Source organism: Podarcis filfolensis (assembly GCF_964270895.1).
Source record: "Podarcis filfolensis genome assembly, chromosome: 3".
Classification (NCBI taxonomy): Eukaryota; Metazoa; Chordata; class Lepidosauria; order Squamata; family Lacertidae; genus Podarcis; species Podarcis filfolensis.
Genome location: NC_139606.1, coordinates 80,786,975 through 80,915,555, shown reverse-complemented (window position 1 = coordinate 80,915,555; position 128,581 = coordinate 80,786,975). Strand labels below are relative to the sequence as shown.

Genomic DNA, 128,581 nt, shown 5'->3' with positions numbered 1-128,581 from the left:
GAGGCTCCAGTATTTTTGCTCTTCGTGCTGAATAGATCTCCCCTTGCCTCTGTTATCTGAACTGCTATTCCGGCTTCAAAACATAACTCAGATTACTCATTAAATTAACCATTGTGCAACAATGGGAAAGACTGTGGGGGGCGGTCTTTTTTGTGTTTGTTTTGCTCTGGTATTTTATAGCGACAATCTAACGCCTCTCACTAGACACAGAATTTTAACCATTCCAAAAACTCCAGGGCGTGGCTTGAGGACACGTGATACAGCAGCCTTGCTGAAGCTAAGCAGGCCTGGATCCAGAAGAGGCTCAGAGTGGAGCCACTTCCTGGCAGGTGGCTTGCTGTTGTTTACTGGCAGGGGGAGAAGAGGGCAGCAGCGAGGTTGGCATGATACAAATGCATTGACGAAGCCTATCTGGATCAGACCAATCTAGTCCCTCACCCTGTCTTCACAGTGGCTAACCAGGTGCCCATGGGAAGCTCACAAACAGAATCTGAGCAATGCAATTGCCAGCAGCTGGTATTCAAAGGCATCCTGCCTCTACAGTGGAGGCAGACACCACCATTGTGATTCGCACAATGGGCTAAACTCCCTGTTGCCTTGCTGCTCTTGTTCCCTTCGCTCCCAGTAAGCAGCAGCCAGGAAGCTAACATATCAGCTCCGCCCTGCAAGGGGAGCAACTTTTGCCTGGATCTGATCAGGGACCACATATACCTCCTTATGTTCTTTGAGAGAGAGAAAAGGGATGTGATATAAAAATAAAGATGCAGATGCAGATGTTACTATATAGGCATGGATGGATGCATGATGCTGTATGTGGGAGAATACCTTGTAAACAATTTTGACTTAAACAGCTACATAACATTTAAATTTCAGTGGGTATGAATTTTCCACACAGCATCAATTTGCTTTACCTTGGCCTCTGACACTTGAGACGTGTGTGTTTTAGAACCCACCCTATTCTTACGATTGCAATTTGTTTTAACTGTTTCCAACACTGAATTTTAACTTACTTTGTCCCAGGACCTGCAGGTGATAATACTAATACTGCCACTGCAAGCTAAAGAATATGATTCATTAATGTGAACCCTCCAACACTATGGATTTTGCTAGACGTAACCCTTCTGCTGGAATAAACACTGCCAGAGAAGATCATGCATTTTCATTAAATAATGAACTTATCTCATTGTCAGGTGATATTGATGGCAGGTAGGTGGATGAGAAGCCCAGGTATTTGGATGGTTCCACCATAGGCCTCACAATTGCCACCACAGACATTGATCCATACATTTCTGTAGATCTCACTAATGTGAACACTTTCACGATCCCCATCTTGTGTGCTATGACCCTTCCCTTTACTAAGGAATTGTTAGGTCAGGATGAAAAAAACATACACCAAATTATTAGGAAACATTAGCAAGCACGATATTCCACTCCTGCTGGCTGCTACCTTTGGACCTTTTCTTCAGAATCCATCTGGATATTTTATTATTTTTAACTGGTATTCCTCGGTGACCCTCAAGCTTCCATGCTTCCATGCACATTGTGAAAAATGTGCTTCATCCTTGCTGCTGTCTCATAACTTGGATGAAAATCTGCCATTTGACATAAATCTCTCAGTGAAATGCAAGCAGTCCCTGTGGACAGATAACCTTTGCTTTTATTTGCATCTGCCTAGTTTGACTTATGACAGAATTATGCCCCCAAAATAACATTTTAATAAGTGTTTACATGCTACCACTCCCCAAAGACTAAGCTGATAAAATTCTTCCTCAGAACTAATTATGCTTCAAGACAAGGTTACCCTCTGTGGATTTTGCACAGAAAGCTTTGCTGCAGAAGTGGACTTTCCTACAAAGGAAGGGCTCCTCCATGTGGATAACATGGCAGGTTTGCATAGGTGAAAAGGAACGTAGGCCAGGCTCCATTTGTGGCCTTGAATCCTATAATGTGCTGGTGACATTGAAAACATAAAAGTATTGGGATGTCCTAGGGAGAAACCACATTTTGTTCCCTTATATCTTATGGGGCACTTGTACACCATCCCTTTCTTGTGTGTGTGTTTTTCCTGTTCAGCTTCCTTTTCTTTTCTTCTAAAGATCAGAAAATCCTGCTCTGTTTTCGCTCAATGCACAATGTCTCCCAGGTGTAGATGTTTTATTGCACTGCTGTACTGGCTTATTTGATTATTCTAGTTGTTTTCTAGATTGTGCTGCAGCTACTTCCTTCTGTATGGCCTGTTTCACCTTTCTAGAAATCAACTCTGTCACTTTAACTCTTCCCTTTCCAAATATCATTGCCTTTTTCTTTCCCCCTTCTTTTCTGTCCCCACTTTCTAAATTGCAACCAGAGGCTATCGTCATTGGGAGTGCTCAGGGCTTCTTCTTTTTTTCAGGGGGAATGTGCCAGAACTCAATTTCAGCACCTCTCAGGTGGGTTCTGGAACTTCTCAGGTGGGTGCCATTGCTATTGTAAGAGAAAGAGGGGGGCATTCATAGTGAGTTCTGGCAACTCTTTTTCTAGATAAATAGCACTGGGAGTGCTACTGGTGTTGGAGGATACTTAACCCTTTCCCACACCCAATGGTCCCAATGAGAATTGCCTCCCTCCACTCTTTGGAGCTTATTTGGCTACATAGTGTTAGAGGCTTGAAAGCAGCAGCAGTGATTGCATGCTGCTAAATCAGTGCTTGGCGTGCTCTGGTCCATGGGGTCACGAAGAGTCGGACACGACTAAACGACTAAAGAACAACAAATCAGTGCTACTCATAGTGGTGGTCCACAGAGAAGTGCTCGTTTGAGAGTCATCAGCTGCCAGCCTACAGCAACACCACCACAGCCCAGGTTGGGTGGGATGTTTCAGGGACCAAATATGGTACCAGTTCCTGGCACATTGGGCAGGGCCAAGATAATCTGAGAAACACTGTGCTAAACTGTCCATGTCTGGAAGCACCTATAGGCTCAAATCAAGCATTATATTGTGCTTTGCTAAGCTCTGCTCATTTTTTTCATCTCAAAAGTTGTTGCTGGGAAAGATATGGGGAATCTCTGGGGCCCAAATCTTCTCCGCTTCCCCATCCCACCACAAGTGAAACAGCAGTGGCGGGGGTGGGGAGAGTTCAGCTGGAAAAGTAGCCAGTGAGCTCTATTCAACATGTTTCCCACTACATGGCAACTGTAAATGTCATCACACATTGGGGAGTGGGTGTCCACAAAAGGAAGTATATGGCGAGGAATCAACATGTCATCCAACTTCCCCAGGAACCACTCTTTCCACCTTGCCCCAGTTTTGCACCTTTTCCTGTGCGCATTGGGACTGTGCTGCCCTGCCGCTCTTTCCCACCATAACAGAATCTCTACATTAAGATTCTGGACTCGATCTTGGAAAAACACAGGGCGATGTCGCCTCGACATCCCCAGTCCAGCCCCATTAAATGACAGTAAACAAACCATGGTGATTGCACAATAAACGCCTCATCTAGAAACAGCCGCTTTCCAAAGAGACTTCCCTCACTCCAAATCCAAAAGGCACAGAAAACCTAATTTGTTATTTGAGCCACAACTTTGGCTTGCAGTTATTTCTTATCCCATGTGGGAGACAAATCGGGAAACAAAAGCAGGCTGAAGAATGCTTTTGTGACTTAGCACTGGGAGTACAGAATGTGACTTACCACTGGGGGTACAGAAAACTGAGTAGGAGATGGAATGGAATGGAGTATCCTGGAGAGGGTATGGAAATAGAATTCTCCACAGAGCGATCTTTTGTTTCTCAGCCTATTTGTTCGTCCCATTGTCAGAATTGGGTTTTGTGTGTGGGTCCCCTATACTTCACCTGTACTGATCCTACTCCCTCTTGGGGCTCATAGGCAGCCCAGCAGAACAGACTGCAGTGTGTGTTTGGTTCTGATGTGTATGCAGTGCCTACAACAAATTCTTCTGTCTCCAAATGTGCCCACAGGCCCAGAGAAGGCTGGCGATCCCTGCACTGTGATCACCTCAAAGGTGAGGAGCATTTACCACCCCAGAATTGGTTGGTCCAGGTCAGTGAGTTGCAAAAATGTATACTGCCATCCAAATGCAGTGATTAATGTCAGGAGATGCTCTGAGACTCCCTTCAAATGCACTCTCTTTTCCCCCTTCTTTTTTTGCCTGTGCTTTAAAACACTTCAGAATGACTAGCAGGGGCTTTCTACTTGGTTACCTTTATATCTGCGCTGCTCTACCTCAGGTAGAAAGCAAACCATACTGTGGTACCATGGGGACAAACTGATTTATTATGGTATGAGCTCTCATAGAAACAATCCACTTTATCAGATGCATGACAGCTCACTTTGTTATGCAGCCGGCGACTTGGGATGTTGCCTACAAAGGCTTGTACTGCAATAAACCGCTTAGTCTCTAAGGCGCCACAACGTGCCGTGTCGTTTTCACTGCCACAAACACCAGCTTATCCAGACAATATGCTCCTGGCATAACAAATGCACTACTCAGGGGTTGTGAGGCCAGGATCCAGACGCGGTTCCTCAAGGGGAGGGCATCTGTGGTCACATGATATCATGCTCTGTCCCCCCCCCCCAGCACCCAAACACTCAAAAGGCAATGCGTTGCTACTGACAAAATGCCATTTTGCTCCCCAACTAGCTTATCAGTCCTGCTAGTGATTGTACTGTGCAACACAACTCCCTTTCCCCCACACTCATACCACCACACACAACAAGGCTATTTTTGTGAACCTTTGTCCTCCTTTAAGACTCTAGAAGCTGAGGGCCAAACCAGGCAGGGCATCATTTACATAATTGTCCCCGGCCTGGAAGTTTTCATTCCCAAAATTAATTGCAGGGAGCCGAGAGCTGAGCTCGACAGGAAAGCATAGCATAAGGCAGGGAGCTTCAACCCTTCAGTGATCCCATTCAGAACTGGACCTTCCCCTCTTCTTGGTTCTTATAATGTGGGGAATTACAAATACAAGCAAAGGGTGAGGGGTCTGATTCCAATCAGGCCCAAGGTGGGGTCTCTCAGCTGAAGCAAAAGCAAAGGGTCTCCTCCTTCTTTTCACGGGCTATTTTTATTTTAAAATATCTTACATGCCAGGGCTAAAAGAAGTTGGGACTAACATAACATCTAACCCAGCCCTGTGATTCCTGTGTTTTACCACTCAGTCAAGGGAGCTCTCGGCAAGTTTACCAAAACAAGCAAAGAAAATCTAACCAATGGGATGATGGGATGTCCTGCCACTTTATGAACCAGGGTCATGTCCACACTACACTTATAGAGTACATGGCTTTGCCCAAAGGATCCTGGGAGTTGTAGTTTACCACCTTACAAAGCTATGATTCCCAATAGCCTTAACAAACCACAATTCCCAGGATTCTTTTGGAAAAACCATGTGTCTTAACTATATGATGTGGATGTGGCCCAGAGTTGTTTTTCTCCCTATGTTAAAAAAAACCTTTGAAAGAATGTGCATTCACTCCTTCCACTGCTGAAATCTCCCACTTAAAAAGTGTGTGTGCATCCACTTCTCTTACATGCGCACTCACGTGTGCATACACAAACGCACACACCATTTGTTATGGATAATATTGCAAAATTGTTTTTACTTCCAGACTTATCCTTTATTCCACAAAGGACAAAATGCAACTTGGACATACTCTGACTGTTTTCATATTTGTGGGACCTTTGATCTTCTCTTGTGCTATTTATGCTAAAGTCTTGTCATACAGCTTATGTAGAAGACAAAGCAGAGAGAGATGTGCAGTGCAAATGATTCTTCAGGCCAACTCTAGTCTACCAGTCCCATTGTGACTTGACTGAATCAAGAGCTGCCTTAAGCCTCATGTGGGAAAACACCCTTTGACATCATCTCAATAATGCTTAACACAGCCACCCGCCTGGAATTTTAATGAAGCAGAAACAATTTATGACGTCATTCCAGAAATAGGTATATTACTGAGATCAGCCTGAGACACAATGGTGCCCGAGGGGAAAAATCTAAATGTCAACTGTTGTATTCTCAGTTATAAATTGTTATTAACTAGCTTACAATCTGATGCCCAAATTATGCTGCTTGAGCCAGCTCAATTTGCCTCATAGTAGGGATAACTCTGTGCATTATTTCTTCTAAAAAAAGAATTAGCATATTCCTAATCCAGAAATAACATACATCTCCAGCCAAATGGAGTCCAGTAAATTGGGAGTAAAAAGGTTATGGAACATTGCCATCTAATGGAGATCTGAACTTATTACATGTTAAAATACCACCTCCATCCAACGCAACTCAAACCGTTTGCAGTTTAGTCCCCAGATTGCTGTCTGGCTTTCTCCTTAACACTAGTGTTTGCAAAGAAGTTGTTGTCTGTTGTTTTATCAAGTGCTTTTGGTTGTTTTCAATATTGTTTTCTGTGGCTGGGTTGGGCTGAGCTAAATTCTTATACAAGTAAGACCTCCAACAAAATGTTGCAATGCGGAATGTTGTTGAGAATCCCAGGCACTCCATTGCATTCCCCTGCCCCTAGTTTCTGTCTGCACACCATGTGAGTCAGCATTCCATAATCGCAGAGCATGTTCAGCCCTCATTAGGGTGGGTTTCTTTAGGAGGGAAGTCCCCCTTTTTGTTTGTTTTTTCCCTAATAATTTTTGCGCTTTTGCAAACCTTGAGCCTGCAGATAACTCCCCTTTGTAAATTGGCACTCTTTGGGGGTACATAAGCAATGGGGTACTCAAGCAATGGCCAGAACACTGGAAATAGTGAAAAGTGTTTTAATTTATGTTTTTGCTATGTGGGCTTTAGAATTCCCCCCCAAAAAAGCAGTGGCCCATCCTCTCAGTGTTCATACAACCACTTAATATTCCAGTTAAAAATAAGTAACAACCATGCTGAAAACTTGCCAGAGATAGGTTTCCTCTTTTGAACAGAAAGAGAAAGAAACTGAGCTCGATTTCTGCCTTGCATCAGACATGACTGCTTCCAGTCTGGTGTTTCAGCAGCCCACTCTTAAATATCTATCGTTTTGTGGAAAGGACAAGATCTTGATGTGGGAGAACGATGAGCAGCCAAATGGCATGGAAGTGCTGGGAAAAGCATATCTGTGGAGCATCTCCTTGCTTCAGAGTAGAAATGCTGCTTTGTGTAACATCTTGCCTAATGAAGAGCCCTAGAGAACTCAAAAGCTGGCCACAAGTTTGTGACATTTTGGTTGTCTTGAATAAAATCAGTGCTGTTTTTCTAGAAAAAGACATGCTGGAACTCACCACGAACACCTCCCTTGTTCTCTTAGAATGGCAATGGTGCCCACCTGAGAGGTGCCGGAACTAAGTTCCAGTTCTGGCTAAAAAAAAGCCTTGAATAAAAGTATTGTCCAACTGTGGATTTTGACATATTTAACCTCTTGCAAAATAACCTGTACTTCTTATAGAAAGATACCTCACAGTGTCCAACATTAGTTGTGCTCTCTCTAGTGATAGATCACAAAACAAACAAATACTAAGCAAAAGGAGCAAATCTGGCCCAAATAGTAGACACTCCCTATTGGCTGGCTACCAAAAATGTGCTATGAGATGTAGCCTTCAAGGAAACAGCTCTGAGCACATGCCAAACAGATTACCAGATTACTAACTGGTCTACCATTACAACAGCCCTACTAATATTATATGCTACAGCTGGATTGACATCATGACAAGAAGATGAGAAGGTGAACCTGCATAACTAGGGCTAGAGAGTCTGCTTATCACATTTTGTTTTTCTGCCTGGACACAGTTGAGAGGGATTTTCTGGCCATAGCATTTCTTTTGGATAGAGATTGCCTGAGTGGTGCAGGAGACACCCTTAAATAAAGGACAGGAAAGAGTATGGGCTTTAAGATTTGGGGAGGTTCTGCTTCAAAAATTGCTTGACATTTCACTTTGTCTACTGAGTCACTGCCCTACCGAGTGGACTAGCCTCCATTGAATATTTTGGTCCTTATTTTCTACTTGACCATTGACCTGAAATACATGAGGATAATTTGAGAAGAAAAATTAGATGTGGAGGAAAAGAAGACTATGACTGAAGAAAGAAAAAAAGAAAGGACAAAATTGCCAAAGGGAGGAAAAATAGGGGTCTGCATTTGTGCCCAGCTCCAGACCTGCCTGCTGATTTCAGCATTTGGTGGGCGGAGTGTGTGTGTGTGTGTGTGTGTGTGTGTGTGTGTGTTTTGGAAGACACTTTAGCTAAGAGTCCTTGCCAAATCCAATCCAAATAATCAGGCTTTCCCAACAGCACTCCGATGAATCAAATGTCTTTAAAATATTTACAATGAAACAGCATGAAGGAGGAACAGAAGGCTAGGAGGGGAAATTGCACAAGGAGAATCAGATAGAAACGAACCTCTTTCTTTGTGGAATGAGGCTGAGTAATTGCCAACTGACAGTCTATGTCCTCGTAGGCTTTTTCCTACGACTTAATTATACCTGCAGTGTAAAAGCAGGAGTAGCAGGCATGTTGATATTTTTCACTGTGCTACCTATGGAATGATTAGCCATTGTGGGCAGCATGAGTTGCCCTCCCAGGTGGTAAGTGGAATCTTTTCAAGACACTGCTGATCAAAAAAGCAGGTAGGCTGTCATTTTTCCCCCCTGCACTTGGATTTCAAAAATTGTTTTCATCCTGCAAATAATTTACGCTGTACTCCTATATCATGGAACCACCAAAATCAAGGGTGAGGAAACTGAGAGTCCCCATTCATCATGGGGCTGTAACTCTTCTCAAACCCAGCCAGCATAGCCAATGGTCAGGAAGGATTGCAGCACCTGTTTGAGTGAGCAAGTGCCAGGTGGAGTTGGGAGGGGCAGCAGTAGCAAGCCGCCGGAGAATAGAGTTTTATTTTTTTATTTTTTTACTTAACATATTTTTATCCCGCCTTTCTCCCAAGTTCTGATTTAAGACATCAATTATCAAATGCCAAATAATAAAAACAACTAGCTGAAAACAATAATTGAAATACAATGCAGCATATTTAAAACCAGCAATTAAAATATAATTTCCCCTGACGGCAGAAGCCTGTTCCAGAAGCCTGTTTGAACCGGAAGGTCTTAGCCTGCCAATGGAAACATAACAAAGTGGGAGCCAATCGAGCTCTCTTGGGAAGAAATTCCACAGTGTTTGCACTGACTTTGTCTTTCCTACACTGAAAATGCTACCTCAGGTGTCCACATTTCACTGGATACCAAGATTAAACACCCATCTTCCCTTCTGTTCTGAATAGGAGATGTGCAAAGGGCTGCCCTTTGTGAGAGAGCATGATGGTGCCTGATATAGGTGCCTGCCCACAACTTTTAGTGGTTCTCTCTCTCTTTCTGCTCCTTTCGATGTGGCAGCCATTTTGTGTTATGCTGCACAGACCATTTTAACGCTTTTGTGTTATGTCACACACCCCATGGCAGCCATTTTGTGACTGGTGCCCACAACACTTGCCCACATTCCCCCAAAAGCTTGCTGACCCCTGCCCTAAGCTAGCCTGCTCTCTCAGGAGGACAATGTGTGCCCCATCACCAGTGCTGACAAAGTATTCAACTGCTATTTGTGATTGTATACAAAGAAAGGAGCAGGGGCTCCATCTTCTCCTTTGCCTGGGGCAGGAAAATATTTTGGTGCTAGCCCTGTATTGGCATGTTCGCACACCTTAAAAAGTTGGAACGTTACAGAGCTAGTGAGTGGTTTTCCACAGAGTTCTGCTGAAATGCTGTTGCTTCAGCTGTCCAATGTCTGCACTGTCCTTTTCGCTCAGTGTTTCCCAGGCTTTACTCTCCCTATGGATATAACAGGATCTAATTTAAATCTGCGTATCGCAGAAATTAAACCTCTAATTAGACCAGGCGTGCCTCTGATTGCTTGAGCAGAAAAGCCAGATAATTCACAATTTTTGGAATTAAAAGAAAATTAATGAGTAGCAGACATGGTAAATAAGTACAAAGCAGCATGAGGAAGATTAAAAATGCTCTGGAGTGTCTGACGGCAAATGGGTAAATGCCTACTGTGTTAACAATATCATCTCTCCATTAAAGGCTAGAACCCAAATAATTGCATGCAAAGAAAAGATACTGAACAACTTCACAAAGGTTTGGTTCAAGCTATGACCCAGCAGGCCCCCATAATCATATTAATAAGACTTCTACAGCATGAGGAAACAGGTAACAGGCTAGAAATAGCTGTGACTCACCTTGTCAAGTTATATAAACTTCCTGAAGTCTTTATAAGGAGCATAAACAATGCCTTCAGAGCACCATATGGCATGCCATACCCTCGGCTGTTTACTGGGGTAAATCACTCTTCCTAGTTTTACTTGGAGGAGATGCCTTGTTAAATTTTTGTTACTGTGAATTGTTAGATTTACTGTTCTTCAGGGGTTTAGGAATTTGTTTTCTCACCCAGCTCTATGCAAGTTAAGTCTCTGAGCTGGGATGTGCAGGATGAGAGAAAGTGTGACTCTAACTCACATAAATGCCAATGTATAGATGTGAACATGATGATGCTGCTGATGGATGGCGCTGTGGTCTAAACCATGGAATCTCTTGGGCTTGCTGATCGGAAGGTCGACGGTTCGAATCCCCCGATGGGGTGAGCTCCCATTGCTCTGTCCTAGTTCCTGCCAACCTAGCAGTTCGAAAGCACACCAGTGCTAGGAGATAAATGGGTACCGCTGCAGCGGTAAGGTAAACGGCGTTTCCGTGCGCTCTGGTTTCCAACATTGTATCCCGTTGTGCCAGAAGCGGTTTAGTTATGCTGGCCACATGACCTGGAAAGCTGTCTGTGGACAAACACCAGCTGCCTCAGCCCATAGTTGCCTTTGACTAGACTTAACCATCCAGGGTTCTTTACCTTTTTTACCTTTTATTGAACTCAGGCCCATCCAATGAAGCTGAATGTTGGGAGAGGACAGGTGAAAGTAAGCACTTCTTCACACAGCTAAACTAGTCCAACTGGGTGATTCCATCCCACAAATTGTAGTGAAGGCCACCAACATGGATGACTTTTAAAAGAACTAGACAAATTTATGGAGGGCAAGGCTGTTAATGGCTACTAACCACGACGGCTATGTTCTAGGAATCACAAGCCAGGAGAGTGATCTTGTGCTCAGCTCCTGCTTTTGGGATTTCCACAGGCATCTGGTCGGCCACTGTGAGAACAAAATGCTGGGCTTGGTATGCCTTTGGTCTGAACCATTTCTAGTCATGATGGGAATGCAGGCAGGCTTCCTCTATAGGTCTTATAGGCCTCATACTGGAAGAGATACAAGGTTTATCCATACTCATCTTTTGCCCCTTTCTTTCCAGGCACAGGTCCACACTTAAAATTTCAATGTCTCTGTGTGTGTTTCTTTCTTTCCCCCCTGAGCTTTCACCACAAAAACCCACTCTTTAGTGCTCAATCGGCGCAAACATCAATTTGGGATTTTGTCAGATTGCCATTTAGTCCAGTTGAGCTTTAAAGAGTGGGATTTTGTGGGCAACACTCTACAGTAAAAAATGGGGGTGCTTAGACCTGGAGCTTTAAAGTATGGACCGTGTCTGGAAAGAACAGAGGAAAGGTCAGTATGTATAAGCCCACAATTAGATATGCAGGAGTCTCGGTCAAACAGAGCTTCGGATTTAAACATGTGAACCTTAGTAACAACAATACAGCACTTTTCCTAAGAGCTCAAATTTCTCCAGTGGTTCCTTTCCATTTGTAGAAGGCCTTTTGATCCAGTGAAGGCTTCTGCTAATAGAAGGGGAAGATTCCCTGCAGGTTTCTGTGCTACTCAAAAATCTGCACTAGGGGTTTAGACCATCTTCCAGAACAGGGTGGAAGGTACACAAGTGGGCCGCAAGGGTGGAGAGGGGAACTGGGAGGAAAATCAACCCGGTTTCATTATTTGGGGGTCTCCACTAGATTCAAGACTCTTCTACAAATGGACAGAATCCCATTAGTGAAAGGGCACCACGCGATGAAACCCATACAGGTGAGCTCTGTCATCCCATGGTTTATTTTTTATGTATTTCATAAAAATTATATAATGCTTGATTGTAGGAAAAAACCTCAAAGCAATTTACAGAAAAGATAAAATTCTAACACTATCACTAGCTTGGTTCTCTGCACTACTCAACCAAGGATCCCGATAAGAGGTTCAGATGTGTGGTTGAATGTGTGGTGAGATGATAGCTTGCATTGGCTCTCAATCCCTACCACAGCCCTGTAAAAATAAAATATTTGTGCACCCTTTTACTGATAGGGAGCAAGGCTGAGGCTAAGTAAGGGACAATAGCTTGCTTAAAGCTGCCAATGAAATGCATGGCTGATCTGTGGTTTAAGCCAGAGATTTATTCCAGTCCAGCCTGCAGAGAGTCACTTTGCATAAGAGGGGCAGTGTGATTCACCAAAATGTTAAAAAATAACTCTGGGGAAAGTACAGCAGAAATATGCAGCTTTCAAAATAAGTGAGAGGCAGAGAGAGTTGTTTCTTGGAATGCATGTCCATTCTTGCTGCTTGTATTGGCTGCTTCTTAATATGCAGGTAGTGAATGACAATCATTTGAAATGTCAGGTTTTTCTTTCTCCCCCTTGCTATGTCACATTGGTTCCAGTGGTGTTTGTTTGTTTGTTTGTTTGTTTGTTTGTTTGTTTGTTTGTTTGTTGTTTGTATAAGACAGAAGTAGATTGGGAAGGGCAAATTTAAAGCCATTCTCAGGTTGGTAGAGAAGCTCTGTAATCGGTAAGACAATTCAGTGTGATGTGAAGCAAAAGGGCAATGAGGACATAAAGAAAGATACCTAAATTGAAATTTTCCTGTTGATCACCCAGAAATGTCTTGACTCATGGAGCAGGAGGCACTCTCTGTGACTCAGAGAATGTCACTCAAGAACACACCAAAAATATATTAGTATGAAATATACAATTAATTCACACAAACACAATGTATTGTTCTGGAAGGAGAAACCTGAGTCAAGCTTACAGCAGCTTGTGAGATATTTGACATAGCATTAACCCCACAGAGCAAGAGGCATAATGAACTAAGGTAATATTTTACACAGAGTTAGGACCTGGCTAGACCAGTGGACTAGCATGCGTAAAGTTAGGTTGGAGGGCATGGGGAAAGTGGTAGCCAAAATAACAGGGTGTTCCAGTGGGAGCTGGAGCCTGAAAGATAGTAGGTACTAGGCTGTGCTATGTCTGCCGAGGAAGAATGTCCATTTGCAGGTGTAGTTTGAATTCCAACCACATATGCAGGCAGACACTGCAGGTCTCACTGATAGCACCAATCAGCTGATTCATGCAGCCCTGATGAAAAACTGGTTAGGGCAGCCAATCCAAGTAGGACTTGCTGTCAGTGAGCCCTACTTGCAAAGAAGCAACTAGGAGCTCACTTTAAGCACCCAAATGTGCCTTTGTAGCAACATTCTGTGACACACCTGATGCACCTGTTCACCTTGACTTTTGACCTCTGAGATGCATATTTTAAGGACCCACCTTATTTTTTTGTCATTTTAACTTGCTTTTAATAATGTGTTCTAATTGCTGTAGTATAGGTCTTCTAAGAGCTTTAACCGTATAGAGCAAATGTGGCCCTATTTATTTATTTATTTATTTTTACATTTATATACCACCTCTATCTTCCAAGGATCTTGTCAGAGACCAGGCTGAGGAGTACTGCTCTGATGAGGAATGGTGGGAGCCTCCCCCTCCCCCGGCTCCTGATCTCCTGAAGCTGCCCAGGAGCAGTGGAGCAGTATAGATTCGGAACAGTGGCTTGCAGAGAGGCATTGTTCTGAAGACAAAAGTTGAGAAGAACTGGGCGGTGAACAGCAAGGTGAAGAAGAACTGGAAGGGAGAGAGCTAACAGACTCTCTCTCACTGGAAAGTGTCCAGCCTGTCAGTCCAAGGTCACGTAGAGCAGATAAGGTGGCTACACAAAAAGCACGGTGGTTGCGAGATCAGGCAGAAGTGACCAAGGGGGAAGTGGGCGGAAACCTTAATTGGTAGCACCTTCATTCCGAGAATGGATGCTTTGTTCTTTTGATTATTAAAAACTCTTTAAATGGTAAGAGACTCTTTTCGCTTTGTCCTGCTTATCTACTGCCAAAGTGGGGGAGGAAGCCGAGTCCCCGAAGCCTGACAAATTTCTGTAGAAATGACAACTAGTAAGCATCCTTTCTGCAAGTCATCAAAACCACAGATTTTCAACTTTATTTTGTTATGCCAACCCTGCCTAAGCATGTCCAGAAGGTGCCTTGAAAATGCATCCATATGTCTTCACCATCTGTACATAGAGCCAAGGTTTTTATCAGACTGAGAAAGCAGTTCTGTAGGCGACAGAATTTGATAGGTCAAGAGAAGAAGTGAAGATGAAGTCTGCCAGTCTGATCAGTTATGGGTGAAGCCAAAGACTCTGGAGCTTACTGAATCCAGGTTACCAGCCAGAAGAGGATTTTATGGTAAAATATCAGTAAAATATTGGCTAGTTGGCAACTCTGAATTGATCAGTGCAGGCATAGGTCAATGGGGATTTACAGATCCATTTCGAATTGCAAACTACACTTTGAATATTTCAGTTCTCAACCACAGTGAAACGTTCCACGTTCAAAAGCACAACACTTTTCATGAAGTAGTTCCTGGTGCGTAAAAAGAATGGTGTATCTGCATGGATGTGCCAACACTGACATTACTTAATATTTGCCAACCCCCATTGCCTAAAAATTACCAGTTGCAGTGCTTAACAGTAATTATGTTCATCGCTTGGAAAATGGCCCCCATAAGTTAAACATTCTCTCTAAGCGCTTTGATGACGAGCTCAAATATTGGGTACCTGCTGTAACGTGCCTCCACTTCTTAAGTGTACTTATTCCCTCCCCTTCCCAAATGCAGATCCTGAGACTATTAGCAGCCATAAATAATTGCAAAGTAATTTAATTTTAGTGCTCCAAAATAGACTGCCACAGCTATGCTACAATAAAGGTAGAATTGAATAAAGGTGGGATTGAAATCATAGAGTTATTTGCATCATAAATTCATTGCAAGGTGCTGGTGTTCTCGCCAAAGCACCATCATTAAAGGGAACACAATGGCAGATAATTGCCCCAGTCGTATAATAGGTACAACTGTATTTCAAGGCCCCCCTTCATTATATATCCATTTGGCTTCTGTTCTAATTGCCAAGCTGCCCTCGGAATTTATTTGATGTCATCTGCACCTTGTACTTTAATGTTCCTGCTATTGTAATCTAACATTAATTATATTTCCCATTAAAATATTGGAAAATGCTGCCATTTGAACCGTGTACATTTTGTAAATGAGAAAATGGATCTCAGCCACTCTGCCTGCTTTGATTCCATTTCACTTTATTAGCAGCCTGCATCATAATTCTCCTCGACTCTGAGCTCATGGAGGTAGCCATCTTTCTTAGAGGGAGGATTTACTGTGAGTCCCCCTTCTTCAGAAACAACATCCCATTTGTCTACAGCCAAATATATTGTTTATCTATTTCCCTGCTCCTTTGTTGTCATCGTAAAGATTAAATCTAAAATTCAAGCTTAAACAGAAATCCGTTGGCTGACATTGGACACAACCTGCAAGGAATTTATCTCTGCAGTGTTTTTAAACTTCCCAAACTTTCTTCCCATGGGTAAAGAATTTATTCTGCAATGTCAGCTTTTAATGGGACTTTGAAGGCTTTTGCTGCAATCCCAACCCCAGTGACCCCAGTGACCTGTGAGTATGCCCCACTGAACTGAACAAGACTTACCTCTGGATAGGATTGAGCAGTAAATGTCTAATCCATAGCGATATGAGCACTACATTGTTGCACGACAAATGGTGTGAGATTCCAGGTGTTATAGGAATGCTAAGGTCATATTGTAGCACCCTGCTTGTGGTTAACGCTTAGCTGGAATGAAATATTCAACACAGCAATAGAGAAATTAAAATAATAATTTATTTGTCAGACAAATAAATGAGAGACACAGTGGTATATGGTTACCAAAGCTCTGCCCCCTCCAGCCCTGATGGCCAGCACTTATATTTCCTCAGCCCAGCCCCCTTGCTCCTCCTTTGGCTGCCTCTGTCCAATCAGCCTGGTTGAAATTCCTATTGGCTGTTTGCTAGAACCAATCATAAAAGATACCCCCATTTCCTATTACCTTTTATGGGAGACAAAGAGCTATATTTCCTTCTATCCATAAATGGCAGACAAGTAGCCATATATCTTACATTTGCCTCGACAAGGCACCTTAATTACCAGATCACCTTTTGCCCCTGTTGCCCCTGCATTCCAAAACAAATAGCTAAAACAAATGGCTCATGGTATTAAATTCTATCTAAACAGAGATCTTGGGTTCACATTCTCACACACCATCAATGAAATAAGAATCTAACATAAGAATCTAACATATCTTACTTTCTAAATCCTTTGCATAATTACATTAAGCCAACAAATCTCATACATTACATAGATAGCTTTTTAGAAGAAAAGGCCTTTGCAAAGTAAAAAAGGAACTCAGTAAAAAACAGCTTCAAAAGAAGCCTCTTCAGTTTACACCCCCCTTTCCCAACCAGCTGCTTTTCCCATTAGCTCTTCCCAAAATTTATTGCCCTTTAACTCTCTCAGTATACCTTATACCTTAGGAAAATATGGCTAGAGTCTGATGGGAGGCACATGGTATTATTTTCTGCTAAACAATAAATCTTACTATTTACCAACTCTTGATTAGTGTTTTTGCAGCTTGATTGTATTCTGTAATATGTAGGGTCAGTGTAACATTTGCTCCCAGCCTGTAATTCCCTTTTACAACTTTGAGAAACTTGTCTCCTGCTACTGCTATAAATCAGGGGGGGCCTTGTTCAGGAGAGCAGGAAGATAAACAACTGCCAGAGTACTTAGCCAGCTGGTTTCTGCCTGGCATGAAACATACAAACATTTGCAAATATATCTTTAAGCTCATTTTAAAATACAGGCCTTGATCAGATGCCTATATATATATATATATACATATATATATATATATATATATATATATTGACTCTCCCAAATTGATCTCAAATATTTCTCTGCAAGGAGGAAGGAAATGGGAAAAGCTTTCCAATTGTCTTTGGACTGTAGGGGCTTACACCTCCCTGTAAATACAGTCTGGCAGATATCGGTTAAGCTGAGCATGCTATCAATATGCATAAGAGATTCAGGAACTAAGTATTTACCATCTCAAAGGAAAGGCCAGGCTACCCAGAAAAGGCAATCAGATAAGGCATTACAGTGGTACCTCAGGTTAAGAACGTTCTGGAGGCATTACAGTGGTACCTCGGGTTAATTCGTTCTGGAGGTCCATTCTTAACCTGAAACTGTTCTTAACCTGAGGTACTACTTTTCTAATGGGGCCTCCCGCTGCCGCTGTGCCGCCACCGCATGATTTCTGTTCTCATCCTGAAGCAAAGTTCTTAACCCGAGGTACTATTTCTGGGTTAGCAGAGTCTGTAACCTGAAGCATCTGTAACCTGAAGCGTCTGTAACCCGAGGTACCACTGTATCAGGTATCCTGGCAGACAGGAGAGAAGCAACAGACTCAAATTTCTGCTGGGGACCACCTCTTTCTGTGATGTATGTTTAATGTTTTGGGGGTGGTCTTGAGCTACAGGGTAGACAATTTCAAAAGTCTATATAAGAGCTTGCACACCAATGTTCTGGGTTCCTCTCCTCCCTCCCTGCGTGGGGTGAGTGGGGGACCCTGTTGCTGTTAGGATATTTCCGTTCCACCTTAAAAGGGAGCAGGATGTTTGTGTCACAGCCTGCGTATTTCCTGTTCACAGGATGTTTATGTTTTCTGTTGCTTTCGTTTCTCTCTTGGTGTCGAAGACACTGAAGCAGGCAGTCATGTTTTTTTGTTCTGATCAATGCTGAATAAAACTTGTAAAATAATGCTCTCCTGAGTGCGACTTTTGCTGTGCAATATCTGCTGACAGAGTGTGCATGAGCCCAGGAATGTGGGAAGCTATTTTCTGGAGCTCGTGTCGCTAATTGCTGAAACTGCGTATCTACGGGAGATCGGTGGACATCCGGAGTCGACGTGGAGGCAGTGATGGCCTTTGTCTCCCTGGCAGTATCCCAACAGTTGCAACAGTCTAATAAAGATCATGCTTACTAGCTGCTTTGCTTCTCAATATTCTCTGGTTGGCCCCTGTTATTTTCTCCTAGAGCCAGTGTGGTGTAGTGGTTAAGAGCCATAGTCTCGTAATCTGGTGAACCAGGTTCGCGTTTCCGCTCCTCCACATGCAGCTGCTGGATGACCTTAGGCTAGTCACACTTCTCTGAAGTCTCTCAGCCCCACTCGCCTCACAGAATGTTTGTTGTGGGGGAGGAAGGGAAAAGGAGATTGTTAGCCGCTTTGAGACTCCTTCGGGTAGTGGGATATCAAATCCAAACTCTTCTTCTTCTTCTTCTTCTACCGATAGAGAACCTACATAAGGACTCTAAATGGGCTCTTGGATACCCCATAAGGGGAAAAGGAGCAGTTTTTTCTTATAACACATGGATTCCTGGCACTTAGCCAGGGTTGTGTTTTTCTTTGGGAAGATCGAGGTACAACAGAGGCTAGTGTATTTAAGAAATATGGTGTATTGACACATATTTCCACCTGGAAGTCTGCAGTGGAAGGGGCACAGTAGGAATGAGCAAAAGGCAGATTAGGATCTACTGTTCAATCTCCATGTGACTTGCAGTAATCAGGAAAATCAGGAAGTGTTTATAACTTCAGTCTGTTCAACCATAGCAACAGTAATGTCCTGGCTAGTGGCATAAAGGAAGCTTGGTTGGGGAGAGAAGCCAGGAGTGGATTTTCCTAGGTTTAGCATGATGCTCAGAGTTACCCATTTTTTTTTTTATTTTTTTTTCAGGCATATGCTGGCCCACTGAGCCACTGTGCAAGATCCAGTTGGTGGATCTTGGGGATCTAGTAAGAAAAAGACCAAAGTGGATTCCACAAGCCAGAAGACTGCTCACTGTTGCCTTAATAGGTGTGATCGTATTAGAGATTTCAGCCTTGGCACAGATTGAAAAAGAATGGGGAAATTCCTTTGGATCTCTATAGAGTGCTTTTGCAACATGCCAGCAAATGAATGTAACACAGCAGTGACAAACAAGAGTTTATTAATGAAGTTCATAGTCGAAGGAAATAAATGTCAACAGGAGGGGGAGGGGGAAGAATCATCTTGATGTAATGAGTAAATTTCAAATTATTTCATCAGTGTTGGAATAATTTCGACATCTGCTTCTGCTAATGTGCTCTGTCTGGAAGCCTAATGCAACATGCTGCTTTGCTATGAAAAGGGGCTTAAAGCCATTATAAAGATCACTTCCTTAAAGATTTTAATGGAGTTCAATGATCCTTTTGTTATGGGGTTTGTTATGTGAATCCAGATTGACTTATCAAAAATATAATTTCCCCAAATTAGAAAACATAAAACTGAGGGCCATATCCAACCCTGCAGCTCTGCTGACACAAGGGACTTCTGTGAGTGCAGTGCAACTTCTTCCTCTCCTGTTCCCTCCAGTTCCCCTCACACCCTCAAAATCAGTTGGGGAATCCCCCAGAGTGGATTTTGGGGTGCATGGAGGGAGGAAAGTCCCATTGTGCCAGCAGAACCCCACTGACACAGCACTGGAGACAATCTAGTCTTCAACGGCCTTCTCATCCTTAAAATTGGTTTGGAGCAGGGCCTCAGCCATCTGGAATTCTGTTCAAGTTATTACATCGCAGAGAAACATGGCATGAAGCTTTTTCCATCACTACATCTACACACTGGGAAAAGCTTCACTTGCTGAATTTCTCTCAGCTGTTGAAGTCACAGGAGTCCGCTACCTTGCCACAAACAACTCAGAAAGCCTAAATAAGAGGAACAGGAAACATATGCGTGCCTGATCCCAAACAGCACTGCTCAGCACCTACTATTCAAACTATGAAGAGTGCAAAGTCCCACTTTCTTTAGAGGCTACAGCAATGTGTTTCACCATATCATTGTGATGCCCCAAGGTGTAAAGGGAGGGATATTATTATTATTATTATTATTATTATTATTATTATTATTATTAGCCTTGTGTAGGATTTCCCACAGCCAACTTAGTGTCCCAGCAGTCTGTTTGAAGCAGGGATGAAGAAGTTGGAGCCATCCAGATGTAGCTGGACTCCATCAGCCCCAACCAGCATGAACATGGCCAAGGATGATGGGAACTGTAGTTTAACACCATCTGGAGTTCCTCATGCCTGCTTTAAGAGGTCTGGGGAACAGTAAAAGATCCAGATGCAGTACCGATTGCCCCACGCCTCCATAGTTCCATCTGTCCATTGTTCACCTCTGCCTTCAGCTACAAATGCAGGTGGGTAAAGAAACCTGCGCAGCAATGGCACTAGACACACAATCACTGCATCTTTTGCTGCTCCTTCAGAGCTTTGAAAGAGACTGACAAGTTCCCCAGGTTGGCACCTGGCAATCGCATGTCCGTGTCACCTTCCCCTACTTCTTAGAAACATAAAAGTAGCAGCTTGCCAATACGGTTTGGGAGAAATAGGTTGCCCTGTGTTCTATTAAGCAGCATGAAAAGATCCAGCTTAATGAAAATGTATCTTAGAAGTTCGACACTAGAGTGTGACAGTATCTAAAATTTGCCTCAAAGTATTGTGTGCTCTGCTTGTAGCTTTTCTTGAATATATGATAGCAAACAAAACTGTCATGAGAACGAAGCACTTCATAAGAAGCTCTTTTCAGGTTTTGCAGTACACATCGTACTTCAGCTTTGCTCCCAGCTTGGTTCCTTCTAAACACTCCTTGAATTTAGCATCCACTTTCTGGCTCTGAGCTTCATCAAAAGTGTTCTTCCAGTCACCAACCACACCTGGAATGAAAGGAAAATGGAGGGAGGGAAAGAGACACTTAACAGACATCATATAAACATTGCTAGACAGAAATATGAAGAGCATCCAGTAAAACTCTAGGTTTTGTTATTGTAACCGGAAACAAAATGGTTCAGTTTTTCCTCAGGTTGGCCAGTAGGAAGGCCTCTGAATACAGCCACAAAAGCTATGGCCCTCCTGTGTCAAATCTGTCAGTCTTCTCTGCAGTGCTTCTTGTTCTGTAAGACCATCACATTCATTTATTGAATCTCTTTTTAGATGCATGTAGCTTCCTATATACTAATACAGTGGGGAAGGGCCCTAGCTCAGTGGTAGATGACATGGTGTCCCTTTTGGGAGGCAGAGTGGTGTATAAAAACAACAGAAATCATTTTCCATGTAGGAAGTCTCAGGTTCAGTCTCTGGTATCTCCAGGAAAGGCCCCCGGTCTTGACCTCAGGAAAGCCTCTGCCAATCAGTAATGACTAGAGACAGCCAACATGGCGTTCTCCCAGTGCTGTTGGACTACAACTTCTGTCATCACCAATTACTGGCTATGGTTGATGGATGCTGCAATCCTATGTGCACTTATTTGAGGGTAGGCTCCATTGAAATACTCATTGTTCTGAGTATAGATTAGGGATGGCTAAAGGAATGCCCTCCTAATACTGTTCGACTACAACTCCCATCAGCCCAAGCTGGCTTGGTCAGTGATCAAGAAATGCTATATACTGTGGCTCAAAACACCTAGAGAGCACAGCATTGGCTTTCCCCAGATATATATCCATAGGACTGCATGGTTAATCAATTAAAACATGGAATACACTATGACTACTCATAAGTGACTGCTCTAAAGCAAGCTATAGCAAAAATAGAAGTTTATCACCAACCTTTCCGGAAGATCAGTGGGCCAACCGCTCCATGTGTCTCCTGTGATTTGTCCCTCACTGCTTGGAACGCAGTCCTGTTTGCAATAGCCTGAATTTGCTCCGCAGTAGCAGTAAAGCCAAAGAATTCAGCTATTTGCTTCACTCCAGCAACCAGGTCCTGAAAGCAATATAGTGAGAAGGTCAATACTGAAAGTTCTTTCTCCTATGGTATGCTACACCAGAACAATATGGGATTCAGAATACATTGCCAGTATTCAAGCACAGTTATGGTTGCTTTGGGCTAATCTTAGTGATGCCACCAAACAGAAAGGTCCACACTAGCCATATAATCTTGCTGCAGGTAGATGAAAACTACAGGAGGCAAATGGGTACTGGATGTTCAGCTCTCTCCCTATGGCAAGCATCCAGAGTATGAGACTACCTTACAGCAATCAGTGTTCTTGCCACGAATATAAATGCTGGAGAACAAACCCTTAATGAAATGGATGTCACAACTGAGGCACATCCAAAAGGAAGTACGTCAACCCCCTATAACAGAGTTTGCTCTTCCTGCTTTCTTTGGAAAGCCATACTTTCCATTAGTATGGTTAGACATACTCATCTCTCAGCTTGGTAAACAGGTTTTGGCTGCTACTGTATTGCCAGCGATTCCTTGACTATTCAAATGAGTTACAGAAACAAGCCAGGAATTCCACTGTTGATGACATTAAGGGCCAGCATTGGCAGCATTGGCTCATGTTCTTCTTCAGATGCCAAATCAAGGATGGAAGCAAGGATCACTGTCCTCTAGCTCCAAGTGCCTATAGGTTATGGGCATGGGGTGGGGTTATTCACTGGGACACTCTGCTCCTCAGATAAACAGAGACTCTCTGTCCTTTGTTATCACTTCAAATATTCCAGAAAAAGTTTAGGCGCTGAAACATGGATGAGCCCGCCCTCAAACTATGATCCTGATCCAGTTATATCTTGCAAAACCTATGCAAGTTGGGATAACGTCTTATTTTTAAACTACCCTTGCTGGTAGTTATGAATATGCTCACCTCTTTTAAATGCTCATATGTTAGAACCAGAACATTTTCATCATCTATATGTTTGTTCCACACGACTGCATGGTCAAAATAGCTTCCCCAGGCAACTGCAGGTCAGACCAAGACAACTCATCAGAACTATTTTATTACTAGTAGAAACTGTTAAAACTTTAACAGTAGGCTATTTTTAAAACATTGCATAGGGTTCACACAATATCTCTTTATACCCACAGGGATAACATACAATCACAAGGAAAGAGAGATTTATTCTTAAGAATGATCAACAAACGTCTTTCAAATTTTGTCTCTGATAATATGGGGCCAGCTATTGGGGGGAAAACATTCATGCACACCCTCAGTTGGGCTTCGGCTATATATAGACAACAGGATGTTGAAGGTGACATGAATGACTGTGATGCAAACACTCATCCAATATTCATGTACAGCAAATAGTTTTTTATGGTTTTATACTCCTGTTTGATTGGGAGTGACACTGAGACAAAAGAAATGTGAGTGTACACCAAGGACAATAATGCCTCTATCATTATTCCACCTCTCTCAACAACTATCATCAGTTTTCAGCCCATGTTCACCAGTCAAGGCACACAGATGCTTCCCCCTCCAGATTGTATCTCCATTGCTAAAAAGCCATTCAAACTGCAAACCACAATTATTGTGGGCAAAACCCAAGTCTTCCCCTGCTAACACTACTATCACCAAACTTGGTAGAGCTTGAATATAGTTCACATGTTTTCACAAGAGGTTTAATTTCCCAAATCCATTCAAAAGTATTAATAGAGTACCTTGCCCATTCATAAAAAGTGAAAAAAATTCCTCCCAGGAGTTATAACTGGGAATGCTTGGAGCATTGTTGTGAAAATGGAAAAATGATGCAGCAGTATCTTTAGGATTTCGAAATAGCAGCAGTACCTGAGGTGAGAAAACAGGACATAAATTTTAACTCCTCATGCCATTAACAAAAACAATGCCACTTTGGGCTACCTAAACTACAACTAGAAGTAAGCTATTCTTTTGTACGAGAAGGGAAGGCTGAAATAATGGCCAGAAAGAACTATGTCATGAGTCCTTTCAAAAAGCACATTCTCAGGCACTCCAGTCTCTCTGGTTTCACATCCCCTGAAGGTTGGAGCATGAGCCCATTGTGATACATTATGTTTCTAGAAACATCTGGTATTATAAAAATTCATGACTGCCCCATGCACTTTACAACATGTTTCCCCCTCTTTATTTGTGGCTGACTAAAGGAGTGGCCCAATGCTTTCTTCCTACTTAACCTCTCGTCTTGTTACCAATATCCAGCACCAGAAACATCTTACAGTGCCCACAAGGCTCCCATGAACTGTTGATTGCTTTACAGTTGTGAGTCACTTCTGCAAATGTTTCTTGACAAATTAAAGAAGGTGATCTTATACCACTTACCTTGGCTTTATTTTTGAAGATGGACTTGGGAAGAAGGTCGTAGTGGAGGTGTGTAGCTACAATCCTTGGAGATGGGAACTGTTTCATCCTCTTTTTAAAAAAAAAAAAAAGAACAGAAAAGTAGCATCAAATGGATGACTCAGACATACATGAAAATGATCGGCTATGTTGACACATATTAATCAAAAGGCAATTGGAATAACTGGGATTCCCAGAATAAACCAGCAGAACTTACATCTCACCATTGGCTGAGCACAACACCCATGTTCCGTGGTGCCCCAGGTTCTTCACCACCGCTACCATGCTTCTTCGTTATCTCAGAATGATAACAAAATCAGGATCACTACTGAGCACTTGGTGAACTGCCAAACATGGCTGATGGATTACTCCTGGCTTGGTGGGCCACCGGTTGGGCAGGTTTGCTTCAGCAGAGCCCGTGTTCCCTTACTTCCTTTCAGTGTGAGTAACGCATGTGTGTGAGCGAAGTGTCCGATTTTGGAGGCTCGGCTTTGTGTCTTACTAACCTGATACCTTTCTGGATCCCCACACTCAATGAAAGGTAGCTCTGTGTTCTCGTGCTTGGTTTTCAAAGTGGTAACGATCAGATCATTCACAATCAGAATGAGCCAATTAATACCTGGAACAAACAAATAAGTGGAATGCTTGTAATCCTTATGGTGGACTTCAAGGCATTTCACCATCCCAAGTTGATGGTTCCCCAGCCCTGGCACACCAGCTTAACTTTTACAGATTGTAGAGAAGTACCATCATAAGGTGGAAGAGTTGACATTTCAGAATTGATGGGTGGCTATATTCCCAGAATGCTGTCTGGAGATTCAAAAGAATTGCTGTCTGCCTTCTGAGGAAAGCCAGCCCTTTAATTCCAAGTGACAAGAAGACAAGTGACAATACATGCCCAGAGGTGCTTTCTTATGAAAGAAATTCATGCCTTTTTTCTTTCAGGAAGGCACATGGCCATATATCTGAGAGACTATAGCAGGAGTAGCAAATATGGTGCCCTTCAGATGTTGCTGGACTACAACTCCCACCACCCCTGACCATTGGCTATGCTGACTGAGCCTGAGGGAAGCAGGGATCCAGTTACACCTGGAGGGAGCCATGGTCGCTACCCCATGGTCGCTACTTTATAACCATGATTGTGCTTGGTCAAGGTCTCACAAATAAATCATTCTGTAGTATTGTTTTAAGCTTGTTATAATAACAGGTTGAAACAGTTTTTCAAATCAATAAATATTCAAATAGAAGTGTTCAGTTTTAATATTGTGCCACCTCTAAAAAGAATGAAACTCTTTTAACAGTTTTTAACATTACAGTAAACTGGTTTGGGCTTTTGCTCTACTACATGTTTATTTTTAAAAATATATCTTCTTTGTAATACAGCCACTAAAATATTGAATAATCTACTATCCCTCCCAAAAAACACCACCACCAACTGTTGAGTTTTGCCTCACACTTGTGAACACCATGCTCTCCTCCCGTACTTCCTGGTAGCCATCATTTGCTGTGGCATCCAAACCTGGTCAAACTATGGTGGAATCTACACACACATTTAAAAAAAAAACCTTCTGAAAATGTACCTTTAAAGTGTTTTTTAAAATACATTGAATTTTCCATAAGACTCACCATCGCTATCAAGTGTCACATTGTATCTTAACACACTTAAAACGTTTTATTTGAAGCTGTATAGCTGAGTCCTATGATTACTGCAAACCACAGTCAGCCTCCAGTTTGGGGACAAACTATGGTTTGTGACAACCATTCAGACAAAGAAAGAAAGAAAGGTTACTGTGAGCAACAAAGTGGGAGAGGGGGAGGAAATCCGTGTGAACAAAAGGAAGGAGGAGAAAAGGGAGGAAAGGACGCACAAACCCAAGACACATGGTTTGGTTGTGACATCTACACAAGGACATTGTCTCTCTGGCTTTGTCCACTCCAAACTCAGTTTGATAGAGCCTTAAAAAATGCAAAGCATTTTTATTGAAATGCCTTAAGGCTTTAAGTGCATTTTCAATGGTTTGCACAAGTAGCAATAATGGAAGAGCAGGTGGTCTAGTTTTCAACAGGTTTCAGATGTAGTGAAAATAATAAGCTTATTGGTGTGACCCGCTCTGTAAACCAGTTAAAGGCAACTTCTGTGCTAGTGCACGCTACCCTCAGCAATGCTAGTTAATATCTTTCCTTATACAGTACTAAAAAAAGCCCACCCATCAGTCTGCTGCATTGCTCATGACATCATTGCTGTATGTAGAAAAATAATGGAAGGTTGTATTCACCACATTTGGGATAAGACACCAACACCACGTCATCTTTTCTGGCTTCGAAGTTCTCCAGAGCTTGGAATGTTTCTGCACTGCAGACAGAAGACGGGTAGAGGATTCCCTGGAAGGTAAAGAGAAGCTCATGGATGCTAAGGCCTTTGGACTTTTCCAGAGCGTTCTCTAGTTCCTCGACAAACTTTTTCTCAGTCATCTTCGCCGTCTTCGTTGTGAGCTACTGCTGGGTCGCTAGGACAGCAAAGGCCTTTAAAGAAGGCATTTTGAGGGCGGAGTAAACCTTATTTAGCTTTGGGCTTATCCTTTTGTGTTTTCTGCATTTTATGAGCAAGCCAACCATATCAGATCAGCTTCCTTGAGTCTATTCTCCTGAAATGAAAACCAACCCACTTGTCCCACCTTAGGTACTGGAAATACTTTTCACCCTTTCAGATAATCCCTGCTGAAAGCAAAGAGCATGGACATCTCTACAAAGTAAAAGACATGCAAAAACTAACTCAACAGGTACTACCTGACAATGTATTAAATTCAGAGTTACATAATAGTGCCAGGAGTCGAGTTTCTCACACCATGGTCACTAGGATGCCCATGTGTTCCACTTCACACAAAGGCAGTCGTCTATTTCAAGGGCTGTCCAGTTAAGAAGAGAGAATGGAGGCCTTTCTGGGTCATGTGGCCACCATGACTAAACCGCTTCTGGCGCAACACCGTGACAAGTGCCAGAGCGCCGTGTGTGTGTGTGTGTGTGTGTGTGTGTAAATCTTTTTTGGTGGTATTTTCGCTTTTAGAACATAGTAAGCTGCTTTAGACCAAGTCATAACATTGGCCCATTTATCTCACTATCTTCCTAGCTGACTGACCTTTCCCAGCTCTCCCAGAAGATATCAGGGATGGAAGCTGGGACTTTCTGCCTGCAAATCAAGCGCTCAACAGAGCAGAGGGAGGATCAGGGCCTTTGACGGTTCCCTCGCTGCAAGAAGCCAAGTTACAGGGAACCAGGCAGAGGGCCTTCTCGGTAGTGGCGCCTGTCATGTGGAATGCCCTCCCACCAGATGTCAAAGAGAACAACAACTACCAGGCTTTTAGAAGACATCTGAAGGCAGCCCTGTTTGCGGAAGCTTTGAATGTTTGATGCATTGCTGTATTTTAATATTTTGTTGGAAGCCGCCCAGAGTGGCTGGGGAAGCCCAGCCAGATGGGCAGGGTATAAATAATATATTATTATTATTATTATTATTATTACTCTCAATTTTACCTTCCAGTACTATAGAGCAAACATTCTCTAGCTGTTACATAGTGCTTTAACTGTGCAATGTACCATGCAATTATTTTCTGGTGGTTCGTTGGTTGCAACCTCTTGATACTTCTCTATTATATCCATTCTACTTGTTGACTTGAATTGCCTTATTTTGATGGGTATCTTGAAACGTAAAAGATGATTTTAAAATAAAAGCAAGCAAACTCTCTTCTACAAAATGTTTTAATCGGCCCCGATCTAGTTAAAGTTAGTTGCTGCTAACTTTAGCTGGGGGCTGCAAGTGACTTTACAGCCCAATCTTTCCTACACGCGTGTACTCTGGCTCCATGAGCTTGCAGAAGATCGCAGTAGCAGAGCAACTGCTTGGCATACAGAAGATCTCAGGTTCAATTCCCTGTATCTCTGGGAAGGGCTGTGAATGTTCTCTGCGTGGGCTAAAAGACTGACTCCGTATAAGGCAGCTGCCGACGTTCCTATGTTCAGCTGCGGCGGGAAACTCTGCACTCCAGAAGCCGCTGGTAGCAGGGAAGGCTGCCCCTTCCTATGCGGATCGGCAGCACACAGCTGCGTTACACTGCCACCTACAGGCAGCACAGTGACACGACCAGTACCAACAGGACCGACAGAGGGAGCACAGCGCGAACTCTCCAGCACCGGCGAGAAGGAACGAAGGCTGAGCGCATGCGCGAAAGGAAGAGGCTGAGCGCCCATGCGCATGCGTGCTCGGCACTTCCACCCGGAAGTGGGTCTGGACTACGCACAGGCGGACGCGGTGCGTTTGTTACCGACGGTAAAGCGCCGCTCGCACCTTTGGAGCGGAGCAGAGACGGCGAGGTACGGCTGCAGCCTTTGTGTCTTAATATGAGCAGCGAAAGTGACTCTAAGAGGAAGAAACAAAAAAAGGAGGAAGTCCTTTTGTTCCCGGCTTGTCTGCTCTGCTGGTTGGTGGGCGGGCTGAAGTCACGTGGCCAGCCGAGGGTAGGCCGATAGCAGTTCCAAGGAGAGGAGGAGAGATGCTTCTTGTCCTGCCTTCGGCTGCCCAGACTGGCCCATTGGCTGCGCGGCTGGTAGCCTCCCCTGCACAAAGGGGAGTTGGAGGGGCTCAGCTTAGAAAATCCAGCTGCTCAGGTGACTTCTGTAAGGGAAATTGCACAGGTTGTGCTTCTAGTTGATCCCCTGCAGTTCTGTCTAACTAACTATATATACAAATTTTTATATAAATCTTCTCTCTTTCGTCTTTGGCGATCACTTGTAGCCGGGTAAGATTTTATTCCATAAACACGGTATATATAAATATTGTGTGTGTGTGTGTGTAATTGCACAGGTTAAAGTAAGATGTGAAAAGGGGGAAGGGAAAAGGAGGGGGAAAGAAATAACACCCATATACAATACCAAACAAAACCCACAGAACTTAAAAACGTTGCAAAATTATTAAATATCATTTACAAGATCCTTAAATGTTAATGCAGTCCACTATGCAATTAGCAGTGCCTTCTAGGTAGTGGCGCCCTCCCATCAGATGTCAAGGAATTAAACAACTATCTGACTTTTATAAGACATCTGAAGGCAGCCCTGTTTAGGGAAGTTTTTAATGTTTGATGTTTTATCCTGTTTCCAATATTCTTTTGGAAGCCACCCAGAATGGCTGGGGAAACCCAGCCAGATGTGCGGGGTACAAATAATTTATTATTATTATGCAACAAAACAGACACGTTTTCACCATTCGTGTCAAACTGCACATAGGATGGTATACCACTTGCAGCACATAAATTCGTTCCGTGTAGGAAATCAAGGCTGCAATCCTATCACCATTTACCAGGGAGTAAGCCCCATTTGAATTCATGGTTAGAATCACACTGCTAAGCTACCATTCCAGTTAGCCCTCTGAAGTATGGCTACAGTTTGGTTCCCTGTACACTGGAGTGGATACATGCTTAATTTGAGCTCTTGGCTCAAGCTGCAAATTGTCTATTGAATATTGTTTTTGTCTTCAAGTTGGATAAATTGAAAGTGTCACCTGTGCTGAATAACTGGTTCACCTGTGCACACCATCCCTTTATTCTACAGTCAATCCATGATAAACATGTAAGTGGATCAACCATACATAACCTCACCAGTAGTGTCTGAGGTCATGTACGGAATCCTCAACAGACAGGAATCTTACCATGTTTCATTACTTTGATTCCAACAAAGACAATCACTTTATTGAAACATTGGGTTTTGTTGACTAGTCCTCTGAAAGCTTGTCATAATAAAATATTTAGTCTTTTAGGTGCCACAAGATTCCTTTTGTTTGCTGAAATATCCTGTCACAGCTACTCTAGAAATTGCATTTACCGTTACACCTTAGATTCCAAAGTTTTAAAGACTGTTCAAAGTACTTCTCATTCATGATTTTAAAAATCAGCTATGTCAAGTTAAGTTTCCCCTTATTGCAGACTCAGAGTTGTATGCTTAAAAGGCCACCTAAATTGTCAACTTAAAAGGCCATAGCTAAATTTTCAACTGATGGATTCTTAATTCACAGCACAGCCTCTGAGCTGCTACACAGTTGTCAGCATTCTCCCTGTAGCAAAAGATGACTGTCTGAATAAGTACATGTTCAATATTAAGAGAAGGCACTGGAACTTTCAGCAGAGCACAGTAAGTGGAAAGCAAATCCTGCCTCTTGTTCTCTCTTCTCCTTTGATAGCCCATTGGGGCCCCTCTTCAAATATACTTCAGTATCCCTCTGATCAAACCATATGTACAAATCAGTTATTTCCTGTTCTGATAAAATTTTTATATCATTAATGAAATGTTTGTTCCCCTCTGTTTCTAGAACTTTGGGACTAGCTGTGCCATGAATCCTGAGCTTGGAAGGAAGATTTTCAAAGGAGTTATATTAGTGGAATTTATCGGAGTTGCTAGCGCATATGCACTATATATTAAAATGGATAATAATCAAGGTAACAAACTATATGTCTCATTATTTTTTCAAATAACAGTCAGTCCACAGAGCAGTGCACGGAAACGCTGTTTACCTTCTCACTGGAGCGGTACCTATTTATCTACTTGCACTTGACGTGCTTTCGAACTGCTAGGTGGGCAGGAGCTGGGACTGAACAACGGGAGCTCACCCCGTTGTGGGGATTCAAACCGCCTACCTTCTGATCAGCAAGCCCTAGGCTCTGTGGTTTAGACCACAGCGCCACCCGCGTCCCCTCTGAGCAACTATATCCATTGCCTATTAGGAAGTTTTCCTTGAAGGTGGCATTCTCTAATTTTACTGCAAAATTCCTGATATAGCCGTTAAGCTGTTTGTTTGGAACAGCTCTTCAGCTTTTGGAATTATTTCAACTACAGTAGGTCTCAGGAGCTAGCCTGTTTAGGTTGTCATGTACCATACTACCAGTCATCAGCATTTTTTCACAGGCATTGTCTCTGAACAGAAAACATCTATTTGCATAGGGGTCATGGGGCTGCACACACAAACCCTGCCTGTGCCAGGTATGCACATTTCACACTTGCACACTTTTCTAGGTTCAGTTGCACAGAGGCATGTACTTGCAATCAAGGAAGAATGTGAAGAAGCTTATTTCAGATCTTCCCTGCTTGTCATGGGTAGGCCTGGTGCTGATTAGGCAGTGCTGATATGTGCAGGTCTTTGTTCCCAACCTAGACTGATATTTCACATTCAGGCATCCTATTTTCACTTCTGTGTACTGACTAACTTAAGAACAGGGCTCCTTTGGGTGGAGCTGTTGTATATTCATGTAATGGAAAAAAGCTTCCTCCATGCTTTATTTGGCATGGATACTTTTGCACATTACGAGGAGCATTACATTGGTAATGCTCAGGATAGACAAGGAGAATTTGAGTTACTATTGTAATAGAACTCTGTGGCACACCTTTAAAAAAACCACCACCACCACCTGTTCTTCCTTAAACTGAGATAGACCATGACAAATTCCAATATGCCACTTTTAAAGTGAAAGGTAGGGCACATTCTGGATATGAGAGCAGCCGAAGGGCAAGGCACTGCCCTCCCTGCGGATCTCAATACAAACAATGAGAACTTCATACATCCCCCTGCCATGTTTTAGACCAGTGATGCAATGTGTTAAAAGATTAATTTGTGCTATCTTGAGACTTCCTACCACTGAGATTTTAAAATATACCTGAGTCTGATAGCCTTCCCTTTTTCAACTTTTATGCCCAATGTGACAAGCCTAAGTTCTGCAAGTCTTCAACTGGAAATACAGCCTGAGAAGGCTAAACAACCAAGTTGCTGCATTACCTGTAAGATTACCACAGATATTTATGACTGACCAAAAAAACCTAAGAAATGTAGCCACCATGTAATAAAATGTACACTACTTAATTTTTGTGACTGAAATCTTGTGCACTGTACTGTTGTTACAAACTTAACGTTTTTATTTTCTCAGATTTCAGACAAAAAATGCACAGGAGATACCCATCCATCCTAGAAGGTATGTGATAATTAATGTTGGTGTAATTCTTTTTCCCCAACACTTTAAAAAAAACCAAAAACATTCAAGTGCAGATTAAAAGGAAATCCTACTACAATTTTATCAGAAAGATATATTCAATCAAAATTAGATCTTCAAAAGTCAATCTTCATTCAGTTATGCAAAAGATAAAAAAGACTCTCTTCTATTTTCATAGTTTATTACAAATGTAATGAATACGCTGGTTTTCACGAAAAAAGGGAGAAAGATCAAGCAGCATGGTTAATCAGCAAAAGCTAATTGTAAGTAAAAATATTTTTAAATGTTTACATTAAATATCTTCATATTTATTTTCTTGTCTTTTTACTTTTGTGTTTGTTTTTCAGCATTTTGTGTCTAAACTTCTTTTTCTGCTTGATGATGCTCTTCACATCCTTATTGTGAATCCACCTGTTGCGTTCTTCCTCCCATCTGAGCTGTTTGACATCTAATGGAGGAAGACAGAGAGCACATAGATAAGTTTGGAGTGACTACATCCTGGGAAAATCTGGCCTTGAGTTTTATGGATGCAAAGAATACTGCATGAGTTAGAGATTCATGACCGACAAACTCTCTGCTATGTTTTGTCCTAAAAAACACAAAATGCTTTATGTACAAATAAATACAGAGTTCCCTCCTCACCTTCAACAGTCCATCTTGTCTCAAACAACTTACATTTTTCAAACTTAAATGTAATTTGGGCCAATGAGGAACAAATTATATCAAGTTGAAGATTCAGTGCTAATCATGATATACTTTTCTACAAATGCAAACTTAAGAATTTTTAAAAAGTTATTAGCAAGAGCCCAAAATCCAGAAACATACCATGTACAACTGGAATTTCCATAAACGAATTGCCTTTGGTAAATTTCATCCATTGTACCATTGGCAAATTAAGTTGATCATATAGCTTCCAAAGAAGCATGTTTTTTGTAAGTTAAAGCACAGGGTGGAATCCTTGCATAAAAGGGATGGAGCAAAATATTTGTTTGACATACCCACCCACTCCTGAAATCTTAGGTGGTGCATAACCAAGCAATTTATTTCAAATTCCATTTAACATGTTTCTTAAGAGTGCCCACTTATGATAGCATGCTGAACAGTCTGTTCAAAAAGGTTACCTAGAATAGGCATTTAAGGAGGTTTGGTTACTGTGCTCCCAGCTTGATCAATACTTCTCTGTGTGTTGGGCGACATAGCAGTTAGTGGCTCACTTCCATTTTGGGATGTTCCAATAATATCTTAAGTACCAATTGTGATCCACTTTGTCTAAAAGTGACACTCAGCCCTACTGGATGTATAAATGCTTAGGACCTATCTTCATTAATCTGCTTGAAAATGCTGTGTAAAACATTAGTACAGTCCTTTCAAGCTGCCATACAGCACAGGCTCTCATCTGGCTAAAGAGTGCAGGCAAATTTCCCCTGGCATTTGACTTGTACTACAGGCATAATGGGCCTGTTGTAATTTCTTAGATGCAGAATGCTTTTCAGAAATTTAAACGGTGTTTTAGACTACAGGACTAAGACAAGAATAATCTGCACAAAATTAAGCTAAGTTCACAGTGGGAGGTAGTAATTGGGAAAAAGGGAATTGACAAGATTCTCCAGGTGACCATGCAGCTCTCTTTTTGAGAAAGCTGCTAGAGAGCAGCTGGAGATAATACACAAAGGTCTAATTCTACTTTAGTAGACTGAACAGCTAGTTATATGACTGTCAAGTCCATCAAGAGTTCTCTCTTATTCTATAAGGTTCAAATGCCTATAGACATCCTATAAATAATGCAATACACTGGAATTGGGTTATCCATGTAATTTTTGGATATGGGAGGATATAACTGGAATCTTAAGCCCTCTGGATTCCTATCCAGCAGGATCCCATGAGGCTCAAAGTGGGCAGGCTTTGTGTGCTCCAGATGCATCCCAACCACCTTCCCGAGTTGAACATGAAGGTCTGAAGAGGGCTTCTAAATGCATTGGAGTCAATCAACTTCCTCTTGAGCAGGAATCCTTAGAAGGCATTTAGAAGCACCCTTCAGAACACACTTAGAAGCTCTTTTCAGACTTTCCTGATCAACACAGGACAGATGGGGACATGAAGTGTGCAGTGCGCACGGGCGGCACAGGGGAAGAAAAGGTACAACTGGGAGAAAAAGCAGGATAGAAATCAAATAAATATGCTCCTCCATTTGTTTCAAATGAAACTAATTAAAATACCTTTCTAAAACCATCACATGAGCATTTGGAATGCCTGACAGGTAAATATATTTGCTGAACATAGGGAAATTCACTTACTTGCATTATCTTTGTTAGCCATTGCATTCATCCCAATACTATCAAACTTGGACCCAATGTTTTCATCCAGCAAGGAACCAAACTTCAAAAGAAAGATGATGATTAGTACATTGATAACCAGCAGACCAAAGACATTTTAAAAAATAGAAAACTTGGTGGCACCTACTTCTTCTGCAGTAGCAAGGATGCCAGTGTCTTTGAGTTTTCTTTTCTTGTTTTCTTTTGACCCTTTAAAACATTAATATGCAATTATTTATTCTACATGAAGAACAAAACGCAGTGTTTGTTGGGTGGGGAATGGATTTGAGCAGAAAACAGGAAGAGACTCCCAAGAAGAACTTCTCAGGCTCTTCTACACTATCTGCAACAAGGTGCTATATTTAAAATTCCATCCTTTTAAAAACATTTTCTCAAAGTTTTATAAACAAATGATCTCTAACTTTCTTGACAGCACTGTCCCTGGTATCAAATAGTCTACCACTTACTATTCCTCTAGATAAGGAAAGGGATTTTGCTAACTATAAAGTACCTTAGCAGTTTTACATGCTAGTTCTTTAAGAGCTTGGGCAAATATCATCTAACCATTGCATTTTTTAAATCAAGTTCTAAACCAGTTATCCTTTGTCATCTCTGATAAGACTTCAGATGTACAGCTGAAAGAAAAAACTATCCTGCTGAAAACTGAACTAATCCTTTCCATCTGGTTTTCTGTGTCTGATATGAAAATCAATTAATTATTTCTTGACAAAGAATAAGTGCACTTTCTATACAGTACTGTATCACACTTTCTATCACTACCACATGTTGTCTCCCCATAACAACTACACACTGCTCTGGTTTTCTTAATACCTTATAGTTCATTCCTACCTCTCCTTCCTCAAACTGGACATGCAGATTTTCAGACACTAACCAAAACAGAATGTTAAAAGTCAATGTGATTAGGTGAGTAAATTCTGCAGAGTAAATTCGGTCTCTTGTGTCATTTTCCTTTAATGGATCTATTAATGACCAGTGCAATCCTATACAAATAAATGCACAAGTAAATACCACTGAGTTCAGTGGGGCTTACTTCTAGGAAAGAGGATATATGATTGAAGCTCAAGTGCCTTATATCTAGCCAGCACAGCTAATACAGACCCCTGGCGCTCTCAGAAACTTCACAATTCTGAGTGAAAAGACAGCAAACTAGTGATGAGTCACATTTCTAGCAGAGAGGCAGGCTGCTACAAAACCCCTCAGCATTCTGACACCCAAGGCTGTCTCAGTTTTTATCAAATATTAAGAGGTCTTTATGTTACCTTTCATCAATCCAGCAAAATCCATTTCTTTTTTTCTTTTGCCTTTCTTACTGGCAGGCTTGACATGCTCCTCTTTATTGTCATCTATCAAAAAGGAAAGCTATTAAAACTTTTACTCAGACTACATCATAAAGCGGATGATTTGTCAATATGAAAACACTTTCCGCTTTCGTGCAGAGAAAGTAACCAACTGCCTGAAACATTGTGGTTATCTCACTTCCTATGAACAGACTCCACAAAACGGCTACTCCTAGTCAGCTCAGATGTTTCTACACTGTTTCTGAATACTGAAAATGCAATAGGACAGCACCGTTCATTCAACCATGCTTGTTGCACATAAAAATACTACAGCTTGGTCCAATTACTGTCATTTTAGTTTAGTCAACAGTGTTAATGTGACCCAATGTTAACATGAAATTAGGCTCTAGAGCAGTGTTTCCTAAACTTGGTTTTTGGACTACAATTCCCATCATCCTTGACCACTGGTCTTATTAGCTAGGGATGATGGGAGTTATAGTCCAAAAACAGCTGGAGACTAAAGTTTGGGAAACACTGCTCTACAGGATGCAGGGGCAGATGCAACACTTATTTCTGATGATTCGTTATCAGCCTTGGCACATGCATCCTTCGGATCTGTCCACCACCACACCTAACTTATGTGGTCTTCTGCTCCAGCTAAATCACATAAATATCTGGTGGAACACTAAGGCAAACAAGTAGGTACCTATGGCATTTAAAATCTGTGTTTTAACAAAGCGAGCAATTGAATAATTTGGCAATAAGTGCATTCGTGTTTTTACCTGGAGCTTTATCATCATCTGAGACATCCATAAAAGTCCCTCCATCTTCATCAAGATCTTCTCTAAAGTCTTCATCCATACTACCCAGAGATACTTCCTCATCATCAAGGTCGTCAAAATCATCCTCCTCTGAATCATCCAATGCTGCCTCATCACTTTGGCTTTTCTTTTTCCCTTTGCTTTTTATATTACTAGAATTTGATTTAAAAATACAATTTAAAAAGCTTTTAGAAAATCCACCTATCCAACTTTCTCATAATGCTTAGAAAGATCACAAACAGCAAGCAATACAGACTTTAGTCTATAAACAAAACACTCAAATTTTGTTAAACTAATGCATATACTATAACTAAACAGGTTTTGGTGGTTTCTATCCATAGAATAATCCCACTTCATCTCCTTTCCTTGCATGCCCCAGAATAGATTTAGGGGGATTTTACAAGGGGTGGGAGGGTAAGTTCCATTAGGGAAGCAAAAGACATTGTACAAACAGGACAATACCACTGGATACAGCACAGAATGTTAGCAGCTTTACAAAATACTAGACCATTACTTGATCAATTCTCTTTCGACCAGTAAAACTGCCTGCTCTAGGAATAGCAAATTGCAAAGCTGGTTTATGGGGTTTTACTGGATGAATGCCCATAGGGTCACTCCAAAATTATCAGGCACATAACAAGAGTATTTCCACAATAAATGAGTTCATAAAGTACTCTACAGATATTTTCACAATGCTAAATAACAAGGGAATTGTTAAATGAAATCTGCTATAAACTCCTTATATAATATACCAAGATCCTAGCGTATCAGTATTCCACCCAAAAGCCTGTTTTATTGTAATACTAACATTTCAGAGTGTATGAAATTTAAGGCAGTGGGAACACCAGCAGACAATAAGCGTGTGAAAATCACTTTGCCTGCTTTCTGAGCCAGCAAGGGGGAAGTGCTGTGTGCTGCCAAATTGTTCAGCTAAGAGGGAGTGGAAATGGGGTAGGGGGAAGGAACCCAAAGTGATCCATCTGTGGAAAAACTGGTCTCTAAAGCCAAATGTGGTTGAGCTTTCCTTTGAGATTCCTTCATTTAAGAGTAAACTATTTCAATCCATGTTCACATATAAAGCAGCACAATCGCTCAGAAGATATATCTCATCATGTCATTGACTCTGCAATTCTAAACCCCATTGTTTTCAGTAGTGCCTATTCCCACTTGGTGTGTATCGGGTTACAGCTTTCATCACTCTAAACTACTACCTGATAGGTAGATTACACCACCCTCCTAATACATGCCTACGGATGAAAAAGGAATACTAGTGTTAGTGGAACCTACAAGATATGTTAGCTCAGGCCCATTCAGCAGCAGGTTCTCATCTCTACGATAGATAGATGATAGATAGATAGATAGATAGATAGATAGATAGATAGATAGATAGATAGATGATAGATAGATGTATATTTGCCAGGCAGCAGGATAAAAGCAGCTAGATTGATCCACATCATACTTAACAGTATGGAGGATGAACCTGCAGCCCTACAGATGCATTTGGACTACAACTCCCATCGTCCTCAACTATTGGCCATGCTATGTACAATGGCAGCTGGCGGGCCAAAAGTTACCGGGCAGGCCAGTGTAGAAGATAAGGCAGAATACAAATGCTTCCCAAGGAAAAGGGAAGAAGGTGCCCTGATCTTCACAACTATCTGCACCCCTAGGAGTCGCAGCTCAGGTTCTCAAATCTCCTCCTCCCCAAAACTAGATCATGACTAAGGAGATCAAGGGAGATGAAGTCTGGCTGTTCGTTTTACACAGAAATTGCAACAACTTCCTTGTAATTTGGTTGATTCATAATTGCAGAAGTAATGTAGCCATATTTCAGGAGGGAAGGGGGATTCTGAATACACTTGAGGTATATTTAACAAACTTTTTTCCCACAGAGCACAAAGTTTTAGACGAGCCTTGTGACATAATGCACATACATAATACACTCCATTTACTCTATTTGCTTTATCAAGTTGTTCATGGTGCCCATGCAGAAACTCTTAACTTCATATCTTTATTTATTCCCATTAAAAAAACTTACTCAGCAAAATTAAGGTCCTCATTGACAAGTGTATCAAAATAACTATCATGTTCAAATGAATCTGAAAGAAAGAAGGTGGCAAAATCAAAACATTTTGATTTGGTATTTAAAACAAATTGTTTCAAAGTGCAATTTGTTATAATTTGCAATATGCCCTATATTCTTGCATGAAGCAACTGCCACCTAACAACCCACCAAGACCAGGACCAAATATCAAATCTGGAATTTGCCAAGTTTTAGAGGAGCAAATACCAGATGAGCAACCAGGCAACACTGTAGTGTAAGCAGTTGTTTAGCTTGAGTTGGCTCATCTCCCCACCCATATCTTTGAACTGGAAATTCACATAACCTTGAGTTCCATCTACTGACCAGTCTTAGAAGAACTGCTAAAGGATTACTACCCATCTTCAAGGGAAGCCAAAGTCCTCTACATCTCTTTGAATGGGACAGGATGGGACAAGTCTTACCTAAAGCTCTTTCAAACTCTTCATCATCCACATCTTCCACACTTTCATCATCTCTCGCAGGTTTCCTTTTCTCCTTCTCCAAGTCCAACTTTTTATAAAATCTGCGTATTAAAAAGAAATGTTTTCACATTCGTATAAAACATGGCTATTAAGACATCCTGATTTGATGAACTTAAAATAAGGATATTTCGAGACGTTAAACCTGCCTAAGCATCAAGCAATTTCCTACTGTTTTAAAGTCATTACTTCCTATTGCAACAACCTTTCAAGAGCAATTCATGTAAATTTCATCTTTGTACTTTAGTCTGGTTTCTACACAGACTCCCACACCCCTCTCTACGTTCTAACCAGACAAGAAGCACTAGAATTCAAGGACACTTTCCAGCCCAACAAAAACATTTGGGTTGCAAAGCAGGCCAAGTGAAGGGTGTGGCCTGGGGAACATTATGAGGACCAGATGGAGAGGCCGAGAGGAACATGTATGGTCCCCAGGCCTGAGGTTTCTCATTCCTGTATTATAAAGATAACTGGGCTAGTACCACCCTGTAATATCAGGGTAGCAAGTTGATTTATCACAGTGTGATGTTGCAACATTCATTTGCTGGCAAAAAGAGCCTTTGGTTCAGGGCTACTGTGGGGGCATTTCTTTCCAAACGCTAACAGAAAGTCACGCTGCCACATGGCGCTTGTGAGGGGTTATATATCCTTCCCCCTCCTCCATGGTAAAACACTACAATAAACATCTGATGTGCCACAATGTCATGAATGATAACATAAAATCGATCTGGTTTACGTTCAAACAGCTGTAATGATCTTCCCACATCTCCTACCTTACTTAGCATTTTTCCCATTCCAGCACAAAAAAGCCCAATCCTTCATATCCATTTTAACAGACAAGTCATTCCCAAAAGGTTATAGAGATGGGGCTAGCTATGTGCCAGACATCTGCCAATCTGCCATTTCCAGATTCTTATTCTGGTCATATAAGACTAGATAAGCAGTTGTCTTATTTGCAAGCAGATGTATGTACACTGCCTTCTCCAGGGCTAAAACAGAATCACCAGCAACCAACCAGTGCATCCCATAATACATACAAGTGCTGCTGCTGACCTGATGGAAGAACAGGAGTCATAACAGCACAGTTATTCTGGGCAAATTCCCTGCTGTTTTGCTGTGATGTATGGAACATTCCAAGGAACTGTTGTCTAGAAATGGATGTGTTTTATAAAAAGCTTTTTTCCTCCACTGATCTTATCTAGTAATTTGAAATATCCGTTTTTCCCAGCCGTGATCCCCCTATCCTATAAAAATACATGGAAGTGATTTGCAGTAAAACTTTCACAACAGTAGAAAGTGTCTCCAAGAATAAACCCTCCCCAAAGGAAAGAAAATTAAGAGCAATGAACATATGGAAGTCTCAATCAAAGATGTCAATACCTGTGGAAAAAGACTTCATCTACTGGGATTTTGCTTTCATCTTGGGCAAGGAATTCCTTGCTATTCACTGGAAATAAAATAATAAAGAACTGGTGGTTGTTTATCAAATTAACTTGCTATAAAGGTTATTCAAATGCCACGTCATACACATTTTCCCTAAGCAATGTCTTTAGGGCTGCTAGCTTCAAAACCAACCAATCCAGTGAGAGCAACTAAATCTCTCTGTGCAAAATGAATATCCCTCCCTCACCCACCCAGTCTATAAAAAATGGGGGGGGGATCCAGTGCATAAAAGTTCAGAATGTAAAAGGAATTTAACTTTTAAATTAAAAAATAACCTAACATTAAACAGTAAATCAAGTAAATCTATTATATAATGCAAGCTAAATTTAATTTTTCTTACTTAGATCACTTAGGCAGAAGAAATGTAGTTATAGGATACCATGGGAACATGGATTACAAATAGAAATTTGAGAGGTCCCACAAAACCACTATTGTGTATCACATCATTACTGGTGTTTACATAACATGAATATCCTTAGCCGTAATGTTAATGAGTTAAAGCCTTAACTGTTCATCTGGATCCTACTTCTGAGAGTCTAACAATGAACTCTGTATCCAATAACATCACTCCCCCTTCCTTCAATTTTCTTAATGTGACGTCTCTCCTTCTGAAATAGCTATCCTCTTGCGGATCACAAATTGACTAAGTTGTAGGAAGCAGAGGAGGAATAAATGGACAGTTCTCCAAACAGAGAAAGTGGAGTCCTCTAGGGATTGGTATCAGGACCTGGACTTTTAACTTGCTCATAAACAATCTAGAGTTAGAAGTAACCAGTGAGGGGCCAAGTTTGCCGATGATATTAAATTGTTCAGGGTCGTTGAAACAAAACAAATAAAACAAAGAGATTGTGAAGAGCTCCAAAAGGACCTCTCCAATAGGTAGTGAATAGGTAGTAAAATGGCAGATGCAATTCAATGTAAGTAAGTGTAAAGTGATGCATGTCAGGGCAAATTTCACACTTACGACTTCTGAACTGATGGTGATGGACTAGGAACAATACTTTGGGGTCGTAATAGATGAAGCTGTTGACCCAGTGTGCAGCAGCAGTGAAGTGGGCAAATTCCACGCTAGGGATCATTAGCAAAGGAATTGAAAATAAAATGGCCACTATCGTAATACCATTATACAAATCTGTGATGCAACCGCATTTGCAATACTGTGTGCAATGTTGATTGTTCCACCTCAAAAAGGATATTACAGAGTTGGAAAAGGATCAGAAAAGGGCAACCAAAATAGATCAAGGAGATGGAGTGACTCGCTTTGAAGAAAGATTGCAGTGTTTGGGACTTTTTAGTTTAGAGGAAATGTGAGTGAGAGGTGACACAATAGGAGTTTATACGATGATGCACAGCATGGAGAAAAGTAGAGAAAAAGTTCTCTGCCTCTCTCATAACACTTGAACTCATAGATATCCAATGAAACGAAATGCTGAAAGAGTCGGGAATGATAAAAGGAATCCATGAAGCACATAGATAAGCTATAGATCTTGCTATCGCAGGAGACAGTGATGGCCACCAACCTAGAAGACTTTAAAAGAATGGACAAATTCACGGAGGAGAGGGCCACTGAAGACTACTGGCCATGATGGCTGTGCTCTGCCTCCACAGCCAGCAGCAGTAATGCTTGTGAATTCTAGTTGCTGGAAACCCCAGGAGGGGAGAGGGCTTGTCTTCAAATCCTGCTTGCAAGTTTCCCGCCGGAATCTGGTTGGCCACTGAGAGAACAAGATGCTTAACTAGACTGGCCACTGACCTGATCCAGCAGGCTCTTCTTATGTTTAACAGTCTTCCAGAATTTTTCTGGTTTTCCACTTACACAGTCAATATAAATTTGTTTACATGTTTTTATACTGAACTAACAGGAGATATAGTATTAAAAAAACAAATTACAACCTTCATTTACCCAACTGCTTGCTGAAACAGCAAACCAGGTGTGAAAGAACATGGGGGTGACTTACTGCCTGCTTTCCCCCAAAATAGAATGGTTTGTGCTTGCACAAACCATAGTCTTTCTGGCTCACTCTAATGATACACTTATGATAAAAGGAATAAGGTTTCTGGCATCTAACAGTGAAGAGTGTTAGCTACATCAAAGGAACACTTGTTATTTCCTGCATCCAAATGCTTAAAAAAATCTTATTGCCCTTCTGTTTGATGCCGTGGATCACAACATTTTTGGGGGGAATATGTTTGTCAATTCCCCTTCTACTACTGAGGATGGGGGATCCTCCACAACAGCATAAGGGCTGCAGGAAGGAGGAATTTGCAAAAATTGGCCCTGCTTCCATTCCTGAATGGAATGACAATATTGGATAAAACCCACTGTGCAAATATCTTCCACTGAAAGTGATGGATCTTATAATGCATTGTATTTATGATCAGGGTACCACTGACTATAATCTTTAGAATGAAAGCTCCTTACTTACCCGCAAGATTTCGTACATCACTCATGGACTGTTTATTCTTTGGCTGCATTACCACGCTACTGGTGTTCTCTGCATTAGAAAGTCAAGAAATCACACAAAAATTTAATTGTTATTAACCTTAACCTATCTGCTACACCTGACAAATGTTGATAGGGTCCATACCTTTGCCCTTAGGAGCTTTGGGATTTCTGTACACAAAACGATCCAAGAATCTCATTAGAGTGAAGTCCTGAAGAGGATCACCTGTGTATTCAATGTAATTCCCCTGAAACAAAGTTAACATTCATAGTGTCAATTTGCATCAAGAAATACATGAATGGAAGTGGCAAAAGAATCACATGTGTTTGGATTCAGCAGACAAATAAGTGATGTTACTCAGACGAAGGAAGATGAAATAGGTTGCCTCTCTGAAACCTGGATCACACACAACCCTTTCAGTGGAGGGAAGGCAGCAGTGGCTATTCCTGCTCTGCTACGTAGGATTTCAGGTGTGCCACACAACAAGTGAAGAAAGGGGTGGACAACAGGACAGGTGGGAGACAGGCAGAAACAAGACTGCCTTGTCTCCTGCTTTAAATATCTGTAGCAAGGTGGAAACCCTAGCCAATCTGGTTTTCTACAGGAAAAAATATTTGTATCAAGAATGGTTCCCCCATTTACTTGTTGCCCCCATTTCTGTCTGGAAACTACTATTCACATGCAATCCAAATCATTAAGTACATGTGACAGGACACCCAAGAGGGCAACCAAAGTAGTGAAAAAAAGTAAGAAATTCAACTAACCTCTAGGATAGTTTTTGCAAAGAGGGCAACAGATGGATGAAAGTGTTCTGAAAGCTGGAAAAATAAAATCAATGTTGTAATATAAAATATTATTCCAATACAAGTTTTTGGCACCATATTAACAGATTAAATGGAAATCTTAACCTTCACTCCAGGTTCCCCCCCCCCTTATTTATTATTTTCTTGCTACAAAATTGTACACACGTAAATCATAAAACATGACATGACTAACAAAAAACAGGTCACCAGAGGGATAAAATACTAAACATATTGTTTTGCAGTACATAATACTTAGCTGATTACAGTAAACCAGTAAAGTTCTGTCTATTACCATTCCAACTGCTGTTAATAAATGTGTTACTAATTCCTTACTTCTTGGTTGGTCTGTAATGTAGCTGAAGTATATAAATTACCTAAGTAGCTTTGAAGCCAGATAACAAGGGGCCATAATCCCCCATGTGGCAGTTTCTAGAACTGACGTCTCCACATATTTGATGTAACATTAAGTGCCACTTTTATCACATGAATCTACCTCAGACAGGCTCTGCACTAGCTCCAGCAGCAGGTGCCAGTACGGAAACTCCCCATGATATGCAGTTGATCTAAATGTTTTGCAGCACTATGTTACCATCCCCTATGTTGAGAAGTAACCTCTATTGGGAGGAGAAAGAGAGAGAGAGAGCTGTAGGCTTAAGATTGCCAACGTGATGACCTCCATAAGTTGTTGGACTGCAACTCCCATAATTCCTGAGCAGTGTCTATGCTGGATGAAGCTGGTGGAAGTTATCTTAGACCTGTTCCAATGTAAAGTCACAAGAGAGATGCCAGAACTAATCTTTGAACAAGGCTCCTCTCCTCTTAAAACTTGTTCAATAGATTGACTCTACACTTGGTCATACTTAGAATGGGTCCGATGAACTCCAAGAGACTTAACTTACACCAATGATTTAAATGAGCCTACTCTAACTCTGGATCCAACCCAATGAAACGATACCAAACCCACTGTTAAAGGAAAATGTCTGCAAAAATAAAATAAAGTTGTCTGGGATCCCTCCCACAAAAGCCACATTGAAATTCCTGGTGTTCATGAAAAAACGGTACCTTCTTTAGTTCCCAAAAACTTGTTCTATCAGCTCCACAGTATGAAGGATTTCGATGTAATGGGTCATAGCTACCCAAATTCTTGCCACCTGAAAAAGAAGACGTGTTTTGTATCATCAAAGACAAACAGATCTAGATACTTAACAGGGGAACACCTAGTTTTCCAACAAAGAAGTAGTCAACCTGGTACCCTCCAGATGTTGTGATCTCCCATCATCCCTGAGCAACTACTCCTGATCTTCTCCTGATCATTTTAAAGACAGGAGAGTCCTTCTGCAGTAACACCACAAAAGGTACAACAAAGATCTCTGTGCCCTGCTCCAATTTCATACAACCTAGTCTGCAAAATGCATGTATTGCAAAATTCCCACATAGCAGAGTGGGAAGGTAAGCCAGTTTCTTTTAGTGCAATTGCAACATCTGGTAGGATTAGTTGAAAGAAGAATACTCTCATTATTACACAGAGCTGCCAGATGTCTAGAACAGATCAGAAACCAGAGTGAACAAGAAATTAAGAGTTCTGGACTTGGACATGAGAGGAGTTATGTGAGCCCAGCCAAAGTCTCATGGCTTCAGTTTCCATTCTGTAAAATGGAAATGACAACAGCCTAACTCAAAAGATGGGTGGAGAAGTGAATGAGACATGACATTTTAAAACACTTTTTACTTACAGAAATATAACTAAGGGGGGGGGACACCACTTAAGTAGTGCATGTCTCATGAAAGTTGTTAATACAGCAGCAGCAATGGCCCATAACCCTGGCAATGTCTTATCTACTGACACTGTTCCCAAACACTTTTAGCAGATGGCCTTCCTCTGGCTCCGTTCAATCCCCTCCACATAAACAAGTTTGAATAAGGAAAGTTTCCTTTGGGTAACGACCTTCAGATTAAAGTTTGCAGAATTTAATACCGTCTACTAGGACCTGAAATATTCCAGTCAACATCTGCCAGAATCTCACTCACAATTTTTCAATTTTTACCTGCTAGATTTTGGTGATGTACCCATGAAGCTCCTGAAGCTGGGTCATGAGATTTCACAGATTCTTCTGTTTTTATTATTTTTGTTTCTTCATCAACATCTACAAGTTTTTCCTCCTCTTCTTCAGCTTCTTCAAGGTCATGAAAATGTTCCTCATCATCGGATTCCTAGGAAATGAATCAGATTTAAGAAGAAACCAGTGTGGGGATCATGCAAAACTCTGATAAGTTACATTCCAGGGATAGCATATAAAGCCAAAATTGTGGATTGAAAGCATTTTTTTTAAATTGAGGTCAACAGCTAGTTGTACAAAGGCAGGCTAAGAACAACTTTATAAGACGGATATCATACCACATGATCCTGCAGCTGTACTCGTAACCCTGGTTTTACTTTCAGAAGTTCAGACACAAGGTACAAAGCTCCACAGGTGAATGGTGGCATTTGAACACAGGTGACTTGAAGCAATCGCTTTATAAAAGCTTTCACCCGCCGGAGTACTATATCAGCCTTCAAAGATTTGTAGACAAGGTTGAGAAACATAGACTGTTTGGCACACAGTGCTAATCCTGGATCCAGCAGCTTCCTGCAAAAACAAAATAATCATTATCAGCATTAACCTCATGAATTCACTCATTCTTCTGAATTTGCGGTACAGACCAACATATGACAGCTGCATCATTTACTACTACTGTTGACACAAAATGATTTTCTTTTACTCACCCTAGTTTAAAGTGGACCATTGCTTAATGAATAATATCCCATAATTAGTCACATTTTATAAAATATCTGAAGGCATGGGGGGGACAGGAAAATGGGGGGGGAACCTATTTTATTTTTCGTTCTTTTTCCTTTCGTTTTTGAAAATTTGGGTAAAAGTGGGCCTTCAGATCTCTACATTTGTTTTATTTAAACATTCACAGAGCAACCTAACTCTCAGATCCACGGGCAATCAGGTTAGGATAGTGGATGGGACCTTTGCTGGTGAGTCCTCCACTCTGCCAGCAGAAAGTTCCATGGACATCCATTTCTTTCAACTGGAGAGGCAATGTAAGGGTTTGTAATAAGTACAGGGGCAAAAAGAAGCATGTTCTACTGCCAACCATGGATGGTGCAAGCCAGCAAGCCTTTGGATCATCCGCCACTTCAATCCTCACCCCACTTAAGATTGTTCTGTAAATTGAGTTCAGAGGAAGGAGAAAGAAAAACCAGTACAATAGGAGACTCTTGGCTCAACCCTGCTTCAATAAAGGATAATCAATTGGAGAATACCAATAATAACCAAAACAAAACAAAAAAACCCTCCACATTACAGATGTCTACATTGGCATGAATTATCAAGCAAAAGTTTGCCTATCAAATGCCAAAAACAAACAGGGCAACTACTGATATGCAGAGGAGGACAAAGTAGTTCCATTGCCATCACAATATTCACAATTTAAATTCATATAAACCGTAAACAACTGATCAGCAGTAAATATTCTACAAAACGCAACTTAATAGAAACATTAAAATGTATGTGATGCTTACTTGTATAGGGCTGTGTAATATCGGTCAGATATAGTCTGATTAGAATCCATTACTTGAAACAGCAACATCAAGGCTTGGATGCTGGTGCTGAAGTTTGCAAGGTGCAAAACCTTAAACAAAGTATTCATCTGCTCCTTTATTTTTTCATCACTAGTCTGAGCATAAGGGTAAGCTCTGTTCACCCCTGTCAAGAGAGCACTAAGCATTTTGGACTCAACATCTTTTTTCTTGATACAAGACCGAAAAAAGCAAAAGTAGAGTGTAATGAGTTTGTTAGCCAGCTCACTCTCCTCGTGACTAAGAACCATCTGGTTCAAAAAGCAGATGGCATAGTATTGTGCTTTGGGGCTAATGTTTGATCGATAGAGAAGCCTCTCCACTTCATTACACACCACTCCTTTCATGTTGGGATGCTTATGAAGCAGAGTCTCTAGCAGATAAGATGCTTTGGTGGCTATTTTGTTTAGAGGATCTCCCAGTTTGTTTACTAACTGCACAAGAAAAGCTTTCTCTTCCTCTACCTTGTTGCAGAGAAGTTCATGCGCAACAGCAAGAGCACGGGTTTTTGTTGCCACCAGGGGATCATGACTCAGTGATTCTAACACTTGCACAAATTCAGCCACCCAGTGCTTCAGGTGATGCTCAAAATACCACAAGATCAGGCGCCTGTCCCTCGAATCTCTGTTGCCACTTGAGAGCTGCTCCAGAGAGCCAAAGGGATGTTGGGAGAAAGTGTACAGCTTACGATTGTCTGGTAGAAGATGTGTCATGAGAAGCTCTTTGAAAGTATCCAAGGCCATTAAACTCTGCCTTCTACTACCTTTCTTTTTGATCAGATTCACCAGGGTCTCTATAAACTGAAGTGAGTGGACAGTAGCATCTTGGATAAGAAGGGTCATGGCAGCCATTCTGTCAGCAAGAGTCCCTGATGACACTACAGTTTTCATCCAAGCTGATGATGATCCTTTCCATAGATTTGCCTTACTCTTGCAGAGGTCTGCCTCTTGTTGGTAAAGCTTTTGAGCCAAAGCCTTATACTTGGATACAAGGGACTGATTTTGGGGTTCAGTAGAAAATTCATTTGTATACTCCAGATCATACCATTTCCCCCCTGGTTTTATAAGAAGTATCTGCCGCTCATGAAACTGAAAAGTGTCCACTTCCTTGTCTTTTTTTGTTCCATGCAACAAAGCACTATTGGGAACTGACTGTTTCTTATTATCTTGGGCATTACTTGACTCTATTTTTTCTTTACTTCCTTTCACTTGGTTTTCTTTTTTTGCTACTGTAGTTTTGTTTACTTCCTTTTGGTTGACTTTCTCTTTTTTTTGTAGTTTTTGTTCTCCTTCAACTGCTTCTCCCTCTTCTTCATCATCTGCTGTAACCAGGAATTTATTTGAATAGCTGCTCACACCCAGTGATTTTATAAATGCCTCCAGTTCACCATCCTTCAGATCATCAATGGCACCTTTTTTCCCACCATCTACAATTTCTTCGGTCTCATCCAAAGCAGCGAGCATGATATAATCTTGCTGCATAAAACAAAGTAACAAGTTGTCTCAGCAACGTGTTCATGGATAACATCATTTGACAGTGCATGCATTATAAAACATCAATATTGCAAACAGGCTTATAACATACGCAGACAACATTGCCCATTACTGCTTCTAAATTACTTGCACACCTCTGAAATATCCACCAATGTAAGGACTATCCAGTATTAAGAATTGTCCCACCTGCTCTCAAAGTGCTGGATTTTTATTTTTTGTTTTACTAAAAAACCATGTACAAAAATCAGAAAAAATCTGTCTTAATCAGTGGCTGCACATAAAAAAATTAAGGACAACAGATTAGTCGTGACATAAGAATTTGTGGCCGCACATTTCTGTTAAAATATTATCTGTTGGTCCACAAGGGGCCAGAAGGCTCTTTGTATAAAACCCAGCGAGGGAGGAGATGTCTAAAAATGAAAACAAAAATTGTTCGCTGCCCACATACTATGTGTGTAAACCCTCAAGCTACACATGCAGCGGATCTGCCATTTATTTCCACCAGTTTGAAAAGACGGCAACACGTGAGAAGCCAACATTAGACAGATGACATCTCCTTCCAGGGTGAATGCCCTTTTAGAGAAAGTTACAGGTAGGTAGCCGTGTTGGTCTGCCGTAGTCAAAACAAAATAAATAAATTCCTTACAGTAGCACCTTAGAGACCAACTAAGTTTGTTATTGGTATGAGCTTTCATGTGCATGCACACTTCTTCAGATACACTGAAACAGAAGTCACCAGTCCCTTATATATAGTGAGAGGGTTGGGAGGGGTATTACTCAGAAGGGTGGTGGGAATGGGTGACTGGCTGATAGGTGTGGTAAACCTGTTAACACGCAATTGGTCTTACAGGAAAAAGCAAGGGGTGAGATGGCTAAAAATAGCTTTATCATGTATTATGAGATAAGAATCCAGTGTCTCTATTCAGACCAGGTCTCTCCATGGTTTTAAGTTTGGTAATAAGTTGCAATTCAGCAACTTCTCTTTCCAGTCTGAAATTCTTTTGTAATGACAGCTACTTTGAGATTTTGTGTAGAATGTCTCCCTATGCAAGATCTCAAAGTAGCTTTCTTATTACAAAAGAATTTCAGAAATAGACTGGAAAGAAAAGTTGCTGAATTGCAACTTATTACCAAACTTAAAAGCACGGAGATACCTGGTCTGAATAAAGACATTGGATTCTTATCTCATGTATCTGAAGATGCGTGCACACGAAAGCTCATACCAATAACAAACTTAGTTGGTCTCTAAGGTGCTACTGGAAGGATTTTTTTTTATTTTGTTTCGACTTTTGGAGAAACTCCGCCTGTTAAAGCCCATCCTTTCCGAGGGAAAAGAGCCAGGCTGACCCAAGGCTCTCACCCCTTTCCCACCACGTGGAAGGAAAGAGATCCGCAGGGACCTCCCTAGACCCCTTTCCTGGCCGCCTCAGGGCCTCTTTCTTACTTTGGTGCCTCCGAGGCGCAGCACCTCCTCCAGAGTAAAGCCGCTTCCATCATCAGCCTCTCCCTCGCCATCTCTCTCGTCAGACTTCTCGAGCTCCAACTCCGACAACGTCGCCATCTCCCTCGGCCAGACCACGCATGCGTCCCCCTAGCTTCCGGGTAGTAGTGATGACGACACTCACTTAGAAGGTGGAAGGTCCTGCTAGATACATAGAAGGTACTATGAACGGCGCAGATTTAGGAAACAAACGGGAAAAGGGCAGAGAGAGGGACGCACTGCTTGTCTGTCTATATTGTAATAATAAGCATCTTAGTACAAGCACGGGCCCTAAGGTGAACTCCTTTGGCGCTTCGCAAAATAATTATTTTATGTGGCTGCCAGGACAAGAGGGTCAGTGAGGTGAAGGAAGGCAACAGCGTGAGCATGGCGCTCCTTCAGCCGGGGAGAGCCTTTCTCCGGGGGATGCGCGTTGTCGCGCGAAGCGACCGTCTCCTCCGTCTCCATGGTAACGAGAACGATGCGTGGAGCGTACCTTAACAGCAAAACCTCACTTGCCTTTACTCTGAAGCAAGTCCTGTTGACTTCAGTGGGACTTACTCCCGAGTAAGTGCGCGGGGCTTGCAACCTAAGAGCGTTCGCAGCCGTGCCAGTCCCCACAGACCCGCCTCCCTCCACAAAGATGCTCCCCCAAAAACCAGGCAGCTCCCTGTATTGAGCCCTAGAATCACAGAATTGTAGAGTTTGAAGAGCCCCTGAGGGTCGTGTTGGAGCAGAAACTATCCAGCTTTGCGAGCAGCCGCCCAGTTTAACACCTCAGCTCTCAGTTGCAAGTAGAAAGCAGTGGTAATGATCAGAGAAATGCACATCACCCCCCAAATATTTGCTCGGAGCAACTGCTTCTGTATCACCTTCCCCCCACTCTACAAGAAAGGGGAAAGGGAGTAAGCGCAAAGGGGTGGCTCTGTCCGCCACCAGAAAAAAGTCAATTAGTGGTAATAGCAAGGATGGAAAAGAACAGGCAGGAATCCGTAAATATGAGCAATCTGATTTCAGTGGAGCTAAAAAGTATTTCGTTTTGGTTGGATCTTGCCTAATATGTTTGTCCCAGCTCATTTATTCACATGCCTTTGAAGCACAGGAAGTTGCATTAAGTGACCGAGTCACCCCTTTGTCTGAATCAGGCAGTGTACTGTCCAACTTTTTTCAAAGAGGGCCAGATTTGATGAAGTGAAGGGCCAGAGGGCCAACCAAAGTTGTTGACCTTTTTCCTTTTTTTAGGATTGAAGTTGTTGAGTGAGGCCGGATTAGGCCCCCAAAACAGACTTTGCCTGGTCTACACTGACAAGCAGCTCTCCAGGATTTCAGGCAGAGGTCTTTCCCTAGCCCACCTGCTGATGCCAGCAATTGCAGCTGGGACTTTCTGCATCTTGGCTGATAATTTTTTGGGTGAAGTAATGCATTTAGAATTTAAATACTGCTTTCTTCTCAAGCAATGTTCAGTTCCCCATGTTTTCCAGGGATCTTTAACAAGCTGATGGCCCCACACCTACACCATTTTTTTAAAAAAGCTTCCTCTAATCATCATTTAGTTGCTTTGTATGCTTCCTCAAACATAGCTCATATTAGCCAATTCTAGAGAGACTATTCAGTGAATCACTTGTGGATGGCTAATCTTATGTTTTTACATAGGTCGTTCCACTACATTGAAATGCCAGTGCTTTAGTTCAGAAAGTAAAGCAGAGGAAAACAGTCCAGTGACTCCAATGCTGAAGCATCTAATGATGAAAATAAAGTCAACTGGTCCCATTACAGTTGCTGAATATATGCGGGAAGTTTTGACTAATCCTGTAAAGGTATGAACAGTACCACTAAATGTGCATCATTCAAATTTCACTTTGGGATTTGAAGCTCCAGTTTATATTTGTCTGTTATTCAGATGAAACTTGTACCAATGATGCTGCACAAAGAGTAAGGGGAGGTAGAGGAGAAGGAATGCCAGCCCTGACCCTGACCCCAATTCAAAACAATGGGAGGGGATTTAATAATAATAATAATAATAATAATAATAATAATACATGCAGGGGGCAGAACAGTAAGTTGACCCCACACATTTCCCACTCTGGCAATCCAGCAGGGCTTTGGAAGTGGTGGTCTGTCCACCACTTTGCATCTTCCACACACTGCACTTAGGACTGCACTGCAAGGAGGTTTTGAAGGGTGAGGAACTGCAGGCCTAGGAGACAAGGTGGTTGTAAGGCTGGAGAGAAGCTGAGACCTACACTGCGTACTAAGCTTTTGGTTGTACGTCGTTACTACAATAACTAGTATAGTTTCTTTGTGGGTGGGCAGATTTGTTTTACATTGTCATTCAAATGATCTCATTTGTTTATGCTTAACTTTTTAGACATACAAAGACAACTTTTATACAAGTTGTCATGGTAGGAAACACCCATCACATTTAATCCAAGGTATGGCTGTTGTCCAAAAATTGCCCCTTAAGATAGTGAGATGGAGCTTACTGGATAATCAGGATGGCTTTGATATCAGATGACAGTGCCTCTGCCCTGCCCTTAGAATGCCATATTTTGAGGCCTGCAAGAGATCAATGCCTATGGAGCAATCCTAGTGGGGACCTCTGCATCAGACAGTGCCCTTCATCTACTAGAGAAGAGGCACACCCACTCCATCCTAACACCCTCTAGCCAGCAAATCTGGGGATAAGGATTGTTTTGTGGCTCATTCATTCCCTTCTGCCTACATCAGTGGCCCCTCCTAGTCTCTGGCTCTCAGTGAGTTTTTTCCTCACTCTTGCTTTCTTTCATCCTTGGCTCTTTCTCTTACCAGCTGTATGCCTCTCCCACCCATCCTTGCCTCAGGCCATGGCTTCTCAATCCCCTGTCCTTCAGCTAGTCTGCATTAAGGCTCTCTGTCTCTTCTACCTCCTCAGCCCTCCTCCCATATAGTTTCCTAGCTGAGTTTAAGGATGTTTAAGGATGAGGACAGTTTTATATTTTAAGAGGGCTGTTAGTTTCTTTCATTAAACAATTTCAGTGTTGTAGCTAACTAGCAAGTGAACATACCGGTAATCAAGAGTTGGGAACTAATTGGTTCTTTCTTCTTCTATAGGGATACTATATGCATCATGACATGCTAGGTGAAAAAGGAGATTTTGTTACTTCACCTGAAATAAGTCAGATCTTTGGGGAGGTACATTTTTTAAAGTACATTTTATCTGATACTGTTTATCTGGTAATGTTTTATGGTGCTGCTATTTAAGCCATTATCCTGTCAAGGTTTGCATACTAGTCTTCTTCCATACGGAGCAATGTCACCATTCTGTCTCTGAAGTATCAGAAAGTGATTTCCAAATGTTTGTTCAATTTACAAAAAAGTGCATTTTCTCAGTATTAAGCCTACTACTTCTGTGTGTAGCATTTTAAATGAAGCTGTTGCAAAAATGATGACAACTATTTCCTGCACTTCATACTTTGAGAAACTTGCTGCTGGTTACATGATTTACTAATATCTGAGAACAGTGGAAAGTGTTATCACACCTTACTCTCTGGCTTATGCATTTTAACAATCAAGATTATGTTAGTTTTTGTGACTGATATTGTCTAACTTGCAACGAATTTAAGATTTTGATGTTCTTGAAATGAACTGTTACGTGTTTGGAGTGCTATACAGTGGTACCTCGGGTTACATACGCTTCAGGTTACATACACTTCAAGTTACACACTCCGCTAACCCAGAAATAGTGCTTCAGGTTAAGAACTTTGCTTCAGGATAAGAACAGAAATTGGGCTCTGGCGGCACGGCAGCAGGAGGAGGCCTCATTAGCTAAAGTGGTGCTTCAGGTTGAGAACAGTTTCAGGTTCAGAACGGACCTCTGGAACGAAGTAAGTACTTAACGCGAGGTACCACTGTATTAGATTTTTTAATGAATTGGCAATATACTGTTATAATGATGTATTGATGTGTATTCCTGCTATTGTATTGCTATTCTTGTGTTGTGAGCCATTGTGGACACAGCTATGCAGAAAAGCAACAGACAAATAATAAACGAATTAAAAGCTTTCCTAAACAGGGCTGCCTTCAGATGTCTCCGAAAAGTCTGGTAGTTGTTTTTTTCTTTGACATCTGGTGGGAGGGTGTTCCACAGGGCGGGCACCACTACCGAGAAGGCCCTCTGCCTGGTTCCCTATAACTTCACTTCTTGCAGTGAGGGAACCGCCAGAAGGCCCTCGGCGCTGGACCTCAGTGTCCGGGCAGAACAATGGTGGTGGAGACGCTCTTTCAGGTATACTGGACTGAGGCCATTTAGGGCTTTAAAGGTCAGCACCAACACTTTGAATTGTGCTTGGAAACGTACTAGGAGCCAATGTAGGTCTTTCAAGACCGGTGTTATGTAGTCCCGGTGGACACTCCCAGTCACCAATCTAGCTGCCGCATTCTGTAGTTTCCGGGTCACCTTCAAAGGTAGCCCCTGTAGAGCGCATTGCAGTAGTCCAAGCGGGAGATAACCAGAGCATGCACTACTCTGGCGAGACAGTCTGTGGGCAGGTAGGATCTCAGCCTGCGTACCAGATGGAGCTGGTAAACAGCTGCCCTGGACACAAAATTGACCTGTGCCTCCATGGACAGCCGCGAGTCCAAAATGACTCCCAGGCTGTGCTCCCAGGAAGAGTTGTTCTAAGCACTGAACATGAAGATTCAGGAAAACATCAACTGCCATCCAGCATACAGTAAACATATGTATTTCAATGGTGTTTAAGCAATTTTATTGTGTACAAAACTGCACAAAACTGCAAAATTGCATAGTAAGTGCAAAACTTACTATGATTGTAAACTTAAATTTCCATTTTTCCCTGAGATGAAATGCTTATGTGCCACTCAGTTTTCAACTAAAGTGTTCTATAGGATGAAAAATAATTACATCTATTTATTTTCTCTAGTTAATAGGTGTTTGGTTTGTTAGTGAATGGATGGCTGCTGGCAAGCCAAAAAAAATTCAACTGGTGGAACTGGGCCCAGGAAGAGGTAGTCTTACTAATGATATTTTGCGGGTAAGTAAATACAGCCTTTTCCTCCATAGTCTGGTGGGTTTGAAACCTGCCTTTCTTGTATATTTCAGGCTGAAATTCTTAAAATTCTTTGTTTCACCTGCTATTCTGCATTAGATAGCAAGTTTAGGAAACCCTTGTTTGTTTCAAACCTTTCTGTCTAGTGCAGAATAGCTGGTGACTCATAAATAAATCTTGGTTTACGAGGCCTTGAACAAGTGTCACAGCCTAGCGCTCTTTCCTTACCCCAGTCCTCCTCCTGTTAAGTATCGTCATTAATATGAGTGCATATCATCACCATCATACTAGTCTGTATGAAGCCAAATATTTTTGTTACCTCTGAACTTGACCTAGCTTGTTTTCCTAGTTTGTAAACCAACATTAAACCAGAGTTCCCCAGTTCCAATGTAACGGCAAACTATGGCTGAATACAAATCAGAATTGTTACTCTAAAGCCAGTGCATGACAGGAAGAAGAATGAGGCAAAGAATACTTGATCCCAACGCTCTTTCATGACTTCATAAAGTTTGGTTTATCAGGCCTCTAAACGAGCCTTCGTGAGGCACAGCAGAGTTAATGGTTTTTAGAAATTTTGCCTGTATCTCATTGATTTTCAACCATTCTTTGGTCCCTAGTACCTACCAGTTTCTGCCTTATTGGCCTGCAAAACAAATTTATATCCCTGCCTTTCTGGTTTAACATCAGGAATTTCATTGTGATGCCAAGGTAGCTGACGTGCCACTTAACCCTAAGTGCTTGAGAAAAACCACTATCATTTCGAAAAATAAAAGGAGGAATCCAGTGTTGCACAAGTATAGTTTTGCTTGCGTAACAGGACTCTCCTCTTCTCAGCAGTCCCTCCCGTGCCCCCTTCCAAATCTTCTCAGCTGTCTCCCCCAGTTCTCCGGAGTGGATTTTGAGTGTGGGAGAGGAAAGAAGAATGCAAAGCCGCATTGCATGAGAGGAAATCCATTCTGCTCACATACAGGCAACATTGGATACAACCTAATAACTATAAAACTATTGTAGAAGTCTTTAAGCACAGCCTTGAAGAATTTTATAAAATCACTACCTGTTCTTTGTCTCTAACTAAATTTCTTCATTTACAGGTTTTTAATCAGCTGAGTTCTGTACTTAGTAAATGTGATATTTCTGTTCATTTGGTGGAAATCAGTCCAAAATTAAGTGAGATTCAAGCATCAGTACTCACGGAAGAAAAGACAGAATTAACAGAGAGTCCCACTACCTACATGCAAGGGCTTACTAAGACCAGGCTGCCAATTTTCTGGTACCAAGACCTGAATGATGTGCCAGAAGGTAAGGTTTGGTGCTTGTGTGTGTGTGTGTGTGTGTGTGTGTGCGCGCGCGCATATATTGAACTGTCATTAGTTCTTTTTAAGCTTTGCAGTGGTGGGGTGTCCAGAGGTTATATAACTGTAGATCTGCTTCTCCTTGATATGTTTTAATGTGAGTATGGATAGTTTGATTGCAAAATGTTTATAGTAAATCTGTTTTTGAAGGTTTCAATTTTTGTGGTGGTAAAACAATTTTCTAATGGTTCTTCATACTGTGCTTGAAATTTTAGTTTTGAATCTAGTGCAACAGATACCTCATACAGCCGTTCCAAGTGAAGACTTTGGATGCTATTTAAGTGGAAAATGTTAGTTTCAGATGTTGTAATTTGATTGACACTTTGTTTTTCCTTTAGGCTTCAGTTTTTATTTAGCACATGAATTTTTTGACGCTCTTCCTATACACAAATTTCAGGTATGATAGCTCTTTATTGCGTGACTTGACTTTAAAAGTATTTACTATTTAGAAAGAGAACAAAACTACAATCCAGTGGAGGTAGAGAGCAAGTATGTCTGTGTCATGGAACTGACATGTTTTAATAAGTACATGGAATGACAGAAATGAATTTAACTTAACGACAACTTATTTTGTACAATGAAGTGTATATATTATACAAAATAAGTCAAATCATTAAGTTAAATTCATCCTGGTTATTTCAGAATTCCCAGCATTTTTTTATATAGCAAAAGTTTTATATTTAGATACAGTGCATGTATTCTAATTTTGGAAACCAAGATCGTAGGGAATAGTCATCAAGTACTTGCACTGTACACAGACATGTCAGCAGTCTTGTAATAATACAAGATTCTGCTTTTAACTACATCTATTGATTTAAATAGGCAATGGCAGGATTTGTGTTATTCTTATTGCTAGTTGCACACTTGTTTATCTAGTCTACAAGGTTGGTATACAAATCATATAAATTTGTATAAATATTTGTTTTTTTACAAATTTACAAATTTAATAAATAACATTATTACTGGCCAGTATTAGTGGTGTATTGGCGGAGAAGTGTAGGGGAGCACTGCTCCAGGACTTTTTTCAAAACAGAAGACATGACATCTGCTAGAATAGCAAAGTTACTGATGGACTTTCCTTGCTGGGAGGTGAATGTGGTGGTAAGGCCACTTTCAGTTTTCCTGGTGTTTCTAAAAAAATAGCATAGAAGTCAGAGAATGAGGGAAACAGTCAAGCTGAGGCTGGAGATTGCTTCATCTCTTTTTCATGAGCTTCCTTCCAGCTTAAATGCATTCCTAATTAAAAGCTAACACTTGCATTTCAGCTGCCTCACAATATTTTGTTAATGCCCAGTGTGTTTTACAATCTATCCTGTCAGAAGCAAGTACCACTGAGTTTTGATAAGAGCTTATAGGAAACTATGCACAGGATTACTGCCATGCTGATTCTAATAAATTGGATATTAAACAGTACACAGCTGCTTTCAGATGTGCAGATGTGTGTAATAATGGATCAACACAGTTGACTGGGTTTTTTGTTTCTACTGGTCAGAATACTAAGGAATACAGCAGGAACTTTACCACAAAGGTACAAATTAGTGAAGCAAAATCTATTCATGTTTGCTTTTAAAGAACTTCACTGAGAGGTAAAAGTATAATAAATGATTAATCGGCTTTTTTTTTGTCAAGAGCATATCCTTGAATAAACTTACATGAAATGGTAAACAGTGTAGCTGACAATGTTCAATAAAATCCGTATCCAACTTATTTTTAAATTAACAGAAAACAGAAAAGGGGTGGCGTGAGTTGTTGGTTGACATTGATCCAGACACTCCTGACAAGCTGCGATTTGTCCTTGCGCCATCTGCTACTCCTGCTGCAAAAGCCTTCATACATGTAAGCTCGCTTATATAATCCTCTCCATCCAGCTAATACTGCCATTGTGTTACATATTTTGAGCTGCTCACTGTTTTCAAAATGTACTTACTGCAGTTATTATCACTGTTTCAAACATACTTATCTGGCGGTTTTTATTGAGAACATCTTAGTATGCATTTGTTACGTGCAATAAAATTGTAAGGAAAGGCTACTTGCCATGTGAAACCAGACCAGTAAGTGTGATACATCTGTATTTCATTTTAGGAAAAGAGATGGACAAGCAGAATATTAAGCTATAGATTCCTAAGGAAAACTTTATAGAATCTTGTATAGCAGCTTACCTGGTATTTATCAAAAGAACCAGTAAGATCATTACTAAAATGCAACAAATCTCGCATCTAGTTTATTCCGACAAGGGGTTTTATTTCATAACAAATGTAGGATCCAGATAGACATGTGACAAACCCCGTCTTGTAGATTTCCTACTATTGTTTCCCTGCAGGGAATCCTGAGAATTACAGGTTTGATGGACGATTCATGTCCTCCCATAAAACTCACAACCCAAAATTCTCATGAGGGAAGCTGCAGGAAAGTGTCAGGACTTATAGCTGTAGGCATGTGTACATATACTGCTACATAACTGTTTGTTCAACCCCTGAATTCTCATTTAGAACAAAGAATCCAGAGATCATGTGGAAGTGTGTCCTGATGCTGGTATCATCATCCAGAAGCTGGCCCATAATATTGAAAAGAATGGGGGCAATGCACTGATTGTAGATTATGGCCACAATGGAACCAAAACAGATACATTCAGGGTAGGTTGATTTATAAAGGTTCCTACAGGACAGTTTGCGTGAACAGTCTGTTTTTTCCAAAGCTAAAATTTCTTCTCTACTATCTGGGGCAGTTACTAAAGTAGCTTTGTGGTAAAAGGTGGAGTAGAAGTGCACCATTTTGTGGCATTTATCTATTGCCAATAATGTTATAGCCAGCAATAAGTGGTGAGGTTTTGGAAAGGGAGCCATTTGTAGCTTAAGACAGCATACAATTCTTCAAAAATCATAATTCTTAACTTTAAAAATTCCCTTTTTATAATTGGAGGTCGTTTTTCCTCTGTGCTCTATTTTTGTCTGCAACCTAAAAAGCTGCAGGGTCTAAGTGAACCATTCCTCTTCCCCCCCCCCCCATTTCTATTATTTTTCAGGGATTCCGTGGACATGAACTTCACAATGTCTTAATATCTCCAGGAACAGCGGACCTCACAGCAGATGTTGACTTCAGTTACCTGCGAAAAATAGCACAGGAAAGAGTAGCAACCTTGGGTCCCATAAAGCAACATGATTTTTTGAAAAATATGGGCATTGATATCAGACTGCAGGTAGGGGCCATTTTCTGGCTAGTTTATAAAAACTAGTCTTACTTAACTAAATACACTTAGATTATCTGTAGCTGATTTAAGTCTCATTGTAATGGGAGACAGAACCTGTATTATTTACTTTGAAGGGTGGGATGTAAATTTATCAAATGAACAAGTTAAAATTCAGAATATACAAATTTGGAAGGGCAGGAGATTGATGTAATTCTAGGCTGGAAAGTAGCCAAGTTACAGGTAGCACAATTGGACAATTCTGCAGTTTTAAAGGGGATTAAAATAATTCATTTTCCCATTTAGGTACTATTGAAAAGTGTCAATGATGCAGCCATTCAGACTCAGCTGCTTCGAAGTTACGAAATGCTAATGGACCTGGATAAAATGGGAGGACGTTTCCACTTTTTTGCCATGTTACCTCACTCCAGATTTGCAGCTTCAGATCAGCAAAAGAAGTCAAAAGACTCAACAACACATTCAGCATTTGTTGCTGGCTTTGGTGAACTCTCATGGAAGTGAACCCCAAATGTGAATGCTTTACGAGAACAGTGCAGGCTTCCCATTGCGAATCATGGAAATAGCGGTATGTAGATAGGTCTCATAACAATCACTTTGCCTTTCTGTAACAATGCCTGCACACAGGGATTTTGATACAGTTACCAAAGTTAGAGGAAGTACAGAGGATACAGTAGTGGGGAAAAGACGCATGATAGGGAAATAAAATTTATTTTCAAGCTTAGAGGATATTTACAAACAACGGGACATATAAAAATATAAAAAGTACTTGACAGTGTCTTTTTGAGGCTACAAGTTTTACATGAATATCTTCTAGCATCAATACAGAACTATTTCTTCAATGAATGCAACTTAACTGAAAGACAAAGATTAATAATAATGCAACACTGGGTACAAATTCATCTGGAGCAACAGATTTAATGCCAACCTTCAGTGACTTAAAGCTTTGATTTAATAATATTTGTAGGCATTCATAGGAAAGTTAGAGTGCAAGCTATGCAGTTTATTTATGGTTTGTGAAATGTGTGTAACAGCTGTTATAGAGTAGAAACATTCCAGTTATTTCTCATCTTTAACCACAACAGGGCTTTTATTCCTACCCTACTGGTCCAAAATTTTGCTATCCTGAATCCTGAAATTAAATCAAGAGGCATACCTGACACTGTACATTCTTGATTCGCTTTGCTGCTGTTTAAATATGGCTCTCTGATGCTACAACCGATCTTAAGGCTGCAATTCTATATACACCTACCTGGAAGCAAACCCCACTGAACTCAATGGGACTTATTTCTGAGTAGACATCTATAGGATAACAACTGAGTCAATCCGAAATAATATGGATCCTATTCTGTTGTTGCATAAGTTTACAAAGAAACAATAAGACAAAACAGTGAAACATCTATGAACACTTCCAATAGATTAATAGTTATGCCACAACAAAATGTGCTTTGCTAGAACAGCTACTTTCAGTGTTCAATACCATGCTATAAATACAGAATAGTTCCAGCTGTATATTCAAAAAATTGAATAGTAGCTTCCAATAATTTTACAACATGATTGGACTATTTATGATAGGGGCTTCCAATCATTTCACTTATCCATGACATTTTGACTGCCTTTGAGACTTAGTCATTCTCATCTCTGCTGTGGATTCTCCCCACTGAGAGCACTGCTTCCCACGCCTACAGTAGAAAAGGTTAAGAAACTGATGACAATAAAATTACAATGACCTTTTCTATAGGTGAGAAACATTTTCTAGAATATTTTCTATATTTACTTTGAATACATTTGTAGCTTAACCACAAGGATAATCTGCTAAAAGTTCCTGGCTCATTATTTTGGACTCTGTGGTTTGGAGAAGGCTTCATCCACATTAAACTTGTCTCTTGCATTTCCAAACAGCTGCATTATTTCAGAGGGTCTCCCCCACTTGTAGAATTTTATTCCCTGGAACAATTTCCAATTCAAGATTGTAGAAATGCATGTTCTTTGAATCCACATGTTACTTGCAACCCACTGGCCCAATTTACATGTTACTGCTTTGGCAAAGTTCCTGCCATCAAACAGATTCTTGGTTGTCCACTCACTTCGATAATAAAAGCATCAGTCATGTAGGTAACTCTGCCTACATAATCAGTACTTTTATACATTAATTACCATGTCACATTGGAGTTTGTAATGGGATAACAAAATAAGATACAAAAAGTTTCAGTCCAACTATTCTGAATACAGAGCAAAGACATGAAGAACTGCAGGTGCATAGCTGACTCTCAAAATCTGTTCAACAAATATGCCTGAAATTAGGCCAGTGATTCATGTGGGTCACAGTAAACATCAGTGAGTTAGTGAAAATTCTGGTTTGAAGCAGGCCATAGGTGCACTACAAACCTCTTTTAGAAATGGTGGTGAACACATGGTCCTCAATATGTTATTAAATGACTCCTACTCCCATTATCCTTGCCCATTGGACGTGATGGCTGGGGCTAATGAAAGTTCAAATCTAAGGATCTAAGTGAACTTATAAATGCATGTTCACTATTCAGTGACAACAACATCCAGTGATGAGTTGCACATGCAAAATAGTCTTCATAAATCAAAATGCCACAGGCAGAATTTTCACATCACATTACCTCAGTATTTTTTAGTTGAGGCCGCTCACATTCAGCTGAACATAAATCAAGGGAGACACACAAATGGAAGAATAAACACCCATATTTCATATATCCTGCCGTTCCAACTCATATGCCTCATAAGACTATAAATCTGTAACCTCAATGACACACAGTCTTTGTTCTGCTTCACTCCTGCTAGACTGAAATAAGGAGTTTGTGAATTGCACCATTCATCTAAAATTTGCACATTAGAGAAATGCTACCACTGAAATTGAGTTTGTAAGTTTGTCTGGCAACTGAAACAAAGCAACAAAACACTACAAGCAACAATATTTGTTTCAAATTAAATAATTATACAAGGTTCTTCTAAAGCTTGCTCCATCATAGTGTACTCCATTATTCAACACATTTTCCTCTACTTGTGGCAATCTAATTGGAGATTGTATAGCATAGAAAATTCCATTATACTGAATGCTCACAGAGTATCCAGAGCACACTAATAAATTTAAGGTCAAGAGGAAGAGATGGAGAGGTGGCCAAATCCTTTTGCTGTTAGAGGATTTGGAAAATAAACTGGCCTATGAACAGCTGTTAAAGGTCATGATCAAATGAAGCTATATCCTAGAGATGAGGCCACACACTGTTGGAACTTACTTTGGAGTTTTTTGCTGCAACAGCTACAGCAGCATGCCTTGGCCAGAGCAAGTGTTGCCATGAAAATTTCACAGAACGCACATCTGGTTCTTGCTGACATTTATATACAGCTTATTTCAATTGTAGACCACATTTCCCTGAAAATGTTAACTTCATAACTAGATCCAGGTTAGTTCATTTGTTTGCCAGTCCTCTATTATAAATAGAACAGTTGGTTGAGATGAAATAAAAAATTCAGCAAGGTTTCTATTTTAGATTTACTTTAGTGACGTTTGCACTGGTTGTCCAGTAGCCTTTAATGTTCTGAGACTGCTTTAGGTTATCTTCATATAGCCTTGTTCTTGAACTGCTGCTGCCATCATTTCTCCAGATCAAAAAATTTGGTTTAACTTAAGGGAATGTATGCACTGGACCTTCCTTATTGTGATAATATTTTTGAGATTCTTCTTCTGTGTTCCTCTCTTGCTCTTTACATAGTTGTAATTCACAGACATGCACAGGAATAACTTTTATGTCAAGTGTAAAGCCTAGTCCTGTAATGACACAGAATGCAGGGCAAGTGAAAGGAGGGCATGAAATGCTGGGAGAAAGCAAAGTGAAAAGAAGTCAGCTGATGACAGTTGAAGAAGAGAAGATGCTGAAGACCGACCTGAGGAAGGAGATGGACAGGAAATCAGAAAGAAGAAAGCAGATGCAAAACACAACTGACAGGCTGCTATTCAGACAGCAATAATTAACACTATGATGGAACAAACAGTGGCCAGGAAGTGAATTCATATAATTGTGTTAACTTTTTTATCTATAACGTACCACCCATTCATACTCATTAAATCTAGGAGTGCTTGCCAAATTGATTCTCATCTGTAATTGAGAACTGTGTGGATTAAATGTAAGTGTTTTGTAAGCAGACCTGCTAGCAGGAAGGGAAAGGAAGAAAGGGGTGGCAGGTGTTAGCCCTTCCTCCAAGGCACTTCCCATCCTTTTCCCATCAGTAGATCTTTTAAGAAGAAGCCAACTGCATCAAGCAGAGTGCCTTGCAAGTAAATTTGTGTGGGACAGGAAGGAGGGAGGGAGGCAAACTCTTTCCACCCTTAACTTCTGAGTGACAAACCCAGCAAGTGGGAGGCAAAAGGCCACAACCCCCTGATCACCAGCAGCTAAGAGTGATTTTGCTAGACTACAGGGTTTAATGAAAGCAGAAGAAAAGCAAAAGGCAGAAAGCAAAGAGCAACCTGGAAACATAAATGACCACATCTTCTTCCATGACACCAGAGATCCTAAGGATATATTACACTGTGGATTCTAGTTACTAGAATTAATTGGAAATTAAGTAAAATGTTATTCCTTTCAAGAAATTAAAAGATTCTTTGGGGCCAAACTACAGCAGACAAGTCTCTTCCAGACCAAAATGAATGACAGCACAGAAGTATGCGCCGCCCCCCCCCACCACCACCACAAGGCTATTGTGATGCACCTACTACCTTAAACTTCCCACCACAAATCACGTTTCCACAGTGGAGGGCTAAACAACTGAAGATCTTAGTTGTGCACTGGATGCTAATTGGCTGGAGCCAAATATGTGATATGTGAGAGGGAACAATACACACAGCAGGAGCTTCAGTTTATTCTATCTGGTGCAACAATTCCCACTGCAGAAGAAACCAGTTGCTTTTAAAAGTTTATGTCTAGCACATGGAACTGTTGTGCTCAAAAAACAACCAGTGGAGCACTTTTTTCTTTGCAGCAACATGCAAATTACATCTCTGGATCCTAGTCTATCGATAAATTAAGGCCGAAAGCCCTCCATAAGCCTCAAGGTCACACTAACAACTGCCACACAATGATAATTCACCATAATGCTTTACTGTTCTCCTAATGTAAATGTTAAGGTGAAAGCACACCTTGTCTGTATTAAGTGGGATTATGGAGTACAGTGGTACCTCAGAATGCGAACGGAATCCGTTCCGGAGCCCCGTTTGCATCCAGAAGCAAACGTAACTAGCGACGGCACATCTGCGCATGCACGCGTCACTTTTCGCCGCTTCTGCGTATGACGTCATTTTGAGCATCTGCACATGCGCAAGCGGCGAAACCCAGAAGTAACACGCTCCATTACTTCCGGGTTGCCACAGAGCGCAACTCGAACGTACTCAACATGAAGCATATTCAACCCAAGGTATGACTGTACTTTTAGTGCTCTGCACTTCCATACATCAAGAGGCTACTCTAGTTAAGCAGAAGGACTACAAATCTGCCTTAAAGTTATTGGCTCCCTTTACTTTTATTGCTTTTCCAACTCATACCTGCTAAATAAATATTCTACCAGTGTTTTGTATGGGGCTTAAAAATCAAGCATTGTTGTAGTTATTTGGTCATGGTATATATTTCAGGTTTCTCTACAGCTTCATAACAGATGTATCTAAATACCAGAAAATAGTATTCTATGGCTTAGTAGGTAGGAACTAGAAAACCATTAAAATTATTTTGTTATTGTGTAAACTACAAAACCCCTGGAAATTTCACATACTACATCAAGTCTCTGTGCACTTCATCGGCCAGTAACATCACTGCGATGTACCAGTAAGGCAATGTTAACACAAATATTTCATGGCTTTTAACCCAGTGCTGGATCACATTCATAGTCATAGTAACTAGAGTTGTGGAGCCTTTCCCAAGTCATCTAGTCCATCCAAAAACTGATGGAAGATCCTTCACTGCTTTATAGACTGAAGAGCAAAGAGCAATACTTGCTCCATCAGAGTATCAGTAATGGTTTAAGTTAAGTGCCATTCCCTGGGTAACAATTATGGGTCTTCCTCCATATCATCTGGATTGGGGGCCATAATGAAATGTTTGGGGTATACAAGATTGTGCTCATACGCATGTTCTTCCCAGCGAGCATCATCACTTTCATGGGTAATATAACGCTCTCCGATGCGAGTTTCAAACTCCCGAAGATCAAGCCAAGTTTGATAATCCTAAAAAGAAAAGTTTAGATGAGTTGTTTCTGAACACAATGTTGATCTTAATAGCGCAGTGATTCATTTCTAAAAGCACAGTGTGTTACCCAACAATATTCAGTTCTGATGATGGGCAAGTTCCTCACTCCCACCACAGCCTCTGTGTCAAACCAATGTAACACATTGATTTCATGCCAGTTAATCACATTACTTTCTAACCCTTGCAAGACCCCAGTATGCCTATCTTCATGCCTGCCTAACAGCAAAGTAAGCCCAAACATCTTTCACCTTTAATGATACAAGTCCTGCCTGGGTCACAAAGAACAGGCAAGGGTCAAGATAATAGACCTCCACTCTAGTCATGCTCACAATCCTTACACTTAATTAGAGCCAAGCTTAGAGGGAGGTGTTTTTTGCACACACACAAAAAACCCAGCTAATTATTAAGACGTGGAAATGGGATGCTCACAGGAGATCCTCTCCAAGTACCTTTCCCTCAAGACAGTTTAAGTTGGGTTTTTACACTCCATCTGGATTCCAAAATGAAAAGAGCCCTTATGGTAGGGGTTCAGGAAAGCTTTTACAGAGGAAAATCAGTGGAAGGGTTTGACAACCCTTCTTTCTGTCAGCTGATTCTTCCTTTCAAGTACTGTCTCCATCACCAAGTCATATACTTTGGCTCAGCAAAAGTGGGTTTCAGACATCTAGTTACATTCTAAGTCAGTAACTGATGGCTGGGTATATGATACAACAACCAATGCTATAAAGTAATGAGTGTCAGAGACATCACTCTAAATCCGAAAATTATGACTCTTAACATCCATTATTTCAAATAACCCAGTGCATACTGTTAAACCCAGACCAAATTAAACAAACTCTCATCATGCCCAAAAAAAAGAGGAAGGAAAAATAGATAGCTCTACTCAAATTGAATCAAATAAACTTTCCAAGATTTCATTTATACAAGACCTGTCAACTACTTGAGTCAGATTATGATTCATGTAATTGAACTGGGTTACATATAACACAATAAAGCTGGTATGCATTAGCTATACCTGTAACCACGGGTGACTAAGTGATTTGTCAACACTGTAACGTTTTCTCATCTTCACTTGAAGCAAGTTGTTTATTAAATCGATAGCTGGAGGAGCAAGGAAGAGAAAAAAGTATTCAAAATAAGTATTTTGTCTTTCCTGTCACCCACAATAATAATTCTGAAGGAAAAAATAGTAATTAAGAGACAAAGGAAAGTTTGTGGGTTTGTGTAAACAGTACAACACAAACAGTTTGTGTCGTATGGGTGGAATTCATCTGAAGTCAACAATAAGACTTCTATTTGTTTTAGAGAATTTGAATTGTACCATAATGCTGAAAGATTACACACATTAAATTGGGAGTAAGTACTTTTGAACAGAGCAGCATTTACTTCTGAGTAACATGTATAGGATGCTAAGTTTGGATGCTTTCAGGACAAATTGATACCTACTATTGAAACAATTTTTCAAAGTGTACATTTGCCGCAAAAGGTATGCAACAAATCCAAATAATAAGTTCCAAATTGTCATTACCTACACACCAGTGCTGAAAACTAAACATGACATTAGCAAGCTTTAAGCACAAGTAAAGTTCTTTTTTCTGGGAAACGCAGACTACAGGCATGGGAGGAAGCAAGACAACTTTGGAAAGGGCTGTGTACAGTGGTGCCTCGCAAGACGAAATTAATTCGTTCCGCAAGTTTTTTCTTCTTGCGAGTTTTTCATCTTGCGAAGCACAGTTTCCCATAGGAATGCATTGAAAATCAATTAATGCGTTCCTATGGAGACCGCTTGCCAGGCTGGCGGTGCGGAGAAGGGCTTTTCTCCCCACCGCAAGCCTTCAGGACAGGTCCGGGAACAGAGGGGAAGGCGCGCAGCGCTTCTCCTCTGTTCCCGGGGCTTGCGGTGGGAGGAGAGTTTTTCCTCCCCACCGCCAACATTCAGAACATCATTCTGAATGTTGGCAGTGGGAAGGAAAACCCTCCTCCCACCGCAAGTCTTCAGGACAGCCATCCGAAGGCTGGCGGTGGGGCGGAGAGACCTCCTCCCGCCGCCAGCCTTCCGAGCAGCCTTCCGAAGGCTGGCAGTGGGCGGAGAGACCTCCTCCCACCGCCAGCCTTCCGAGCAGCCTTCCGAAGGCTGGCGGTGGGGCGGAGAGACCTCCTCCCGCCGCCAGCCTTCCGAGTAGCCTTCCGAAGGCTGGCGGTGGGGCGGAGAGACCTCCTCCCCGCGCCAGCCTTCGGAAGGCTCCTCCGAAGGCTGGCGGTGGGGCCGAGAGACCTCCTCCCGCCGCCAGCCTTCCGAGCAGCCTTCCAAAGGCTGGCGGCGGGAGCCCCACCGCCAGCCTTCGGAAGGCTGCTCGGAAGGCTGGCGGTGGGAGGAGGTCTCTCCGCCCCACCGCCAGCCTTCGGAGGAGCCTTCCGAAGGCTGGCGGCGGGAGGAGGTCTCTCGGCCCCACCGCCAGCCTTTGGAGGAGCCGTCCGAAAGCTGGCGGCGGGAGGAGGTCTCTCCGCCCCACCGCCAGCCTTCGGAGGAGCCTTCTGAAGGCTGGCGGCGGGAGGAGGTCTCTCCGCCCCACCGCCAGCCTTCGGAGGAGGTCCGAGGACAGTGGGGAAGACGCGCTGCGCTTCCCCGCTGTCCTGGAGATTTCCCTATGGGCTTTCGTCTTGCGAAGGAAGCCCATAGGGAAATTCGTTTTGCGAAGCGCCTCCAAAACGGAAAAACCCTTTCGTCTAGCGGGTTTTTCGTCTTGCGAGGCGTTCGTCTTGCGGGGCACCACTGTACGAAGAAGTGCATTGCTGAATAACACATTACACCAACTGATCTACAGGCATGTTTTCACATAGGGTTCCCAGGGTCCATTATGATAATCGGTGGCTCTTTTCCTTTCTACAGCAGGCATTGGGAAAGCCCTAAATATAATGCCTGACAGGGCCAAACCTCCAGGATTTTAATCTTACAACCCTCCAAACCAGGCCCTATAACATGAAGTAGAAGGCTTCCAACATAAAAGTTAAAGCCTTTTAGCCATCTGTGCTGGAGACCCATCTGCAGTATAGTGGATAGTGTTCAACCAGGACCTGGAAGACCCAGATTCACATCTGTTTTCCAACCATGAATCTCATTGGGTGACCTTGCTATCTGTCAGTCTACAAACCCTACAAGGCTGTTGCAGGGATAAAAAACAGGGTAGAGGCAGGTGCCTATAAACTATCTTGAGTTACTTGGAAAGAAAGGTGGAATAAAAGTGCAATAAATGAATATTTTCTATTACAGTAAAATGTTTTGCAATAACTCCTGAATAACAGCACTTTGTTTCCTCCTAAATCTCTTATAATTCCATGGTCCCATTCACACTAAATGCCATGCCTCATAGTCTAAAATATAGAAACATGGAAAATATTATGAACCAAGATATTATATCCAAAACCTCTAGACTATATTTACCTTCACTAGATATTTCCTTCCAGGGATTTGGTGGATACATAAATGCTGCATTTTGAATCTGGTCATTTATGTCTTCATCCTCATTAAATGGAAATGTACCACTAAGGCTCACGTAGATGATGACTCCCACTGACCACATATCCAGAGATCTATTGTAGCCCTTACTTCTAAGCACCTCTGGGGCGAGATAAGCTGGAGTTCCCACTACAGACCTCCGGAAAGACTTCTCACCAATAATACGTGCAAAACCAAAATCGCACAGCTTCACCTATAAAACAAATATCCCTTGATTAAATTACCTTGAACTGAACATCAGTATCAAAAATTCATTAACTGTAATAGCCAACTCTTTAAAACAAAACAGATGGGGGTAGGGAGTTGTGCGCCAACATACAATTTTGCAAGAATTGCTCATTAGAAAAACGACACACTATACCTGAAGTGTCCAACCAGGCCACTCAGGAAATCATATGGAATGGTTCTAACTTTCGGACTTAGTAACAATTCTCTCAGAGACCTACAAACACTGGTGTGCGGAGAATTGTTTTATGAGATGTATTCAAAGTACAAAAGATGGTGCTTTGTTCCCAAATGGCATAAAATACAGAGTTAATGAACATTTTATCCTGTATATCCTCCTGCAGAATATACAACCATTAAAAAAAATACTTCATTCTTTCCCACCTGAGGAAATGGCTCTGCTGATGCTAATAGTACATTTTCAGGTTTTAAATCACAGTGCACTATATTCTTGAAGTGTAAATTCCTCAAAGCAACAAGTATCTAAGAAAATAAAAGGAAAAAAGTATTTTCAAAATCACAGATGCAACATATTATGTGTCCAAGAATTGCCTAAAAGACAGGTGAAATTACCTTCAGTTTAAGGATCACCAGGAGTCCTCCTCAGCCCCTCTTCTGAAAGATGTTAGGGCTAGGGAGGGGGAGAAAAGGCCCACCTGCACATGAGACTGAGGTTGGAGCCAATGCTGTCAAATTGTTAGTCGAGAAGGGCCATAGTTCCGTGGCAGATCATCTGCCTTGCATGCAGAAGGTCCCTGGTTCAATCCCCAACATTTCCAGGCATGACTAGGAAAGACTCTGCCTAAAACCCTACAGAGCCACTGCCAATCAGTGTACACAGTACTGAGCTAGATGGACCAATGGTCTTGCTCCTGTATAAGGCAGCTTCTTAGGTTCCCAGTGCAAAGACCATTGCACTAGTGGAGGTCTATTTCTCAAAGCTGCCCACAAACCAATGCTAGCTCACCAGCCCAACCTGCTGCCCACTCACCCACCACTGAGCCTAGGAGGCAATGCTTTGCTTGAGAAGCCAAGTGCAACTCCAATCCATGGTGGACTGACAAGTCTCCCACCTCCCTGCCGTGGCAAGCCATGGAAGTTGGACAGACATTTTCCTGGTCACGTTACCCAGAGTGCCTGGTTCTGAAGAGGACCTTTGGTGCCAGGGCTGCTGCTACTTTAGGGTCAACAAATATTTTTTAAAAAATAAATAAAAGGGAGCAGCTGGGGAAGAGAACATTACTGGTACCACAAAGAAGGGGGCAGGCAGCAGGAGATTCTAGAGGCAGAGGGTTCAGGAGCTGAACCATGCCATGGAGTCGAAAGCAACAGGTTCACTTGTTGTGCAAGAGGCTGCACTACCAGACATGTTGTGAAACTACCTTTAATTTTTCTATTCTCTACAACTTTAGCATACACATACAAGCTATTCATTTTGGAATCTGTTTTCCCCCAAGTGACATGTTAACAGAGTAAGTTCAACACTAACTCTCTTTAATGTAGCACTATCTTGAATACAACCCTGAGTCACTATTTGACTGCTTGTTTGTGAAAGGTGCTTCTTCGAGAGCAGCAATAAAAAGGAATCTCAATCTACCAAGATTCCTGCCTGGTACATACGGTAATAAATATCAGGGGATCCAGATCCAGATCCCTACTTAAGGTTACTTTGTATATAATACTTTTCTGAAATGTTATGAAAAAGTAGTTTCCTGTGGTTTGATTTAAATTGTTTTAACAGTCTATTTTAAATAGTTGTAGCCTGCCCTGAATGTGTGACAACAGAACTGTACAAGCCATTATTAAGAGCAGACTCACCTGAGTGACCATGAATTTGGTGATTCTTTCTGGAAGCCGGCTTTTCTCACTGGAAAGAATCATCTCCAACATATCGCCATGAAGTTTTTCCATTACAACAAAAACCCTTTCTGGAGTTTCAAACATACATTCCAGGTTTACAATCCCAGGGTGGTGCAAATTCTAGGAAGTATATTAAATATTGTCATGAAAAATGTACCACCATTATGTACTGAAAATCAGAAAATATCCTGGCTATGCTTTATTGTTTAGAAAGCACTCAAGCAATCCCTAGCAATATTTGTAGAGAGAAAACACAAGCTGTGGCTCTTTTTACAGTTTTCCTGTACAGCTCAGAAACTACTATAGCAGGAATATTAAAATATACAAAAGTAAGACTACGCAGAGATTGTACTCAGCTATGTCAACAATGATCACACAGAAACGCTGTATGTTCACAACTCTGAAACATGCATATATAAGCCTCTGTACAATTCAAGCCTCTGATTGCTCACCTTCTCACAGTATTTCAATAATAAACTTATTCCTATGATGTAACAGAACAGATTCAAATAATCTTTGTACCTGCAAAATGGCCACTTCATTGCGCAGCTGACTTTCCTGTTTTGTGGGGAATCGCATTTTATCAATGACTTTAATTGCCACATCCCTTCCAGTCTTCCTATGTTTTCCTACATAAACACACACAGAGTACACACTTTAGTATCTCCAACCTAACAAGGAGAGTCAGAAACAAACTTTTTGCACAGATGGTAGATATTTGTGATAAATGTGTATTTAAATATTACACTGGAAAACAGAGAGGGCAATATATCTGTCATTTACAGATTTTCAGCCAATACCCATGAGAAGAGAGAGCTTGCCTCTTATCCCCCTCTGACATTCACATGGTAGATTTCATGCTTGCATAGGGGCTCTGGCCACATGATCTGTACACCACAATATTAAGAATGTACAGTTTGCATGAATAAGGTATCTGCATCTGTTGGACTTGAAGCATTCAGGTTCCTATGCAAATGTGAAGTCTACATGATTATCACATGAGAAAGAGGATGGGAAGTAGTATAACCCTAATCACAATCTCAGATGAAGCATGCAAAGTGCTGAAGCTTGCATCATATCAAAGTGCTTCCCCCTGCTTAAGGCAATTATTGCCCTGCTGTCTAGATCTCTGTGGTTAAGAGCTAACCTCACCTTAAGACCAAAATCCCTGCATGTCCAAGGAGACTTTCATTTTAGTGGGGTGGGCTTCTTCTCAGTCCTTAATTTGCATGGGCATATTTTTGGTACACCTTTACTAATATGGGCACTGAGCCTAATTCAACAAAATCATTGTTTAGCTCCGCTCTCAAAGTGCAGAAGTGAGAGGCAACAGAGTTTGCTTGAAACAAATCAGAATTTCAAAACTTGCTCCTTCAGGGACTCTTCATGTATTACAAACATTATAGATTTGAATGTACAAAGTGACTTGCTTATATGCACAGTTTTAGCCACACTCACTTATAAAATAAAATTACTACTTATCTTCCACAGATGAGGAATTTAGGTTGAGTTAATAAAATGGTCCAGAATTACTGAGTTAATAAAAGGATGAAGATCAGAATCCAGATTCTATCTACAGGACAACCCTAGCTTCTATCACATTGCACTTCAGCTGATATGGAACAAAACATACAAAAGCCTTGATACTCATAACATCAATGAGAAAAGCTGATCAGTTTATTTAAGATATGCACAAAATATACATAAGGGGCTAAAAAGAATGCTAAAGAAATGCTACAAGGACACCACACTACTACTATTTTAGAGGCCTAGCTAGACCTCACCTGAAGTTCTTTATTCAGTACTGGTGATTCTGTAATTAGTCAGGGTACAATAACTGCTCTGGAAGATAGTTGCATGGAGCAAGCAGAAAGAGTACCTGCCTTAAAGATTTAAGTGTAAGTAAAAGGTACAAAAAATATAGGCTTATTTTCACTAGATTAAAAAGAAAGGCAACCCAACAGTAACATTCCATAACTTCTGCAAGGTAACAGAAGAACCAACTGAATGGGAATTAATGTTGTAAACCAGGCAAGCAATTGCATAAGAGACAGAAACTGTCTCTTGAACTGGAACTATTGAATTACTTTCTCCTAAACTGAGAGAAGATCTAGCATGAAGCAAAACCAAATATCACAAGTCTGAACTTGCAGTGATTGTTTAGTCAAACTTACCTCCATACACAACACCAAACTGACCAGAGCCAAGCACCTCATCAGCAAAGATCTGGTATACGGAACTGATATCCTAGGGGAAGAGAGGGTGCAGGCAGGGGAAGGTAAATATTATGTTCAATTACTTCAGAGGCAGAAGCTTTAAGAGCTACACTTCATGGACACAAAAAGGGAAAGAAAGTCTTTGTTTATAACCCAATTAAAAATTACTCCAAAAAAGGGGAGTAAAAAGGATCCATTCCCACCTGTTAAAACCTGTTCATGCTAGCATTGTTTACCATGTATAGTAACTTGTGTGACAGAGATGAGAACAGCATACAAAAATAACATTTACAAATTTATTTGTAATTTATTTGCAAATTTACAAACTGCAGTGCAATCTGTATTCCTTAAACTTGTCTCCAGCTGTGTAATGATAAAGCATACAAACCAGCCTTTCTGTCAGCATGAATGTGTGCTCATATGCTAAGGCCAGTCTATATGAAAATCCCATCAGAACCATAGATCTTTGTTTCTTTAGCATGGCCAGTCAAGAACATTTGCCACATTGTAGATGTATTCTGTATATGCAAAAGAGGAGCTGCAACCAACGATGGATTCCTGACAACTGTACTTGTAGTAAGCACATTGTCACACATATTTGTAATGTGAGCAAAAGTAGGGCTGGGCCCCAGATTTGGCATCACTGCCTCATTTATGTCACTGGCACTGGGTGAACCTCATTTAGCCACCACCAGACCTGCTCTAAGGTGATCCACAGGAAAACATTCCAGAATTTCTGGGTGCATTCCAAAGAACATTCTGACCTCACAGTAAGCAGTGCTTGACTAGAAGAACCTGTTTGCCTCACAAACAAAAGTCAGCCTTGAGATGAGGGAGAAAGAAAACTGAGCTCAAAGGTGGAAGCCATGCCCTTTTGATATGGGCACATGAAAGGTGGGGACAGGACACCTACTAAAACTCTAGCCTAGCTAGAGACATTTCCCAAAGAGCTCTTAACAGGCACTGAACCAACATGTGTGGATGCCCAGAGATCACGAACAAGAAACACAGGTCCTCTATCCTACAAACTTGGCAGGCATATCACTAATATAATAAACAAAAGCCTAGGGAAGCAGAGTACAAACCACACATCACCTAAACTACCAATAAAATAAAACATTTCAGTTAGGTAAAGGTAAGGTAAATGACCCCTGGACAGTTAACTCCAGTCAAAGGTGACTATGGGGCTGTGGTGCTCATCTCGCTTCAGGCTGAGGGAACCGGCATTTATCCACAGGCAGCTTTTGGGTCATGTGGCCAGCATGACTAAACCGCTTCTGGAGCAACAGAACACAGTGATGGAAGCCAGAGCGCATGGAAATGCCATTTATCTTCCCACCAGAGCGGTACCTATTTATCTACTTGCACTGGCGTGCTTTCCAACTGCTAGGCTGGCAGGAGCTGGGACAGAGCAACGGGAGCTCACCTCATTGCAGGGATTCGAACCACCGACCTTCCAATCAGCAAGCCCAAGAGACTACAGCGCCACCCGTGTCCCAAAACATTTCAATTAGCCTACCAATGTTCTACCAAAACTACAAATCCTATACATATTCATTTAGATGTTCTGTCAAATTCAATGAGACTTGCTTTCAAGTAACTGGGCAAAGGACTGCAGCATTTGTTTTCCTAGACTATGGGGTTTCCCTTCCCCCAGATAACCTACTATAAGAAGGCACTGGAGTATGGTTTTAGATCAGAACATGGATGCACATTTCATGCTTGGGGAACAAAGTCATTCCTCCTTTTGGGAAATAACTACCAAAAAGGCAGCCCCCAACAATAGTCTTTTAAAAATAATAATAATAAGCCTTAATTCTCATCCAACAACTGATAATGGTTTTAAATTATAGGTTCAAAATTTGTCAGTAATCTTTATTGTATTTAGTTCAATTCCTGCATATCAGAAGAAGAAGAAGAGTTTGGATTTGATATCCCGCTTTATCACTACCCGAAGGAGTCTCAAAGCAGCTAACGATCTCCTTTCCCTTCCTCCCCCACAACAAACACTCTGTGAGGTGAGTGAGGCTGAGACTTCAGAGAAGTGTGACTGGCCCAAGGTCACCCAGCAGCTGCATGTGGAGGAGCGGGGAATTGAACCCGGTTCACCAGATTATGAGTCTACCACTCTTAACCACTACACCACACTGGCTCTCAAGTGGGGGAAGGGATCAAACTTAAAAAGTATCATTTACAAGGCTTCTCTTTTTGCATTGCTCACTACTAAAAAGGTTAAGAAACTTTACCATATATAGATTTTTTTTCAGACAAGTCATTGTATTAAATAAGCTAGGTTGCCTAATGGGAACAATGTGTTCTTCAGCTTTTCATTTGTCTTTACCTCCAATTATTTTGATATAAAATAGCCATCGGGGGACAACTGATAACAACCCAGCTACAATAGTATTTACATTTTGTGACTCACCACATTTTCTTGGATCTGGCAATTTGAAACAGAAATGCTGACAGATAATTCTTCTGCAATGAGAAAATATACATGTTTTTAATGTGGAAGCAGTATTACAATGAAAGACCAATGTCCTAGCAGCCAAACATTTATTGACATTCCAATTAATATGTGAAATGTAGCCTTGGCACTCTGCATCACATTTCCAAACACCTCTTTATGTTCCCCTAACAGACAGCTTTCAAAATCTCCCTCGCACTGAACTCTACCACAACAACACAGAATATTTTTCTTCAGTTCTATTTTGTCACTGGCCATCAACATTGCCCATGTTCCTCCTTCCTTCAAGACATTTGCTCTCCTTATGTCTCCACCTCGAAGGAACTAAGGAATTTGTAAGCACATGCATTTTTCTTATGTATAAGTCAAATAGGCTTACAGAATGTATTGCATGACTGTTACACAGGTCTGAACCTAAACACCAGTCTTTGGGGGCATTAGGCATTGCCAGAATCTCCTTTAATTCAACAGTCAGACAACCCAGTCTTGCTTTTCATCACAAGTTCTCCATTCTTTGCCTCTAGCTCAGAGCTGCAATGTGCCAGGGCTCAGCCTTATTTTTAATACAAGGAGAATCACGAAAAATCCAGTCCAAGCTGTTTCACCCCACCACCCTTCTATTTAAGCCCTCCCTGTCCCCCACCCCACACAAATGCACTGTTCTTGGCTATGAAGCATGCATGTTGTAATTCCACCTGTCCTCCCCTCAGGTCATGCCTTCCTTAGCCCACTGCCTACTCATTTATCTTTCTGTCAGGATTCTAATCCTCCTCTTCATCGTCAACACCCATGTCACCACCCTCTCTCTTCCTGCCATCAGTACACAGTTCCTCCTGCTCCTAGGACAACGGTTCTCTGCATGTTTTTTTCTGTAAGCCAAATTGACTTCTCCGTTCCTCCACTGAAGCTGTGTTATATGTCAGCGTTCTACGAGCAGGGTCCTGCTTGCTCTATAGTTAGAATATAAATGGCATGACTTCAGATGAGTTTAGTCAATGGCCACAACTCACACAGGAAGGGAAAGAATTTTTGGAAAGGCTACCCTAGCAGCATGAGGCCTGCTTTCAACACCGGGCTAGGAAGAGTTGCATTGCTTACTCGTATGGTATTCCACACAGTTTCAGTTTTAAAACCAGGCCCTTAATTGTTACATATGTAGAATTAGCAAGACAGGAATCAACTCCGAGAGGAACAGCACTGACATACTAACTAATGCTAAATATGTAGCAGTTGAAGGTCTGATTTAAATACAGAGCCAGCCCCATGACATGTTGCAGGCATAAGCAACCCATAAAACATTTTGTTGAACCAGGGCCCATTACTTCACAGATCTCCATTAGGAAGAAGAGAGTGCTTCTGTGCTCTTACTGTGATCTTTCCCTTGTCCTGCAGCAGTGCAAATGCTAGCCTGAGGCGTGACTGGCATCAAAGCTTGACGAATAGCTTTCTCCCAGCTCTGCGCTACATCCAGTCCCACTCCAGTAGCAGCCAAAACAGGATTATGATGATTGCTGCCATTGTTCTCGCCAACAAAGTACACCATAGTGTCAGTGATTATTTCAAAGCAGTGTGGGTTGCTGCCTTGCACCACATTTGAGAAGTCCCGCGGCTGAGTCACCTGAAGAATTTCAGAAAGCGGAATCTCCTAAAGGAAACAAAAGGTGTTAAACACTAGGAGTGGAGGGCATATGCAACAATAACAAAATGTATGCTACTGAACTCAACTAGAAATATTTTGATAGCACTGAGTGGCCTTGGCTTTAGTCCCTCTTCAGGTTCCTAGGGATTGCACAAATATTACAATCAAGAAGGGCCGCTAATAAAGTTTTGTCTTTGCTCTGGACCCAACTGGCATTTTCCTCCCACGACACAGTTTAGAATTGCCTTTCATCTCTGGTGCTACATTGTCCATAGAATCAATCTTTCTATAGCAGCCCGATGACCCAGTTCATCATTACAGAATCACCACACCATATCCAAAGTGAGAAGACCTTTCACCATCCACTCAGGAAGCAGACATAATTGCTTATTTTCAGTTTTGCAGCCTGTCAGGTGCTTTGTAAGCCTTCTTATTCCCAGCTATGTCACAGGACATGATCAATTTTGGCTCTCTCAATCCTTTGCCTCCTCCCATATATGCTATCCTTTTCTTCAGTAAGTATTCTACTTCTGTTACCCCAGTCCCTCAAACATTCACTAGTCTGGTTTCAAGGGGCATAAAATATCCATGCATGGCTGGGCACTGTAACACACAAATAAACAGATAAAGAACTGTACACAAGAGACACGGTGCACCTTCATTAAAAGAACATCTCAATCTTAACATACCCATGATATTTAGGGTTCAACAGTTAATACACAAATACAGTATTGTGCAGAGAAAAGGATGTACCATAAATGAAGGATTTCAACTACAGATTAACATTAGGGGAACAACACTTTAGATGGAAACTGACATAAGTAAAAAAAAAAAGAGAGAGAGAGATTTATATTATCACTTACCTTGTAATACTTTGTCCCAGATTCGTTCTGAAATAGTGTAAGACATTTACTATCCAGCCTCCAGTAATGTCTTTTTCTCTGCAACAAATATGAGAGGGTTTCTCTTTAAGACACAGACATTGGTACCCTATAGCAGAATCCATGTTAGCAATTTCAATGGCCTGTACTGATGATGACCTTTAAAGGTACTATCAGCTATGCTTTTTCAAACAGTGCCTACTCTAAAGCTCAAGCCTGTGCAGCAATGCATAGGACCAAGATGTTTCTCAGTACCTCCTGTGCCCCCCCCTTTTTTTCTGTGACCACCTCCTATCCCAGGGCAGCAGCAGTAGGTATCACTGTCCCAACACTTTGGGAAAGTCCCCATCAGGCAAAGACTTTAAGACTCAAGAGATCTGAGCAGGAAAACAGTGGAACGGGCAGAACAATACTGTGACCCCATCTTCTAGCTGCTCCTCAGAGGCTGCAACAGAGTTGGCTCGGGAAACTTGTCTTGGATAAGGGAGACCCTACCACACCATTGTGATCCTGAACCCAACATACAAACAAGGCTTCTGTTGGTTACAATGGCAGACAGAGCTCAGCCAGTACAGAGAGTTCTTTCTCCTCCCATAGCTAGTACTGAAGAAGCCCTGCTTGCATAAACAGAGCAGCATAGATCATTTCCTTTCTTGAGAGTTTTAAAGCAATTTTTAAAGCTAAAAACAGGTGAGGAATTTGTGGTTCTCTAAATGTTGGACTACAATTCCCATAAACTCAGCTATTGGTCACACTAGCTTGCTTTGAAGGAGTTGGGAGCCCAACAGTATCTGGAAGGCCACAGTTTCCCCATCCCAGACTTAAAATAACTAAAAGTAAATATCACACTGAAAAGTAGAGGTAAAATTACTGACCAGGTTGTCTCGGCTAGTGTAATGAACCATCCATCCTTCCTTCACCATTGTACTGCTCTTCCTCTTTGTGTGCTTGATTGATTGCACAACCCTCATTAATGGAATATTATTGCTTGTCGATGGGCTGTTGAAAAAAGAAACGCATGTCTCTAATCATACATATTTCAGCACACCCTATAGCTGTGCTATAATTCAGAATAAACTTCAAGTAGAATATTCTTGACTATTACTTGCATCTTAAACAAAAATCTTCTAAAGAAAAAACACTATGTAGGGCACATCATGATCATACAGATGACAAGAGAGTTGTTTTTAAAATCACTAAGCCTCCCCCACCCAGATTAGGCAAGACACGTTACCATGTTAAGGGGCTATGACACAGTTTTAGATGAGGAGTCAAAGTCCTTTACAACATTATAGAAGATGCCAAGGCAGACTTATTAACTCTTGGGCAGCAGGTAAAGCCCAAACCTGCCCTATGAACCAACAAAACAAGAGGATCTCTTTCATCAAACCAAGCCTGAATATAAACTCAGTCCTCTTTCCACATATACACACATCCAACAGCAATAGAGACAGTAACAAAGAGCAAAAATCTTATCCTAAATTAAGTCCTATCCTAAATTAAAACCATCTTCCTGTGCTCCTATTTTTCTTGAAGGGAGAGATAAGTACTATAGCAGCTATCCTGAATCGTGCCCAGTAGGACAGGAACTCAGCTCCACTTCCACTCTGAAATCTTCTCATGGGAGGAGAGGACAAGCACAGCCTAAGAAAGATGGTAGCAAGCAGGGCCCTGCATTCTGGTTGCCATGTACTGAGTCCAAGCCCTGTCTGTACATTGAGGGTGAGGAACCTTTCTCAGTCCGAGAGCTGCATTCCCTTCTAAGCAACCTTCTGGGAATCACATGCTGGTGGGAGGCAAGGCCACAAGCAAAAGTGGGGACGGTAACAGAAAGCCGTGAACATGAATTTTACTTTTGTAAGGTAGACTAGTTTTAACACACATCCACCCACTCTTCTCTATCCTCCATGCAGGCAAGCAGGAAGCATAATCAGAATCTAAGGACATACGCCCTCCACACAAAAACACTCAAGGAGGGTCAAAGCAGTGCTATAGAGGGGAGTGGCCTTGGCAGAGGAGCTGTGGCTGGGGAGAGTCTCAAGGACCAGATAGAGAGGCACAGAGGGCCACATCTGGCCCCCAGGCATGAAGTTCCCCACCCTGCTACAGAGGAAAATGATTTGAAGCACACAGTAGACATGAATTGAGTTTTAGGTAGATAAATAGTCTTGCAATCCTCACTTTCATTCTCACTACATCCCAGTGAAATCTGTCTTTATTATTCCTATTTCACAGTGTTTAGCTAAGGGTTAAATTTCTTTAAGGCCACCTAATGAGTCCACGGCTGAACACTATTTTAAATCCATTGCTCTATTTCCATAAACTACACTGGATCTCATCTTTTATAAACAATAGTATGAGCTGTAATTCAAATAATTTACTCTAGTAGTACATATACGAGTAAAAACACATGACCCTTTAGAGGTCACATCCAATGAGCCAAAAGTTGTTTCCTTTAACCTAACTTGCAACACACACAAGGAGCAAAATTGATTCCTTATGTAACTCCATTCAATCAATTGACTTGCATTAGGACTGGAATGAGTTTGGCCTAAGGTCAGGAGAATAAAGTAGCCCTATAAATCTAGGTCAGCATAACATTTTCCATCAACTAGTCAGTATAGCTAAGCATTCTTCAATAATGTAATTTATTTCCATGTTGACGCTCACAGGGGATTCTACTTCCAATAGGTTCATCCCTACATACTTTCACATTTAATCAATTCTGTTAATCGCTGTTTTTCACTTATGCTGAAGAGTGAGAAAGCATCTCTTGTAAAACCAATAATAAATAATAATACATGAACAGCAAAATTCATTCTCCTCTCAACAGAAAAATGTCTTTAATAGGGAGCTTCACAGACATGCAATGCAATGCTTTGATTTTACAAACCTGATAGTTTTGACAGCCTCTTCATCTTTGTCCCCATCTAGATCTGCTGGATCCATAAAAAACATTTTGTCTTCTGGGGGAGAGGGTTCTTCTGTATCATCCAAGCTCCTACCTCCATCACTGTTCATTTCACTGCTGTCAACCTCCATTGGCATATCCATATCTTGACCTGGACTAGCCGGTTCTTATTCCATATAAAAACAAAAGATTCCAAAATATTATTATTCATTCATTATTATTCATTCATATTATTCATGTTAGAAAAATCATTTACATCACAATTTTAGTCAGGAATGAATTAGAAATCTGTTGCAGCCCTCCGTACCTATGTAACAAAATCAAATATACTCAATCAAACACAACCAAGACAGGAGAAAAAGTAAAAACAATTGGGCTATGTTTTTGTTTTACTAAGGCCACTTCATGCTATGTAGGTACTTCCTGACACAGGGCAATTCTCCATCAGTGGAAAGTTGGCATCATCACAGTTCTTCCACCTCCTGTGCCAGCCAACTCCCTCTCCTCTGATGCAAGAACATCATGACTATGTCTTTCCAGGGAAGGGTGTGGACAGGATGGGAATCAGAGAACAGAACTCCCTTTACACCTGGTTCAATACTAATGCAAGTTAAACCCAGCTTTCTGCTGCTTCAAACAGAGCAGGGCAGCCAAGGATAGGCAGCTACAACTGCCACACACAGGGTTGATTTTTCTAGTATCTTTAGACAGGCACAGAGACAAAATAATGAAGAAGGAATTTTACACAAACACGCTCTCCAACATTTCTGCTTTAGAAAAGATTCTGTAAATTCTCCCCTACACAGAGGAAATTAGGAGTTATGTAATGCTAGCAATTAAAACAGAGGTGTCAAACTAGGAAGCCAGTTCCATCAGAGTGCAAAGGGTATAATACATCAATGGCAGCTACTGTGAGGCTCCAGAATCATCTTCTGGCATTGCGTTGCCCAACTTTTTTGTGCAGTGGATAAATCTGAGAACCTGAGAAACTGTTCTGCACACCGCAACCACACTTACACACATTCAAGCTTCCACCCTGCTATTCATTAGGGTTAACCTTCCCTCCCAAAAGAAAGATCATGCCCGCCCTCCCCCCCAACTATTAGGCTTGGAAAAAGCCTTGCATTGGAGTCAATTTTCAACCCTAATTTTAGTGAGTTTTTCAAGCCGGGCAGGCGAGTGTCACAGCTCAGCATACAAAGGTTAATCCAAGCACCCACCCACTGTAATATGCTTGAAAATAGTCTTCTACTGACTACAGCAGAAGAATTCTTTCAAGTTTTATTGCAACAGGGGAGAAGCAGTGGGATGCTGAAGGCACCAGTGAAAGCATATGCTGTCCAAACATATTATCTTCTTCCCTCAATTTCAGTATCTAATGGAGATCCCAATCCCCAAATCCCACGGCTGGTAAGGTCCAGAATTGCACATAGGTAGGTCCCCCCACAGACCTCTACCAAGGGGGCAGGCACCACCACTGCAGAAGCCCCTATTATGCCTGCAAAGGTGCAATAGGTTTATATTACCAACACAGTTACCACTGACAACTAGGCCCCAAAGCAACTTATGCCCCCAAACTCAGGATTCTGAAGGATCCAGCAGAGGCTTGGATTCATTGAATCTAAGACCCTTCATTCTCCAAAGAGACCCTAGACTGGGCCTTAATATCTTGAGACATTGGGGGGGAGGGTTCAGATCAGGATGAGGGGTGGGAGAAGTTGGAGGAGGGACCCGTTGAAAACCACACCAATCACTGAAACAAATTAGGCAGAGCAGGGAGAGAGAATAGAATGTGAAGGAAAACTGTGTAAAATGAAAACACTGGGTAAGGTCTGCCCCCTCCTCACTTCCTGCCCTGGCCTGCACAGGCCAGTAAGACTTTGGAGGGAATAGTATATTCCCCACTGCACATTCTACACTTCACCAACACTGAATCCCACTTAGAACTGTGCAGAAACCCAACTGAAATTGATGGTTTGGTGTCCTTAGTTAGGACACACAAGTCACATCTAAAACATCTGCCTCACATGCATTTGAGATTGCTTACCCCATTCTGACCCCATGGGGTGGGGTTGAGGAAGATCAGGTAATTTGCCCATTCACACTTCTTATCCCTTCCATCTGCATATGTGATGAACCTCAAAGATTCCAAGTAGAACTGCCTTCCCTTGGTTGGTGGATACCTTACCTACCTGGCCAGCTAACCGCCACCACCCCCAACTGAATCTTCAGAGGGTTTTTTTTTTAAAAAAGTCAAGGTCTTTAAATGATCTCCATCTCTCCCTTGAATGCCTTCTATGAATTGCCTGGGATGACCCATGGTGTTTTGCATGTCAGCTGAAAATAATTTGTCAATTACTAAGATTGCCTTGGATAGCAAATAGAAGTTTCCTTATATTTAAAACAGCTTTCTATTTCTTCCAGTGCTTTAAATAAATCTGCTCTTGTAATGTGAACTCTGGGATTGGTTATGTTTTTGCATAGCTGTGGGATCTGGTCTACTCACCTTGCCTAGCATTTCCCCACCCTCTATGATTTTAAGGAGAGAAACTGAGAATTACATATTGGACTGCTGCCATAAGCAAGGCAGGAGTCTAGAAAAGCATTCCCCGCTCTCAGAATACTATAAATACTTCAGGTCTAGATTTCTTTACAGCCAGACCTAGTAATACTTAAATGGGAAACGGTGGTGGTAGTGCTAACCAGCTTAAATTATCCAGAGGGCCTTGCAGCCTACCCTAGCACAATATCCTATGGCTCCTGAGACACTCTCCTAGGGACCACAAGACTGAATTCTTCCAATGGAAATTCACTATCAACTTTGCTGAAGAGACCAAAGTTGTTAATATATTTCACTTCAGCAGATAGTGAGCACTTTCAGTCAACTCAAGTATGTAAAAACATTTACAAAATACCCAAATTTAAATATATACGTACTTCTATCTCACCTTTTAAATATATTGCAAGTCACACTGAAAATTAATACACAAATAATTCTTTACGATTCAGAACATCTTTGCTCTTACCTCCATTGAACACAACTTCTCCAAGACAATCTTTGGGTACTTTAGAAGCACAACGTTTGTGACAGTTAAATCTGCAGTCTAAAGCAAGAAAAAATGGTTTCTTTCACTCATACATTTATGGAGAAACTCTTTAAATATCCCTTACATGATACCTACATTTTATTTATTTGGGGGATGTATTTGTATCTAAGCACTCACCAAGTAGCCATGTGCAACAAGAAATTGCATGCAGGGGTATGAACCATCCCTCCTCTCTGCCTTCCACAGAAACCACGTGGGCTGCCAGTGGAGAAAAACCAGTAGAAAAATGCCAGCAGAGGAAAGGCAGCACAGAAAAGCAATGGGGTGCTGGAAGAACACAGCTAGGCCCCAGCAGGTTCTTTTTGCAGGCTTATTTACCACTGCTATGTTCTTGAAAAGGATGTCCCCAGACTGTTTCTTTTAAATTGTACATAAAAGATTTTGTGTGTGTTAATTTGTAAACTTCATTACTGAACTCTCTACTTTAAAATATCTCTACTGCTATGAAACTAAAAAACTAATCCCCACACAAACAACGTATTATTGAGTGCCACAAGTAACTAAGCACTTTACATACAAAATATAAGACAAGGGTTCATACCAAGTAGTAAATATACAGAGGCATATGTCTGCGGGGGGGAAGAAAAAAGATGATCCATGATCTGGAGACACAGGCTATTGATGGCATATAAACAACAAAACTATACTGCCATGTTGAATCACAGATTACATTTGAGACTTAGGAAAATAAGTGGGTTTCTCAGCTAAGTATAGTAATACTATATTTTACACACTCCTTAAAATTTTAATAAGAGTATAAATTAAATGCAAACAGCTTTTTTAAAGTGGGGATGGCTTTATAAATACTTGCTTTGCCAATAGGCTACAACAGGGATCTGCAACTGGAGGTTAATCTGCTGGACCACACCCCAGCCTCCCATCTGGCCCCTCACATCTCCTTCATTGGAGGTTTTTTAAGAGGTTGAATGGCCATCTGTCAGGGATTCTTTAGCTGTGATCCAGCATTGCAGGAGGTTGGGTCCCTTCCAACTCTACAATTCTATGATGCTGTGCATATCAATTGCAAAGATTGTGGTCCCGTGTCTAATACTAAGAGAGTGAAGGTGAGACGGTAGGAGTTTCTGTGCACTTGGGATATTCTATGTTCGTGAAAAACCACAATAGTTTTGCCTGGTTTTTTCCTTCTCTTTTTTTAAAAAAAGCTACAAAGAGGACATAGTGGAGTAGTTCAAAGCTTAATAATTTTAACTCAAGGTTTGGGTTTATGGCTAAGAATATGAAAAAGCTGTACAAATAACAATATTAACCTTGCAGCAGTGAATACTCTTACCTTTACACTGCATTCCTTGGCGAAAGAGACCCTTGAGCAATCGTTTGCAGTACTGGCATATGGTGGGTCGAGTGTAAGAATGAACAGCAAAGGTATGTGGAACCTTCACCCTGCAGAGCACCATCTTTTCCATCCATATTGGACGCCCACTCCAGGAAGGAATCCTCTTACTGGGCTCTAGAAGGGGACACTGAAAAGAAAAGCAGACATGCAGGGCTTGAACTTGTGGTGCAGACCTAATTCTCCTGATATTTTCCCTAGGCTCCTATCATTCCTAGCTCCCCAATCCTTTCCGGGCCTCCTTGACCAACAAGACTATAGCAAACTAAAAAGCAACTGGTTGGCCACTGTGAGAACAGGATGCTGGACTAGATGAGTCTTTGGTCTGATCCAGTAGGACTCTTCTTATGTTTCTACTTAAGCCTGGAAAAAGTATGCATAATAAGCAATCTAAATAACACATATTGCTACACCAACCTAGGTGCGAGCTGAAACCAAATAGTTGGCATTTACCAGTGATATTAAACAGCCCTCCTTAATACTTCAGAAGACATCCGCCATCACTTTTAATAAGCTCCATGACCACCGGCTGGTGTTTAATTCCTTAAAGTGAGTGAGATGAGGGTTCAAGTCAGATTGAGGGCTTGATCAGGTTAGATCAGGCCCTCAGTCTGACTTACTGGATTGCAGACGGAGTGGATTTTTATTAATTTAATACAACTGTAACATCTACACTCATGAATGGAGCCATCCACCTTTCAAGCAATAGGGCACTGCTGAACTATATATTCATCCTATTACATTCAGAATAGCAATAAATCCTACTTTTACCTAATATATATGTAATATTTCCATTGTTAACCTTTATCACCTAGTGTTAAGTGATTGATTTGGTTATAAACACACACAAAAGGAAAACCATATTAAATTTTCTGTGCTTTGGAGGGGTAGAATAAGAAAGGGGAAGTTGTTCGTGATTATATCTTGCATCACGCTCTTCAAATGATTTATGGCAACATGCACCATGCCAAAAATGGGATTATGTCATGTATTGGTAAGTGTACGGCTTACAGATTTATCATCTTGTCACAATTACTTCACAAATCTGAACCATTAAACCATTTGTTCTTACACTGATATCCTACTTCTCTTCCATCATGGAACCCAAGGTGGCATAAATTTTGTTCGCAGGAAGTCACCCATCCAAGCAGTGACCAGACACAGACCTACTGAGCTTCAGCAAGATGGTGTCCTCATACAATTTCAGACTATACTTTATTATTTTATTATGCTTTTATATTTTGTATATATCAGTTTTGATATTTTGTAGAAGAGTGCTTTAGAAGCTTAGCAACAAACTTTCCAGGGAAAATCTCTGGAATTGAAAATCTCCTCTAAGGCTATTTGAGTAGCTGAACCTCAGCACAAATTAAATCAGAACACAGGAGCCCCACATATTTACAAAAGGAAGGTTTGGGGTTATGTGCCTTGACACATGACAGTAGCATATGCAACTTGAATGGAATCCCACCTTAAGAGAGAGAAAAATCATCTAAATACCTCTTCTGTGACTGCGACTGTGTATTCAGTTTGCACTGATCTTGGGACTGAAAGTGCAGATCCTGGTAAAGATACATTAGATAAACGCCTCTTTCTTACACCACTGCAGTTGTTTGGGATCTTGAAGGCGCATCGCTTGTGGTAGTTTAATCCACACCCTAATAAAATTAGCATTAGGGAAGGGAGATAAACAACTTATTATGAATGATACCATTCATTTAAATAGAATTGACAGTAATAAATTAGGATCATATTTTCAGAAAAGACAGATCAAGCCAAAACATGGTGAATTTGACTCCCAATATAATTTTAATAATCTCCTAGCACAACGGAGTGGGGGTGTAATTATCAGCAGATCTGTGTAATGCATGGAATTTTTTTGGCCTGAATACTTGCTTTTCTGACCCTGCTTCACCCTAGCTAAAGCTTGAAAACGGGGCCTGTTATGCAATACATGTTGCTGCTGATCTTCCTCAGCTCTCTTTCCCCTGGCAGACTATCTAAACAATGTACTCCTGGCTCAGCTGGAACCACAGGAGTTGAGTAAAAGCCAATAAGCATGAAGTGTCGTGTTACTAATACCTGGACAACAGCCTGTTGACAGGAGAACTGAGGAAGGTACTGCAGCCAACTGAACAAGGGCCACATGAAAAGGTATGCCCATTCAGAACTTTATTTGCATGTTATAAAAAGCTGTGACAAGAAAAGGAAACATTTCTCTAATCAACACGTCAGACCAAAACATTTGTACCACGCAGGTTTGTCTGCAGCATTGGCATAATGCTACAGCTTCCAATGTTGCACTGACATTAGCTTTGCATACCCTAAACCTAATATGACAGCCCTAAAACCCTTAGGATTGGGTTGTTTATATCTCTGTAGCACTGTCAAACAGAAATTTTGCTTGCCACAGAAGAAAGCCATTATCGGGGAGGATGTGGCTGCTGACTTTGTAAGACTTTTAGAAAAACAAATTCAAATAATAACATGTCTTGCTCTTTGAGTTACACCTACTATGTTTTATTTTTAAATATGACTGAAGTACAATACACAAAATCACTGAAAGTGTGTATTGTCATGGACAATAGATACATGGACATAGATACATGTCATACTTAAGATGCACTTATTGACAAACTTACCTTCACATTTCAACCCTTGTCGTACCAAGCCCCAAAGCATCTCTCCGCAATAGTCACAAAAAGTGGGAGCCTTGTAAGAATGCACATATAGCATATGAGGACGAATCTGGAAATCTTCGACTGTAGCCAATGCTTTTAAAAAATACATTATAAAACGGGAGTGAGTCCCACTTGATTACAGCAGCATTTATAAGTATGACTGACTGTAATGATTTTTTAAAATAATGGTAGCCTCAGCAAACTGCCTTTGGTAGAAACTGTTGACTACGCTCAACTCCTACAAAGCATGCATTGTAAGACATACAACTATATACTTTTTAAAAAAAAAACCAAACCTGTTTTTAATAAAGGTTGCATGAAGAACTTTCTACACTATTTAGAACACAGTGATTGCTATTGTAGATCAAGTAACTGACAATTTACTAATTCCAAAAAATTCAGAAGATAATTAAGATTATCCAATTGTTACACACAAATTCAACCACTTTCATCTATAGAAGCTGGTTCAGTAAGGTGTCATTTCATCTACTTTATTCCAAGTAACCTTTAATATTTATAAAGCAGTCCATAAATTTCAACCATTTTGAAGCAATGGTAATATCATGGCTTTATGTAACAACAAGGGAACCACATTGAAAACCTATTTACCAGAGAGAACAACCTCAACGAGGTCACCTTCACGTATTTCTTCAGCTGATGTAATCCGCTGTAAAATATTTTCTGAGTTCAGGTCATGGCGGAACAGGAGAATTTTGTCATACATGCCAAAAAAACCACACTCTGGGAACTGCAACAACAAAAAAGCAGACCCCAAATTATAGCATGTCATAATTTGCTCATCTCAAACTGATGCAAATCTCCAACTATTGCTACTACAGAAAACCTGAATGCATGCATTCTTTAGAACACAGGAAATCTATTAATACCTTAATAACTTCTGAAAAATAGATGTGTTGATGAAGAATAGCTGAAAGTTAAAAGGTTTGCAATAGAGGCTACCTAATGTTGAATGATATAAAGTTTCTGTGCTATTGTCTCATTGGCCTTGATAGAGTAGTTGGTGATGAACTACAACATACAAAAACAGCTATCCATAAAAGAAAAAATACTTGCCTTGCTAATACTGTAAGATTTTAAAGCAATGAGGTGAAATGTGTTTTTTCAATCTCAAACATACTCAAATCTAAGTACAGGTTAGATGGGCCACACAACCATGTGCAATATACGTAATGACCATAGAATAAACATGCATAATCTCTCCTCTTCAAATAGAAGACGTAGCAAGTGAAACTTGGCACATGCTACTATTGGTATGTGAACCAGGCAGAAGAAATACTGACTAGAGGATTCAGATAGATTTCTCTCCCTCCCCATTTCTTATTTATATAGGGAAACAGCCAGAAGCCAGCTAAGCGTGTATGATTAAATGTTCCAATGTTCAGATCCATTCTGTAAGGTGCACGAACTCCAGAGAAGGTCAGAACCTTTCTACGTTACAAAATGTACACTTTCCTGACAACTTTCTGAACAAACTGTAAAATTAGTTTTATTTATTTAAGGAACTTTCTTCCCACTCTTCTGCCAAAGATGACTCCCAGAGTGGCTTACAAATGGCACTGATAACAATCCCTGCCCTCAAATTTACAATCTAAGATACGTAATAAAAAAGGAAAGTGATTGGAATGGGGGTGGGGAGGAAACTTCTTACTTACAGAGGAACGACCAGCTAGGAAAAACTTGAGGAGAGGAGCTCCAAAAGAGCCTTTCAGCCTGATGGAATAGCTGCTGTTTCTGATAAAGAAAACTATAGGCAAGATGTTTTCGCGTCATTTCTTCAAAGTGTCAACCAGATTTGATGAATGAATATTGTGTTTCACATTGCAACCTATCCTAGAGTAGGGTGGTCCCTTGAGACTTTTTGGTGGTCCTCAGCAACATTTGGCACACACACCAGCCCTCACGCTGCCTTCCCAAAGCCAGATAAGCAAGATGCTGAGCTGTGGGAAGCATGGATGAGGGCTCAGGCAGGGTCTTAAGAGTGCTCCCACCTCCGTCACAAAGCCTAATTGGTGCTTTCCCAGCTCTAGGGAGGAAAAAGGAGGGCTCTAGGACCCTGCCAGTGTCTTCTGCCTCCTTCCCAAAGCCCCAAACCTCACTAAGCCAGCTTTAGGAAGGCAGTGCAAGGGCGAGGGGGGGGTCAACTTTTGGCCTTGCCTCCCCTGTGTGCAACAAGGCAGTGTGCAGCCCATGGGTTCCATGTTGTACTACTTTTGCAGCCCACTTGCTATGAAAAGCTCAACCACCCTGTTCTAGAGGTTCCTCCCTTCAGCATGAGGGATGGGATTGTTTCCATTTGATGGGGAGTGAGATAGAACTACATTTCTCACCTCACCAGAATGTCCTCATTATCACCACATCCTTGGTTGCTACCTAATTCTCTTGGCATCACAGTCTATTTACACTAACAAGAGCATTTAGGTTTTATGGTTACAAAATTATTTCCAACCAATACTTTTATCAATAAATCAGTGTATCATCAAAGGTCAGCAACAAGTGGAAAACATGGATTTCAATCCCCATGAAAGCTTATTGTTCAAGAGAAGCAGAACATGCTAATATCAGTGAGAGACTTTTGAATAGTCATGATGTAAGGAATTTTAGTGGCAGAAAAAGCCAAGCTTCATGATGGTTCCCAAGCAGAGAACTCCTGAAGCTAATGGGAGATGAAGAGAATTCCAGTTATTTATCCCCAGCCCCACCAGAGGAAGTTTCCTCCAAACTCCAGCCCCACAATAAGGTAGACCAGGAGAAATATGCCTTTTCTCCTCCCTAAACTACTTTTGGAGATGGGCTGTGTCCCAGCACATCCTATAAATGCTTGGATGTGTGCTGCCCAAAGGCCTTGTTGCTTTTGACAAAGAGAAACACTGCAAGGTGGAACATTTTGTGGCAAATTTTTTCACTAGCTTAAGCTGGTGAGCCTTCTATTGTCCTTGAGGAGGTTATGAAAACCCAGCATTAATGAGAAATGCTCTATTTACTGATTAGAATCTCCCTGCCTTAATTACACCTACTTTTCTAAACCAAATGACGAATCACAAATCTTCTGCTCATGGAAAGTGTTTCTGCTTCATTTTTGCAATCCACCTTTTCCCTCAGCCCAGCCAGGATCCTTAAGAGAAGCTTTACAGGGGTGGGAAAGTCACATTCCATCAACACCCTTCAGCTGGCATTCCTCTGAATCCAAGCCATTGGGTTCAGGTAAACACAACTCAAATTAAAATTACACAGAAATATTATTTCTACGAAGCAGCCATAACTTTCACTTCCCATTTTGGAACAAACTATCTAATCTGTACAATTAAAATGTTCCAACTATTAAGTTTTATTTGTATTAATATTTTTTCTGCTTCAGATGATCAAGAACTGGAAAATTGGCAGAAGATATTGGACAGGATTGAGGAAGGCTCTTACTAAACAGGCCCCAATGCACAAGGATGGACTTACAGTCCCAAGTTTGTTAGTATACTATGAAGCCACACAGTTATTATGTTGGCTATGTTCAGAGACATCAGAAAATACTGCAAAACACATGGTACCAATTAAAACAACTCTGCATTGCTATCCTATTAGAAGTGCTCCCTTGGATCTCTAAGAATGAAACAGATTACCAAGAAGAGTTGAGATTAATTGTACAACAATTTATGAAAACATGGGGTACATATAAAAAAATTAACACCCAAGGATGTATCCATTAGCACCTGTGGTAAGATGTGAAAAGTTTTGTCTGAGAGGTCAGTTTTATGCTTTGCACAATTGAGAAGTGAATAAAGTGTCAGCATTTGGTGAACTGGTAGTAGATGGGGAGACAATCTGGACAGAAGCTTGCTCAAACCCAGAGAGATAGCTTCATTTCCCTCCTCCACACCTACCCCTCCCAAACCCCATAATTTTGCTGTTTTCAAATGAATAGTTAAGACCTTCCTATACACTTAGGAAGTAACAGCTTGATAAGTTTGACATATGTGGTGAATGTAAGGATCTCCACATTCTACATCCTAACTAGCAGTATGAAGGAAAAAGGTAGGTAAAAGTTAAAGGAGCTGCAGAAAAGAGATCTGGGAATTATAATATCAGAACCAAAATGAAACAATTCTTCATTCTCTTAGGCTACCAGCTTGAAGTCTCTCTGCCCAGGATGCAATATAGAAGAAGAGTAGAAGAAGAGTTTGGATTTGATATCCGGCTTTATCACTACCCTAAGGAGTCTCAAATCGGCTGACATTCTCCTGTCCCTTCCTCCCCACAACAAACACTCTGTGAGGTGAGTGAGGCTGAGAGACTTCAGAGAAGTGTGACTAGCCCAAGATCACCCAGCAGCTGCATGTGGAGGAGCGGGGACGTGAACCCGGTTCACCAGATTACAAGTCCAGCGCTCTTAACCACTGCAATATAAATGATTGTTATGCTGATGCTCAACACCAGGCAGGCATAATGGGATGTTCTCAGTTCCATCATCATCATCATCATCATCATCATCAATTTATTACTTACCTTCTAAACAACCATTTCAAGCTGATTTACAAATAACATAATGAAAAAGTTAAAAAACACAAAAACTTCAAAACAAGACTAAAACTCGATCAAAGTAGACACTCATGGTAAAGGACCATTTAACAAGCTGGAGTAGCCATTCAGAACAAAAATGTCTTCAATTGTTTCCAGAAAGTGCAAGTAGTGGGTGCCCGTTGTATTTCAGCAAGAATACTATTCCACAGAATAGGAGCATCCAAAATAAAAAATCTTGCTCTGAGTTGCTGCTTCTGTTTTACAAGTTAGACATGCATAGTCCCACCCATATAGAGCTTCTTCATATGTGGGAGGAATGTCAGGTGACCCAAAATTATTGGAAGCAAATATAATTTCACATAGGATATTAAAACCTTCCAAGGATGTCATTCAATATAATAGAAGACACAATACCTAATATTTCTATTTACTGCTGGTGAAACTGTTTGGACCCAATTTCCTTCCATTTAAGTACAGGTAGCAAAGTGTACTAATTTGGCAGAAATTGGTAAATTAACAGATGGAATTTAGAGAAGAACTGGGTCCCAGCTAACAATTAATCCGGCTTGACAAATGACTCTGGTTTATTTCTTACTGCAGGTTTCATTGTGGATATAAGGCTTGAATGATTTTTTAAAAAACTTATGCATTTTTTGTATAACAGTTCATTTCCTTCTTTTAAAAAAATGGCACCCAAGCATGACACAGCTGCAACCATGTTTTCATCCAACAGGCTGGTCAACTCAAATTCCAGCTTCTTGGCAGAGTTCATAAAACCAGGATCTTCTCTCATGTATACTTCTCTTCCCCCTGCCCTAACTAGTTCCTCTTCTCAGAATGGTTGCATGTATATACAACTCAATAACCGGTACTTTCCTATGAATCATGTTGCACCATCCATTAATGTTCACATAGCTGCCCAATCTGTGTTGAACAGAAAGAGTTCATATTTCTATGTCACCTTTCTTTGCCCACAGCAAAGGATACAAACCTTTGCCCAGGACTTTACTTTTTAACTCACAGGGCAACTGAGGATAACCGGAATATTTCCTGGGTTTGGCTAACTGAACTCTGATTTCTCCATCTTTTACTCATCTATTTGCAAATTATGGAGAAGTATTCCTGAAATTTTACCACTTGACTTCTGGTTCTTGGTTGCTGTGTATTTCGGGGTTTGAATGAGATCACTATTTATTTATTTAGGTAAGGAAAAGAAGAGTTACCTCATCTGCACTTTCTTTGGCCTTAACAAGTATGCATATTTTGGCTAAGAATATGCTTTACTCTCACACCAGCTCACCACAGCTGCCTATAAGCAGAACTAGGAAAAAGGAGTTAGACAAACAACACAAATTGCTAATAGTTAAATAGGACATTCACCAGGCAATGTGAAATGCAACTGCTGTAAGTAATCAACAACTAGTTCATCATGGTAGCTTCCAACTTTGAGGTCTTCTTCCCCTAGTACATATTTTATGCAGATCACCAGGACAAAATTTAATGTCTTAGAAAAGTCTGTTTTCTCTTGTGTTCAATATTAAAATATTTGACTTTTGCAAGACTGGAAGTTTGCATACATGCAAATGGAAAACGAAGGAAAACCACTATTAACACTTACCAGATCCCCCAGTTACATGTCAGTTATTTTTTGCATATGTACAAACACTAAATATGGCTTCAAGAAACTTCACTGCACTGATGAAGACATGGTCCTCTTGCAGAGCTAAACTCATTGTGGCAGAAACTCTCTGGTCACAATGCACAAAATACTTTGAACTAGGGGAAGTGGGAAAGAAAAAGGGGGAAATGGTAAAAGAGTAACCTAAAAAGTGTGGGAAGGAAAAAGGCAGAAAGTTAAGGACAAGATGTAAAACTCTAAGGGCAGGGAAGGTGTACAGAATGTTGTGCAGAAGGCAGTTCCTAGTGTAATATTTGTAGTCCCTTACATTTGTTGCTTTATCTCCTCCTCATCAGCTCATAAAAGAACTGAAGCAAAGATATCTGTAGTGAATTCTACAACAGTAAACAAATGTGTATGGCAACTCTTGTGCAAATTCAACATCAATTTGCTTTCTTCTTCAGCATACAATGTCATGTTCTCTGGTATCAACCCCGCACTAACTCAGAGGCATCACCTAGGAAGTCATCATCCCTCACTACAGAACTATCAAGACCAGACTTTTCAGACTCAGAAGATGACCTGCCCTGCACAATACAATCCTCACGACTCCCATGCTATAGGAGCCAGCAGCTGTAAAATCAGACAATATTCTTTTAAAATATAGGCAGCTCTTCAAAGGAGTCAGGATTAATAGCCAATCCAGACCAGCCAGTGTTCACAAGGGCTCCACATGCTGCCAAGATAGCAGCTCCCCTTGGGTGAGTTTCAGCCAGTACCTGCCACAGTGACCTGTCCAGGGTCCTGACACACCATACCTTCCCTCCTCTTCCAACTGCGATCTGGCATAGCCTACCATCGACTTGACCAGGGGTAGGCAACCTAAGGCCCGGGAGCCGGATGCAGCCCAATCGCCTTCTCAATCCAGCCCACGGAAGGTCCGGGAATCAGTGTGTCTTTACATGAGTAGAATGTGTCCTTTAATTTAAAATGCATCTCTGGGTTATTTGTGGGGCATAGGAATTCGTTCATTCCCCCCCCCAAATATATATATATATATATATATATATATATATATATATATAGTCCAGTCCACCACATGGTCTGAGGGAAGGTGGACCAGCCCACGGCTGAAAAAGGTTGCTGACCCCTGGACTTGACCATCAGACTTGCTACTGTTTTTCTGGACATTACTGTGTCATTTTCTATACGTGGTACTTCTTCCATCAGGGCTTCCCTGGGAGTCTTAGGACACAGCAGTCAACTTAAGGACATAAGTTCTACTAGATCAAATCAAAAGGCCCATCTTGCCCAGCATTCTATTCTCATGTTGACAAAGCAACTATGAGAAGCTTGTAAGCAGGACATGAGCACAATCAAATCTCCCTGCTTGTGATTTTCAGCAACTGGCATTCAGAAACATACTGCCCCCAACATTAAATTCTCATTAAATTTGTCTAAACTCTTTTAATGCCATCCATGTTAATGGTCATCGCCACATATTAATAATAATAATATTATAATAAATTTTTATTTATACCCTGCCCTTCCTGGTTTAAAAACCGGCCTCAGGGCAGCTAACTACAAATATAAAACATTGATTAAAATGAGACTTAAAAACAGCAAATTCCACAGATTAATCATGCACTGTGTGAAGAAGTACTTACTTTTGTCTGTCTTTAAACTTCCAATATTTAGATGGATCCAGTTCTCTATCAACTTTCTCTGAATAATATTATACAATTTTATCATGTCCCCACCTTGTAACCTTTCCACATAGGGAAACTGTTCTAGCCCCATAATTATTTTGGCTGGCCTTTTCTGAACCATTTCCAGCTCTACAATATCCTTTTTTGAGGTGTGGTAGCCAGAACTGTTAACAGTATACCAAGGGCAGTCACACAATAGATTTTAACAATGGCATTATGATATTGGAAGTTTTATTTTTTTAACCATTTTCTTAATGTAATATTTGATAAGTAGTTCAGCCAGCAATCCCAGCCCCATCACTGAAAGGCACTCAAGTAGGATGTATCACAACACTGGGACATTTAGTATCTCAGAAGTGAGATATTCAGTTCAAAACTTAGCCCAATACAGTTAGATGTACACATACTATATTTAAAAACTTAGTTCTCTCAGAAGTTCAGAAGTTAATATAGAGATCAGAAATCGCAGTCTGATTAAATTGAAATTCTACTATTTTACACACACACTATCACTAATCTAAGCACCATCACTTCAGTGAGCAACCACTGAGTGCAGGAAATCAAAATACATATTGTATCATGTCCTCTTTGCCACTAAATATTGTTCAAACAAAGATCACATCAGAACACACTGTGAGGGGCAGTGTTTGCTGCTGAAATATATATACCGTAGCTACCACACATATTCCACAGGAAATATATATAATAGCCCAATGGCCAGGGTGGGTAAAATTGCCTCATACAACTGTCTCTGCTTAAAAGCAGGAAAATGAGCAAATGAAAAGGTGAGGTTTTGCTTCAAAGTTGCACAATACACTAATGACCAACTCTGGGTCATCAGAAACTGAAGAGCAAAACACTAATTTTCTTTTGGTGCAAAAATATGATACTATTTTCATAAGCTCCAAACTCCTAAAAGTCTATGTACCAATGTTCTTCCACACCCCTCCTTAACAGGAAAACAAAAGTACAGTCCAAAATAAGCTGCATGTTAACTAAAACAAGCCAATCTCTCTCTGTTCACAAGCCCATCCCAGTTAAATAATTTCATAATCAGTTTTTTTTAATGCTGGTGCATTAGGTACAATGAATTTCACTTCAGTACATACAGATGAAAACCCTGAAAGCTGAATCATTTGTACAAAATAAGAAAGCCCCTCTGGAATAAGCCAAATCAAAGAGTATTAATTCCATACACCATTCATAACGGGGGCAAAGGGTTAGATTCATTTCTCCTCCACACCATGTTCCCAATCTGGATCAGCTTCACCTGTTTTTTAGTAAAGGAAAGCCAAGCATCCAAGAGCCAGCCATATGTTTAATGCAATGTCTAATTTGGTCCTAAGCCAGATCCATGCCAAAGCAGCAGTGTTGATTGCATGAAGTGCCTCCTGGAGAAAGCCTGACCACTTTCCCTTGCAGAATAAATAAACCTGCTAGTCCGCCTAAGTGGAAGAGTTTCAGAAATAAGTGGCCTCCTGCCAAAAACCTCAGCTTAGGAAAGAGGGTAGCACTTGTCCATAGCTGATGCTCATTGAGCGGCTCTTTTCACAACCTAGGGCAACAGTACATGAGCAGTTTCCAATGTTGGACTGCACTGAATGCACAAAGATTAACAAGTTACAGTAAACCTAAGAAGGGAACATAATTCCTATAACATATAAGAAGCTGAAAGATCTCTAGAGCATCATAAAATATTACCTGCCTAAGGGTTATATCTAGGGATGGACAGAGTCATCCATCTCCAGTCCATGTCAGTTTTGTAGGTATTTATTCCCAAATCCTTTCTGCCCTATTTCTGTATAATCTACCAAAAAATGCACAAAAATTGTCTTTAAAATCATAGTTTGGAAGGTATTCTATCCCAGTGTAACATTTTATCCCAAAATATGAATTTTGGTTAGTTTTCTAAGCAGAGAACTGTATTGCAAAATTTGGAGAATGACTGCATTCCAATTTGCACATTAGCCCAAGAGGTCAGTTCACTTTGAGATGCAGATCAAACAATCCTTAGTTATATCTGTTATTTTTCATGTTACATGTCTCCCAAGCATACCAGCAGTAGCCTGTGCAGTATTCATTTCATGCAGTATGCAATTTTCCACAATTTTATACAGACACTGTATAAAGGGGATTAGCCTTACTCTCCGTGAACATGCCTATCAGTGGCTACTAGTCATGACTCCAGGATAGAAGCAGCACGCATCTGAATAACAGCTGCTGGACAACAAAGAAATAGCCTTTGCTCGCTGAGGTGAGAAGCCTGTATGCGCTGAGAATGCAGAATGGGTTCACGTAACTGAAAGTTGATTCATATTTTTCCCACATTTCCCCCCTATGTGTAAAAAACTAGAACACCTTTTCCCAATATCTAGTTTTCTACATGCAGTCCATTTTTTTGCAGGGAGCAAAATTCAATTATGTGATACCTATAATGTCAAGCAGTGCAGTTCAGGAATGGTTTTACCACCTCTGTGACAACTAGGTCAAGTTCACTTTGTGATCTCAGCTCTTCAGCTGAAACTGCACTCTCTGCTTTCACAATAGATTCTGTTTGTATTTCCTCCTATCCAGTACCGTCTCTCCCGCCTCCAGTCTCTGGAATGCATCAGCCAGAGCTCTACTCTTTGTTCACCAGCTGTAATTCTCACTGTAATGGCCCACAGGTGTTTCCTCAGAGCAAGAAGCTGGAGAATCAGCTTTTTAACTGGACTTTCAACAAGCAGCAGAGCAAGTAGCTATGCTCCTTTCTGCTGGGGGCTGGACAAGATGCCCCTCTAGGTCTCTTCCAACTACAGTGCTATGGATTCTACAGGAGTCTTGGGGAGAAAGCAGCTCCCCAAGTAAACTACAAATAAGGAGCGAATGTAGGCAAGCATAGGATCCCAAAAATCTCTAGTTTCAAAAATTCCCACACCTTCTCTGCAGGTGTTTCCTGCTTGGCAGGGGGTTGGACTCGATGGCCCTTGTGGTCTCTTCCAACTCTATGATTCTATGATTCTCAGTTAGGGAGTCACATCAAAAAATGATAGCGTTATTAATTATTAAATGAGACAGGGCTGCTTTTTATTTTGAAGTAGGCATTTCAGCCAAAAAGTACAGTGGTACCTCAGGTTACAGACGCTTCAGGTTACAGACGCTTCAGGTTACAGACTCCGCTAACCCAGAAATAGTACCTCGGGTTAAGAACTTTGCTTCAGGATGAGAACAGAAATCATGCGGTGGTGGTGCGGCAGCAGTGGGAGGTCCCATTAGCTAAAGTGGTGCTTCAGGTTAAGAACAGTTTCAGGTTAAGAACGGACCTCAGGAACAAATTAAGTTCTTAACCTGAGATACCACTGTATATGGAAGTTGAAGATGACTCCAGTGTCTGGGGAGGAGTCCAGGAGGAATTTATGCCATCAGATATGGCAGAAGAGCTTCCAGGTGAGGTCACAGATCCTGTTTAAAGACACAAGCACACTAGCAATGCAATCTTACACTTGTCTGCTGAGAAGTAAGTCCCACTGAGTTCAATGGGGCAAACTTCCAGTTAAGTGTGAATTAAGACTGCAACCTAAAGTTCTGAGAATAAATGATAGCTACCCCAACCAATTACCTACAACTCCATTTCAGCCCGTTTTGTTGCAAGGTATTATGTTATCTTGAAAACATATACCAGTATTCTGGCTTAGCTGGTTTATAGACCATGAAGCACATTTCTTAAAAGTGTTGTATACAAGTAGCTTATGATATCCTTTTTATATAGAAAGCCTTGCCAAAATTTATACTGGTGAAGCATTAATGAGTGTCACATAAAAACTGAAATTAGACTTGTCTGTGCTCTTGCGATCTATGAATTTAGTAAGCAATGCCTTCTACATTAGAACATTCTATATAAAAATCTATAAATAGTCCATTTCCATTCTATACCTCATTTCTATACCTTCCTTATATCAGTTTATTTATTTGCTCTAACAATTTATTCTATCAGGAACCACTTGCCAAGTAAACTACAAATAAGGAGCCAATGTAGGCAAGCACAGGATCCCAAAAATCTCCTAACTTGAAATAAGGTGGAAGCAATTGTTTTATTGGATAAAATATATAAACAACGATTATTCTCATAACTTGCATTCATACATGCTACTGATTTTCTTTTTGCTTCCTGAAGGTATACTACCTCAGACTCTCAAATTCTGAAGTACATTAGAGTCCATGCCATTACTGAACCAACTATAAGACGCTTCCCAGACATCCCCATTTAGTTCTGTAGGTTTGTACAGTATATGCTATACACAGTTTGAGAGTGGATGCTGCCATGAAACCACACTCACCACAATTTGTTCAAAACTACAATCTTCAGGGGAAACAAATTCTGCATGTTTGATTGATCACAGCAGCTAAAACAATAAGAGGAATGTGCTTTTTGCATTAAAAAAATAAAATAGAAATCAGCAGTTGTAGTACGAAAAGTATTGAATGACAAATCACTGCAGGTTAAATTAAATGCCTAATTCAACTTTAAAAAGGAAATGATTCTTGCTTAAAATGCAAGCTCAAAACAAGCATGACACTTCTGCTAATTTATACTATGCTTTTAAAATTATTTCACAACTACGTACATTTAAAATCAGCTTTGTCTGCTTATGATTTTGGCAAAAAATATTTTAATTATAAGTATCTAGCAATTTAGATAGATATAAATACACACACAAATTGCTGAATGCTTGTTTAAGGGGGAAACTTAACATTCATGAGATGAGATGAAAAAGAGATAGGTCATGTCTGAAATGTATTCTTTGCAGATGGCACAGAAGACATTATGATCAAAAAGATAGTCAACAATGGAAGGCAGCTTCAAAGACACAGCTAAATGGATAGGGAAGTTATACTCAGACATAAGCAGAAACAGCACACAGAAACAACTTTGATGCAGTGAGATAGATTTTAAAAAGAGTGATGCCTCTGTAGGAGGAGAGAAAGCACTTTTAAAGTATCTGAAAACATTGCATTTAAAGGAAATCTGAGAGGATGAGGCAATCATAAAGACAGCTGTTGTCATATTGGTTCCAGAAAATATGAGATACCAAAAATGTATTTCTTCCGTTGCCCCATTTAAATTACTGAATGAAAATATGTTTCCCACTGATGCTTCTTGATATATTTCCTAAATAATGGTACAAATCTAACCACTAAATTGTGGTTCGTTTACAACTAGAGTATTATTTCATTTTTACAACCAGGCCCTGAATTTGGTTTATCTCATTGAATACATTTTGCATGCTTTCTTCTTTTACCTACAAAGGGAATGCCTCTTAAATATTCCCATACGAAGTCTGCCAGCAAGAGCCTATGACATTTTGCACTATTAACAGTGCAATCCTATCAATGGAACCTATTGCAGCTTAAGTATGAGGACATAAGAACCTTTTCAGTGGTCAGTTTTGTCTTTTCTTCCTTCCACTGTTGCTCTTTTCTGCTTTACTCTGCCTTGGTCCAGCCCTACTCTCACAAAAGAAGCAAGTATTAAACAAAGATTAAGAGACCATGATTAATATAACAAAGCGAAGTCTGACAGCTTCTGGGCAGACTAGGAGTTTTGTTTTCAGCAGGTAAAAATGTAATGCCTGTGTCTGGTTGTTGTTGCTGACATATGTCTCAAGAGACAATGGAGTGTGCTTCACTATGTTGGAAGCACCGAAGTGACCTTCTCAGGGCGCAAGCTCTCAACCTTGCTGGTATGGTTCAAATAAAAGCAGAGCAATACATTTGGCCAGAGGATGCCAGAAGGAGGCGAACAAATCATATGGACTCCATTCCGGATTTGTGCAGAGTATACTCCTTAGCCTTTTTTTCTCCTGAAGACGTCCTGCAAGGCAGTGGAAGTTTAGGATCAGAGTTTTACTTCTCCTAGATGGGCTACCTTCCAAGGTTGATGAGCCCCATCTGTATTTTGTAGGTAGAGTGTAAATATTTATATCTGAGAAATCAAACTGAGTCACCATTTACATAGGAAAGCTTCCTGTAATTCAAAAGGCTAGTTCACATGTGATGCTAAAGCATACATGGACAAGTCTGGGCTTGTATGCTCATCCCTCACCCAGGAGCAGGACTTCTCTCAAATTTACTTTCCATTTCAAAGAATCTTGCCTTAGCAATACAAATGACCCAAGAATTCTAGTTTAAAACAAAGATTAGCTAAAACAAGCCAAGTTCATAAACCATGGTTTAAAGCTGACTTGTTTAACAATTTGCAAATTTATTTTAAACCAGGATTACTAGCTCTTATGTAAGGCTAAGCCAAAATTCTTTAAAACAGAAAGAAAACTCAGCAGAAATTCTCTTCTTGGACATGTGGAAAGAGAAGAGGGATGAGTACACAAGCCCAATATGATAGAGATGTTTGTGTGGCAGATGCTCACATTCAGGGGAAAACAGCATGGAAGGGGTAAGGATGCCATTCCTGTTAATAATGATCAAATGCACTTCCCTACCAGAAGAAGCTAGAATGTGAAAAAGTATACAATTCTCCATCTTTTAGAACTAAACTTTTAGTTCACACAGAATGCATCTGTTCACCACATGATAGCACACATTGGAAGGGTAAAATGAAGTTCTGAACTGATCTTCCTTTATGGCCATCAATTTTAAAACCAAATAAAATGCATTTCTATATTTCACATATGCACACCAAGAGCAGGAGAGAGGGAGAGAGGGGGAGGGGGGCTGACTCAGAAGATTAGTCTGAGATTAAGGTGAGAGAAAAAGCAAAATTAGGAAGAGTCACATAGCACAGCAGCAGAAAAGAAGCTTACCGGTCTTAAAGACAGCATAATGAGAAATTGTTAATGGATATAGAAATAAGTTTATTAGAAGCAGGTTAACTTTTTGAGAAAGTCAATTAAGGATAAATAGCAGAAGCCAAAAAGCTGCTCTAACAATGCAGGGATGAAGCTGAATCATGAGGGAGAGGCTGGCTAGAAACCAGAAGAATGCAAAATCAGATGAGTGCTGGCAGTTCAAAGAAATTAGAGCACATATAAGATTGGGCAAAAGAGCAGATAATGGAGAAAACCACTTTAAGGGATGCCAGAAACAGAAATGAGAAGATGAGCCATTAAAGGAAACACTGTAGGAGCCATTAGTTAAGATAAGAGAAAAGCCAGAATGCAATGAAAAATGGAAGGCAAATCAGGGAAAGATGAGTAATATAAAACGCTACAGAAATTCTTAGGAAAAACAAATAATACTTGTACTCTAACTTCATGATAATAACAATTATGGATTGGGAGGGTGGGATGGAGAATGAATGGCCAGCTAGCAGATAAAGGCGGACATCCAACAGTTCCTAGGTTTGCACGTAACACTAAGCCAAACCATAGCTTAGTGTCAGTGTGTGGGCTTCCAGAAAGGAGATTGTGGCCACTTTGCTCCTTCTCTGAACCTACTGGCAGAAGTGTAGTTTAGCTTAGCATACTGTCTGAACCCCAGTTTGTCTCAGTCCAGACAAACCATGAGCTGGAAACCATGGTTTGTTTCTGGTTTACAGCTTGTTGATGAACTGAGGAGATGGAACATGAGTCCAGGGTCAGACAATCTCCTAAGGCAGTGGTTTCCAACCAGTGTGCCACGGCATCCTGGGCTGCCTTGAATGATGGCCGGGGTGCCGTGGGCAACACTGGCCTCTGTCCCTCTTTCCTTCCCTCCGTCCTCTGATGCCCTCTTGCATCTCTGCCTCCCAAAGGCTTGCACAGCTGTTCGTTGCAGCAGCCCTGACTACAAGCTCCCCAGGCGAATGGTGCCTCTGGGGCTGGCCAGGGGGGGCTTTCCAGGCCTTTGTGGGGCAGTATGAGGAGGCACCTCTCTTTGGGGTAGGGGAGCATCTCAGAGACCAAGAGTGGCAGCTGTGACTGCCCAGAGGACTCCCAAGGAGAGGGAAGAAGAGAGGAGGCTGAGGGAACACTCAAAGGAGGGTGTTCGAAAAGGGGTGAGAGGCTGCCAGCTCTGCAGCCAAGGGATGACACAGCTGGGCTCCTGAGCCCCACAGGGATGCCACAGAAAGAATGTAGTTAGTCAAGGGAGCCATGGACCGCAAAAGGTTGAAAACCTCTGCCCCTAAGACAAAGCATGACATAGTTCACAGCACCAGAACAAGGGTTGAAAAATCCTTCAAAACAAGATTTGATGGGCTGCAGGGAGGAGAGAGGAAGGAGAAGTCCAGTTGCAAGAGCCTGCTCACATGACACTCAACACCCAAAATGTTCACACACACATTTTTTAAGTCTCCCATTCTGAAATACCAGATTGCTATCAGGAAAACCCCATTGTCTACCACAGTAACAAACAAGGGATTATTAATCACCCTGCACAATTAGGGTATAGTTAAAACTAGTGCAAACTGGAACCTTCCTAATTTACATCTATAGCTTTCACCTTTCACAGATCAAAGACACAGTTAGGGAGGGACCTTAGTCGTAAAGAACAAGTTTTGCATCCGAAAAGTCCCAAGTTCTGCCCTGGCATCTCCAGGTAGGATAAGGAAAGATTCTGCAGAGTTTCAAGATGAGAGTCACAGCCTGCAAGTGTATGTAGACCATAGTGAGAAATAGATAGCAAAATGGTCTCACTTAGTATACAACAGCTTCCAACGTTCCAGAGAAACATTCATTCCATTTTATTTTGGTTACTCTACTTCCAAGGTAGCCAGCATGCTGCCCCCTAGAAGCTGGACTCCAACCTCCCAACAGCCCTATCTAGTAAGGCTAATGGTCAATTATGGGAGCTGTAGTCCAACTACAGCTGTATGGCAACATGTTAGCTACTCCTGCGGCTACTTTATTCTGAGTGTATTTGAATTCAACAAACATTTATGTATTATATTGTTTTCCTGTGCCACATTGATACTTCCTTTTCTCAAAGGTAAAGAAACCTGTAGGAAGCTCTGGTGAGTTAGCACAGAGAACATTGGAATCAGGTTCAAAGTGTGGGCAGGCAGGTGAAAGCAACAGGAAAATAGAAGAATGGAAAGAAGAGCAAGAGTAGCCAGTGGAGGCAGACAATTGAACTGATATTGGATTGAAATACAGAAGCAAGGAACCTTTTCAAAAAAGTAAAACCAACCGTTGCTACTCAAGCAAATGTACAAAATAAGGATCAGGTTGGAATTTAAGCACTAACTCTTCTGTAGTACTGCCATCAGAATGCCCCGACTTTGTTCTTGCTAGAACAAAAACAGCTGCAATTTAAAGTGCTCTGTTGCACACAAACACCTCAACACAGATTACAGAAATATAAATCATGAAAAATGATGGTGAAATAATATCACTTTACTCTTAAAGGGAACATGGCCTGCAAGTTTCATTCTATGGAGTTCAAGGTAATTGAGACACCATCAAGGCACATTCCTAATTATAAATCAGACACTTGAAGTCTTACATTTTACCAAAAAAATGGTTCTACAGGATACACAATTCATTTGCATGAAGACCACTCTCATGTAGAAGTGGCAGGACTATTCCTGGAATCAACCACAGAGTATGTGTCTAAAAGCAACCACTGTTTATGCATACAAATTCCTCTACAGACACTGGTGCTCAAAATGGTGACACCAGAGTTAATGTGGCCGTTGTGTTGTTGGAAGTAGTGTAATCTCACTCCTCCTCATTCAGTGCCTTCCATGGAAGTAAAATGTGAAGAGGAACTGAATAGTCTAGTAGAGAGGTTAAATTTGGGTCACAGAGACTTGGGTTCAAACTACACTCAGCCATGAAGATCCCTAGGTGATCTTGAGCCAATCACACTCTCTCAACCAAATCTACTTCACAGTGCTGTTGTGAGGATAAAGGTGTGGAAACTTCATGTATGCCTGAGATCTTGGGAGAAAGGGTGGGCTATAAATATAACGCACACAAATGAATATTGAATTACATACATTTTTAAAAACACAAGTATAGAGATGTTATCCCCAGGTCCTAAATTGCCAAAAAGTTGACAAAGCAATCAACACCAAGGGAAAAAACTTCTGCCAGCAATGGAATAGCAAAGACAGAGGAGCCTTTAACATTACAGAATTGCTATCAACTCATTTTTGGTAGAGAAATGCTTTCAAGTTGGACAGTCTTTATATTATACTTGCCTATAATCTGATTTTAGATCTTTGGACTGGGACTTACAGATGTGCCTCAAAGACCTAGCCAAGGATCAGATGCACTTTTAAAATCTGCCGGTGCTCTTGGAGTAATACTGCCACCTGTGCACCAGCTGCACAAGTAATTATGAAAAAGAAATCCACCACAAATAAGCATCCCTCCTCCCCATTTCCTGGTCAGTAGTTTGCTGCCTGGATAGGACATGTGCTCACTCTGCAGCTGATGCTAGCACAATCAGAGCTTTCCTTCACATAAAGCTGTACTAAAGCCAATTGGACAGGACAAGACCAGAATCTGAAGTCCTAGTCATTTTACAGTACAATTGGCTCCCTATATAATGTACTTTTGAGCTTCTGTTGATTCAAGCAGATGTTGCCAAGAACAGACAGGAAGACAAACTTAAAAGACTTGAGCAAGAAAGAAAAACATGTGAAGTCAGGAAAATAAGGAAGAGCAGATCAATAAAGTGTTAGAAGATAGTGTACATGTATGCACACAAACAAACTATTCTAAAGGCAGAAATATGAATTAGCCTGCAATACAATGAAATCAAATAAAATACAATAAAAACCAAGAATGCTGTCAAAGTTTGGGAATAAACTAAACAAAATGCTGATGCAAGCTTCTAAACTGATAAAAAAGAAACTATTGTCTAACTGAGAGAGAAAAGAGTTGAATTTCTAAAAATCCAATGTCACTTTAAACTTTTAAAATCTGGGGCAGGGAGGAACAGGCACCCGCATATTAAATTTAATAAGTCTACACAACAGAAACAATTCAGAAAAGCACAGAGTAACTAGAAAATTAAATCATCAATACACTATATCTATTACTCATGTTGCTTCATTCATTTTCTAAAAGCTGGGCCTGATAATACATTTTTGATCAAAAAAGAAAGTATTGGCTGTGCTCAGTTGAGATCAATTACTAGGAATTCAACTCAGATTCTATTAGCAAGTAGTCAAACCCAATGCAAAAATCATATCCTAGTAAGCAACATCAGGTCCTTTTCGCAGGACATGGAATTCTGGTTAAACAGCCACATATTGTGCAATAAGCAGGGCAGATTCACACTACATGGAAAGGAAATTCCAAGCCTTCTACAGCTAGTATGTAGGGGGATCAAAAGCATTCAAGAACAATGCAATGCATTTTCATTCCCCAGTTTTCCAGAATTCCAATGCACAATTTATTCACAGTACTAGGAAACACACAAGCTGCAGTCTTCCTCATCTGTACAAAAAGCTAGCATAATGCAGATATCTGAGTGTCAAGTTCATAGGTGAGAAGCGCCCATTCAAATACCCACTTGCTATAAAGCATTTCTCTATGGTTTTTGGCAAGCCCCCACAACCCTGTTGAGTTGATATATTCTCCCCAATGATTTTATCCAGGGAAAAATTGGGAGTGGACCTTGAATTTCTGCACCCATTTCTTTCTCCCTTCACCATGGGAGAATGTCAGATTTTATGATTTAGGAAATTAACTTCTCTCCACAGTGAGACAAAGGGAGATAACCCAAAACCCATTCTTCTGCAGATAGAAGAGTGGGGGGAGAACCGAATAAGAAACATCTCAGAAATAGGCCTTCTTGAGAGTCTGCTCCCAGCATAGATGTGAGACTAACTTACCTCTCTGAGCTTCTTAGAAGAAGGAAAAGATACAATATCAAACGTTCTAAACTGTGAGGGTGCTGTCAAATGTAAAAATTTGCTGCTAACACTCAAATTACAAAAGAGGTACTCATACCTTAATGATGAAAACCTGACATTCATTAGTTCCCTCTGAAAAATTATAATGCTACAAACAGTTCAATAAATAAACAATTATACTCTGGGTTCAGAGCAACATTTAACTCCCATGCAGACATTTCTGATTGTTTAAGCCCTCTTCAGGACTTTGCCTGAATATGCTTAGACCTTTCCTAAAGACATCCCTGCTCAGCCCTGGAAGGTCTGGAGGTGGCAGACACAGGGAGGATTGCATGCACATCCCCTCCCCACTTTAAGCCTGAAGATATCTATCCCAAGTCCCTGAGGGAAAAAAAAATGGTGGGAATAATATAATCAAAATCAATAATGTTCTATGTTGTACTGTACCTTTTGATAAACTACGGAGCACACTAGGTCTTTGACAACAGAAAGGGAGAGATCTTGAGCCTCAATTGTAACAGTCTCACGAGTGAGTCCAATCTGCAGCAGGAAGGAGATGCCATGCACAGAGCCCCTGGAGTTGGTGAGACTTTGTGTGCTGAAGCTGCCATTGGACAGTCGGCCTGAGAGTCCAGATTGTGGACTTGAAGATAAAGAAGGGGTAGGTGGAGCAGCAACATGGGACGCAGATGGGGAAAACTTCTGTAAGGATGGAGAAGATTCGTTTGATGACATCTGACTTGATTTAAATCTGTCAAGACCTGTCTAATAGTCAAGAAAATTCTTTTCTTTCTTTACCCTGCAATGTTGCAAGTGTAATTTCACACTTCTCTTTCAAGGTTCAAGGAAACATCCTCATATCTCAGTCATCTTCATTTTTCTTTTCAGTCTGTGCATGATGATGTTTAAGATTATTTTGGCAAGAAGCTATTTTAATGAAGGTCCTCTTTGCACAGCTTCACGTCAGCTGATCAAAAATGCTTTGCCTTTAGCACCACATCCAGATGTTGGGAGAGGCTTACATCATTATGAAATTGTTCTCTTCAGAAACAGAAATAGACATTGTTTTTTCACACAGCCTCTTCATTTCACTACTTCTAGGACAACCTTAGACTTTGCTTCAGCGGGAGGAGAAAAACCTGCTAAACAGCACACTTCGAAGTATTGCACTCAAGGATTCAACTTACAAATTTATGTCAATACTCTTGTTAGTTTTAAAAAATGTGGATAATGTCCTGGATCAAAAGTACTGTCTTCAATGAATTTATTCAACTTTCAGATGTTATTGTTTCATTTAATAGAGATGAAAAAATAAGGTTCCACTCAATGGTCTCTGAGTCGTCATTTTTGGAAGATGTTCATCTTACGAAATGAAGGAACAAAATTTCTACGAATACAAGTACAAGGAACAGAATTGTTGGGTTCACAGTGGTAGTCTGCAGCATTTTGAAGTGTTAAGTACTGCCTAGTAGAAGAGGAAAAAGATACATTTCACACATGCTAGAAATGTTACATAACACCACAATCAATCTACTTAAAGCAGAAATGATACTGGGAGGCCAAATGCATATGCTACAACCTATTTCTGCTTTAATTTCCTTAAGTCATAGATACTTCACTTTATTCTTCTATCTTTTAGGGAGCTGCCATGTATATTATATCAGGAACAAGATGTTGCAGCTCCTCGACATAACTGCTACATCTAATCTAGCATGGCTCATAGCAGCAGCAGAAAAATAATATTCAACACACTGATTGCAAAGCTGTTCGATAAAAATAATGCTGCTGTGAAGGGACACTGAAAACAGTTATATTCAAAAAGTCTTAACATCAGGGAGTGGGAGGTCCACAATGAAGGTGTTTGGAATACGGATATATGGAGTAGTTAAATATATGTAGAAAAGTTCACTGAAATTATAAGTGTCTCTGAAACACAGTGCTAAATCCAGGACTGAAAAGGAGTACCTTGTGCTTTCAGTCTAGTGCATGTGCAGTAAAGAGAAAGTGCAGGGAATAGTGCAGGAAAAAGTGGAATGTGATCCCTCCCCTCCACATGCATTTCACCCATTTGCAGTTCAGATGTTAGGAGAATCAAGAAGGATTGAAAGTGCATGCCGTGCTTTAGCTGCACTAGCATTGGAAGTCACACACAACATACCTACACTTCCTCTCCTTGTTCAGCTCCTTGTAGCTAACCATTGATAAAGTTCCCACAATGACTACTACTGAATGGTCCAAAGGATTTGTTAAGCACCACTGCTTTACCCTACCATAGCTCAATGTTCCTGCACACTTAAGAAAAGTACGGTGGGTCTCTTCTAAAACAATATGCAATTTCATGCTCATTTTAACTTTTAATTTTCAAAGTTAATTGGCAATGTTTTTGTTTCAACCTTTCTGAAGAAGTGCTAATATAATTTCTAACTAATGCATCAGAGGTATTTTCATTAGTAGCCATTTTGTCTAAGACACAAAGGAAAACCAGGCATATATTACTTTACAAGGTTTTGGCATAGAAGTATGCTAACACTAGAAGAACAAGACTGCAGATATATCAAATCCTAAATGCTGATTCAATTGGTACTATATACAATGTTAGAACAAGCTTCTCTTTAGCGGACTAAGTGACAAAGCTACGTAGTGTTAGCAGAAAAGATTGTAAATTCTTAAATGTTTCACAAACTGATTATGAATTATTACATTTCAAGGCCTCTAAAAAATGGCACATCCCTTTACAAAATATAACTACAAAAGTAGCTGCCAGAGAAGCATATTTGTGCAACTGCCAGTGAAAACTCCAGCAAATCCAGAGGTGAAAATCTGAAATATCAGTGTTTTGTAAGTAACAAACTACTACTTGGTGTCACGCTGTTCTAGAAAATATGACAAACTCTACACAGTGAGTCTGGCCAACAGGGGAAAGACATGATTTTAGCAGTGGTAATCTGAACTGAATAAAATGTAAGGAGCCAGCTGGAGGGGTGGAGGCTGCAGTAACTGAGGTGAGAATGGAGGAAGATATAGAGAGCTTTTTAGTGGTAAATGCAAAGAAGTGCCTGGTGAATCTTACTGCAAATTCATTTACGAGAGCACTGTTAGGATTATTGAACTCAGTGTCATTTCTCATTGGCATGGCAATATCAGGTTAATAAATGGATGAACAAAAGAAAGGAGGAATGCACTGTGTCATTTAAATTAACAATTTCAGAATGCTTCTTCAATTACTACAATTTGCTCCAGTTTAAGTACCATGGTTATTATTGCAGCAGTTTTAACTTTGGGAAAAGAACTCCAAGTGTAAGGACCAAATACAAAATAGTTAAGCAAGAAAGGTAAGTGGTCAAATAAAGAGAAATTGCTAGAAATGGGGTCAAGAAAGAGTTTGCCTACATCATTCCAAGATTTACTCTTACACCTAAAGGGACTTTCAGTGCAGCTCTAAACCTTGTACAAGCTAATTTGGACTATGAGATGAAGAACCACAATGATCAGACTATACATTCAATTTAGAAATGGCTCTCTTCCACTTTCTAAATTGCAATAGCAACCAAAACTGACTCATTCACGACTAAAGACATGATTAACTTAGGGAACATCATTTTGTAACCATTCCTAATTTCTTCAGAAAAAAATCAGCTAAATTTCAAAGAATCAGTTGCAAAGTCAGAAGCTAGCAAATCCTTATGTAATCACTCTAGTTCAGATCTTGATCTATTTGCCCTGCTATTTGCCTTTGCCTAAACTACTTTCAAAAGCCAGAAGTAGGCTTCCATATTTTCTTTCTTCACACTCATCTGCTGGCAAACATGACATGCTCAGCATTCTTTCAAACCTTGGTGCAGCAGAAGTCGTCTTCATAGTTGCAGCTCTGTAGCTGGGAGGAAAGATGGCTGTTGTTTGATTGCTATGCCTCAGTCACAAGGCAGACAAAGTGGCATGGGAGGAAGAGTGTCCTTAGCCACTATGAGGCCAAGGCACCTAGAGCAAGAAAGAGTGGCAAGGAGCCACACAAGACCAAACCACCAATGGCAGAGGAAGGGTGCCGACAACCACACTTTTTGCCTTGATTATTCTGGAAGGTTTTCCTAATGTTCCTAAAGCTGAAACACATAGCAATCAAAATGCAGCACTACACCAGCTGCAGGGAAATAAGTTTTACAGTAAAGAGGTACCAGTTAACAATGGGGCTGTGCAGACCGAAATTATGCAAATTTATTTGAAAGAAAGTTGGAATTCAACAATTCTCACTTTCTAGAAAGCATGCACAGTATGCTTTAGTTTTGGGAAGGTACTTGGCACACTGACAGGCTACTGTACTCTATACTGCTGAACACATTGTGGACCTAATTGCAACAGATGCAACCTATCCAAAAGGGAACCCCCTTTGTTAATAAAATCCTGTGTGTAAATGTCGGGCTTAAAGTTAAAAGATCAGAAAGAAAGGTTTCAGCAACACTGCAGACACCAGCTGAAAAACACAGCATTCCAGTGCACTGCGGTCCTTTTTGCAGTTTAGACACTCTGATAGCCTCTGGTAAAGCCAAACTATCAGCAATTGCCATAGGGAACAACATAATCCCCATGTGGTTTGTGGGTGTCAGGCACAATTTGAACTGACTCACTTCTTTCTCTATTTACACCTCCATTGCTCCCCAAAGCTACATTTCCTGCTTCCTTATTATGAGATTACCATCAATTCCCAAAAGCCCTTCACTAAGTGAAAAACTCTTAATCACACTCTTCACACTAAATATTATGCTTTGCAAGCCAGTTACAGCAGTGCCCCTGCGCTTGAGGACAGTTCCCCCCATTGAAATTAGCAATTTACAACTTATTTTACTCTTTTTTTTAAAGCACTGAAGTGTTACATGGGTCACATTAAAGCCACATGGGCATCTTCACTTAATTCCCTCGCAATCCAACAGGTTGCCAGGCTGAGAACTTGCTGCGGGGAGGGGAGAGGGGGGAGATTGGTCACTCCCCTCGCCAGATCCCTCTCACCAGCGTTTTGAACCCTCCTTTGCAGCACTTCAGGCGAAAGCTGGTGGTCAGATTGAGGCTCGAAAAGTCGTGGGGGCGTCAGCTGCAGAGGAGGCGAGGATGAGGACGGGAGCGCGTGGCTCTCTTCCATCCCGGGGCACCGACTGCTCTGGGTGAGAAGGAATTTGCTTCAGAAAGGAGGCGAATCCAGCCCCCCCCCCCCCCGGGAAGATGGGGCAGACTCCGTCGGGAAGCATCCCTCACAGCTGGGGGGGGGGCAAGGATGATGTGGCCTTCAGGGAGTCACCGGCCCCTCCACATCTGGGCACACCCGGCCTCCTCTTGACCCCCCCACCTCCGTTGACCACAGCTGGATGGTCAAGGCGGGAGGAGGGAGTCACTTGGGACTCAGCCCGTGCCTGGCGCCCCCGCTGCCCTCGCTTCGCCTCCCCGCACCCCACCCACCCGGGAAGGGCGGTGTTGCCGCCCCCGACGCGACCGGAGGAACTTTCCACGTTGCCCCCTCTGCCCATTCCGCCTCCTCCCGCCCTCGGACTCCCTCTCTTTCCCCTCATCCCTCCAACTCCCGACCACTCACTCGCGTCTCGGCGAAACTCCGTCTCCTCCCGGGACTGGGCGGTTTCACACGCATCTCATTACCGCCGCTCCCACTTCGAGCGACACACCATCTACTGTACACACACACACACACTGAGAAGCCTCAGCCGCCCGAGATGGGACAGGAGGAGTGGGGTGGAGGTGGGAGGGGGTGGCCGAGAGGCATGCTGGGAAGGGGAGTTTTTCCTTCCCCTCCTCCCTCCTGAGGTGAACGGCGCAGGGAACTACAACGACCGCGGGGCCACTGCGAGAGCGAGGCGAAGAGGCTGAGACGGCGCAGGCGCCGGGCCGCCGGACAGAGTTTCCGTTACTTCTAGTGCCTGTGGCGGTTGGTGTTCTGAACCGCTATAGCGCGAGGGAGCGTGAGGGGAGCGGGGAATGGAGGGAGTCGCTGGAAGAGGCGGAGGAGAAAAGTAATGAGCGGCAGAGGGAAACGGGCGGGATAAGGGGGCTGGAGGTGCACCAATTTTTAAAAAAGGGGGGGTGAAATGTGGACCAAACGTGCGAGGGGGAACCGCAAAGTTTTGATTTTGTTCAGGACTTTGGCAGGCGCCCCGCCAAGGCTCCGTCACGTTATTGCTGCTCGGGAGAAGCTCCTCTGGTGAAGGAAGCCAGAAAGCGGCGCCCGGCTCGTTCCCTTCCCGAATTCCAAGCGCATTTGATCATCCCCTTCTCTTCCGAGCATCTACCAAAGTGCCTTCGCTTCCCCTGGACTGCCGCGTGGAGGACAAGCTAAATCCGTGGTCATTCGAGATCCTTAAAAAAAAAAAGTGTCCCCCCCCCCACACGAAAACAACCCAGAGGTTTGATGCTTACAGCTCGTCACATTTATGTCGTTTATTTTTATATATTATTATTTTTTGGTTCCTTTTTAAATTAAAAAAAATATTTGGTTTTTCAAATTAAAATTTTACAAAGCTATATCAAACATAAATAATAAAAACAAGATTCCAAGGAATCCCCTAGACTTCCATCCTCCCCTTTGCGGGTCCTATTATTCATTCTTTCCTCCTGCATCTTTTATGATAATCCAAATCCTTTACCTCTTCCATTATGTCCAGAATTCAACCTTAAACTACAAGTGATATTTCAATCCTGCTAACGATTTTACATTTATGTCATTTATTAATGCTTGGGTCATAGACCTTTCACATATAAGATAACCTAGCAGTATAAAATACTGCAATAAAAATCACATTGCTGCCTGGAAGAATCCTACGTAAAACCTACCATCTTTACAATACTACATTGATCACATGTAACCTATATAGAACTTAGCATATTAAAAGGGTAAAATTTAATATAGATTTTAAAATATATATTAAAAGATATTATGGTTAAATAAGAGCACCCCCAAAGCAGTCAGCTGCAATCTCCTTAATAATAACCCTTGCCCAGATATTCACTGGTTGCTAGGGCAAAGAGAGAGAGACCTTGTGGGTTATCCTGCAATCAGTGTCCCACAAGGTCTCTCTCTCTTTGCCCTGGCAGCAATGAAAATACATTGATGCAGTTCACTTCACAGCCACAATAGGAAAGGCTTTCCAATAAGCCAGCTCTTGTTGCACTCCAGGGTGACGGAACTGTGCTGGGGCCAGCCCTGCTATTAGGCAGAGTGAGGTGGCCGCCTCAGGCGAGGGAGGAAGGGAGTGCATGAGAGGGCTCAAGGCTTACCGCTATCTTGTTGTTTTACACTAAGATAAGATGGCCCAGACATGTCCATTACAACACTTCCATGCACCCGCCCATAGAAGGAATTGTTGGATGATGAGAAAAGGCTCGGTGTTAGTCATGGGATCCATTTCTATATGTTTCACTCTTTCCTTTTTCCTCACAAGTTTGCACAGATTCTGTGCGCATTTTTACTTTTGTACACTGTGACTTTTGTTCTTTCACCTGATGAAAAGCAAGGGTGGCAAGATTTAATTGGCAGGTTAATCATCCCACAGTGTTAGCCGTGGACCTAAAGAGCTGCTTGGGCTCACACCAAGAGCCTGCACTAGCCCAGTGTATTTTTTATTTGAACAGCCGACCCCATGCCATCACACAATTTCGAACAGCCTTTGAAACACTTTTCAGCTTCAAAAGCAATTTGTCATATGGCGGAGGGCTGTTTAAGAAAGGCAAGTGTAAAGCAACCTTGGAATCATGGAACTAGCTTGGTGGTTTTCTGGATCATGGCCATAGCTGCAGGCCACATTTAATTGGTGAGAGAAATCTTTAGCCAACAAGGTTGCAAGCCTTTCTTTTTTAGTCTTTTTATTCTCTTAAGGTAACAGTAATTAGGAATGAGCAATATTAAAGATGTTTGGGTTTTTTACCCCAAAGACTGGAGGCTTTGTTTAATACATTGTAGGGTATCTTAACTTTTCCTTCACTATCCCATATAGATTCTGATGTTTTGATAATATGCCCATTTATTTACATCTAATCCATTAAAATACAAATTGCAAACCAACTCCCAATTATTAACAGTTGAAATACCTTACAGAAAATGAAAGTAGGCAAATATAACTTTGTTCATCCTCATGCCTATGGCTGTATTTGCTCTTCTAGAAGTCTAAATTCAATGGCAAAAATCATATTTGCAAAATACAACTGGGTTTTTCTTGTGGGTGCATTCTGCAACATGTCATTGGCTCAATAATATTGCATTAGTGGTGGATTTATACTGACCTATCCACACATCGTTCAGCTTTACTAGTTGTTCTGTGGGGCTTCCCCAGTGGTGCTTCACCAGTGTTACTGGATTATTGCCATCTGAAGGGGCACTCTTGCACTATAGTGCAATGAAAGCAGACAAAAATAAACTGGAACATTTGTGTATAAAAGGTTACAGGATTTCAGCAGGAAGATACAGGACATGCACCAATTGAAAATGAAGCAGTATGTGTGCCCTAAAATGTTTGCAGGAACAAACAAAATTGAGAGCAGTGTTTTGTTTAGCCATCCCAGTGCCATCATGAACACAAAGCATTGTGAATGCACAATTTTAAAAAAGACTTCTGGAGGAACCCCCAAAATATCAGCATTATACCATTTTTCTCATAAATATGCCACACATAGGTAAGCAAAGAAGAAGAACGGAGAAAGTTATGATTTTTTATATTCCAAGGAACTTGGAGGGGAGAATACTTTATTCCATTACATTCCACAGTCAGAGATCATTTACAAAGCAATGTTGCAACCCTACAACCAGATAATTTGCCTAGAATTTATCACTGTTGAAATCCCGATGTATTTTAAATAACATTTGTAGAGGCATGTTGCTTTGTACATTTAAAAGTGAATGCCTTCTGGGCTCATTTTAATGATGTATGTTCAATGAACAGATGTTATTGTTGCTGCTAAAGTGCTATGCTAAATAGTTCGGAGCAATCTTTGTTTCTTTTTTCACCCTGAGTGTGGCTCCCACACACCAGCATTTGGAACATCATCAGGGTCGGTTGTATAAACAGATTTAAAAGCAAAAGCTGGATTCAGTATTTTAAGCAAGCTCTCTTGTATACAGAGAATATTTTCCAGCAACTCCCAAATGTATATCAGTTTATGAATAATAACAGATGGATATTGGGTATTACTGCAACCATTTTGGGGCTGCAATTAAGCTTCTTTGTAAAGCTTAGCTATATAACATCCACTAGATTCAATGCTTCTTTAATTTGTTCCTCTAAACTATCCTAGCTGCTTTTTCATAGGTTAGAACTGAGAGTGGATTAGGTAAAATCATTATTAATAGTCTGTAAAATAACACATCCATTTGGGATGTTTGGCTATTTTCTGATTCTGCATTACTAAACCAGAGGGGACATTTTGTTTTTACTATTAAATCTCATTGTAGCTTTTGATCACCCTTATATGTAACTGTAAATGCAGAGCTCATGTATGTGCTTATACTGTACAATGTAACTGAAATCATGCTACTTATTAGGACACTGATGATTTAAATTCTTTGGTGGGGTAGCAAGAAATTTATCTTTGGGTAAGCTCACTCTCCATACCCTCTTGCACACATAATCTTCAATCAGATCACTCATTCTTGCTGCTGTCTCTGGCAGACAATCTGCCACAAGCCAGCAGACACATGCATCCAATCAGCAATCATTATCTGTTTCCAGGCCCCACCCCATCCCCATGAGGTTGGAAAACACATTTTTAACAAGGAATTCCTTTTCATCCATTGAAATAGTGTCCAGGACTGACCACATAAGATGTTGGGACACAACACTCCTCCATTTAACATTCTTTCCCCCGATTGGTAATGGTAGTGAATCTGGAGTCCTATAGACTACATGTTAGAAGTCCAGGTGGATGTGAGCAAACACCCCCAGACAATCCATTTGCATTGTTTTGTATTTTGTCTCTTTGCAATTTTGTGTCACACAAGGATGAATGAGATCAGGAGAGCAGCAGGAGTACAGTCAAAGGCCATAACAAATTATAATAGTAAATGTAATATAATTATGTACACAGAGCACATACAGGTGAAAAGATTGCAAGCCTTGCCTGTTAAAAGTATGATTTAGCTCCTTGTTGCAAACAATAGAAAGTCCAATATCCTAAAGACTCAGGAATCAAATAAACATAACTCCAAATTGTCACAAGATTTTATGGGGGGAACAACTAATGATTTGATTACTGGAACTACAAATACTAGGGCATTTTTGCTTCCAGAGCTGGCGAAGTCTGAGCGGTTAGTGAGGGCTTCCCATTCTTTCCAACTTCCCTAGAATTATTTCTTGTCAAGCACACTTCGTGCTAAACCTGACCACTATGTGGTAGTATTAACATTAACACTGGGAACAAATATTTCCATCCATATTTGAAAATGTACAGTTGCTCAACTCTGTAATAACATTATGAAGTGACTTGTCAAGTACTTCAAATATACTTGGTAGCAGTGTTATATTTTCACAGAGTTATGGTTAACCTATTTGTTTGACATAAACCTCAATGATGTGAAATCACAATGGTTATTTCACAATAATACTTGCTCATTTACCTACCATTCCCTTTTGTGGCTGCATATTTTTTTATTTAAAAAACCATAAAAGCAACCTTAATGCCTCCCCGCAAGTTCTAATACAATTATTTGGTCAATTATTTTTCTCCTAAAACATCACTCACTTACTAAAGGACTTGGTAATAACTAAGTATATTACTGTGAGTGGTTTGTCATCAAATAATATTCTGCCACACCCCTCCATCAAACTATACCACCCTTTCTATTGTGGAAAAAAGTGCCAATGTCACTTTCCTGGTTAAGGAGGTTCTAGTACTGTGAGTACAACAGCTAGATTCCTTCCTGTATTCAAACATGGATGTGTGTGTATGTATCATACTGTACTGGAAAAATACTTCACTAATGGCCATTATTTGCTAAATGTCCAAGATTCCAAATGTCTACCCTGGTTTCTTTCAAATCTACAGTTGTACCTTGGAAGTCGAACAGAATCCATTCCAGAAGTCCATTCCACTTCCAAAACTTTCGGAAACCAAAGCACCGCTTCTGATTGGTTGCAGGAAGCTCCTGCAGCCAATAAGCTGTGGAAGCCCTGTCAGATGTTCAACTTCCAAAAGAACGTTCGAAAACCAGAACACTGACTTCTGGGTTTCGATCATTCAGGAGCCAAAATGTTCGAGAACTAGGCTGTCTGAAAACCATGGTAAGACTGCACTTCCTTCCCCTTAAAAACCCTGCAGAGGTTATCCTTTTCTGCTATCCTTATTGCAACTCTACTGTGGGACGTGCTAGCCAGAAGAGATCCATGATACTATAATGTAATGTACAATAAACCTGAGATAACACTTTAGAAAAGCAAGCATGGCCATCTCTGCAACTTGCTCTGAAAGCTGGAGCCAGTACAAGGAAGTATCAGTCAATCCGTGTCTGTTCAAATGGAAGAGTTACTGTCTTCTTGTTTGTTTTTCTTAAGTTCCTTGGCATTCCCCCCCCCCCCCACAGAATTCTATTTCTGCATCCTACTGTTTGAAGTCATCCCAATCCTTTTTGGCAGCACATTGTTTTTTGCAGTCTCAGCAGTCCTTGTGGTGAACCTTTGTCTGCCATCCCCAGTTGCCTCTGGTACCCACAGAGCTCCTGCCAATTTGCAACATCCCAGCTTCAGTGTGACTACATACAGAAAGCTACTTTGCAAGATAAGCTGCTGCCCGAGCTACTTTGCAAGATAAGACCTTTCCAGACAAAGGTCCTTTCTTGTGAAGGTAATATCGTTTTCTCTTAGCTTTTTACTCCTTATAGTCACATCTATCCTCATGCAATGGAACAGAGCAGGAAAAGCCTTGCTGGTAGAGAATATTCAGCAATTATTTATTGCAGAAGATCCCCCTTGCCTGGCAGTCTTGACAGACCATCAGCCTTTGCCCCCTGCTAATGGCCCATCCAGCTTGCTCTGCCAGCTGGCTTGGTTCCTTAGCATAACTAAATCCAGCGGGGTTCTGTGTTTGGCAAAGTTTAATCAAACCTGGATTAATTTTAAATCATAACACGTTTAGGGGGATCTAGCCCTCCTCAAAAAACTCATTACAATATTCTATTTTTTATGCATTCTTGACCATTATCAGTTTCTGAGTATATGATCGAGCTTGCCTCTGTGTGTGTAGAAATGACCTTTTCTCTCTCTTCCCACCCTCTTAAAGTTTTACATATTAATTTAATAAATCAATGTTTTTAGAAACCATCATGAAGATATTCAGGGAGACACTGCTTGAATACAGTGAAACCAGAGGCAAAATCTATTATAATGTAAAGTTATTTAAATATTTACAGACTTCTGTCTCCTGATGCAACATCTCTTTGTGCACAGATATCACCACTGCCAGGCAAGACTGCTTTTACCCTATGCTCTGACAATACCAACCCCTTGCTTTCCCTTGAAAACCAAGCCAGTATTTCACAACACAATGGTTCCACTAACTGCCAAGCAACAAAGAAGAGAGTAGCCATGGGAACATCACAGCCTAAGGCTATCTTGGCCAAGCTGGTGCCCCCCAGATGTTTTGGACTACAATTCCCATCAGCCCCAACTATTCTGACTGGGGCTGATGGGTATTGAGTCCAAAATGTCTGGAAGGAACAGGGTTGGCAAGGGCTGGCCCTTAGCACTGCCCTCACACCACTGACCCTTTCCCCATATTATGCATTTCAGTCTCTTGTTTCCCTGTGCAAGACAAATGGCCCTTTAATTGTTCCTCATATACATCATGAACAGATCACCAACAGTGGCTTTCTGAGAGCCTTCCCTTTATTACACACCTTAGTTACTTTGAGAAGCATGGCAAACTTTTTCCCATTTCAGTAGTGCAAGTTGTATTGAGCTGCTTCCACAGTGGGCATTTACTGTGGAAATACCTACACTTGGTTCACTTTTTACAAGGCATCTACACAGTGCCATGAACAAAACATACCTTTCTTACTTTTTTCTCTGTTCAGCTTCCTTCCTCTGACTCAAAAAGAGTTAAGAAAAATCCAGCTTTTTAAACTCAATGCAATACCTGCAAACTTTCTACTGTTGTGGGTGGTCTTTCATGCTTTTATTTGGACTTCCATAGATTGCTCTAGCTAGTCATTTCCTTTATGGACTGCCTCTCAGCTTTATCACTTTATCCCTTCCCTTTCCAAACAGCAGCACCGTTACATCTATTTCTCCCTTTGCCCCCCAATTTCAGCAGGCAGGGATTACTATCAGAAATTCAGTAACAAATACTTAACAAAATACACACAAAAAAAAATCCTAATGAAAGTCACATATCCCAAAATAATCCAGTGCTGGAGAAAAGGTGCAAGAAGTCTGAAAGCAGAGCTGCTATTTCACTTCCAGCTTAAAGTAGAACAGAAATAATTACTGCTAAATTGTCCACATCTGGAAGCCCCCTCGGTTGCTATGATACAAATAGGTTGGAGATAGCTCCCACACTTCGGCTCTTTCGTGTTGTTCTTCCTCTATTAGATGGAAGTGAAATTAAAATGGTCAGCTCACATGGAACTTAGTGTAGCATTGTTCCTTATAACAATCCCACAGTGTCTTTCCCTTTGTCCCAGGTCCTAAATTACATTGCTTTTGAACTGTTTAATTTGCTTAGGTTTTATTTTGTGTGTAATTCAAGTCGCACTATGCATAAACTGCTTGCAACATAGTTTTACATAAAAGTGGCTGTCAGTGCAGCCCTGTCCTCTGTCTTCACAGAGGAAGATATGGGGCAGATCCCAGAGCCTTAACTAGTTTATGCAGGCAGGGAGTCTGAAGAACAGAAGCAGATAGTGATGATAAGAGATGAAGGTCTAGGCCTAACAGACAAAATAAACACTGAGAAATCACTGAGACCAGATATGAACTCAAATGTGAAATTGCTGATCTTCTTTAAAAATGTGTAACTTGTCCTTCGGGTCAGCCTCTATACCTGAGGACTGGAAAGTAGCCAGTGCAGCACAATTTTTTAAAAAGGGATCCAGGTGGGATTCTGGAAATTGCCGGCTGGCTAGCTTAACATCTGTCCCAGGAAAACTGATGGAAAGTACCATTAAAATAAAATAACCAAGCATATAGAAGAACAAGCTTTGCTGAAGCAGAGCCAGCATGTCTTCTGCAAGGGCAAGTCTTGCCTCACTAACTTGCAGGCAGCAAAGGACAGTAACAGCGCAAACGTAAACATCTACTCACTCATAAATGTTGTATTTAATTCAATGTGGCTTGTTCCCTGGGAAGTGAGGTTAGGACTGTAGCTTAAAGTTTCCTTCTGCAAATTTTCTTATGGTAGCTTATCATAGGATTCAGGCCACTGTGAATTAAATACTTTATAGCATCAATAATTGTTTTGATATCCAAGTTTAGAACAATCATTTGGTTCCCCAGATGAAAATTTATTTTCTGTTGTATGTGCTTGTGGCAATGTAAATTATCACTTCCTGATAAGACACGGAGGTGGTTTGAGGTTTCCTGCAGTGCACTTGTCTATTGAAACTGAAAGGTTATCTCTGCCTAGTCTCAGTTCATAGAAAGAAAAGAGAAGTGAATGAATGAATTATATCTTCTTACCCATAGAGTTCACAGCTATGGCATGAACTGTGTTTGCAAAAAATAGACTTAAAGAGCAGTACAGTCAAGGGCCCCATTGATTTTAATTAGGAATCCATCAGTGCATGCATTTAAGTGTCCCATTTAAATCAGTGGAATGCCGAAGCACTTATTATGCTGTTTAATTTTAGATACCATGTGCATCCACAGCAGTGACCAGAGGAGGAATGAAGCTGGGAAGAGCACAGAAAGAAGAAAAGCCTTGGCACACCTGCATCACATGCCTTCATCTGCCCCATCTGTAATAAACATTTCACTCCCATATCAGTCTCTACAGTCACAGCAGGTGCTGTAACTCTCCGATGGTTTGACTTCACCCCCAAAGGCAACTCTTCCATTGTCTCCTGAGACAGACAGATGCCAACCAATCTCACTGATTTTTGAGCCTGCATGTGATATTCAACTGCAGGTCTGCCCTTTGCTATGTGTCATACAGCCGTGTGATGGAACCTCCAGGACTCATATTATCAGCAAATCTTGACTACACCTACAGACAGGGATGATAGAAAATTCTAAACAATATTTAGAACTAAGAATATAAAATATGTTTGTTGTAAGAGTTGTTTTGTTCAGTATCCATTAGGTGGCACTGTAACATTACATTGAAAAGCAAGCAAGCAAGGTATTTTTAAAACTCAATAATGTTTTGTGCTAGGTTTCTACTAAAAATAATTAAAAATAATTTTATCATTTTCCATCATCTGTTTGTACTTGCAAATTGTGTTTCTTTTTATTCTCTATTGGCTTATTGTTTTGATTGTAGTTTGTATAAGAAAACTTGTTTTTAAGGCAATAGGTTCAGGGCTGGCCCGGGAGTGGGCCCTAGCCAGCGGAATGGCTGGGGCAGGTTCCACTAGGGGGGATGTGGTAGGACACCAAATCTTGGTGATCACGGATAGGAGGAGGAGTTACGCTAGGATCAGACCATGTCATTACCGAGGAGGCAAGTTTAGTCATTGTTTGAGGACTCTCCCTGCCTCCAGGCCTGGTCCTGACCAGAAGGATACTGGAATCAACAAGGGTGACCCACATGACCTTAAGGTGCTTCTGTGTAATGCCAGGTCAATGATTCACAAGACCACCGCCATCCATGACTTGATCGTGGATGGTGGAATTGACCTGGCATATGTAACAGAGAATTGGTTGGATGAAGCAGATGGGCCTGTCATTGCCGCTGTTTGTCCACCAGGTTTCTCTTAAGCAAAGCAAGCCAGGACACGTGGGTGAAGAGGGAGGGTTGCAGTGATTTATAGGAAGTCATTAGTTTGCACCAGGTGTCCTATTGGGAAGACCCGGTTTTCTGAGTGCATGTTCTGGAAGCTGGGCAATAGGGGCAGTACAGGATTCCTTTTGGTGTACCAACCTCCCTGCTGCTCCAAGGATTCCCTGCCCGAGCTGCTTCAGGTCATGGCAGATGTTCTTCTGGAGACACCTAGTTTGGTTGTCCTAGGGGATGTTAACATCCATGCTGACACAACCTTACAAGGGGCCACTCAGGACTTCATGGAAAGCATGGCCTCCCTGGGGCTCATTCTGAAGACCGAACACGGGTTATAGATCAACGTCGAGCCTACCAAGTGGCAACAGAGATTGTGAAGAGGACCTTCTTCACCGCCTCTATTGCATCTGCAGAAAATAACAGCAGGAGACTCTTTCAGGTGGTTCACAATTTAACCGAACCACTGTTGCCATCAGGGCCTGGTGAGGACCCCAAGATATCCTGCAATGATTTTGCTCAGATTCAGAAAGAGGTGGACTCCACTGTGGGAGCAAGGCTAGGGTGGGAAAGTGCTAGAGTCCTGTCTAGTCAAATTGTGTGGGATCTATTCCAATCTGTTACCTCCAAGGATGTGGAAAGGCTGCTTAAACGAGTGAAATAGGTCACCTGTCTTCTTGATCTTTGCCCACCCTGGCTCATGAAAGTGAGCCAGGAAGGGCTGGACGATGGGCTCTGCAGGGTGATGAATGTTTACCTCTGTAAGGGAGCCTTCCCAGACCCACTGAAAGAGGTGGTTATTAAACCACTTCTTAAAAAAAAATATCTTTGGACCCGGCCAATATGGCCAACTATTGCCCAGTCTCAAATTTTCCATTCTTGGGCAAGGTGATTGAGCGGGTGGTCACTGAACAACTCCAGGCATGTCTAGAGGATGTGGACCGCTTGGATCCCTTCCAGTCAGGATTCAAGCCTCATCTTGGAACTGAAACTGCCTTGGTTACACTGGTTGTTGATCTCTGGCAGGCTAGGGGCAAAGGTGAAAGCTGTTTCCGAATTCTGCTGGATCTCTCAGCGGCCTTTGATACCACTGACCATGACATCCTTCTGGACCACCTAGAGGAGTTGGGAGCTGCGGGCACTGTTATACAGTGGTTCTGCTCTTTCCTCCTGGGCCGTGTGCAGAAAGTGGTGTTGGGGGTTGAGTGTTCAGACCCCTGGGCTCTCACTTGTGGGGCACCTAAGGGCTCCGTTCTCTCCTCCATGTTTTTTAACATCTGTATGAAGCTGCTGGAAGAGATCATCAGGGAGTTTGGGCTGGGTGTTCATCAGTATGTGGATGATACCCAGCTCTACCTCTCCTTTAAATTGGAACCAGTGATGGCAGTGAATGTCCTGTGTGAGTGTCTGGAGGCAGTTGGAAGATGGATGGTGGCTAACAAATTGAGGCTGAATCCTGACAAGACAGGGGTACGGGGGTGGGCAGGGGTGGGGGACTCCCTGGTCCTGAATGGGGTAACTGTGCCCCTGAAGGACCAGATGCGAAGCCTGGGAGTCATTTTGGACTCACATCTGTCAGTGGAGGCACAGGTTAATTCTGTGTCCAGGGCAGCGGTCTACCTGCTCCATCTGGTATGCAGGCTGAGACCCTACCTGCCCTCAGACTGTCTCGCCAGAGTGGTACATGCTCTGGTTATATCCCACTTGGATTACTGCAATGCGCTCTATGTGGGGTTACCTTTAAAGGTGACTTGGAAACTACAATTAGTCCAAAATGTGGCAGCTAGACTGGTGATTGGGAGTGGCCGCTGAGACAATATACCAGTCCTAAAGGATCTTCACTGGCTCCCAGTACGTTTCCAAGCACAATTCAAAGTGTTGGTACTGACCTCTAAGGCCCTAAATGGCTTCAGCACAGTATACCTGAAGGAGTGTCTCCGCCCACATCTTTCAGCCCGGACACTGAGGTCCACTTCTGAGGGTCATCTGGCAGTTCCCTCACTATGAGAAGTAAAGTTACAAGGAACCAGGCAGAGGGCCTTCTCAGCAGTGGCGCCCTCCCATCAGATGTCAAGGAGATAAAGAATTACACAACTTTTAAAAAACATCTGAAGGCAGCCCTGTTTAAGGAAGTTTTTAATGTCTGACATTTTATTATTTTTTTATATTTTGCTAGAAGCCGCCCAGAATGGCTGGGGAAACCCAGCCAGATGGGTGGGGTATAAATATTTTTAGTATTAGCATTAGTACCCAGTTTGGATGGTCCAGCAGAGGTGGGGAATGAGTCTATTAGTGATTTGACTATTAAGAGTGTCTCTTATATGTATGCCTGGCAGCGACCTTTGTATGTGGGTTGTAATGTCGTTGAAGGCTATTTGTGGTTTATGTATAGGTGGCTGACAGAAGTTACAGTTGTGGTAGTGAATGCCACCTCAACTGAAACCAATCCCACAAGATTGGATAAGATGTTGTGTCAGACATTTGACTTGGCTCCAGGACCTCTGAGAGAAGAGTAGAAAGGGTACAGGTTTACTGGACCCAGACATTTATTTTTCATTTTTTCACTAGGAAGGAAAAAAATTAAGAAACCAAACTGTGAGCCGTTGCTGCCACCTCAATTTATGTGAAGTAAACTAGTCTGGCTGCTCCAAGTCCCTTTTCTGTGTTTTCAGTCAATGAGTGAAGTGAGTGAAAACAATGCAGTGAGAATTAGCTAACTCTCTTCCCCAGCACTCTGGTCTCAGTCAAAGTTGAAGTGCCTGCAGCTACTATTCATATTTAAAAACTGCATGTAACCCCGGTAACAGGATCTTCCACATCACATCTAGTTGCAGGGCCAGAGGGCAATGCAGAATGCATATACGCACATTCATCATGGGAGCACTGTCCAGTCTTTGAATACAATGCCTTTACATTGTCCCATAAAGCCCTGAAAATAAGAATAAACCATTTTACAGGGAGGATAAAATGTAAAGCCCAGACTTCTTGTTATTTGATACCAGGGCCAGCCCAAGGTATTTTGGCACCTGAGGTGAACCACAAAATGCCTGCTCCCCACCACGGAAGGGTGTGTGTGTGAAGATCTACATCAAGAACAAGGAAGGGATAAAAATCTACATAAGGATGGGAGGAGACCAGCAGCATCTCCCATTTGTCCAGAGGCCACTGTAAAGACTGCACTGGGGAGGGCTGCCGAGGAGGAGGCAGATCTGGTGTTGAATGACTGGGCTGAAGCTGTTGCAGCTGGTGCTTCATTCCGTGGAGGCCAGATCTGCTGACCCTGTGGATCCTGTCCTCCAAGGCGGTCGCCTCACCTTGCCTCATGGGTGGACGGCCCTGTTTGAGACAGGCCATAGAATCATAAAGTTGGAAGGGACCCCAAGGATCACCTAGTCCAACCCTCTGCAATGCAGGAATATGCAGCTGTCCCTTACGGGGATCAAACCTGCAACCTTGGTGTTAGCACCACCCTCTAACCAACTGAGGTATCCACTCAGCTGAGTGTTTAAATTAATTATTTAGGTAGGTTACAGGCAACACTGATCTCAGACTCCACTCCGGCAGGTGAATCACCCATTCAATAAAACATCCACAGTCCTTAAGAAACTCGTATGTTCTTTTGTTGGGTCATTGACATGCATTCAATGGGATCAAAACAGTCAAATCCACAACAGGATGTTGAATCAGAACAACTGAACAAACAACAGGCAGTTTAGCTGCAGCCTAGTTATGGGCCCTCCCTTCTTT

The 128,581-nt window shown here is 41.3% G+C and overlaps 5 protein-coding genes and 2 long non-coding RNA genes across 12 annotated transcripts; 4 read left to right on the top strand and 3 right to left on the bottom strand.

The window, feature by feature from the left end:
* Positions 1 to 9,430: 9,430 nt before the first annotated feature.
* On the top strand, positions 9,431 to 19,024 carry LOC310758322. The gene is made up of 3 exons (XR_014545712.1): positions 9,431 to 9,538; positions 10,038 to 10,163; positions 18,889 to 19,024. It is a non-coding gene; the product is annotated as an uncharacterized lncRNA (long non-coding RNA).
* Positions 19,025 to 19,124: 100 nt separating this feature from the next.
* On the bottom strand, positions 19,125 to 27,210 carry SULT6B1 (sulfotransferase family 6B member 1). Its single transcript, XM_083604355.1, has 7 exons — positions 26,535 to 27,210; positions 24,765 to 24,877; positions 24,241 to 24,330; positions 23,604 to 23,730; positions 22,813 to 22,907; positions 21,773 to 21,929; positions 19,125 to 20,884 (listed from the first exon to the last, which is right to left on the bottom strand). Exons 1-7 carry the CDS (start codon positions 26,728 to 26,730, stop codon positions 20,754 to 20,756), a joined length of 909 nt encoding a protein of 302 aa, XP_083460481.1. The 5' UTR covers positions 26,731 to 27,210; the 3' UTR covers positions 19,125 to 20,753.
* A 2,339-nt stretch (positions 27,211 to 29,549) lies between these two features.
* On the top strand, positions 29,550 to 32,923 carry CEBPZOS (CEBPZ opposite strand). The gene is made up of 4 exons (XM_083604415.1): positions 29,550 to 30,740; positions 32,220 to 32,264; positions 32,461 to 32,545; positions 32,630 to 32,923. The coding sequence occupies exons 1-3, from the start codon at positions 30,635 to 30,637 to the stop codon at positions 32,541 to 32,543; spliced, it is 234 nt and encodes a 77-aa protein (XP_083460541.1). The 5' UTR covers positions 29,550 to 30,634; the 3' UTR covers positions 32,544 to 32,545; positions 32,630 to 32,923.
* On the bottom strand, positions 32,447 to 50,779 carry CEBPZ (CCAAT enhancer binding protein zeta). Its single transcript, XM_083604241.1, has 16 exons — positions 50,531 to 50,779; positions 47,537 to 49,068; positions 46,361 to 46,592; positions 46,011 to 46,176; positions 45,028 to 45,116; positions 43,927 to 43,980; positions 43,307 to 43,409; positions 43,145 to 43,213; positions 40,656 to 40,722; positions 39,219 to 39,319; positions 38,752 to 38,812; positions 36,675 to 36,865; positions 35,875 to 35,958; positions 34,743 to 34,804; positions 34,577 to 34,658; positions 32,447 to 32,730 (listed from the first exon to the last, which is right to left on the bottom strand). The coding sequence occupies exons 1-16, from the start codon at positions 50,645 to 50,647 to the stop codon at positions 32,591 to 32,593; spliced, it is 3,150 nt and encodes a 1,049-aa protein (XP_083460367.1). The 5' UTR covers positions 50,648 to 50,779; the 3' UTR covers positions 32,447 to 32,590.
* Positions 50,780 to 50,886: 107 nt separating this feature from the next.
* NDUFAF7 (NADH:ubiquinone oxidoreductase complex assembly factor 7) lies at positions 50,887 to 61,332 on the top strand. Of its 2 annotated transcripts, none has more exons than XM_083604336.1 (10): positions 50,887 to 51,035; positions 52,220 to 52,383; positions 53,657 to 53,737; positions 55,486 to 55,596; positions 56,703 to 56,910; positions 57,302 to 57,360; positions 58,686 to 58,799; positions 59,453 to 59,596; positions 59,986 to 60,159; positions 60,454 to 61,332. In XM_083604336.1, the coding sequence occupies exons 1-10, from the start codon at positions 50,954 to 50,956 to the stop codon at positions 60,667 to 60,669; spliced, it is 1,353 nt and encodes a 450-aa protein (XP_083460462.1). In that variant the 5' UTR covers positions 50,887 to 50,953; the 3' UTR covers positions 60,670 to 61,332. The 2 variants fall into 2 exon arrangements, with proteins under 2 accessions (XP_083460462.1, XP_083460463.1); XM_083604337.1 differs by having other exon boundaries at positions 50,947 to 51,133.
* On the bottom strand, positions 60,861 to 114,815 carry PRKD3 (protein kinase D3). Of its 5 annotated transcripts, none has more exons than XR_014545663.1 (20): positions 114,504 to 114,800; positions 109,373 to 110,390; positions 89,896 to 90,034; positions 89,248 to 89,379; positions 88,106 to 88,263; positions 86,546 to 86,735; positions 85,174 to 85,251; positions 82,130 to 82,313; positions 80,112 to 80,235; positions 79,219 to 79,296; positions 78,085 to 78,361; positions 76,675 to 76,727; positions 74,208 to 74,280; positions 72,556 to 72,662; positions 71,992 to 72,153; positions 70,558 to 70,656; positions 69,874 to 70,141; positions 67,447 to 67,532; positions 65,615 to 66,409; positions 60,861 to 65,337 (listed from the first exon to the last, which is right to left on the bottom strand). XR_014545663.1 is itself a non-coding variant. In XM_083604261.1 (20 exons), exons 2-20 carry the CDS (start codon positions 109,658 to 109,660, stop codon positions 63,946 to 63,948), a joined length of 2,613 nt encoding a protein of 870 aa, XP_083460387.1. In that variant the 5' UTR covers positions 109,661 to 110,390; positions 114,504 to 114,815; the 3' UTR covers positions 60,861 to 63,945. The 5 variants fall into 5 exon arrangements, 3 of the variants coding, with proteins under 3 accessions (XP_083460387.1, XP_083460386.1, XP_083460385.1); XM_083604261.1 differs by having other exon boundaries at positions 60,861 to 63,964; positions 66,312 to 66,409; positions 114,504 to 114,815; XM_083604260.1 differs by having other exon boundaries at positions 60,861 to 64,080; positions 66,312 to 66,409; positions 114,504 to 114,802.
* Positions 114,816 to 115,012: 197 nt separating this feature from the next.
* Positions 115,013 to 124,318, top strand: LOC310758303. The gene is made up of 2 exons (XR_014545689.1): positions 115,013 to 115,326; positions 123,750 to 124,318. It is a non-coding gene; the product is annotated as an uncharacterized lncRNA (long non-coding RNA).
* Positions 124,319 to 128,581: the final 4,263 nt, after the last annotated feature.

What these genes read in the sequence shown, in the direction of transcription:
- SULT6B1 (XM_083604355.1), bottom strand. Translation starts at nt 26,730, where the DNA reads ATGACTGAGAAAAAGTTTGTCGAGGAACTAGAGAACGCTCTGGAAAAG. An exon ending in ACTTTTTATGAATGGGCAAG is followed by an intron (nt 22,908 to 23,603) that starts GTACTCTATTAA and finishes TCTGACCTGCAG; the next exon opens with TTGCCTGGGGAAGCTATTTT. An exon ending in CCCACTGATCTTCCGGAAAG is followed by an intron (nt 20,885 to 21,772) that starts GTTGGTGATAAA and finishes CTTTCATTCCAG; the next exon opens with GTGTGGTTGGTGACTGGAAG.
- CEBPZOS (XM_083604415.1), top strand. Translation starts at nt 30,635, where the DNA reads ATGAATCCTGAGCTTGGAAGGAAGATTTTCAAAGGAGTTATATTAGTG. An exon ending in TAAAATGGATAATAATCAAG is followed by an intron (nt 30,741 to 32,219) that starts GTAACAAACTAT and finishes TTATTTTCTCAG; the next exon opens with ATTTCAGACAAAAAATGCAC. An exon ending in ATACCCATCCATCCTAGAAG is followed by an intron (nt 32,265 to 32,460) that starts GTATGTGATAAT and finishes CTATTTTCATAG; the next exon opens with TTTATTACAAATGTAATGAA.
- NDUFAF7 (XM_083604336.1), top strand. Translation starts at nt 50,954, where the DNA reads ATGGCGCTCCTTCAGCCGGGGAGAGCCTTTCTCCGGGGGATGCGCGTT. An exon ending in CCGTCTCCTCCGTCTCCATG is followed by an intron (nt 51,036 to 52,219) that starts GTAACGAGAACG and finishes GTTTTTACATAG; the next exon opens with GTCGTTCCACTACATTGAAA. An exon ending in CCAAAACAGATACATTCAGG is followed by an intron (nt 59,597 to 59,985) that starts GTAGGTTGATTT and finishes ATTATTTTTCAG; the next exon opens with GGATTCCGTGGACATGAACT.
- CEBPZ (XM_083604241.1), bottom strand. Translation starts at nt 50,647, where the DNA reads ATGGCGACGTTGTCGGAGTTGGAGCTCGAGAAGTCTGACGAGAGAGAT. An exon ending in TATTACACAGCCCTATACAA is followed by an intron (nt 46,593 to 47,536) that starts GTAAGCATCACA and finishes TTGTTTTTGCAG; the next exon opens with GAAGCTGCTGGATCCAGGAT. An exon ending in GTTTTTGGGAACTAAAGAAG is followed by an intron (nt 43,981 to 45,027) that starts GTACCGTTTTTT and finishes TTATTTTTCCAG; the next exon opens with CTTTCAGAACACTTTCATCC.
- PRKD3 (XM_083604259.1), bottom strand. Translation starts at nt 109,660, where the DNA reads ATGTCATCAAACGAATCTTCTCCATCCTTACAGAAGTTTTCCCCATCT. An exon ending in ACACTAGCCGAGACAACCTG is followed by an intron (nt 79,297 to 80,111) that starts GTCAGTAATTTT and finishes TATTTGTTGCAG; the next exon opens with AGAAAAAGACATTACTGGAG. An exon ending in TTAGTCACCCGTGGTTACAG is followed by an intron (nt 66,410 to 67,446) that starts GTATAGCTAATG and finishes TTTTCTTTTTAG; the next exon opens with GATTATCAAACTTGGCTTGA.